The sequence below is a fragment of the Glycine max genome, chromosome 9, assembly GCF_000004515.6.
Source record: "Glycine max cultivar Williams 82 chromosome 9, Glycine_max_v4.0, whole genome shotgun sequence".
In the NCBI taxonomy this organism is placed as follows: Eukaryota; Viridiplantae; Streptophyta; class Magnoliopsida; order Fabales; family Fabaceae; genus Glycine; species Glycine max.
The window spans coordinates 7,796,602-7,940,780 of record NC_038245.2 but is presented as its reverse complement, the minus strand read 5'-3'; the positions used below and the strand labels follow the sequence as shown (position 1 = coordinate 7,940,780).

The 144,179-nt window shown below is 33.0% G+C and overlaps 6 protein-coding genes and 1 pseudogene across 7 annotated transcripts; 5 read left to right on the top strand and 2 right to left on the bottom strand.

Annotated features, from left to right (window-relative positions):
• Positions 1 to 979: 979 nt before the first annotated feature.
• Positions 980 to 3,678, bottom strand: RTRP5 (RING/U-box superfamily protein). 2 transcript variants are annotated; one of them, XM_006587003.4, is made up of 3 exons: positions 2,570 to 3,678; positions 1,859 to 1,932; positions 1,144 to 1,281 (listed from the first exon to the last, which is right to left on the bottom strand). In XM_006587003.4, the coding sequence occupies exons 1-2, from the start codon at positions 3,490 to 3,492 to the stop codon at positions 1,869 to 1,871; spliced, it is 987 nt and encodes a 328-aa protein (XP_006587066.1). In that variant the 5' UTR covers positions 3,493 to 3,678; the 3' UTR covers positions 1,144 to 1,281; positions 1,859 to 1,868. The 2 variants fall into 2 exon arrangements, with proteins under 2 accessions (NP_001276231.2, XP_006587066.1); NM_001289302.2 differs by lacking the exon at positions 1,859 to 1,932 and having other exon boundaries at positions 980 to 1,281; positions 2,570 to 3,629.
• Positions 3,679 to 10,511: 6,833 nt separating this feature from the next.
• LOC100788582 (protein PIN-LIKES 3-like) lies at positions 10,512 to 23,273 on the top strand. The gene is made up of 10 exons (XM_014761578.1): positions 10,512 to 10,583; positions 10,697 to 10,852; positions 10,912 to 10,990; positions 11,098 to 11,179; positions 11,279 to 11,403; positions 17,851 to 17,972; positions 18,138 to 18,315; positions 22,302 to 22,351; positions 22,839 to 22,931; positions 23,127 to 23,273. The coding sequence occupies exons 1-10, from the start codon at positions 10,512 to 10,514 to the stop codon at positions 23,271 to 23,273; spliced, it is 1,104 nt and encodes a 367-aa protein (XP_014617064.1).
• Positions 23,274 to 33,814: 10,541 nt separating this feature from the next.
• Positions 33,815 to 39,256, bottom strand: LOC100526981 (suppressor of mec-8 and unc-52 protein homolog 2). The gene is made up of 11 exons (XM_003533755.5): positions 38,983 to 39,256; positions 38,721 to 38,858; positions 38,531 to 38,580; positions 37,850 to 37,964; positions 37,545 to 37,593; positions 37,324 to 37,413; positions 36,469 to 36,537; positions 36,244 to 36,367; positions 35,366 to 35,721; positions 34,443 to 34,826; positions 33,815 to 34,216 (listed from the first exon to the last, which is right to left on the bottom strand). Exons 1-11 carry the CDS (start codon positions 39,030 to 39,032, stop codon positions 33,938 to 33,940), a joined length of 1,704 nt encoding a protein of 567 aa, XP_003533803.1. The 5' UTR covers positions 39,033 to 39,256; the 3' UTR covers positions 33,815 to 33,937.
• Positions 39,257 to 55,377: 16,121 nt separating this feature from the next.
• LOC100788045 (GDSL esterase/lipase 5) lies at positions 55,378 to 58,107 on the top strand. Its single transcript, XM_003534922.4, has 5 exons — positions 55,378 to 55,759; positions 56,192 to 56,310; positions 56,462 to 56,692; positions 56,795 to 57,053; positions 57,723 to 58,107. Exons 1-5 carry the CDS (start codon positions 55,450 to 55,452, stop codon positions 58,025 to 58,027), a joined length of 1,224 nt encoding a protein of 407 aa, XP_003534970.2. The 5' UTR covers positions 55,378 to 55,449; the 3' UTR covers positions 58,028 to 58,107.
• Positions 58,108 to 60,801: 2,694 nt separating this feature from the next.
• On the top strand, positions 60,802 to 61,704 carry LOC100305808 (photosystem II subunit X-like protein). Its single transcript, NM_001250045.2, has one exon. It carries the CDS (start codon positions 60,874 to 60,876, stop codon positions 61,246 to 61,248), a length of 375 nt encoding a protein of 124 aa, NP_001236974.1. The 5' UTR covers positions 60,802 to 60,873; the 3' UTR covers positions 61,249 to 61,704.
• A 1,254-nt stretch (positions 61,705 to 62,958) lies between these two features.
• Positions 62,959 to 87,723, top strand: LOC100786977 (GDSL esterase/lipase 1-like; annotated as a pseudogene).
• Positions 87,724 to 102,675: 14,952 nt separating this feature from the next.
• Positions 102,676 to 119,429, top strand: LOC100786438 (phosphoinositide phosphatase SAC3). The gene is made up of 16 exons (XM_003534920.5): positions 102,676 to 103,375; positions 103,930 to 104,134; positions 104,216 to 104,381; positions 104,899 to 105,121; positions 105,826 to 105,902; positions 111,131 to 111,318; positions 111,429 to 111,526; positions 111,727 to 111,857; positions 111,957 to 112,085; positions 112,351 to 112,726; positions 114,041 to 114,162; positions 115,760 to 115,861; positions 116,678 to 116,878; positions 117,744 to 117,917; positions 118,222 to 118,333; positions 118,776 to 119,429. The coding sequence occupies exons 1-16, from the start codon at positions 103,286 to 103,288 to the stop codon at positions 118,890 to 118,892; spliced, it is 2,511 nt and encodes an 836-aa protein (XP_003534968.1). The 5' UTR covers positions 102,676 to 103,285; the 3' UTR covers positions 118,893 to 119,429.
• Positions 119,430 to 144,179: the final 24,750 nt, after the last annotated feature.

Sequence of the window (144,179 nt, the reverse complement as noted above, 5' to 3'; positions counted from 1 at the left end):
TGCAGGAAAGTCTAAATTTTTTTACCCAAACATCCCATCAGTACATAAACATTAAAATTCATGTATTAATTGTGTCATAAATTTAATAATTTAATTATGATAGTTTGATGATAAATTGATCTACTAAATAAATTTTAGATTCTTTAATTTTTTAGTGCACATATTTTTTATATTTTCATTAAATTTTATATTTTTGTAAAAAATAATTAATTTTGTTCAACTCAACCGGTTCATTGGCTCAACTAGATTGAGTCGGTTTAATCAAGAAATGGATTAGGTCAAACTGAGTCACACCAAACCAAATAGGATTAACTACATAGTCAATCTAATAGGCAGTCTAATTCGGTCATATCTCCGGTTCACGATTGAACTTGACAAACCAGCCAGGTTTTAAAACTATGCTCCTATCAGGCCAAAATACACTCTGATGTTTTTTGTACAAAGAGAGTGCTTGACAACAACTAAGCAACTATCTTACAGGAAAAACAACCCCCGACACACCTTTAAGTAACAACAGAGAGCAAAACAGCGGTGGATGATCAAACCAGTAAACGCCCCCAAGGCAGGCAATGTGCATGTCTTAGCCAGCGTTGGAGACACAATAAGGAAGTAGCACAAGGATACACAACGTTAGAATGCAGCATATGTATAAAAAGTAATGGAGGCTTTGTTTTTACCAACTTCAAAATTAATTATTTTCACAGTACACATTTTCAATACAAAAAAAAAAAAAAACTGTAATTTAAACTTAATTTGAAGTTCGAACGCATTACAGTTACATCAATGTTTTAAAATGAATTAAAGCGGTCAGTCATGTCATGTGACAAAGATCCAATTACATTGAAACGCATCTCACAAAAAAAAAAAAAATACATTAAAACGCTATCAACCTGTTACTCTGTTTTTAGGCAATTTTTAACCACTACTACTATATGCTTACTAAGGTAAAATAAATAAATAAATAAAAGAAAATAAACCGTATTGCGGCTAAAGATACATAGCCATTATTATGCATTCATAAAGTCATATACTGCAAACAGATTTTGAAATTGTTCTCATACTTGAAAAGGCTAAATAGTTATAAGCTATACTGAATAATGTTAATGCATAAATAAAGTCACTAGGTGTGGGGTGTTTGGGATGAGTTTAGGTAGTTTGCATGAAGTAATTTGTTCAAATCCTCTTTTGGTTCCATAATATCATTAACGAAAACAATAGCTGCAACTATGGGAGCTGGTTAAGTTGGGAGCTCCACAGTTGTAACAGAAGGCGTTTCCACACCTGAAACACAAAATAGAAGAACACTCATTAATGTATTCTGAAACATGTAGGTAACTGAAACATTGACACGAATCCACCGGTTTCCCATCTCTCCTTTAGCAACCACAAAAGATAATTAAACTCAAATGTATGAACCAAATACTTTGGAAGATTATGTGGATGATGACTATTATACGAGCTGGAATGTGCCATGGAAGATTGCAAAGCCAAAAGGCATTGAAGTCTTGAGCTGTTGAGCATGGTTTTAAATTGTGGTCCACAAACACAAGTGTGCCCACGTTGTAAAGGTTTTTTGACGCGTTGCAACTGCGTCTGCATTTGCGGCTGCATCAACCGCATACTCCTACAATTTCCCACAATGTTAAGAATTGCGACAAAACCACTAGTCCGCTAACACGACTGCATCCCCAATTTAAAACCATGGCTATGAGTAAAAGGGTAAAATGAAGAATGCAAAACAGACTCATCAATAGCCCTGGTTCTTAATATCAACCACATGAAAACAAAGCTAAAAGAAGTGAAACCTAAACAGAGCAACCGCAAATGTTAAAAGAAAATTTCGAAATCCTGAAATTACCAGTGGGTATTTAGTAAACACTGGCTACCTTTCGATAGTGGATCAGCAAAAGCAGCTGCTTCTGCGTCTTTCCCCTGTTTTTTTTACAGCGAAATTGAACAGCAATGTGAATCAAACGCTGAAACAGACATGTACTTCGAGGATGTCCTCGGTTACCAATGACAACTATAGACAAACTAAGCTACATTTTGTCATTTTCCATGAAATGTTCAAAATTGACCCAAAGAAAGAAAAAAGACACAAACAGGGTCACTCATGCTAAGCTATACCTGCTAGTGACATCTATAATTTAAAAAATTAACTTCAAACTGAAAAATGATAGGAGAAAACAAACAAAAAAAAATCTTGTTTTGAAGTTTGCATATAAAAGATGCACATTGTTCAAAGAAGATAGATGCACGTTTTTTGGAAAATTAGGGTTCATGAATGAATGAAACCAAAGTATAGCAAGCAAATAACTCAATCTCCATTTCTGTAATATACATGTAAATGTATCAAAGTGTTGTTGGTTCGAGTGATGCTGGACACGTTCCCCTTATGTAAGGTCTCTCTAGTTCAAGACTCCACCAAAGGTAACTACTAACTAGGCAGGTTTTGGAACGGAGATTAGTCATCGAAAGCAGATGAATAGTCCTTATACCAATCAGAAGGAAAGCAAAAAAAGGAAAATGTAAATGTGTTGTTATAAGGTGAATGAAAAAATGAAGTGACCTGCATTTCATGTACATGCATCCATCCGATTTGGCGACGTAGAACCTACACCGGGGGCACCTCTTCCACTGCATTTGATTGGCGAGGTTCATCAGCATGATATCCTCCTTATCCCTCTCGTCCGCGTTCAGCTTCTGAAAGTCCTCGCAGGGCATATTATCGTGCCAGGGCACCCTACACTGCGCACAGAAAAGCCTCCTACAGTTAGGACACTCAGCTTCTCTGATATTGTTTTCCTCGATCCCTCTAATCAACATAACAGAACAATCCGCAAAGGGACAATAGAATTTTTCTTCAGCAGCAATCACAGCCTCGCATAAGGCTTTTCCCCACCGATCGAAGACGCGAGGCGCGAGAATTTCACGGCAATCATCAGCCTCCAGTAGTCCCCTGCATCCCGGCACGGGGCAGGGGATGCTAACGATGTTCTCTTCGAGCTTCGATTCGACGTACTGCGCCACGCAGGAGTTGCAGTACACGTGGTGGCATCCGATGATCGAGAAGGAGTCTCTGGCGGTTTTCGTTTCGGTGCAGATTTCGCAGACGAACGATGCGGAGTTGGAGCACTCTCCTTTGGATGATGATTTCTTGCTGCGTTTTCCGAAGGACGTGTTTATGGGAGTGAAGTTGAGGATTCGGACTTCGTCGTCGTCCTCGGTATCAGAGAGGTTGATGACGTGGACGGGGCTGGAAGCGGAAGCGGAAACGCCGTCGTATTGCTCCACGGAGATCGCGTTTGATTTTGTGGTGCCTTGCAAGGAGATCGGCGTGGTGAAGAAGGAGGAGTCCACGTCGAAAGGTGGAATTCGAGTTCGAGTTCGGAGTCTGTTCTTCTTCCTTAGCGACGTCGTTTCGCGGTTCATCGGCGTCGCCGGCGGAACCATCATCGGCGGCGGCGGCGGCGGCGGTTCGGGGTTCAACATTTGGAACCGTTTTTGGTTTCGGATTCGGTTTCCGACGTTGATGGTTCAGTGACTACTTCTCACTCTCCACTGACCACTTTCTCCAACTTGCTTATGAAACACGTATCTCTGAACCCATATTCTGATTGGATTCCCACAAATTCTCTTTTTTATTTTTTCTTAAGCCTCACCTATTAGGGAAAATGAACCATAAGTAATCTAAAAGTGGACTGAGAACCAAATAAGATTGTAACAAAGTAGGAATGTGTGTGAATTTAGTTTGATTTCAGAAAATCATGACTTAGATTTAGGTTATTTAAATTCAAATTTTAAACTTTGATGGATTACGTTTAACTAGTTTATATGATTTGATTTTTCACCAATTTTGAAAGTTTTAAAATTTATTACAATATTTATTATGTTTTTCCTTAAGGTATGCGGCTTTCTTTTTATTTCAAATAAAATAAAATAAAATAAAATAAATTTTCTTAGTATTTGTTTTTCTTATATATTTTTAAAAATTTATATGAATAAAAAATGTACATACTTACATGAAAATTTTGCTGATATATATATACCCTAGATTTAAGCACGGGATAATCTTAACAAATGAACATCTTAAAATGTTTGTTGTGATTTTAGATGGAAATAATTATGATAAAATAGTATAAATTTATTGTTGCATATAACTAACTTATGAAGGGAAAAGATCTTGATGGAAAAAAAAAAGAGGCAAATTTTGGTCTGCTTTCCAAAGGCCCGACGTCAAAAGTCAGGATCGGGTTGAAATATGAGGCATCAATCGTATACTCTAAGTAAAGGGGAAAAAACAAGTGGGTAAAATAAACAACAAAAACTTAAAAGTGAAAAGATAAACTTAAAGTGAAAAGGATATTAGCTGTTTAGCTAATTAAAAATTTCCTCGTCCTCTCAATTTGAAGGTAGGGAAAAACTTTTCCTTTCTTATACAATTGCATCTACTTGTGAAATATATTATACTATTGCATCTACTTGTGCAAAGATTTGTACCAAAAACATAATAAAAAAAAAGTTTACCAAACATTATAGTGTAAATATTAAGAATAACGTAAAAATAATTTTTATTAATATTTTTAACATGTAAAATAATGATGGACATCAAATATTGGCTAATGTTACTTTTGGTCTTTTATAGTTTTTTATATATTAAATTTTAAAAATTTTATTTTGATAATACATGTTTTTAAAGTATTTTATTTAATTTTTTTTTAGTTTGAAACGTTAAATACGTCAACACACAAGAGTTTAACGTGTTTGTTAATTTTGATTATTGAGATAATAATGTGACATGTTAACTGAAATGAAATCGTTCTAAATTATTTAATTTTGATCTTTTATATTTTAAAAATACTCTATTTTTGTACTGTTAAGTTTTTTAAATGTTTTGATTATGGTCCATCCAGTTTATAAAATGATATATTTTAGTTTTGATAGTTATATATAAAATCACATTTTTCTTTTTAACATATTTAACGTTTCAGCTGAAAACATTAAAATGAAATACTTCAAAAATATAGATGATGAAAATAATATTTTTGAAACTTAATATATCCAAAAAAAATATTAAAATATAAAAGATGAAAAGTAACATTTATTCTTTTTTTTTATCTAACACTTTGTAACAATAGAGTGATAACACAAAGAATAATATCTTTCACAAGAATAATATATATCATATGCAAGAATAAATAGAATTGGAAAAAACATAAAAAAGCCAATAAAATCAAAACTCTTCCGAGTGAATATTTACTCTTTGAATATTTATTCTTTTATTAATATAAAATACAACTCCAAAAAAATGATTGTTTTTTGTTTTCTTAAGCAATCAATAATATTAATATACTATATAAAAGACATGTAACTACGATTATTTGTACACATGTCATTATTTGATGTGACTTTTTCTCTCCATTTTTCTTGCCTTAAATTTTAGTCAATACCATTTATTTATATATTATCTCATCCATTATTTCATTACCATTTATATAAAGTCCACTTTAAATTATGTTCGAAAATAAATATCATATGAAATTATTTATGAATTTTTTTATTTAAAATTTAAAATAGTCGTCCATTTATTATTTTAATAAATAAATGAACAAACAATATTTACATTTTGAAATTTATTATTCTATTACGATGATTATATTTATTTTGAATTTAATTAATTTAATAAATAAAGTCTATTTTAAATTGTGATTTAAATATTAAAGATATAGAAAAATAAAAATGGTATTGGATGAAATGATGAAAAAAAAAATGGAAGGAAAAATTATGTGTGCGCGGATGAGTTTAAAGAGATAAAAAAAATAATAAATATTTTTAAATACAAACAAATTTTAGGTGATTTTCATACTGTAGAAAAAAAAGATTAACTAATTAGTCAATATAAAAAAATGTTTAATTCAGAATATTTTGTAACCTGTAGGTAGCTGTATGAGAAATAAATTCATGGCTAATTTGAAAGTAGTAAAAATATTTGAAGGCTATATGAGAAATAGTTTAAGACTTTATTATCTATGCATACTTATATTGTAAAATAATTTGAATTATTTTAAAATAATTATTTTAAGAAAATAAGATTTATGTATCCACGGCATACAAAATTTTATACAGTTATCCCATCTCAATTTCAACCCACCATGTTTTTCACTTTTGTGTGCATAATTTTTTTTTCTCATATGTAATTTGAAATATTTTTCATCTCAGCACATTTTTCACAAAAAAAAATTTAACCTTCTTAGATATAATTTTATATTATATAATAAAGATCTAATAACATTTTAATAGACCGAAATTTAAAACTGAAGATTAATTTAAATTTACATAAAAGAATAATTTCAACAATTGGAATTTTGTTTTTTCTCAATATTGAGTTCTTATCTATCAACCTCTTTTTCTTCTTCTTTTTCTTTAATTTCTGGGACTTCAGTATCCTCATCGCTAGACTTGCAGGTGGTAGGTATGAGTACCGCTCGATTCATTTTCATATTGATTATGATATATATAATAATTCGAACACCCATTTCAAAGGCATATCTAATTTTTGCACAGTAGAATCTTCAAAAAATAACGAGTCGTATTGTATGTGTCAATTGTCATTTAGCTAATAAGCCTGTGAATATTGAAGTTCCACAGGCGTTACTTTCTGATACTGATATTGTGTATTTGAAGTAGTTTGTTCGAATTCCTTATGATATACAAGTGAAACAAGTTCTTGCTAATGGTAAAAAGGGAGCTTTGAGTGTGGGGGTGTTCTTATTTTACCGGAAGCTCCTCCGATATATGGGCACTGCAAATCTGGTGTATAATTTGAGAACAAATTATGGGTTTAACTAAATCTTAAACGCTACTATTCAAAACTAAACTTCATTTGATCTCATTATTACTCACATCTCAATGTCAAATTCTCATTAGAAAAAAAAAAGACTTTATTTCACACTTAGTTCTAATTATCTCTATATGTATAATGTATAGAGAGAGTATGAGGAATAATAATAATAATTTTTTCCTTCAAAAAAATAATAATCTATCTAAGCGAAGCATCGCATTACCAAAAAAAAAAAAAAGCGAAGCATCTAAGTATGATAACTAGTAAATAACTCGCTCAATAAATGTAATTAATTATGGACAATGAATAAAAAGAGGAAATTATATTGGAGTTATAGCACCCAATTCAGACAAGAAGAATATATAATGTTGATGGCAAGAAAGAAGCCTCACAATGAGTAATCCGCCACAGAATAAAATCTCCTAGCAACCTTTTGATGAATTTTTTTGAGCATGTATCTTCCCATTTTGTTTTTAGAAGGTAGCCTTAGATGGTTGAACACTATAAAATAACACCAAATAGTGTATATATGTAGGAATAGTATGAAGCAACATTTGTTATCTAATTGTAAACGATACATGCATGAGAAGTTAGTTAACTTTTTTAATTATTATCTTAAAATTAATGCAAAATGTTAATTTCTAATTAGTTGATAGTGTAAAATTTACACTTATAATATATAGAAATTAAATTATGTACGTTAAAAATGCATAATAAAGTAAAATGTATAGCTTAAAAATCATTGCAAAACAAAACTATTTAACCAAACAAAAGGTCTACTTCTAAATCAATGTAACTTGACCAATAAAAAAAATGAAGTTTTAAAGTTAAGCTGAGAATAAACTTTATTTTTCTTCGGCCTCATCTTATGGCAATCAAATTCTCTACGTTTTCTCTTATCCTGATATCACTATAATTTTAATTTATATCGAGATGCTTGTTCATCAAGTTCAAAACAATCGTGGCGAACATGGTTGTGTATGCTAGCTCCACGGTTGTAACAAAATCTATGAAAACAGCTGCAGTTTAAGAATGTAATAAAGAATCCAATTAATAATCAACTATATATATAGTAAAGAGAAAAGAATATGTTTTCTTCTAGTTGAGAATATAATGGATTGGAAACGGGAAAGATACTGAAAATCAAATTAATTAACCCCAAATGATATATATGTGCAACCGAATTTTAAATACGCATATAATTTTAATAATGGCACGCACCGTGTTGTTTTAATGATGGCCAATGCATTCTCTATGTGAAAAGTGGCATAACAAATTGTCAATTTGTCATACTGTATCAATTTATAAAAAATCCATTAATTCTAACATAGTGCCAGAAGTTTGTTATACTTTGTATTTATTGTTGTTCTCTAATTTAAATTTGAATTTCACTTTATCTTTAATGCAAATTTTTATTATGCAGATTTCTGAAGTAAAACTTTAATTTTAATTGGAAAATCAAGACTAAAAACTCCTAATTAAGCAACTGCATCCAAAAAATTTCTTAATGAATGCACTTGAAGAGTATCATATGATGTCCTTATACCAGTTAGAAGTTGGACACTGGGGTGCTACCTGTTTGTAGTCATGCAATGGAAAACTGACTTATTTTTCTAAACGTCCTTAAACATGAAATGCACAAATCAGTTTTGGAGTGAACTTCCTTAACTGTGACAATGAAATTGGCTGGGTTGTGTGGTGTTTGACTGTTTGGTATGCATTCCCTTACGGATGAAACTGTTAATTACTATGGTGGGAAGGCTACAAACTCACTGGACAGTGGGTTACTTCAAACGCAAGATTGAAGCCACACAATTTTATTCTTACCTAGCTAACTGATAAAAAAATCTTAAAACTTTTCTAGTGCGAATCATCACCTATATAAAACTAATATTCATAAAGGAGAAATTATTCTTTTTAAGAAATAACAATAAAGGAGATTTACATACACATATTCAAGAATATATGTTTTTTAATTTGTTCCTAATAGGAGTTCTCTTTTAATGGTAATCATGTGTGAGGCATTACTTACCGAACATATAAATATAACATCTTTTAGCAGTAAATTTGAACCTGTTCTCAAATACTAACAAAATTCAACTTTCATTGTTATTTAAGAATACAATTTTAGGTTAACAACAAAACACACATCCAGCATATGTCAAAAAAGAATACGCTAGTTACTTTTTGAGATTAATTATTATATATATTTTCTTCACCCCAAAATGATTAATGTTTAAAGTATTTCCATACATGCTAATAAAGTACGTATTCCAAGAAAATTAGTATTTATTAGATGACAATTTTACTAAAATAGTATTATTCTCTCTTAATTTTAATAAATATATTAAGCCTTTCAAGATATTATTATTTATGATAGGATAAAATTAAAATAAATGTTTAAATATCTCATTAAAAAATAAGAATAATTAATTTGAAAAAAAATTCAAAGACTTAAACATCAATATTTTTTGAGGGAGGACTTATTTTGTTAGAGATTTTAGATTGTGGACCAGTTAGAAAAACAAATTATGTAAGTATAACTTTTAAAGTAGTAAATTTTGTAAAAGTTAACTAACTATATGTCTAATTTGACAATAGTGTAAAGAATTATTTACACTGGTATCTGTTATTTTGATAAATTACTATTTTGATTCCTAAATGTGTAAATTGATAATAATTTTTTATGTGTGAATAGATTAGTGATAATTTAGTCTTAAAAGAACAAAAATTCTAATTTAGTTATTAAATGTGTAAAAAGTGTGGCAACTATATCCTATCATTAAGTTTTGTGTGATCATTTTGTCTGTTCAAATACAAATTTTATTTATTTTCTTTCACTATTCCTTAACTTCCACAAGGTTTGGTCGTGTAAAATCTAACCCATTTCATCATTGAGCGAAAAAAGTACAAAAAAAAATCATATCGATTTTTTGACCAAAAGTACTATGTAAAATCCTCAATTTTTTTCCTCTTTCTCTATCCCTGTCTGGTAGGTAGAAAATTTGAATTAATAGAAAACTCTTTCTTCTGTCTGAATCAATATTATTACATTCCAAAATTCCTTCTAGATACCTCTTAAGGAACTGAATTGGATTCCAAATTGACGGGTTAGTGTAAGCTTATCCTTGTAGTTGTTATGCATCCTTTGAATAGAAATTCATTTTCTACAAGATCCTGACTTTTGTGCGTTGATGGATCTTCAATATCCTTTTGATGACCTATGTTGTGTTGAAAGAATATCTATATGAAAAGATAGTTATGTTTCTATTCTATTAGTATTAAATTTTCTTAGTTAGTGATCTTGGCTCAACTAATCCTTTCTTTCATGATGAAGTGTTGGCACCTGTTTTACATTTTCTCTAGACTAAGGAAAAAGAGAACTGAGTGACAAGAGAATTGTAACATAAAGAAGAAAGGAGGTCAACCTTTTTTGTTTGGAATCAAAACTCTTTTACTGTATTTTTCATCTACTTTTTTTATTTATTTTCTTTTATCATTGGCTAACTCTAATAAGATTTGGTCTCCTAAAATCTAAAGTAATATGTGAAATCCTTGATTTTTTCATTACTAGAAAAAAGGTTTTCCACGTGTTGGATCAACTATGGTTCTACCAAAATCCTCTTAAACAAATAATGCAGTGACATTTTACAATTAACAAGATTTGTTAATGAGAATTTTTGAAAAAATCGTCGTTAAGCTTCGTGAGTTAAGGACGATTTTTGGAAAATCGTCACGGAGAGTAGCTCATTAACGAAGGTTTTTCTAAATCCATCGTGGTTGGTTTCTCAAAAAATCAAAAGTTTTTTCTATCAGTCATATCATTGAATTACGACTCTCATTCTTGCATCTAAGGGTTGCTACCTTGAAACCCCTCAGTCTCTCACCGTCGTGGTTTCACCTTTGTGTAGCCGCGCAGTGCCACCATTGTCGTGTTCTCGTGTCGCCGTCAACGTTGAAGGTGTGAACCCTCACTCTCACTTTCGCCTCTGCCATGCCGCGACGTTGAAGGTAAGACCCTAACCATTGAAAAGTTTCACTAAATGCTTGTTATATGCTGGTAGATCTAGTCTAGTAACCTAGTTGTTTCAAATTATTGTAAAAATTTCGTAAATTTATTGGGAAAAGATGCAAGGATTCAAGTGAATCATGTGACTCCACTAACACTTAATGAAGTTTGTTCCCCTTTTTTCTTATTTTCCATTTGTCTGTTATACTTATATATCTTATTGACAACAGTGTTTCATCTATATGACAACTTGTGCATTATGTGTTCAATCATGCACTGGTGGGTGGCAATTTGGCCGACAGGATTACTTTTGAGAATGTTGTTTTACTGTGAGTATTATTGATTTGGTTTAGAATTTTGGTGATAATTTGAGGATTCGCTTTCTTCCTTTGAATTACGGTTTCTAACCTTTTTTGGTTGTGATTTAGGTGGTTCATGCTGGTCAATATCCTCTTGACATTTATAATAGGCTATGCCTTAGGATGGATCCTTATCAAATTAACAAAGGCTCCCAAACACTTGGAAGGGCTAATAATGGGTGTCTGTTTTGTAGGTAGAATTTTCTCTTCAAAATTAATGAATCCTAAAAGTCTAACATGTAATCTGTGTTATGTTTTCACTGTTTATTTCCCCTGAAATTTATTACTGAATAGTTAATACGAAAGACTATGTTGGGCTGTGACCTAAATCCATATGGAAGGTTATTCTGTTATATTTTTTTTCTGTTTTGTCCTCTGCCTATATAAGGCAAAGGATGCCTTGTATTTTAAAGTGAATAAGCTTCCACTAGTGTATTGCAACCATAATAAAAGCTTTCTGTTTTTCCCTCCTGTGGATGTAGCCTTTCTCAAGGTGAACCACGTAATCCTGTGTGTGTTCTTTCTCATTCTTCTCTCTTTCACCTTTGCTGCACAATTCGGTGTGTATGACATTTCTGGTCTGCTGCATTTTCTACTGCTGTTCTTGCTTGTTTTTCATCACTTCCATAACAAACTGGTATCAAGAGCTATAGTTGCATCAAGGGAATTCAAGATTCTCCTCTGAATACAAAGATCAAGCTGTGGGAGTCTTGTTTCTGGTTCTTTCGCTACTTCTTTGTGATCAAGAACATTCAAGAAATCATGTCAAACATAATCAGGATTGAGAAATTCAATGGAAAGAACAGCTTCAATCTGTGGCGCATCAAGATGCGTGCTTTGTTGAAGGAACAACGTGTTTGGGCTACTGTTGCTTCTGCATCTGTGAAGAAAGAAATGGCTTCTGAATCAAAAGAAAAGACCTCTATTTCAAAGACTGAAGAACTTGTAGAACAAGAAGAAAAGGCTCACTCACTAATCTTGCTTTCCTTGTCTGATGAAGTTTTATATGAAGTTGCAAATGAAGAAACTGCAAGTGGCTTATGGCTCAAGTTGGAAAAGCTGTATATGACTAAGTTAATCTGCAACAAGCTCTTCTTGAAGAGGCGTCTATTTGGTTTACACATGAAAGAAGGTACATCTCTTAAAGATCATCTTGATGAATTGAATTCTATTTTGATGGAATTAAGAGATATAGATGTTAAGATAGAGGATGAAGATGCTGCCATGATTCTGTTAGCCTCTCTATCACCATCATATGAAAGCTTTGTCAATTCTCTTAGTGTTGGTAAGTAATGTGTCACCATGGAGGAGGTGAAATCCAGCTTATACTCAAGGGAACTTTGATCTAAAGCACCTGGAAATTCTGAAGAATCAAATGGATATGGTCTTATTGCCTCTAACTCTAACAAGAACATCAAGAAAAAGGTGTTTAAAGGAAAGAAGAAGACTCATGTCAATCCAAAGGATATATGTAACTACTGCAAGGAGCCAGGTCATTGGAAGAAAGATTGTCCCAAGAAAAAGGGCAAACCATCTGCTGCTGTTGCCAAGGAAGGTTCCACATCTGAAAATGAGCTTGTTCTCTCAGTTGCTGATCATCACCAACATTCTGAAAATCAGTGGATATTAGACTCTGGTTGTTCCTTTCATATGTGTCCTAACAAAACTTGGTTTGACACCTATGAAGAGAAATCAGGTGGAAATGTCTTCATGGGAAATGATGTCTCATGCAAGACAATTGGAATTGGCACAATAAAAATCAAGATGCATGATGGAATTATCCAAACACTCACTGAAGTTAGGCATGTTCCAGAGCTGAAGAAGAATCTAATCTCCATAGGTATTATGGATGGAAAGGGGTTCAAATGCAGCACTGAAAACGGGGTCATGAAAATTCAAAAAGGCTCTACAATGGTGATGAAGGGTATAAAGAGGGGTAATCTCTATATACTTCAAGGTACAACATGTATTGATGATGGTCTAGTAGCTGTTGCATCAAGATCCAATAAGAGCATACCTGATTTAACTCAATTGTGGCACATGAGGCTAAGTCATATGAGTGAAAAAGGTATGATGATACTTTAAAAACAATAGCTGTTGGGAAATCAGAAATTGGATGAACTGAAATTCTGTGAGCACTGTGTTTTCGGCAAGCAACATAGGATTAAATTTCCTGAAGCAATTCACACCACCAAAGGAACTCTTGATTACATTCATGCTGACTGTTGGGGGCTTGCAAGAGTACCTTCTCTAGGTAGTGGAAGGTATTTTCTGTCCATAATTGATGACTACTCAAGGATGACATGGATCTACATCATGAGTAAAAAGAGTCAAGCTTTCAAATGCTTCAAAGAATGGAAGGCACTGATTGAAAAACAAACTGAAAGGAAAGTTAAAAGACTCAGAACTGATAATGGCTTGGAGTTTTGCTCAACAGAATTTAACAAATTCTGTAGAGATGAAGGGATTGCTAGACAACTTACTGTTAGGAACACTCTCAGCAAAATGGAGTTGCTGAAAGAATGAACAGAACACTCCTGGAAAGAACAAGATGTCTATTGTCTAATGTTGGTTTCAACAGAAGTTTTTGGGGAGAAGCTATCAATACAACCTGTTTTCTGATCAATAGAACACCCTCTACTGCTATAGGACTTAAAAATCCTATTGAAATTTGGAATGGCAAAACACCAAACTACTCAAACCTAAGAGTATTTGGCTGCAATGATTATTATCATGTCAATGAAGGAAAGCTGGTACCTAGATCAAGAAAGGGTCTGTTCATGGGTTATGGTGATGAGGTGAAAGGCTATAGGATCTGGTCACCATCCGAAAAGAAAGTTCTACTCAACAGAGATGTAATTTTTGATGAATCACATTTGTTTCATCCCAAGCTTGAGGTTCCAATTGTTGGAACACAGAGCTGCCACTCTCCTCAAGAAAAGGATGTAGAATCTACAGCCAAAGACTCAGAAAAATGGGGTCATTTCGAAACATCTCCTGTGGTTCTTCAAGAAGGTGAGAAAATTAGAAGATTTCAGTGCAAATGAGTCTCATTTGGCAGCTCAACCTGATCCTCCACAGCTCAATTCTGAAATCAATCAGAGACCAAAAAGGGATACTAAACCTCCTGAAAGATATGGTTTTGAAGACATGGCTGCCTATGCATTACAGGCAGCTGAAGAAATAGATTCAAATGAACCAGCCACTTACCAAGAAGCTATCAATCATCCTGAAGCTGAAAATTGGTTGTTAGCTATGAAAGAGGAAATGGAATCTTTATATAAGAATCAGACCTGGAAACTTGTTGAACTACCTAAAGGAAGACATGTGGTAGGCTGCAAGTGGATATACAAGAGGAAACCTGGTCTTTCAGAAAAGGAAGGGATAAGATACAAGGCTAGGTTAGTTGCCAAGGGATTCAGCCAGAAAGAAGGAGTAGATTTCAACGAAATTTTTTCTCCTGTGGTCAGACATACATCCATCAGGATTTTGCTTGCTATAGTGGCAAACCAAGATCTGGAACTTGAACAACTTGATGTCAAGACTGCTTTTCTCCATGGAAGATTGGAAGAAAATATTCTAATGAAACAACCTGAAGGTTTTGAAGTTCAAGAAAAAGAAAGGTATGTTGGTCAACTACAGAGGTCCTTGTATGGGTTGAAACAATCTCCAAGGCAATGGTACATGAGGTTTGATAGCTTTATCACCAGCCAAGGATTCAAGAGAAGTCTCTATGACTGTTGTGTTTATCACAACAAGGTGGAGGATGGATCAATGATTTATCTTCTACTCTATGTAGATGACATGCTTATTGCAGCAAAAAGCATGTGTGATATACAAAATCTGAAGATTCTCCTGAATGGTGAATTTGATATGAAGGATCTAGGGGCTGCAAAGAAAATCTTAGGAATGGAAATCTATAGGGACAGAACTCAAAAAAGGCTATTTTTGTCTCAAAAGGATTACATTCAAAAGATACTTGTGGGGTTTGGAATGGTTGACTCTAAACCTATCAGCACTCCCCTTTCAGAAAAAGAGAAGTTGTTTGTTGTGATAAAGGTTCAAGCTCAAGCTGATCAGGACTACATGTCAAAGGTTCCATACTCAAGTGTTGTTGGCAGTCTCATGTATGCCATGGTCTGCACCAGACCTGACCTTGCTTATGCTGTTAGCATGGTTAGTAGGTTCTTAAACCAACCTCAGAAGGAACATTGGAAGGCTGAGAAGAGAATTTTCAGATATCTAAAAGGGATTGCAGATGTAGGTTTGATCTATGGATCTCACTCAGATTGCTGCCTCACTGGCTATTCTGATGCAGATTTTGCTGCTGATCTTGTCAAGAGAAGGTCATTAACAGGGTATGCTTACACCCTTGGTGGCTGCTTGGTGAGTTGGAAGGCAACACTTCAACCTTTGGTTGCCCTCTCAACTACTGAGGTTGAATATATGACTCTTACTGAAGCTGCAAAGGAAGGAATTTGGCTGAGAGGTCTGATAAATGATCTCGAAATTAATCAAGAATATGCTAACATCTACTGTGACAGCCTTAGTGCTATATGCTTTGCCAAGGATCAAGGTCATCATGATAGAACCAAGCATATAGATGTTAGATATCACTTCATTCAGTCAGAAAGAAGAATCAAAGTTCATAAGATCAGCACTCTGCACAATCCTACTTATATGTTCACAAAGCCAGTTCCAAAGAGCAAGTTTGATCATTGCTTAAGCTTGCTCAATGTTGACTGCTGAGGATAAGGTCATGAGTGTTTGGAGGGAGCAGTTTGTGTCCTATATGGATGTTAGTTCAAGGTGGTGAATTGTTGGGCTGTGACCTAAATCCATATGGAAGGTTATTCTGTTATATTTTTTTTTCTGTTTTGTCCTTTGCCTATATAAGGCAAGGATGCCCTGTATTTTAAAGTGAATAAGCTTCCACTTGTATACTGCAACCATAATAAAAGTTTTCTGTTTTTCCCTCCCGTGGATGTAGCCTTTCTCAAGGTGAACCACGTAATCATGTGTGTGTTCTTTCTCATTCTTCTCTCTTTCACCTTTGCTGCACAATTCGGTGTGTATGACATTTCTGGTCTGCTGCATTTTCTGCTGTTGTTCTTGCTTGTTCTTCATCACTTCCATAACAGACTATATAGACCTTCTTTGCTACATGGGTTACTGGCAATGAAAAGTGTATCTAAGCAATCTTAAGGAAAGAATTCATGGACATTTCCCTTGGTATCTGCATCAAGAAAGAGAGGAGAGATAAGTGATTGGTATGATTGGTGATGTAATTTATATAATTGGTGATGAATATGGTATACAAAAGAGATAAAGAGAAATTGAGAGTGCCATTTAGGTATTTTAGCTGTTTAAGTGTTCATAAATCAACATCGAGAAAAAAGATCAATGGACACCTCTATTGGTGTCTACACCTAGGAAGAGATAAGAGATAGGTGATAGAAGAGAGAGAGAAATTGGGAGTATGAATCATGTGTTTAGACTGTTTAGGTGTTTAAAAATCAGAACTCCTTAAGGGAAAAAAAATTCATGGACACCAAGAGAGAGATAGGAAGAGAGGAGATACAGTGATTGATATAATTAATGATGTAATGTGATAAAAGAGAGATTAAAAGAATTTGCGATTAGCAAAATTAGGTATTTGGATTGTTTAGGTGTTCACAAATAGGCGCTTCAATCTTATATGGTGTGTACATTTACTAATTTTGCAAACAAAGTAACTAGGCAATAATTGGGAGTCCAAATATTCTCCAGTTTCTGAATGAAATGAAAGGCCTTTAATTAATCGTAGACACAAAAGTTGCACAAAAACTTCTTGTTCTTATTGTCCTGTTGCTGCATGCCATTAGGCTTTTTGGGCTTCCTTCCTATATGGAGTAAAAACATAAATGAGAAGGTCCATTTTGTCTCACTTATTTAAGTGGAGAGGGTCAGATTAGGGTAAAACAGAGAGACTCATTTGTGAGGAAAATAGTTAGAAAACATTGAGAGAGAGAGAGAGAGAAGAGGAAAAATCATTGTGATTTTCGCACACCTACCAAAGAGCATTTTTCAGATTGCAACTGCGGAGTCGTTCACTGTTGAATCTGGCTTATTTTTGAACAATAGGTTCTACACACGTGATACTTTAAATTATCCAGTTGGATTGTTAAAACGATATCTGGAGAGGGAGATAAGTGCTTCGCATTTCCTGCTCTGCATTTGGTGTTTTGCATCTTCTTGTTTCTCTATTGTAAGCATTGATGCTTAGTTTTGGTTTGGGTGTTTGTAGTACGTTTTAGTGCGCTTGTTGGAGACTCTCTTGTACCTTTATTGATTATAGTGGAGTTATTGCTTTGGTTTGGACTACCTATGATTTTTACCCTTGCATTGAGGGGTTTTCCACGTTAAACAAATTGTGTCTCTTGTGTGCTCTTGATTTCTATTTTGCGCTCTATATTTTATTAGTGCTCCTCACAGGTTCTTGCAAGTTTGGGAGAATTTATTTCTACTGCCTATTGTTCTGTTATTAAGTTTGTTATTGTGTTGGCCTGTTTTCCCCATCAATTTTCTCTATAGCTCAAGCTGTAGCATTGGTTCTTGTTGGATGCATCTTGTCGTTAAGCTTATTAGACTTACTTGAACAGGAAATTTAGGAAACTTGCCTATAATCATTATCCCGGCTATCTGTAAAGACAAAGGTAGTCCTTTTGGAGACTCCAATGTCTGCTGTCAATATGGAATGGCTTATGCTTCACTTTCTATGGTGGTTTGTAACTTTATCAGCTTCTTTTATATTAATTCTTAACATACAATAATGGGTATAAGTGTAAAGTGTTCCAACCAAATACTGAAAATAATGAAAACATTTATTTGGCTATATATTTTTGTTTCCCTTTTGTTTTCTGAAGTGGTATTCATGGGTAAACTGTAGGTTGGAGCTGTTTATATATGGACTTATGTATATAACATAATGAGAGTTTCTACAAGTGTAGTACCAAAAGATGATTATAGAACTAACTCCTTCAGACTGGAGGCTTCAGAAGAATTCCTAGAATTCTTACCAGAGGAAGAATCCTCAGAACCTGAAAATCCACCAAAGGACAACATGATTTTTTTTTAACTGCAAAAAATAGATATATTAATAGATATAGAGTACCAGGGGTACTACAACTAACACAAGAGAAAGATCTCTTGATAAGATACAAAAGACATGAGCCCCACATGAGAAACACCACAACCCCAACCCTACAAAGCAAAACTTAAGCAAAGACTAAAGACATTGTTGAGGACCATTGGTGAAAAGGAACACTGAAATCCTTTTCCCACCCCTTGAGGCAAGTCCAAGTGAGGAAAACAGAATTGGCCACCAACTTAGAGATTTCAAACGAATGATTGTGAAACACCAAGTCATTCCTGGATTTTCAAATTGACTTTGTAGCAGCCAACCACCATATCTTCCATCTTCTATTGATGTCCTTTCCTCTAGTTGTAGTTGAGTGTTGGAGAAAGTTATCCATCAGGCTATAGTGGAGAACTCTATCTTCCTTAACCCAAGTAAAGAATTCCCACCACAAAGGCAACACTTTGTCGCAAGTGAAGAACAAATGGGAGGCAGTTTCAGGTTGACTTTGACAGAGTGGACATAGGTCATAGTCAAGCTGAATTTGTCTCCTAGATAGATTATCCTTAGTAGGGAGTCTATCCCAAAGCAGTCTCCAAGCAAAAGATAAAGCTTTAGGAGGGACTTTAAGGTCCCAAAGCTGATGGAAACCCGAACCTTGGGCTTCCGAGAACTGCTCAGCTTTAATAAGGTTGTAGGCAAATTTGGTAGAGAAGATCCCATTAGGTTCAGCTCCCCACAGTCAGGTGTCCTTCAGATTGCCACTTATTCTGATAACTGCGATATGATCAATAAAAATTAAAGCTACCCCCATCTCACTGTCGAACAAATTTCATCTCCAAGAGAAAGTCCATTCCCACCCATTTTCAGAAAAATAACCCATGTCTTACACAATGTGTAATCTTTGGGAAGAGATTTGGTATAATTATGGAAATTGCTCTTTAAGAGGTAACCCGCCGTCAACCCAAGGGTCTTCCCAAAAAAGAATTTGGTCTCCCCTACCCACCTTCCAAGAGAACTGCTTGGAGACATCCTCCATGTTTGGGTGCTGATTAACATACCTTAAGTCAGACCACCATTGAGAGAAGTATTTCTTTGATGGCCTCTGGTCCAAACCTCTCCATCCCTTGTACTTAGAAATCAGGATCCTGCTCCAAAGCTGGTCTGATTGGTGAAACATCAACCATTTCCATTTAATTAGGAGAGCATTGTTAAGTGCCTTAATGTCTTTAATTCCCAAGCCTCCCATATCTCTAGAGGCACACACTTGACTCCAAGCTACCCAAGCTATCTTCTTCCCTTCACAGCTGCCACCCCAGAGAAATTTCCTTTGGATTGCAGTTAGCCTATTAATCACTGTTGTAGGGGCCCTGAAAAAAGACAAATAAAACATAGGCAGCGCTGTGAGGACAGCATTAATTAGGGTAATTCTGCCAGCCATAGAAATGCTTCTCTGGTTCCATTTGTTGAGCCTAGTCTCAAATTTCTTGATAATGGGTTCCCATACCACCATTCTTCTCGAATTAACTCCAATTGGTATCCCTAGGTAGCAGAAGGGGAAGTTGAGCAAAGCACAGTTTAAGAAGGCAACAGCAGAGAGGCACCAATCCTCAGATTTCCCTATTGCTCCAAATTGGCTTTTAGCAAAGTTGATTCGCAGTCCAGAAACCATCTCGAAACATCTAAGTATGGCTTTCACAGTTTTCACATTGTCCATAGAAGCTTCTCCACAAAAAATAGTGTCATCAGCATATTGGAGAATATTCACATGCACTTTATTCTTTCCCACCAGAAAGCTTTGGAAGCAGTTTTTGCTTGTTGTTTCCCTCATCAAACCTGTCAGCCCTTCAGCAACCAAATCAAATAAAAGCGGGGCCAAAGGATCCCCTTGTCTCAAGCCTCTTTGAGGCTTAAATTTAGTGGTTAGGCTTCCATTCACAAGGATTGACACAGAAGCTGAGGTGATGCATCCCTTGATCCAGCTAATCTATCTCTCATGAAAACCCATTCTTCTCATCATGTAGAAAAGGAATTGCCATGACAAAGAATCATAGGCCTTTTCAAAGTCTACTTTAAAGACCATGCATGGCCTCTTGGACCTCCTTGCCTCCTCTACTACCTCATTAGCAACCAAAACACCATGCATCAGCTGTCTATCTTTTACAAAGGCTGACTGCCTTTCATCAATGAGGTGAGTCAAGACCTTTCTCAGCCTATTAGCTAGCAGTTTAGCAATGACTTTGTAGACGCATCCTATGAGGGAAATAGGTCTAAAGTCACTAATAGACTGAGGGTCCTTAAGCTTAGGGATGAGAGCAATAAAAGAAGAATTACTGCCCTTAGGGAATGTAGCATTCACATAGAATTCTGCAATAAACCTTAGAAAATCAGGTTTTAGCTCCTTCCAAAAGTGTTTAATAAATCTAAAATTAAACCCATCTGGACCCGGGCTTTTGTCGCTTCCACAGTTCCACACAGCACACCTTATCTCTTTTTCATTAAAAGGCTGAACCATCATCTCCCTCTGGGTAGGAGACAAAGCATTAAAATAGACTCCATCCAGGTTGGGTCTATTCAGATGAGGTTCATTGAATCTACTCTGAAAATGCTGCAGAATTTCAGCCTTAATCAAGTCAGGATTTTCTACCCAAGTATCATCCATCATCATCCACCTCAAAGTGTTTCTCCTCCTGCTGTAGTTGATAATTTTATGGAAATAAGAGTTGTTACTATCCCCCTCCTTAATCCATTTACTTCTAGATTTCTGTCTGACAAAAGATTCATGCAAATTAGCCTTTTCCCATAGTTTAGCTTGAGTTTTCTTCAGTTGTAGGACTTACTGGTCAAAAGGTTGATGTGGCATGGAATTCTCCAGATCATTCAAATTCTGCTGAAGCTGTTTTACCTTAAGACACAGGTCGCCTACATTGTCTTTATTCCAACTTTTCAGCCTTTGTTTGAGAGTCTTTAGCTTGCATTTTAAAGCAAACCCCCCCCCCCCCCACCCCAAAGGCTGATTCTCAGTCCAGCATTCCCTCACCACCTTCTGATAGTCCTTGTTATTTAGCCAACCATCAAAAACCTTAAAAGGCTTAGGGCCCCAATCAATGCTCTTAGATTTCATGATGATAGGGCAATGATCAGAGTAATTCCTTTCAAGGTTATGTTGAGAGCTGTCTGGCCACTTAGAGAGCCAGCCATCAGAGACTACAACTCTATCCAGTTTGCTTTTACAAGAACAATTAGGCCTAACCCAGGTGAACGGCTTACCTGCACAAGGAATATCATCAACCTCCATAATAGCAAGCCAATCATTGAATTTAGATATAATATTGGACTCTGAATTACCATGATTGCTCCCCATTCTTTCTGAGGGATGCCTGATACAGTTAAAATCCCCAACAAGACACCAGCACAGGTCTTGGGATTGCATCTTCCTTTTACTCAAGTCCTGCCACAACTGCCTTTTGCCCACGATATCACAAGGAGCATAGATATTGACCATAACATCCCTTTGCATATCAGCCAACCAAACCCCACCCAGCATAATGAAGCCCTTTTCAGAGACTCTAAAGTCAACCTGAAAATTTTTGTTGTTCCAAACACACAACAACCCCCCAGCAGCATGCACAGCAGGCTGCCACTCCCATGCAAGGTCAAGATCACCCCACAGAGCTTGGCAAGATGCCTTATCGAAAAACTCCCTCTTTGTCTCTTGCAGGCAAAGTAAATCAACTTTAAGCCTACCCACTAGGTTCCTGATAGAGGCCCATTTGATACCTCTACCCATCCCTTTAATATTATATGAGAGGATATTCATCTGCAAGTTTTTCTATTTCCCAGCTCCATAGCTTCCTCCTTATCACGGACTTCCATGTTGGCAAAGTTTTGGATATAGATAGATTGGTCTGTGTCAACCTTAAGACCTAGGGCTTTCCCGAGGTTCCATTGCTGTTGAACTTCATCCAGCACTGTTGTATTACACACTTCTGCTTTCTTCAATTGAATCTGAGGAGAATGTGAAGGTTTCTACCAATAACCCCTTTCAAAAGATATTTTATACTAATCTAAGGGAAATCATGATCTTAGAAATTTGTAGAGTTTCATATAGCATTATATATTAGAAAATCAACTACAAAGGGCCAACTTTTATATAATGCTTATCTCAGAAATCTCATTTTACTATCACAATCTATACTTAAAGAGAGTAAGCAATAAAGACAGACACCCCAGTGTGTGACAGTTGTCATAAAATGAATTCAAATTGAATGTGGTAACACATAAAATAGTAAATTGAAGCCCTATCCCTCAATGAGTTGTCTACAAATTGCAAAATCCTTATAAGCATCACCTAGGATATTTACATTGATTAATCCTAAATTTATCTGTTTTTGTAGAACTCATGATTCTAAAATTCATCTGAGCTTCTATCTTATGTAGGATATCATTACATATCTAATGTTGAATAAATCAAATTACATATGCATCTGATTTTCGGGTGTTTCATTGCAGTTACCGATCTCAGCTAAAATCAAACACCAAATTGGAAAGCTTTTAGTCAACTCCAATTTCAGAGCTATATTTTCACCAGCAACTCTTGGAGCGGTATGATACAATGAACTGAACTTATGTTAGTGAAATACTGCCATGCAGTTATAGTAATATAAAATGCTCATACTATAGCCACGTGATAACTTTTTAAGTATAAGGGCATTTATTGATTAAAATGGTCGTAATAGTTTATTATGTTATTTTAAAAATATTCACCTATCAGATGAACATTTATTTTTGGCTATGCAGATTGTTGGCTTTATTGTTGGAGTAGTTCCCCAGATACGTAAGTTGATGATTGGCGGTGATGCTTCACTTCATGTGATTCAAGACTCTGTTACCATGGTTGGGTATGTATGCATCCCAAAACTTATTTTTAATTTGAAATTACACTAGGTTGTTGGGAGTAGTTATGAGTTTCCATTTTTTAATTTTAATTCTAATTTTAGTACCATATATTTTAATCTTCAAAAAAGAAAAAGTACCATATATTTTGATATTAGTGTAAAATTACATCATATATTCAATATATGTAATATTACAAATTAAAACATCTCAAAGGATCATAAACAATCTAATAAGACATAAGAAATAGTTAACTTCAAGAATCATTTTAGTGTATTCATTTTACTTCTTTCCCTGCTCCAAGATCTGCTGCCTCCCCCATCCCTACCTCGACGATTAGCACCTGTCTACCTCCCTGATGCTTTCTGTCTCCTTTTGGCACGGTGGTTGTTTGTCTCTGCTCCCTCTTTCTACTCGACGCGGTTCACGGTGTCACCCTCCCTCGTACTCTACGTGCACTCTCTGAATCCGTGAGTTCTCTTTCACCCTCTCATTCGCTGATCTGTCTCTCTTTCTTTCGTTCGATCTCTCTTTCTCTATGTGTGGTGTGTGTGATAATGGGGAAGCAAATTTGGGGGGGGGGGGTTTCTTTCACTGTCTTGCTATTTTGTTTTGTTGTCCATTGTTGGGTTGCAAGTTTTGTTGGTGGTGCCCTTGTATCAAATGATACTGATATCCAATGGCTATTTTTTAAGCAATTCATCTTCAAAGTTTTTTTTATCTACCTCTTGCGTATTTATCTACATTTAAAGGAAAATTTTCAGCATATTTATCTACCTCTTGCATATTTCATTATGATAATGATACTGATATCCACTGATGTAGGATTTTCAGCATATTAATGGCAATTTGTTAAGTGTTGGAACATGGTTTTGAATGTACGGTGTTATGTAAACAAGACCAATTTTGAAAGCTGAGGAAAGATAGTTAGATACTTGATAACAATTGAGTATGTGCTCTTTAGGGAGACTCTCAGTGGCTATGTATTGAGGGAGTTCAGTTGATACAAATTTATGGGGGCAAGCACATGCATAAGCAAACTGTGGTGGACAAGGCCTAATCTGCAACTTGTGAAGACTTAGTCATTTGAATTGAGTTTGTGAAGGTGTATTTAAAAGTAATATGTAGCTTGGATACCTCATCAATTGAGATTTTTTTGAATTGAGGTGGCAAGCTGGTTTTTAATATGATTCATGGAGGCTAATTAGCAACAAATGATTCATATGATGAGAAGTTACACTTTTTTATGCTCAACAAAGATAATATATATATATATATATATATATATATATATATATATATATATATATATATATAATCAAGTACCAGAGGTACCAAGAGTACATGAACAAACAACTCCAGTCAGATGGTTCCAGAATCAGACTATAATCTGTCTCGACAGGAACCAAAAGCTGGGAAAATACATTGTTAAAACTCTACCCTTTCCATTGCTTTCTATCCCCTCCTAATATACAAAAACCAGTGACATGTTAGATGACCAGTAGCTATAGGGCCTGTCAAAATCCTTCTCAAATCCCTTCAACCATGTCCATAGAGTAAAAATATCATCCTCCATCACAGGGCCGTGTACAGACATTTTGAGGCTTAAGGCGAAAATATTAAAAGGGTCTTTTTTTTTACAATAATTTTAAAGAGACTTAGTATATTATATAAAATATCAATTTTTATATTAATCTTCTAGCTATTTTAGCTACAAAATCATTTATCAGAGTTTTATAATCAAGCAATTCTAACACTTCACTTTCAATAGATAAAATAGCTAACACATTCAATCTATCTTGTAACATTGTTGATTTTAGATATGATTTAAGCAATTTTAATTTTGAAAAACTTCTTTCAACAGTAGCAATTGTTACAGGGATTGTCAATAAAATTCTATATGCAATGTAAACATTTGGAAAAGAATCTAAAGTTTTAATATAACTCAATACTTCTATTGGTGTGCTAATTTCTTCTCTTAACACTTCTCTTAGTACTTTCAATTCTGAAAATAAATCAAGACCATCAATATCAGAGTATTCATTAAACCTTAAAAAAATTTCAAGATTAATACAATATTTTTTCAATTCATCCTCATCTAAAGCTTTAATTTTTTTGGAATCAAATAAAAAACCAAAAATAGTCTCATATTGTAAAAATTGTTCAAATCGTGTCTCAATAGAATTAATTAATTGATCTAATATGTATAAAAAATACTCGATACGAAAAGATTCTTCAGGTGAATGTGTGATCTCATTACTAATATTTTCATCAAAATGAGATTTTCTATGAATTTTACGTTTTTCACAAAATTTTGGCTCTATATCCATTTCGATAGCCATTTTTTCTGTGGATTCTAAAGTCAATGCAAACCCGTTTTCCCTATAATGTTTTAAATAAGTGATAAGACCTTTTAAATGATCTATAGCAACATCTATATGCATATCTTTTGATTGTAGAATCCTGCTAACAGAATTGACAACAAACAAAATATCATACCAAATATTCATTCCTAATAAAAATTCAAAATCTTCAAGTTCATGAGTTGCTTAAGACATGGCACCACATTGAGATTCAATTAACTTTTCAACTTTTCGTTTTTTCTTCAATTTTTCATAACCAGATTCATACTTTCTATTTGACATTTTCTTTTGTAAATAATCAAAATAAAAAAATTAACTAAATATTAAAGAAATCTAAATAAACTAAACTCTAAGATAAACTCTAAAATAAATATAGAAAATGATGATCGATGAACAAAACGATAGAACCTGGAATTGGAAACAGACAGAGATTTTGTTGTTTAGATGTTGTGTCAAGCGCAAGGGTGCTACGTGATACGTGTTGTATTGCACTATTGTTGTGTACCCAGAGTCATGCCTGTGAAATGAATCGTTCCACCAATCCATCGGGATGGAGATGAAAGGCTCCGTATGCGGGACACCGGGATGTATGTGGTTTATAGGCGTTCAGAATCCAGACGATGTCAAATCTAGAGAGGTTGAGTCGCGGAGACAAAGTTTGATCAGTAGACAATAGGTTTCATTCAATGGAAGGAGAAAAATAGATTTTTTTTTATGAACATAAGATGAGGAGATGAAAAAACGTGAAGAATGGAGTCTAGAGAGTGAGATATGTTAGTTAGGGAATTGAGATGGGTTAAAGGAAAGTTAATAGGGATTTACTTTTTTGTGATAAATAAAATACTTAGGGAAGAGAGAGATATTGGTTAACTTTTAAAAAGATGATATTGATTGACTAATTTTTAGGGAAGAGAGAGATTCTAAATTATTTTATTTTGATCAGTTAAAATTTGTTAATAGCTAGTAATAAAAAAATTTTAAGGGCTTAAAAAAAAAATTTTTTGGGACCTTAGGTTGATGACTAATTTGCCTAACATTATACACGGCCCTGCTCCTTCACCTTGTTGCAGTCAAAAGTTCCATTTGAAAAATTATGTTATTCCTCTACTGTCACATTGCCCATGTAAGGGCCAACCACCAATATCTCCACCTGGTATCCCTAATACCCTTGGCCAAACAATTCACATGTTGCAAGAAATGTTGCCTTGGGTTCAAAGGAAAAACACCCTGAATTCTCACCCACAACATCGATTCCCACCATAGAGGGAGAATTTTGTCACAGAAAAAATAAGTGTGCTTCGTTTTCCTCGGAATTCCTACAAAATGAGCATGATGTATCAATGAGATCCACCTGTCCCCTTATCAAATTCTTTTTGGATGGCAATCTTTCTTTAAGTAATCTCCATGCAAAAACCACAAATTTAGGTGGGATCTTTAGCTTCCATATGTCTTCAAATACCTTTACATTGTCCCCCTCAATCTCCTCTTCGCTCAACACGTGGTAGGCACTTCTAACTGAGAATTGACCACTCGGGTCTGGTTTCCAACTCCAAGAGTCCCTTTTGTGAGGTTGAATAATGGCTCCATGCACATCATTGAGGAAGCAATCAGCCATGTGAAGCTCACTCTCGAATAAGTGTCTTCTCCAATTGAATTTCCACTCCCATCGATTAGCCTCATGAGCTCTCATCTCCTGAATTGTCTGGTTCTGTTGACAAGAAAATAGATACAACCTAGGATATTTGGCAAGAAGTGTTATGTCGCCATCAAGCCACCTATCCTCCCAAAATTTGATTTTTTCCCCATTCCCCACCTTCCACACTATTCCTCCCTGTAGAACTATCTCATATTGTGGATTATGAATAGCCAATTTTAGATCTTTCTACCATAACAAGACATTAATATCACATGAAACTTCATCAAGACCCCTCCATCCACCATACTTTGATTCCAAAACCCTTGCCCATAGCTCTCCACCATGATTGAATAGGTTCCACTTCCATTTGCTAAGTAATGCAAGATTGAATTTGTTGATATCCTTGATGCCCAACCCTCCTTTGTCTTTAGGGAGACATATTGTCTCCCACTTGACCCATGCAATCTTGTGATGATCAACTCCGCCTCCCCAAAGAAACCTTCTTTGAATGCATACCAGCTTGTCTATCACCCTTCTGGGCACCCTGAAAAATGATAAAATATAAATTGGAATAGAAGTTAGGATGGACTGGATAAGGGTGACTCTCCCCCCAAAAGATATATGTCTTTGTTTCTACTTTGCCAATTTTCTCTCACACTTTTGTGATGACTGGATCCCACAACTGACACCTCTTTGGGTTTGCCCCTATGGGTATCCCCAAGTATACAAAAGGAATGGCCAACACACTACAATTCAAATAATTTGCTGCGTTTTGCTTCCACGACTCTGACATACCAATTGCTCCAAAGCTGGTTTTTGCAAAGTTGATTTTAAGGCCAGACAGCATTTCAAATGTCCTTAAAATGACTTTGATTTCTTTGGTATTCTCCATTGACGCCTCTCCAAAAAATATGGTATCATCCGCATACTGCAAAATGGAGACATCCACTTTGTCTCTCCCCACTGCAAAGCCAGTGTATATTTTCTTATCAATAGCTTCCTTCATCAATCCACTTAGACCCTCAACTACAATATTGAAAAGAAAAGGTGCCAATGGATCACCTTGCCTTAGACCTCTTTGGGGTGTAAACTCTGCCGATGGACTCACATTCACCAAAGTTAAAATGGACATAGATGATAAGCATCCCTCAATCCATTTAATCCATCTAGGACAAAAACTCATCCTTCTCATCATGTAGAACAAAAAATTCCATGAGACTGAGTCGTATGCCTTCTCATAGTCTACTTTGAACACAAGACAATGCTTTTGCTTTCTCTTAGCCTTCTCCACCACCTCATTCGCTACTAGCACTCCATGTAATAAGTGTCTACCTTCTATGAACGTTGATTGTCTTCCATCAATAATGGACGACATCGCCTTCTTTAGTCTTTTAGCCAATAGCTTGCTGACAATCTTGTACACACAACCTATGAGAGAAATAGGTTTGTAATCCGACAATCCTTGTGGGTCAGATACCTTAGGGATTAAGGCTATGAACGATGCATTACAACCCTTCAGGAAGATCCCATTCACATAGAATTCATCTAGGAAATGAAGGATGTCAGGCTTGAGGGTTTGCCAGAACTTCTTAATGAACTTGAAATTAAAACCAACTGGACCCGGGCTTTTCTCACTACCACACTCCCAAATCGCCTCTTTTACCTCCTCCTCTGAAAATCTAGCGATCAATGAATCATTCTGCTGATGGCTAATTACTTGGAACCGTATCCCATCAATCTTTGGTCTGAGGGGCTCTGGCTCTTTGAACCTTTGTAGAAAAAATTCTCTAGCTACCTCTTTGACCTTATGAGGTTCATCAACCCAGGATCCTTCAATCATGATGCCCTTCAATAGGCTATTTCTATGAGACTTTTTTATCATGAGGTGAAAGTACCTTGAGTTGCAATCTCCCTCCATAATCCATCTTGTTCTTGCTTTTTGCCTAAGGACTCTTGTGAGTGGGCAGCCAGCCACAGTTTTTCCTGTAGTTTCTTTCTGAAAATTGCCTCCTGGGGTGATAATTGCCTATCCATTGTCATCTCTTCAAGGTTGCTAAGCTCATCCTGTATCTGCTTTACCTTCTTGTATGTGTCCCTGTATTGCTCCTTATTTCATATCTTCAATCTATTCTTGAGGCATTTTTATTTTTCTTTGAGTACATAGCCCCCCCACCCACATTGTTGGGTAGATGACCAGCAATCCTGCACAACTCTGATGAAGGATTTGTCTAGTCCAAGAGTCCAGAACCCTAAAAGGCTTAGGTCCCCAATCAATAACTTTTGACCTGAGGATAATCGAACAATGATCTGAAAAATTTCTGACCAAAGTGCATTGCATAGTTGCTGGCCATTTGTTAATCCAATCAGGCGACACTAGAAATCTATCAAGCTTGCTTTTGGTTGTTCCATTCGGTCTATACCAGGTGAACTTTCTTCCCATCCACGGTGCATCTAGCTCCATATCCTCTATCCACTCATTGAACTCCCTTATACTATTATCCCCCTCTCCTCTGTGGCAGCTGCTTAGCCTTTCTGAATTGTTTCTGACATTATTGAAATCCCCCAGAACGCACCACAATCCTCCATGATATGAACTTCTCAGTTGCTTTATGTTTTCCCATAGGTTTCTTTTGCTCTGAGCATCACAAGGTGAATAAATATTTACAATATAGACTGTTTGGGCTTCCTTGAGCCATTGGCCTACCAGCAAGATGAATCCACTACTAATGACTTTGTTTTGTAGCTTGAAGACTTCTTCACTCCATAAACACAATAACCCGCCTGCTGAGTTTACTGTTGCCTGCCATTCCCACCCTACCTCCTTGTCCCCCTACAAAGCTTGGCACATGCTCACAACAATGTTCTCTTTCTTAGTCTCTTGAATACACAGCATGTCAACTTTTTCTTTCCGAACCATTCTCCTAATCATAGCCCACTTTACCCCCCTCCCTAAACCTCTTACGTTGTAGGAAATAATATTCATGGGTTTTGTATCCTTGCACCCAATCTCTCTACCTCTTTCAAGTCCCTTTCCTTCATTTCCTCAATTTTGTTAATCAGCCCTTCATTGTCTGTCTCATCTGTCATGCCCAACACCTTAGCCATTTTTAAAATAGCTTCTACCTCCACTAAATGAGAATTGAACTTATTATTTGCAGGTTGTATGCCTTTCTTTATTGGTGTTGCTTGTTGTTGTCCCAATTGCCCACTATTGGGAGAAGCACCTTTAACATTCTCTACCATTTGCTGCTGATGTGTGATCTCTGTCAGATTATTTTGCTTCAGACAACCCCTTGCTTTTTGCCTTTGGTTCCTCCTTGTTCGAGAGTAGCATTTAAAATTGTTGCTAGGGGAAGAAAAAAGACTTTGTGGGCTGTTTTTGCTCTTAGCCTTGTTAACTATGGGGGTGTAGTTAGAAAAGCCCAACACATTGCCCCCAATTTCATTTTCCAGCTAGTGCTCACATGCTATTTCTCCCTCAGACGCAAACTTTCCTTTCTCAGCATTTGCATTTTCAATTTCTAGACTTTCCTTTTTGTGTTCCTTTTGTGCCTCCTCAGGATTCTCGATGACTCCTACCTGCTCCCCTTCCCCCTTCTGATTGCTTTCAAATGTGGGTTCCCTTAATCCTTTCGTTGATTGCTGGCGCACCACATGGCATTGACTGGCGACACCGCAGGTATCCGTTACTCCAAGTGTCGGACTGAGCAGTTGTACCCGCTGGACAAACAGAGTTTTCGTTAGTCTAACTCCGGCGGGTTGACTGCTAGTTAAAATGCCATCGTTGGTCGTACCTGCCGGCGTTTTTTAGCCTTCGACGGCCGTTGCCTTGACCACGCTTGGTGTCGTCGGCGGTGTCTGTCCATTCGTGCTTTTCTTCTCTTCCGTCTCGTTGTCACTAGAAGCTCCCTTAGTATACTTTGTTGGCGACCCCAATAACTATCGTCGGAGTCGATTTCCTCCAACGACCATGTTTTCCTCCGTCGCCGACAATTGCACGTGTCAAGGCCTCGGCTAAGTTCCTTCACCACCTTCACCTGGTACACTTCTCCCCCGATGTCGACACTCACGGTGTGGTGGATGGCGAGGCTCCACGGCGTGCGGATGACCACCCTAGCGCGGTCCACCCTTTGAGCCTCCTCTGTATTGTTGTCAACATCCACCAGTTCCCCTATTGCAACCACGATCTTTTGGATATACTCTCTATCCCAGGCTATCAGAGGAATGCCCCAACAGTGAACCCAAGCTAATCTCTGTCCCGTTCTTAGGCTCGGGTGCCATTTCTCCAACGAATAAAACATAGAATCTTCTTCCTCCGATGTCTCCTTCATCATACGTTCGGCTGTATCATCCGTGAGCCCTAGCAGAAGCACCATATCATCCCCCATGTACTTCGGGGTTATTTCTGCTTCGAAATCCCATAATGGGTCTTCTTCAAGTCTATCGTACCACCTCAGGTCTTTCAAACGCCCCACCCATGCTTGTCTGAGCTAGTGCTTGTCGTTCATTGGGATGTCAAGGTGTAACGATGATCGAGATTCTCCTCTCTTTGTGTCTTCCTTGTATATTTCCTTTGGCTATCCAACTTTGTACCTATCTCTGGCCACTACCGCCGCGTACGAGGTCAAGCTCCTTGTTGCTTGATGGTGACCTCGATATGGTGCTTCATTCAGCTGCTTCCCCTCTTGCTTGTTTGGTACTGGTGGTGCCTCTACCTTCATTGCCGTGTCCCTCCCATATTTAGGTATGTTGACATACAGTTTCAAGCCTCCGATGACAAGCTGGTCCAGTTGCCTAGCCAACCCATGCACATCTTTCACTCCCTTGAATCTAGCAAACCCGTATCTCCTGCCATTCCTATTTTTTTCTTTGAGATGAAAATCTCCCTCAAATCACCCCACCTCCTGAAGCGATACCACAGGTCATGTTTTGTGATGTCGTCTGAGAATCTTGTGAAGTAGAAGGTCGAAACATCCTGCTTATCCCTCCAGTTTTCACGTTTGTAGCTTTGTTGTTGACCATCCCTATTGCCGGGATGTGTCCGTCGAGGATCCACGTACAAGCTCACTCTATCTCTCACTATTGTTCTATCTCTAGTCCTAACTCTCTCCCACCCCGTGTTTCTCTCTCTACTGTTTCTCTCACCTCTCATAGTAGATCAGTCTAACTAAATGCGTGTTATTTTGTATTGCAGCATTGCTGTAGATTGGCATAATTGGTAGATTATGGTCTATTTGATGTAATTATTTTTCTTTCGTACTACTTGTACCTGTCTTGGGTTCGGTTCATATTAATATAATCTCTTTGTTTTGGCTTAAAAAAATGTCTCTATAGCATATGGCTTTGTGGCCTATAGAGATACTGCAAAATTATGCAGAAAATTATAACATGTTTATTGTTTTGGGTTTTATTCTTGGCATCTTTACATACACATGCATTCATAGATTGATAAGTAAATAGTTAATAAAAAATATATATTTAACAAAATATTTATAAATTTATTTACTTTTTATTAAAATAGAAAATTTTATTTTTCTATATACTTTATACTGTACCAAACAGATATTTATAAATTTTGTATATCTAAAATATTTAATTACTTTTTATTTACAAACTAACAATTAATTAATATTTATTAATATTTTTAATCATATATATACATATATATATATATATATATATATATATATATATTAATTTGAGACCTGTAGAACACTCACTTTACTAATTTTAACATATTTCAATTTGAAGCAAATTTTTAAAAACTGACAACCACTGAAACTGGAAACTCAAACCTAAAACTAGTTATAACTTAAAAAAAAAAAAACTAAAAATAGGAAGCCACCCCGATAGTTTTCAAAAGTCATGGGAAAATATATATTGTATTGTTTTTATTTATTATAAATTAAATGCGTGTTTAGTTTTACATTGGAGAATTCATTTAGAATCTCAATTTGATTTTAGGCTAATTTTTACATTTTTTATTTCAAGTTTGAGAAAAGTACGTTTAAAATTGATTATCATACAAAATTAATTCTGAATTAAAATAATTTTAAATTAAAGTAACTATGAATACTTTCGCTTTGGATCACAAATTTTACATTGAGTTGAGTTTTATTACTACTGTATAGGGAAGGGGAGCTAAGCTAATCAAACAACATGAGAAGGTTTATTTATTTTGTTTTTGGTACAAAAAGAAGGTTTATTTAATTATGAGATTTTAATTTTTATGCACTAGAAAAGGGGAAAACAAAGGTAACTTTTTTTTTTTTTTTTGTTTCGCTTGAGAAGGAAGAAGGAAAGTAATAAAAGGATAATATTACCTTTTTTAAGTTGGTAAGGAGAGGAGAAAAAATAGATGATTTTTTTTTTACTTTTAAGGGCATATTTCACACTATTTTTGTAATTAACAAAAAAATTGATTTAATTATCTCAATATTTTTTTTATCTTTATAAGTATATTTGATCTTTTTCAATCACTTTTCCCTAATAATTTACCCTCTATTATTTTAATCGCTATATTAAATTTCAATAGTTTTTTTTAAAAAAATTGCCCGATTTATGTTAGATTTAACATCATTTAACACACTGGGTTGATCTTAATGCTATTTATTTTCATAAAAAATATGAAGTTTCTATTTAAGGAAAAAAATAGATCATACTAATAATGGAATTCTCATCTCATTCTATAAACATTACAATGTGGTAACTAGAACTCATATTCTAAGCTTCTTTCCAGGTGTTGGTTCATCATCATAATGGTTACCCCCCTCACCATTCGTGTCCTTTTCCATCTTCTTTCTGGCAAGTATCTTATTGATCTTGTGCAAATCATTATTGAGCTTCTGGTCCTTGTTTTGCTTTCGGGTCTTCCGGCCATCTTGCATCTTCACACCGAACTGGAATGCAGCTTTTGGCATTGCTTCCTTCTGCTCATTGTAAGTTGCCCATTCCTCTTCAGTTTCAAAGTCCCATCTATGAAGACGACCCTTTGCCTGTTGAGAGTGCACATTTCAATATTGTAATTTTTCACCACATTACTCATATTCTCTAAGTGGACAACATTATGACTCAACCAAGACAAGAAGGTTTATCAATATTATTATTCCCAACTAGTTATTTTGGAGACACAAGTTATGACATGTTGTACAGTACAACACTTGAAACTAAATAAAAAGAAATGCAGACAATTTCATTGCAAGTGAACCAGATGTTACTTACCCTTCCACCCATGTCCATTTTGGACAAGTCGTCTTCATCATCACTGTCCACTATCTCACGGTTATATTCTTGATATCCTGGGTAACATTCAGAGTAACTCTCTGAGATGAAGTTGGGATCTTTTTCACGAGCATCTTTCTCCCTCAGCTGTTGAAGTCTCTGGTCATCTCGCTTAAACACTGATCCTAAACCCCGATCCTTTTCTTCTTGAGTCATAAAGCGTGGATCCAGTGGAAGATTTAAATCTGCTTGCTCATCATAAGCCTGCATATTTTGCTGAAGATATTGATCAGGATAAGCCAGTTGTTCAGCATACTGGTATTCCTGCCACTCTCCTTGGTAGCCAGCAGCCAAGGCTTGTGTTTGCATTACATCATATCCATTCTGTGACCAAACAGTGAAATCAAAGACAGAAACTTGATACACCATCAAACATAACTCAAGCAGACCAAAACTAAATGAGGAAAGACCAATAACATACTCCCTCTGGTCTCGAATATAAGAAGAAAAAAACTAATTTACGTTAATTAAGAAATTTAATTAGCATCGTTTAATTTCATTAATCTACATTAAAAATATATATTTACCTAAATTACCCTTCCTTGGAACTTGATATCAAAGAATTAAAAAGGGTCATTGAAAATACAATCTCAATTAAATGGAAGATATTTTAGGGATGATGTCATTAAATAGGGTGAAATTAGTTGAGATTTGCTTATATTTGAGACAAAGATACATCACACAGTTTTTTTTTTCTTATATTTGAGACTGCAGAGACTACAGGAAGTATTTTTTTGTTACTAGCTTTCAAATCTATATAAAATTTTAACTTAAGGATGAAACAGGAGTAAGGAATCTTTTTCTAATCATATTCACCTAGCAAAACCACAATTCAAAACTAAATATACACAGCAACAACTTACTGTTTCTTGCCACCCTTGAGGAACCATTGAAGGTTGGACAGGACCATAAGTAGGTTCTGTGAAATATGAAGGTTTTTCTTTGTTCCTAGGAGACTCTTCCATGTCCTCAGAGACAGGACTTTGGCTCAAGTCTTTACCAGGTATATCATAGTCAACCCCTTCACCAACAAAAATGTCATCATCTTCTGCTCTAGCAACAGCTGGGCCTTGTTTCTCTATTGAATGAAGAGGATTTTTCTTTATGGGAGGTGGAGGAGGCAGAATAATTTCTTTTTCAGTTTGATTTTTTGCCCCACCTTCAACCTTTGATGGCTTATCCTCTTTGTCAAATCCATTACCAACAGCCAAAATCTTCCCTGTATATAAAAGGAGTACCAGTAACCTATTAATTCTTATTTTCAAAAAATCATGCAAGAAAGGGTACAATCAATGTAGTCATTTATAATCTCTCCAGTATGAAACCTGTCCACCATTTTCAGGTGTTGTTTTGATGTTTATTCTTTTCACACAGCAGCCTTTTCATTATTGCTATGCAGTTGATAGGCAGTTTGATTTAGCTGTTGATTTCTCCATGCAAAGTAAAGGTTTTGTGTCTAGTTATTTAGCAATGAGAACAAACAAGGGAGGAATGCCCCACATCAGACCTATGCTACTCAAACTCGTCAAAATTTTATTTACAGTTTAACTTTAACCCAAATCATATATATACACATACATAAAACAATGGTTGTAAGCACAACCATCAAAATATTTTACATAAAAAAATGCACCCTAACTTACAGCAGCATTGTTTTGAAGAAATTGCATGAATTTATATAAATTTGCATCTAGAAGATAATAACCAAGACTCCCATATGATCTGCTAAGTGCAGTATTACCTTTTGCATCCTTTTCCTTTCTCTTCTTCTTTAGGATCTTCCCAGAAGAACCAAGACGAAGATATGACATTATTTTAGCAATTCGATCTAGAACAGATCCATCAACATTAACTGTAACCATTTCCTGTGCGACAAAAAAGCCAAGTTAAACAGGCAATGTTTATATAGACTAGCTGTCCAATGTAAAAGAAAAAATTTCAAATTGGAATCAGCAAGATCGTAAACCTCTGGCACTGGACAGTCAGCTTTACTACGGTGCAAGGTTGTTGGAATATCATGATGGTATCCACCCTCCTACCAGATTAAAAATGAGAATTTATGTCAAAACCGCTTTCAGAAAATAGAAAAATAAAAACTTACAAAAGGATTGGATGAACCAGTACATAGACGTGAGTTTTAACCCAGAACTTGCAAATAATAACCCTATTCTTACTATAGCTAATCTATAAGGTGGACTGAAGAACTCAGTTCCCTTCATTAGTCATTACTACAAGCATTATCATGTTCAGGTATCACATTCTTTATGCATATCCAAATCAAAATAAAGACAGATATAACATGTGGTACTAGCCACAGGTCAACATTGCATGACTTATGATCATGTTGGCTAACCTACATTACTGGCAAAGCATGGGAACCCGATTAATAAATTTGTAAGAATGATAAAAATTAAAACATCAAGTCATATGTCCATGACATGATTTGTTTTAATAAAATCACATGATTTGATGGTTTAATCTCAAGTCCTGAGTGTGCATAAAATCTAACACTCAAGGTTCACTTCTCTCACATCTCACTTAACCTTTAAGTTGTACACACACACATACTGAGGGGAAAAAAGCATTTGAGTCATCTACAGATTAGTTTACTGCCTAATGTTATTTTTTTGGGAAAAAACTAAAATATACTTGGATGCTATTAGACACACCAATTCAATGATAATATAAGAGTATAAACAAATAATAGCACAAATATAATGAGTTTTCAAAACATGCAAACTGCTAAGAATGACTTAAAATGAGGCATGTCCATGAGACTCCTGTATAAGACCAAAACCTCGTTAAAAAATGGAATTCTCACCATGTTATAAATAAATGTCATTCGACCAGGGAGAAACATCTCATTTGTCTTACTAATGGTCTGAGGCTTGACGATCCACTGATAAACTGACTGAAACAAATATTAAAGGTATCAATACCAATGGGCTACAATAACTCCTAAATTAGCAGCTCAAATATCAAAACTTAAATAGCTAAAAAAAAAATATTCTCCAGTTCCTATTCTATACACTTCAAAAGAACCTTTGCAGTTGCTGTGCGAATCGACACTTGTTGGTCTTCCATAGCAGACCTGTCAGAAAAACATTAGCACATATAAAAAAACATAATTGATTAAAGACAAATTTAAGAAATCATAAAATGCTTTAATCCATAGCAGTACAATAATCCTTGTAATTAGGGCCTAAGCCTAACTCAACCTCAAAAGTTAGCTCATGAGGTGAGTATTTGCCAAGCATTTATATGCTTTACTTAGACCACATTTCTAGTCGTTGTGATATCTCAACAAACCCATAATGACTATTTCTGAAATTCTGATTCAAAGTTACCTGGATTTCCCCTCAACGTCATCCCCAGCCTCTGGCTTCTTATCTATCTCACTTCTTACTTTGTTCAGCAATGCATAATCCAAACCTTTGACCAAATGTGTATGTTCCACATCACCTGACAAATATCAACATACTAAGTTATTAGCATAAACATTTCAATTTATGCTTAATCTTTTAGCTAAAGCAAAGATCATTCACATATATATTGACTTCACAATCAGGTCAGCAATAATAGAGAAACTTACTCCTTTATAATAGCATATCAAAGGTTATGGAGGCCTATGGCACAGGGAATTCAATCCCAACCACCTTGAAAACCTATACACATGATATGATTGATATCTACTCTAAGATATATAAAAATTTAAGACCACCTTCACCGGTGTCCAGGATGAAGGCGAAAAATCAGAGCATACCGAATCTTGAATTTCAAATTTCAATGCATCTTATGCTTAGGTTTCAATGTACTGTCAAAACCCAATCCCCAACACCAAACCCTCCCAGAAACAAATCTACTACAACAATTAGCATTCTTTACACATACGCAACAATAAAAGAGACCTCAAACCTTAATAGTTCCCCAATGTGAGGAAGAAAACCAACTTTTACTTAAGTTTATTTGCTTTGGCAAACCGAGACGGCAATTGGTACAAGTATAGCAAACAATAGTACAATACAAACCTCCAAGGTACTTGCTCTTCTCAATAGATAACTTGTGCGCATCAGATGACCTACAAAAACAGCATAACAAAGTTCAGTTTGTTAATTACCGCCACCAACAAAACACTGAGCAAGCCCAAAAGAATAAACACTTTGTTTATCTTCCTTTTGAGTGTGCTATAATTGCGAAAACGGATAACCGAAACCTTACCGAATATCCACAGTACCAGGTGGTGCAACTGCATGAAATCCAAGCTCAGTTTGTTCATAATCAGGATTCTGATCCTCTCTACGCTCTTTAGCTCGATCTCTGTATTTCGGCACTTCCGGTTCTTCCGGTTTTTCTTCCCTGCATAACAACCGCAATCAGAAGCATGCAATTACGACATTATGCGTATATCTATATTTGTATTAAACATACATATATAAAAAATTGAGGTTGCGAAAAGTGATGAAATTGGATTGGGACTTACTTGCGGCGAATTGGTTTCTCTTTGGGGTTTTTCTTATTGGAAGCGGTCATGTTGGGAAAGCAATCGAAAAATTATTGCTCGTGAAGACTAGAATGCGCTATTGAGGAACGTTGAAATGAAAGATGGGATTTTTCAATGAGGAACGTTTTCTGGTTTTAGGGTTTTTTCAGGGAAACGATTAGGAACAGGGGAAGGAAAACTAAAGGAGTGAGTAATCGAATTGTTAAATTTCCTATCCCCAACTTTGACAAAGGAATCAAATCAAGCACCAGTTAGTTTTTTAGTTGAGGAAAATGTTTTCTTTTTATTGTTTTTTTTTTAATGTATAAAAGTAATGAAAATATTTTTTATTATTTTATATAAAGTTTTAAAATAAAAAATAAAGTTTAAATTATGTAATATTTTTGTATTTGAAAATCTTGAAGAAAAAAAACATTTTGTTTGGATTATAAGTGAAATATAGAAATGAAAGATAAACAAAGTAGACAATAAAATTTATACTGTTTGAAACTTTGAATGGATAAAAATAATAAAGAAAGAAATGAAGACATTTCTTTTTAAGTTTATTCAGATGAGTGGAATAGAAAGAGAGAGAAAACATATTCCAAAAATATTCGTTTTTAAGAGTTATATAAAAAAAACTTAAATATATTTTTATTTTTTAAAATTTGAGTCATTTGTTTTATTTTTTCAAATTTAAAGTTTTTATTTTTAGTGCTTGATAAAATTCACAAGTATAAGTCAAACATCAAATAAAATATTCGTGATTTGTAATACATTTTGACCTTTTATTTTATATTTTAAAGTACACTTTTAAAAGTTAAAAAATATTATAATTAAGTCATAGTAAAAAATTTAAAAACTCGTTAACTGTTTTTAAAATTATTTTATTTTTTATCGACTTTATTCAAGCATATTAAAACTGTAAAAAAGTTATACTAATAAAAAAATAAAAATCAAATTCTGATAGTCAAAAATATAAAAAATTGTGAATATTTTATTTCTTATTTGACTCACGTTACAAAAGAATAAAAAGAATATTTTGTGAATTTCAATGACTAAAAGAAGTCACTTCAAATTTGGAGGATTATAAAAAATATAACTCGAGGAACTAAACACATGTTTAAATTTATAAAAAAAATTCTAAAACTAATTAAAAATAAAAGTTAATCTAAAAATTAATTTTTTACTCATTTTTTCTTAACATTAAATTATTTATTAATTTTTTAAAAAGATTTATTGTATAAAAATGTATTTATTTTTTTCAGAAACAAAATAAAAGATTAAAAAAATGTCTTCATTTCCTCCTTTTTCATGTCTATTTCTCTCTTTTCTATTTTATTTAAAGCAAATATTGAGTTAAATTTGCTTTTTAAAAGTTAGCAACACACCGCTTTGTTTGTTGAGCCTTTTGAGTATGTTCAATAGACGGCTTTGTTTTAAGCTACTAGTTGTTTTTTTACTATTCTATTTAAAATTCTATTATACCTTTTTATTCCATTTAAATATCCTCTTAAATTTTTTGTTTGCTTTCTGAAAAAAAAAATTATATCTAATTTTACATTCTTACACACACACAAATGACAATCAACTTGTCAATTTTCATTACTACAACACTCTTTAAGATTAAAAATTATTTAAATCATATTAACTCTTATAATTATTTCATAGTCATACAAGTGAAAAATATACACATCAAAAATTTTATTATGCAAATAAAAATTGAATGTTTAAGAAAAATTATAAAGAAAAAATAATATTTTATCTTTTGTTTTAAAATAATAATATTAATAAAGTATTTAAATGTTACAAAAATGATTTTAAACAATATAATTCTAATAAATATTATTTATTTAATTTTATCATTGTTTTAGTATAAAATTTAAAAAATTATTATCCTACTTTTTATGATGATAGATAAGTTATAAGAAATAAAAATTCAAATATTAAATATATCTTTTTATATTGTTTGACATTTATAAGTTAATTTATCATCTAGTCTTTCCAAATACTTTAAATTAAATTAAATAATTTATAAGTTTTTAATTAACTTTTAATTTTTGAGCTTCTAGTTTGTAACTTATAATCTTTCATCAATAAATTAGTTTATAAACTTTCAACTACCTTATCAATTAATTTTATTAAATATAGTCTTGACTTGAACACACATTTTGTTACCCACTAAAATGTATTGGAAATAAAACAATTTTATTGAACTTATGTCTTATTTAATAAGTTTTACTCTTTATTTTAATTTTTAATTAATTTTAATTGAAAGTAAAGAGTATAAGTAGTAATTCTCCTTTCTTTTATATATAGTTAAGTATTAATTTTCAATATTGTGTCGTTTGTTAAGTATATAGTTATGTTTACTTTTCCTTAAAAATCAACAATAATTAAGACAAGTGAAAAGTGTCCGGTATCTTTTAATTAAGTTGTTCGTTCACGATAAGAAAAAAATATATAATTATGTTTACTTCAAGAAAATAACTATTTATTAATTATTTTTAAAGTATTGATTTAATTCTTAAAATTGATGCCGTTAATTATCATCTTGATCATTATTATGTTATTTTTACATGACTTTACATGTATTTAATTTTTATAACTATTTCGTGGAATGATTCATGTTATTGATATACATAAACACTTACAATACGTGTAATACTTGAGGCATATACAAATCTCTCAACCTCAATGTGAAACAAATTTTTGAATTAGCAATAAAATTTATCATAATTATTTTATTGAATAATAAATGTTGCATAGTAGAGCACAAGCCTAGCATTATACACTTGATGTTCCTAATCATTCTAAATCGAGAAATTTATCAACAAGTATTTGCAATTTTGAACTATGACAAAAAATAGTAAAAATAAGAAAACATCTGACTTTTGCTCTGATTATCAACTGATTCGAATAAAATTGTGTTGAGTAAAAAATTATCCGTAGTTTATCCCAAATTTTTATTCCAACTACTACAATTGAGAAATTCATTTTAACTAAGAAAAAGTTCTCTTATTCTAACTTTTTTTATAACCTCATTCGCACTTATAACTACTTTTATTGGTTTAACTATTTAAGAATTTTCCGAGACAAAAATATTTGAAACATATTCTCTAACACTCTTTTAAATACATTCTCTTATTAGCTTAAAATTTATTAAAAATGATAAAATTTTATTGATCTCACATCATATCTAATTATATTTTCTCTTGATTTTCAATAAATTTTAATCAACTAGAGAGAATGAGTTTGGATGAGTGTGCTAAAGAATATATTTTTAGCACTTTTGGTGAAGAGAAATGCTAGAAACATAGATTATGTTCAACAAAACATTTTAACTAGTTGAAAAATTTGTTTGATTGTTGGGTAAAGTTTTTTTTTAGTAGTTTTTAATGTTTTTTGAAATGTTACTTGAAGTAATATTTTTTAAAATGTTAACTTTTAACTTTTTATATTTTATTTTCTTTTATCCTTAATAAATTTATCAAATTTTCTGATTATATTTTTAAAATAAATTATAGTTTTATTACTTTTATGTCATTTTACACTTTTTAATAAAATAGTTGTTTAGCTTCCAACTTTTAACTATTAACTAATTTTTCAGCTTCTAGTTAGCTTTTTAGTTAGTTTTACCTAACACTTATTTTAATAAACTAGTTGTTTAGCTATCAATTTTCAACTATTAACTAGCTTTTCCAACTTTTAGTTAATTTTATCGAATATAGTTATATTACATAGCACACTGGCTTAAACATAGTCCTATCAACTTTAATTTGTTGTAATGAAATAAAATAAGTAGAGAAGTTCATCATAACTTGGGTCCCAAAAGTCCACATTAAGTGCTTGGTAACAACAACAAAAGTTAAACATTATTTCAAAAATTGATAATACTTCTATTTAAAACAAGATTTTTTTCTTATGGTATATATGTTTGGGATAGTTGCAAAAATTAAATTATTTTAATAATTGATTACATTTATAATTAATTATTGTTACAATCCATTATAATCAGAATTAATTTTTGTTTGGATAAATTTGCTAGAAAAATGGTTTTAAGATAATTAATTTTGTATAGATGCAACAAAATAATCAGCTTTTATATAATAAAAGAGTACAAAAACATCGAAAAAAACAAAAACAAAATTTATTGAAAAATAATCGTAAGCTACAAATAATCAGTTGTGTTTCCAAACATCTAAATTATTTCACAAACAATTTTTTTTATTGTATATGAAAACAATTGAAATGATAAATTATAATGTGTTCTAAAGATGTTCATAGAAGTAATATTAAAATAAAAGAAAAGTTGTTCAAGATTAGTTGTCGATGATGGTACAGGTTGTAGTAAAGTACAATATATTGTTAGGACGCGTGCATATGCATAACTATTTGTAATTATATATCCAGAGTTTGAATAAATTCATTTTATTGAATAAATAAACAAGAAAAGTGTTTTAGTATAATTTAAGCACCTATTGAGGGAGGAGATAATCTACTAATGTAACAAAAGTGAACTTTATCAAATAACCAGATTAATTAAATTTTAAGTTCTTAGACATTTTTAAAATTTGATTTTTAATCTTTGAACAAAAAATTGACTTGTTAAAGTTTTTAATCTTTTATTTTATTTCATGTTTTAGCCTCTCCTTTTTATTTATCCATTAAATGATGATGTGATGGTTATTGACATGGCCATATGTTTTAAGTATTTAACGGATTTCATTTTTTATTAAACAATTTAAAGATGGTAAGTGATTTTTGGTGGTTAAAATCACTGAAAATGCTTTCTATGCATGAAAACAAAACTCAGTTCATGCAATCCCTACACCAAATATTTATTACAAAAAATAGATCATATGAGGCACTACCGGTTGGTGAAATTCATGGAGGTGACAAGGTTTGGTATGGCGATCGTGAGTGAGAGAGAACTCGGGGTTAGGTTGGGCTTGCAATGGTTTGAGAATTTCTTCAAATCTCTTCGCCAGCTCCATCATTCCCAGATTTATCGAGGTCTGTCATTCCGAGGCAAGGGGGAGGGCAAAATTTATGTAGAAATCTTCAACAGCACAAATCCAAAAAAGTTAAACGAGTACGAAAAAAATTCCAAAAACTTCATATATAGAAATTTAAAACAAATGCAAAAAGAAGATCAAAATTTCTCATGCAAGTTGAAATTCCTTCCTAATAGAGAAACACACAAGGAAACAGTTGATTCATTCAACAAAACTAGTAGGTGTCACATTTCCCGAATATGATAACTAAATACTAATTGGTCGCGAGCTAATATGTCACTCATCAACGAAAATGAAAAAAAGAAAGAAACAAATAATTTCATGTCAATACAAAAAAGTACATAAATAAGTTGCAACATTCATGTCATCCAAGTACATAAATAAATTTCAAACATAAATAAACACCCAATGTTTTTAAAATAAATACAAGTTCACAAAAAATAACACAAAAAACTTCATAATTATTTTTAAAGAAAAAACAACACTCAGTTCAACTAAAGATTCTCTCGAATCAACCAAAAATTACTCTAATTTAATCAAAGACCTTTCTTATTCAACTTGAGTCACACTAGTTTTAATGTATTTTTAATTTTTTTAGTGAACCGGAGCGGTGTGTTTTCATCAAATATATCGATGTTGTTCTTAAAACACAAGAGAGAATAAAACTAATAGGTGTTATATTTCTACTTTATTCATGTCAATACAAACTGCAAAAAAAATTATACTTTAAAATAAAAAATAAAAATCAAATTCTGATAGTAAAAAATTATAAATATTTTATTTCTTATTTAACTCACTTTACAAAAGGATTAAAAAGAACATTTTGTGAATTCCAATGAGTAAAAGAAGCCACTTCAAATTTGGAGGATTAAAAAAATATAACTACCATGTGAGGGACTAAACACATGTTTAAACTTATAAAAAATTCTTAAAATAATTAAAAATAAAATTTAATCTAAAAATTAATTTTTTACTCTTTTTTTTCTTAACATTAAATAATTTATTAATTTTTAAAAAAGATTTATTGTATAAAAATGTATTTATTTTTTTCAGACAAAATAAAAGATTAAAAAAATGTCTTCATTTCCTCCTTTTTCATGTCTATTTCTCTCTTTTCTATTTTATTTAAAGCAAATATTGAGTTAAATTTACTTTTTAAAAGTTAGCAACACACCGCTTTGTTTGTTAAGCCTTTTGAGTATGTTCAATACACGGCTTTGTTTTAAGCTACTAGTTGATTTTTTACTATTCTATTTAAAATTCTATTATACCTTTTTATTCAATTTAAATATCCTCTTAAATTTTTTGTTTGCTTTTTGGAAAAAAAATTATATCTAATTTTAAATTTTTACACACACATAAATAATAGTCAACTCGTCAATTTGCATCACTACATCACTCTTTAAGATTTAAAATTATTTAAATCATATTAACTCTAATAATTATTTCATAGTTATACAAGTGAGAAATGTACACATCAAAATTTTTATTATGCAAATAAAAATTGAATGTTTAAGAAAAATTATAAAGAAAAAATAATTTTTTATCTTTTGTTTTAAAATAATAATATCAATAAAGTATTTAAATGTTACAAAAATGATTTTAAATAATATAATTCTAATAAATTTTATTTATTTTATTTTATCATTTTTTTAGTACAAAATTTAGAAAATCATTATCCTACTTTTTAAGATGATAGATAAGTTGTTAGAAATAAAATTAAAATATTAAAAATATTAAATATATCTTTTTATATTGTTTGACATTTATAAGTTAATTTATTATCTAGTCTTTCCAAATACTTTAAATTAAATTAGATAATTTATAAGTTTTTAATTAACTTTTAATTTTTGAGCTTCTAGTTTGTAACTTATAATTTTTCACCAATGAATTAGTTTATAAACTTTCAACTAACTTATCAATTAGTTTTATTAAATATAGTCTTGAACAAACATTTTGTTACTGACTAAAATGTATTGGAAATAAAACAATTCTATTGAACTTATGTCTTATTTAATAAGTTTTACTCTTTATTTTAATTTTTAATTAATTTTAATTGAAAGTAAAGAGTATAAGTAGTAATTCTCCTTTCTTTTATATATAGTTAAGTATTAATTTTCAATATTGCGTCGTTTGTTAAGTATATAGTTATGTTTACTTTTCCTTAAAAATCAACAATAATTAAGACAAGTGAAAAGTGTCCTATATCTTTTAATTAAGTTGTTTGTTCACGATAAGAAAAAATATATAGTTACGTTTATTTCGAGAAAATAACTATTTATTGATTATTTTTAAAGTATTGATTTAATTCCTAAAATTGATGCCGTTAATTATCATCTTGATCATTATTATGTTATTTTTACATGACTTTACATGTATTTAATTTTTATAATTATTTCGTGGAATGATTGATTATCATGTTATTGATATACATAAACACTTACAATACGTGTAATACTTGAGGCATATACAAATCTCTCAACCTCAATGTGAAACAAATTTTTTGAATTAGCAATAAAATTTATCATAATTATTTTATTGAATAATAAATGTTGCATAGTAGAGCACAAGCCTAGCATTATACACTTGATGTTCCTAATCATTCTAAATCGAGAAATTTATCAACAAGTATTTGCAGTTTTGAACTATGTCAAAAATTATTAAAAATAAGAAAACATCTAACTTTTGCTCTGATTATCAAGTGATTCGAATAAAATTGTGTTGAGTAAAAAAGTATCCGTAGTTTATCCCAAATTTTTATTCCAACTACTACAATTGAAAAATTCATTTTAACTACCAAAATTTATCTTATTCTAACTTTTTTTATAACCTCATTCGTATTTATAACTACTTTTATTGGTTTAACTATTTAAGTATTTTTCTAGACAAAAATATTTGAAACTTGTTCTCTAACACACTCTTTCAAATACATTCTGTTATTGGTTTGAAATTTATTAAAAATGTTAAAATTTTATTGATCTCACATCATATCTAATTATATTTTTTCCTGATTTTCAATAAATTTTAATCAACTAGAGAGAATGAGTTTGGATGAGTGTGCTACAGAGTGTATTTTTAGCACTTTTGGTGAAGAGAAATGCTAGAAACATAGATTATGTTCAACAAAATATTTTAACTAGTTTTTAGTTATTTTTACTAGTTGAAAAGTTTGTTTGATTGTTCGGTAAAGTTTTTTTTAGTAGTTTTTAATGTTTTTTGAAATGTTAGTTGAAGTAATATTTTTTTAAATATTAATTTTTAACTATATTTTCTTTTCTTTTATCCTTAATAAATTTATCAAATTTTATGATTATATTTTTAAAATAAATCATAATTTTATTACTTTTATGTTATTTTGCACTCTTTAATAAACTAGTTGTTTAGCTTTCAACTTTCAACTATTAACTAGTTTTTCAGTTTCTAGTTAACTTTTTAATTAGTTTTACCGAACATTTATATTTTAATAAACTATTTGTTTAGCTATCAATTTTCAACTATCAACTAACTTTTCCAACTTGTAGTTAATTTTATCGAACATAATTATAATCCATAATACACTCGCTTAAACATAATTCTATCAACTTTGTTGTAAAGAAGTAAGATAGGTAGAGAAGTTCATCATAACTTGGGTCTCAAAAGTCCACATCAAGTGTTTGGTAACAACAACAAAAGTTAAACATTATTTCAAAAATTGATAATACACCTATTTAAAACATGATTTTTTCTTAGGGTATGTTTGGGATAGTTGCAAAAATTAAATTATTTTAATAATTGATTACATGCATAATTAATTATTTACAATCCATTCCATTATAATCAGAATTAATTTTTTTTTGGATAAATTTTCTAGAAAAATGGTTTTAAGATAATTAATTTTGTATTGATGCAACAAAATAATCAGCTTTTATATAATAAAAGAGTATGAAAACAGCGGAAAAAACTAAAAAAAAAGTTATTGAAAAATAATCGTAAGCTACAAATAATTAGTTGTGTTTCCAAACATCTAAATTATTTCACAAACAATTTTTTTTATCATATGAAAACAATTGAAATGATAAATTATAATGTGTTCCAAAGATGTTCATATAAGTTAACAGAAAACTAAAGGAAATGAGACAAATAAAATTGGTATAAAATTCTTCATTCAATATATCAATGATTACATTATTTATAGTAATGGGAATAGAATGGCCTAAAAGTTAGGAGGATAAAATGGAATCAAATCATATTCTCATAAATGTAATATATATGCTCATAAATATATGGAAGGAAAAATAAGGAAAGGAAAATAATGTTCTGCTGTCAAATAATTTAAGCTAGGATTATATGTTTCCTTATTTAAGCTAGGATTATATGTTTCCTCTATTATGTAATATTTAAGCTAGGATTATATGTTTCCTCTATTAGTCCCCCACAAGATGGAGGTGCAAAAATGTTTTGTAACTGCAGCTTGGAAAGATTGGTGTTGAAGGATTGAGGAGGGAGAGCCTTTGTGAATATATCTGCAAGTTGATTTGAAGAAGGGACTGGGAGCAGTAACATGAGTCCAGCTTGAGACTTTTCACGGACTAGATGACAATCAATGTCTAAGTGTTTGGTGCGTTCATGAAAGACTGGATTGACAGCAATGTGAAAAGCACTATGATTATCACAGTAAAGTACGAGAGTCTTGGAAAGGGGAATTCGTAGATCTCTTAGAAGGTAAGAAAGTCATTGTAATTCACAAGTTGCAGAAGCAAGTGCTCGATATTCAGCCTCAGAAGAGGAACGTGATACTGTAGTTTGCTTCTTGGTTTTCCATGAAACAAGCGAATTGCCTATAAAGAAGCAATAACCAGTAATAGAGCGCCTAGAGTCAATACATGTTGCCCAATCAGCATCACTAAATCCAAGTAGATGAGGAGAGCAAGTCCTTGGAAAAAATAAGCCTTTGCCTGGACACCCTTTGAGATATTGAAGAACGCGAATAGCTGTAGCATGATGGGCTTTTGTTGGTTTGGACATAAATTGACTTAGTTGTTGTGTAGCAAAGGCAATATCAGGGCGTGCGCTTGTCAAATAGACTAGTATTCCAACTAGGCGTCTATAAGATAGGGGATCATCAAGAAAACCAGATGAATCATTATGGAGTCGAAGAGAACTATCCATAGGAGTGGAGGATGGCTTACACCCAAGCATACATGAATCTTTCAGTAAATCCAAACAATACTTACGTTGGCATAATGAAATTCCTTTATCATAATGTGCAACTTCAATCCCCAAAAAATATTTCAGTTTCCCCAAATCCTTAATGTGAAAATTAATGTGAAGAATATGCTTAATGCGTTCAATCTCAGCAAGGGAATTACCGGTTAGCACAATGTCATCAACATATACAATTAAAGCAGTAAATTCAGAATTATGAGGCATGATGAATAGGCTATGATCAGCATGGGCATGTGAATAACCACAAATCAGCAATAGATTAGATAATTTTTCATACCATTGTCTGCTGGATTGCTTTAATCCATAAAGTGATTTCTTCAATTTGCAACTCTGACTTGATGTGTAACCAAGCAAGCTAGGAGGGGTCTCCATGTAAACGTCCTCCCTGAGGTCCCAGTGTAAGAAAGTGTTGCTAACATCTAATTGATGGAGGTGCCATCGATTAATAGATGCTAGAGCAAGAACAACTCTAACAGTGGCCATCTTAACAACAGGGGAGAAGGTTTCAAAGTAATCTATGCCCTCAATTTGAGAGTATCCTTTTGCAACAAGACGAGCCTTGTGACGCTCAATACTGCCATTCAGTAGTCGTTTGATTTTATATACCCACTTGCATCCAATTGGTCGTACATGAGAAAGGGTTTGAACAATGTCCCAGGTTTGATTTAACTATAGAGCCTTGATCTCACATTTCATGGCATCACGCTAACATTGATGTTTCACAGCTTCATGAAAATTGGTGGGGTTCGTGGCATGGTTGATGAGGATTTAGCATACTTGAGGGAAGGAATTTGAAACTGATAATCAGAAAGGTAAGAAGGAGGATGAGTGTCGCGGTTGGAGGGACGTGGTAAAGCATGGTTAGATGATGTTCTTGGATGTGTGATCAATGATGTTGGGATTTGGTGTGTCGATTGTAGGAGGAGTTGAAGGATTTGGGAAAGGTGATGGTGAGCCATTGGGTTGAGGAATTGTTGGTTCAGGTTTGTTGTGATAGGTGTGGATGGGGTAAATTGGGTGGTGTGGTAGTGTATATGAAATTGGGTCTATATGTAGTGCATGTGAAATTGGGTCTATATGTGAATGTGGTTGGGCTTCGCTAGTAGAGAGGTTTTGGTTTGTGTGGAAGGGAAAGAAGATTCATGGAAAACAATATTTCTGGAAATGAATATTTCTCTTGTGTTAATGTCTAAAACAACATATCCCTTGGTACCATTTTGAAAACCTAAGAATGCCCTTTTCTTGAACGAGTTGAAACTTGTGAGTTTGATTATGAGTTGATGCATAGCATAAGAAACCAAAAACTTTGATCATAGAAAAATATGGGTGAGTTTTGTATAAAAGCTCAAATGGTGTTTTATAAGAAATAACAGGAGAGGGAACGCGATTTATGAGGAAAACGCATGTTTTATAGCATAGGACCAAAAATTTGTTGGAATTTAGATTGAAACATAAGGGCCTAGCTATATTAGGATATGTTAATGTTTGCGTTCCACTCTTCCATTTTGTTGAGGGGTATACACACAACTAGTTTGGTGAATTATACCCTTTGAAGAAAAAAAACTTTAAGAAAAAATTCAGGACCATTATCGGATCGAATGCATTTAATTTTTGTTTCAAATTGATTTTCAACCAAATTAATAAAATTTTGAACATGTGTTTTCACTTCACTTTTTGATTTTAATAAAACCACCCAAGTATATTACTAAAATCATCAAGTATAGTTAAAAATATCTATGTCCATGAATTGATGATTTAAAAATGGTCCCCAAATATCCATATGAATCAACTCAAAAATTTTAGAGCTTCTACTCAAATAAGAGAATAGGGAATCGTTTTTGTTTAGCTAAATGACAAATGTCACAAATTTCATTAGAATCTTTTGAAATAAAAGGGAATTGTTGATTTAAGACATTAAAACGATTACCAAATAAATGACCTAATCAAAATGCCAAAGCTTGGAGGTATTGGTGTTGGTGGCGTGATATTATTGGTAGATGGGCTTTTATCCTTTCCAACTATCAAGTGAAAAAGGCCTTCCTTCAAGTCAGCCAAACCAATTGTCTTCAACGTGCTCATGTCTGTATTTCACAAGAAATTTTAGAAAGATCACTAGAAAAAATAATAGGACATGGAAAAGTATATAATAACTTGGATAGACAAAAGATTGAAGCTAAAATCAGGACAAAAAACATTATGGATGATAAAATCTGGAGTGAATTTATGCTACCGAATGTGGCTGGACAGTGGATCCATTAGGTAATGAATCTTTACTGGTGCAATGGTAGAATATGTATAAAAACAATCTAAGGAACAAGTTATATGGTCTGTGGCTCCAGAATCAATTATCCATGGTGTCGTGTGTGAACTAAGAGTGTTAGGTGTGTGTGTGTAGTGGGAATAGAAAAAACAAAATGACTACCAAAATCAGAATTGTGAATTTGATTTGGGTTAGAATGAATGAGGTTGGCTTGTGTAAGAGTAGTCTCTGAGCTTGCACCACCAGGTCCAGAGGATTTGCTGAGAAGATTCATCAATTGTTGGTATTGGACCATTGTGATGTGAGACAAGGAAGGTGGTGGTGGTGGTGGAGTAAGATTGTCCTCACTAGATGAGCCGGAAGTAGCCATAGGAAGATGGCGATTGGAAACTTAAAAGGCTCTTGATACCATAACACAAAACTAAAGGAAATGAGACAAATAAAATTGGTATAAAATTCTTCATTCAATATATCAATGATTACATTATTTATAGTAATGAGAGTAGAATGACCTAAAACCTAGGAGGATAAAATAGAATCAAATCATATTCTCATAAATGTAATATATATGCTCATAAATATATGGAAGGAAAAATAAGGAAAGGAAAATAATGTTCTGTTGTCAAATAATTTAAGCTAGGATTATATGTTTCCTTATTTAAGTTAGGATTATATGTTTCCTCTATTATGTAGTATTTAAGCTAGGATTATATGTTTCCTCTATTATAAGTAATATTAAAATAAAATAAAAGTTGTTCAAGATTAGTTGTCGATGATAGTACAGGTTGTAGTAAAGTGCAATACATTGTTAGGACGCGTGTATATGCATAACTATTTGTAATTATATATCCAGAGTTTGAATAAATTCATTTTATTGAATAAATAAACAAGAAAAGTGTTTTAGTATAATTTAAGCATCTATTGAGAGAGGAGATAATCTGATAATGTAACAAAAGTGAACTTTATCAAATAACCAGATTAATTAAATTTTAAGTTCTTAGATATTTTTAAAATTTGATTTTTATTCTTTGAACAAAAAATTGACTTGTTAAAGTTTTTAATCTTTTATTTTATTCCATATTTTAGTCTCTCCTTTTTATTTATCCCTTAAATGATGATGTGATGATTATTGACATGGCCACATGTTTTAAGTATTTAACGGATTTCATTTTTCATTAAACGATTTAAAGTTGGTAAGTGATTTTTGGTGGTTAAAATCACTGAAAATGCTTCCTATGCATGAAAACAAAACTCAGTTCATGCAATCCCTACACCAAATATTTATTACAAAAAATAGATCATACGAGGCAGTGCGGGTTGGTGAAATTCATGGAGGTGACAAGGTTTGGTATGGCGATCGTGAGTGAGAGAGAACTCGGGGTTAGGGTTGGGCTTGCAATGGTTTGAGAATTTCTTCAAATCTCTTCGCCAGCTCCATCATTCCCAAATCTATCGAGGTCTGTCATTCCCAGGCAGAGGGGAGGGCAAAATTTATATAGAAGTCTTCAACAACACAAATCGAAAAAAGTTAAATGAGTACGAAAAAATTCCAAAAACTTCATATATAGAAATTTAAAACAAATACAAAAAGAAGATCAAAATTTCTCATGCAAGTTGAAATTCCTTCCTAATAGAGGAACGCACAAGAAAACAGTTGATTCATTCAACAAAACTAGTAGGTGTCATATTTCCCGAATGTCGTAACTGAATACTAATTGGTCGCGAGCTAATATGTCATTCATCAATGAAAATGACAAAAAGAAAGAAACAAATAATTTCTTGTCAATACAAAAAAGTGCATAAATAAGTTGTAACATTCATGTCAATCCAAGTACATAAATAAATTTCAAACACAAATAAACACCCAATGTTTTTAAAATAAATATAAGTTCACAAAAAATAACATAAAAAACTTCATAATTATTTTTAAAGAAAAAAACAACACTCAGTTTAACTAAAGATTCTCTCGATTCAACCAAAAATCACTTTGATTCAATCGAAGACCTTTTCGATTCAGCTTGAGTCACACCAATTTTAATGTATTTTCAATTCTTTCAATGAACAGAGCAGTGTGTTTCGATCAAATATACTGATCCTGTTCTTAAAACACGAGAGAATAAAACTACTAGGTATCATATTTCTCAAATGTCGTGACTGAATACTAATTGGTCGCGAGCTAATATGTCATTCATCAACGAAAATGACAAAAAAAAAAAGAAACATAATTTCTTGTCAATACAAAAAAGGACATAAATAAGTTGCAACATTCATGTCAATTCAAGTACATAAATAAATTTCAAACACAAATAAACATCCAATATTTTTAAAATAAATATAAGTTCACAAAAAATAACATAAAAAATTTAATAATTATTTTTAAAGAAAAAAACAACACTCAGTTTAATTAAAGATTCTCTCGATTCAACCAAAAATACTCTGATTCAATCAAAGACTTTTCCGATTTAACTTGAATCACACCAATTTTAATGTATTTTTAATTCTTTCTTTAAACGAAGTGGTGTGTTTCGATCAAATATACCGATCCTCTTCTTAAAACACAAGAGAGAATAAAACAATTTGAAGGTCTTGGCAAAGGTATGTTGTGTGTTGCGTTTGAGTACAGTGGAGTGAAATATTAGTTGAAGGAAGGAGAGAAACAAAATAGCTCTTAAAAACATTAGGCAAGTCATTTCCTACAGTTAAAAACAGTTGGAAAATGAACAGTAAAAATTCATAATAAAATAATATAATAATAAAATTAATGTCACATTATCATTTAATGATTTTAATTTTTATCATTAAATGATAACATGGCATTAATTTTATTATTATATTATTTTATTATGAATTTTTACGGTTTATTATGATTTAATTAACATATAATAATTCTTTGCTCTAACATATTTCAAGTCTAAGTCTCTTGGGAATGCAGTAACAATAAATTAAAACTAGTTTAAAAAACTTTGTTATTTGTAATTGTCCTATTATTTTTTTATCTATGAAAATTAAAAATTTATAATAATTCACATATTTTATTCAATCAATTGAAATAGATTTCTTTATTTTACTGGTACTAATTAACTGAAGTTGAAATAATTGGATGCCAAAGTGTGATATTTAGATAGCGCGGCCTAGAAAAAACAGATGAAAACATCTTCTGAAAGTGAAAAGGAAAAATGCAAAAGAATAAGCCTTTTAGGTAGTTCAATTTATCCAGTACTGCATCAATAGTATATACATGAATTTGTATTGTAATGATCACCCGGATTCCTTTGGGTGGCAATTACAATGATCTGTCCAAATTAAAATGTCTTGTGTATGTTAGGCTTAAATAAGAAATTATTGAATTGCTCTGTTCAAGGTAAATTGCACTGTCTCTCCCCACTAAAGGAAAGATACTGGCATAATTATATGCATTTGTACTGGTTAGATTTTATTTATTTATTTTATATAATGCATTGTCTCCATGCTAAAAGTTATTTTTTATTATTTTATATACTCAAGCTAAAATTAGTTACCCATCTTATTTTTTTTATATTGCTTTTTAAGTTTAAAAAAGTTTCATGTTCATCCTTTAAAGTGTTTATATTAGATTAAATCGATTGTTTTGATAATTTTTTAAACCAACTATATGTTAATTTTAGCTGACATGATAAATATTGATTTTAATAAGGCATCTGTCACGGTTAAGTACGTCCCATCAAATTGACCAATTTAATGTGATAAAGTAACAAAAATATCAATTTAATTTTTTAAACTTATAAAGTTAAACTAAAATTAAAAAAAAAACAAAACAAAACAAGGGATACAAATACAGTACTGTAGCCTAAAATTAAACACGTATCGTCATAATAAGCTGAATTAATGCCAATCAAGTTTTTGCAAGACCACTGCATCGATTGTATCACCTGTGAAAGCAAAGTATGCTATATATATAACCTTAGCACAATTGAAAAGATGGATTAATTGAAGAGTCTTCACAAGATGACAAAGCAAAATTTTCCTTTGGGTTGCTCTGTTGTTTGCATAAGCATAATCTTAATCCAGTTCATTGCTTCAATGAATTTCAGCACATCCCAGAGCTTCAAAAACGAAACTAGTAGTATCAGTACAACTACCACCACTACTAAGGCCTTTTTCATATTTGGCGACTCTACTGTAGACTCTGGCAACAACAACTACCTAAATACTATCCCTGAGAACAAGGCAGATTACAAACCATATGGACAAAACGGCTTTTTTCAAGAACCCACGGGAAGATTCTCAGATGGTCGTGTCATTGTAGATTTTATAGGTATGCGTTAACATATATGTCCTATTTTCTTTTTCGGATGTTAAATTTATTTTAAAATGCACAATTCTATCATTTACGGAGGATGTTGATTAACTGGTGTGAGCTGTTCTGGCTTCACCAGTGATATTTAGTTTAAGTATACAGTTGTATTAAATACTCGAAAAGAGAAAATTTTATCATACATAGTAATTCTACCGATAAGAATAAAATTATTCCCAGTAAATGATACTGGGGTCTACACACACCACTATCATTTTCAATGTTAATAATTCAATGCCATCATAAGACACGTTTTGGTGATTTCATTGAATTTTCTTGTTTTTGAAGCCAAATATTACAGTTTGTCATTGGTGAGTGCTAAATTAACTTTGATTACACATGCTGATACATCTGAATATTTTTTTTGTGTATTTTCTTCTTTTTTTGATACAGCTGAATATGCTAAGCTGCCACTACTTCCTCCATTTTTACAACCAAATGCTGATTACAGTAACGGTGCCAACTTTGCTTCTGGTGGGGCCGGTGTTCTTGCTGAAACCCATCAGGGACTGGTAAAATCACTTAATACATTGAATAAGCATGTGATATTTGAAAGATTGCTACTAGTATCTTAGAAGTTAACATCATTCATTGTTACATTGACATGTAACTTATGAGACAGACTTATGTAGAACTCTATAATAAGTTGCTATTTATATATAGGTGATTGACCTTCAAACACAATTAAGTCACTTTGAAGAAGTGACGAAATTATTATCAGAAAATCTAGGAGAGAAGAAGGCAAAGGAATTGATCTCAGAAGCAATTTATTTCATTAGCATAGGAAGCAACGATTACATGGGTGGATATCTTGGTAACCCAAAAATGCAAGAAAGCTACAATCCTGAACAATATGTTGGAATGGTCATTGGAAACTTGACACATGCAGTCCAAGTAAGCCTAATTAGCTGCAATATTTAATCAACTAAGTAAAACCCAAATTAGCTTTCTTAATAATAATAAGTAACAATTTTTTATCTCATTATGAGTGTACAGAGCCTATATGAGAAAGGGGCTAGAAGGTTTGGGTTCTTAAGTTTGTCTCCTTTGGGTTGCTTGCCAGCTCTTAGAGCTCTAAACCAAGAAGCCAACAAAGGTGGTTGTTTTGAAGCAGCTTCTGCTCTTGCTCTAGCACATAATAATGCTTTGAGTAATGTTCTCCCAAGCCTCGAGCATGTCCTTGAAGGATTCAAGTACTCTAACTCTAATTTCTATGATTGGCTTCGAGATAGAATAGACAACCCTGCAAATTATGGTATGTATTGCAATATGCGACCAATTAATTAAGAGAAGTGTCATGAATACACTTTTAGTACACATCTTTAAACATATTATTTTTATTTGGTTAAAATTTATTAAAAATTACAAAATCAAACTAAAAAATTATTAAATATGAGGTGAGACATTCACAATTTTATCAATTTCAATAAATTTTAACTAATACTACATCTTTTTCATATCTTTTAATGTTTAACTTTTTATTTTTTTATCAAAACATTTGATGTTTTAGAATTTCAAAGTCTAATTAATATATTTTTCTTAAATATACTCTTATTTAATTCATATTACTAATGGTACAAGTATAAAAAATCAAGATATTAAATAAGGTCATTTTACTTCAAATATAATAATTTTTAATTCCATTAAATATTTTTTAATCTATATGTAGTCATCTTAAAGATCAAAATATATAAAAAGAAGATAGTAAAAGAGTCATCTTAAAGATCAAAATATATAAAAAGAAGATAGTAAAAGAGTCATCTTAAAGATCAAAATATATAAAAAGAAGATAGTAAAAGAGTGTGTTCAAAAGAGTCTATATGGAAAAAAAAAACTGTGTTCCACATTTCTCATTATTAATCATTCTAAGTGTCACTAATAGCAATCACAATTCTTAACTACTCAAATTTTGTTTTTATGGAAGGCTTTAAGGATGGAGTTAATGCTTGCTGTGGAAGTGGACCTTATGGGGGTGTCTTCAGTTGTGGAGGAACAAAGAAAGTCATAGAGTACTTCAGCTTATGCGACAATGTTGGTGAGTATGTATGGTGGGATTCTTTTCACCCAACAGAGAAGATCCATGAACAATTGTCTAAGGCATTATGGAATGGACCACCTTCCTCGGTAGGGCCATACAATTTAGAAAACTTCTTCAACAAAGAGATCAAGCTCACTATTGCTGATGTAGTTGATGCTCCACAAATTCAGAATGGAGAATTTCACTACTGAGTTTATTTATAAAAAAAATTAAATTAACATTTGAAATTTTGGATATTTGTATGATATATACAAGTTCAAAATATGGAGATAGTGTGTGACATAGTAGTGTTCTATGGTAAAAATGAGGATTTCAAATGGATCTTAGAATCAATGAATTTTATACTCTTTTGTTGCTAATCTTTTCACTATATATTTATTCATAATTGTTGGGGATAAATGTTTGTGTCCAAAATCTAATTCATTATATTATCAATTTTAGTAAATAATTATTTTTTATTTTATTATCATATTTATTGTTAATTTGACAAATCCTTAATTAAAATTAGAGACTTGTTATTATAATAGAGATTATGATAATGAGAAATAAATCTTTTATAATTTTAATCTAAATTATTTTTTATAGATCAATATATATGTAATGATCTTTATTAGATAAAGATTCTCATTTATTAAATTACATATATAAATGATACATATGTGAATGTCATCATTGGCTCAATTGAAAATTCCTAAGAGTTAATATTACATTGATATGTCAATAGAAAATTCTCAAAAAGAAATATAATAATTTTATTTGATATGAGATTATCATAGTAATTAACAAGTTATTTCTTATATTTTAATTTCATATATCAAATGATTTGTATCATTAAAATCGGTTTGTGAAAAATCGATTTTTCACCATACACAGTAATTTGTATCATTTATGCAAATAATTTTTGAATTGTATTATTTAGATAAGTTTTTAATTTTGGTATTATTGGAGTGAAAAATCCCACTATATAATTTATACTAAATTATAAATAATAGTAATAATATTATACGTTTATACTATAATAATATATATTATACTATAATTTTATTAAGATTTGAAGTATGAATTCATCAATGTTAATTAATTATTTTTTAATTTTTTAAAAATATATATCGAGTTAAATTGAACAAATTATTAATTTAGTAATTCGATTATTGATCCCTTAATCTGTTATTTTGACTGAATTGATGATCTTATGGGTTTTCAGAACATTGGGTGAAAAAAGGATAAGACGATGAAAAAGAAAAGTTTCTTTAATCCTTTGACAATTACAATGATCTGTCAATATTAACGTGTCTGATGTATATTTAAATAAGAGATTATATATTGAAGAATTGTCGTATTCAAAAGCAAATTGCATTGTGTCATACTCATATCCATCTACCATTTCATTTTATTAATATTTTTATTTTCATTCATATATTTTTATTTTTTTAAATTAAACTGATGTGGTTACAATATAGAAGTGTTTCTTTTTCTTTCTAAAATTTTTAAAAAATATTCAATAACCTTATTTGGCGTGTGTTTAGACAAACATTTAAAAAAAGATTACAAATAAAGGTTAAATTAATTTTAAAGTGAAACGATTTATGAATTTTCAGAACATTAGTTGAAAAAAGGATAGGATGATGAAAAAGAAAAGTACAAAAAGAATAAATATTTGCATTGTAATAATGAGCCCAAAGTTCTTTAATCCTTTGACAGTTACAATGATCTCTCAATATTAACTGGTGTGTACTTAAATAAGAGATTATATATTGAAGAATTGTCATATTCAAAAGCAAATTGCATTATGTCATACTCATATCCTCTACCATTTCATTTTATTAATATTTTATTTTCATTCATATATTTTTATTTTTTAAATTAAACTGATGTGGTTACAATATAGAAGTGTTTCTTTTTCTTTTAAAAAATTATCGAATAACCTTATTTAGCCTGTGTTTAGACAAACATTTAAAAAAAAGATTACAAATAAAGGTTAAATTAATTTTAAAGTGACACAATTTATGTTTGAATGTTTTTATTTTTTTAGATAAATGAATCCTTTTATTCCAAAAATACATTAATAAATTTAATATAATTTTTTTGTCTGAAATTTAATAAGTTTTTTTGTAAATACTAAAAACTTACTTTTTTATGGTTGAAATTTATTACAAAACACATGGTTTAGTGAAATCTACATCTTATTTAATGAAAATCTTTTCTAAATGTATAGTTTTAAATAAATTTTAAAGAATTGAAGAGCTTATGTTAAAAGGAGTGTTTATAACTCTCTAAAATTTTAAACTCAAATCTATTTTGAATTAGTTTAAATATAATTTTGATTTTTTTATATTTTTTTAAAATCTATAATTGGGTTTTTTTTTATTTTAGAAAATTTATAAGTTTGATCTAATTCTCAATTTTGCAAACATTTATTTTTTATATTTTAATTAATTTTAATCATACCTTGAATGAATATGTTAAGTTTAATATTCAATTAAATCAAAATAAAAAAATAAAACAGGCAAAAATAAAAATTAAAACAAGATTGTGAATTCGCTAAAATATTTAAAGACTTATGAAAGGATTAAAATTATAAATTAAGTAAAACAAAAAAATTAAAATTGTAATTAAGTTATTTGAAAATTTAGAATCAATTTTTCAATGTGCCGTCAATCATACAAACATTTATCCATGTTATTTTGAATGAAATTGGATTCCATCGTCGATAAAACTGATAAATTACTCACGTTTTGCGGGCAAAAAGGTGGAAAAAAGAAAAGAAGGAAACTTGCAGGAAAGAAAGGATCCATTTCAAAACCTCACTGAATTTTCAACACAACGGGTGATGAATGGACTGATAATTAAGATAGCCTTATCCATGAATTTCCAATAGGAAGCTGCCACGTCAGATACAGGCAAATATGCTGAAAATTTCCACCACCATTTCTCTCAAAACACACGTTAACATATCCAACATTCCAACCCATTTCATCACTCTTCACAGAAACATCGAGCAGCAGAAGAAAGAAACTACAGAAAAAAGAAAAAAGACATGGCTTCCACTTCTGCAGTTTCATTGGCTATGCCAGTAACTTATGCCAGCCAGAAGAGGGTACTGGTGCCTAGCTCTGATGCATTATTCCTCAAGCCACTGCCTCTACGTTCTTATTCTTCCAAGGCAATGGCAGCATCAAAAGTACCCAATGGAAGGTTTCAGGTGAGGGCTTCCATGAAGGAGAAAGTTGTGACAGGCCTCACAGCAGCTGCATTCACAGCCTCAATGATGGCTCCTGATGTGGCCGAGGCCGCCGTTTCGCCTTCTCTCAAGAACTTCTTGCTCAGCATCGCCGCCGGTGGTGTTGTTGTTGCTGCCATTATCGGTGCGGTGGTCGGGGTTTCCAATTTCGATCCCGTCAAGCGAAGCTGATCGATATATCAAGTTCTCAGGCACTACTGTGTTTTTTCTTTTTTTTTTTTTGTTACCTCTTGTCATAATATTTGTAATGTTCTTCAGAAATGAAGTGAACCCTCTCTCTTGTGTGTACTAATATGCTACTCTTATGCTACACTTGGAGCAGAAGCTTTTCAGTTCTTAAATATGTAATTTTCGTTTCGACACATCATAGAAATAGTTAAATTACGTGTTTATGCTGCTGCATGGGAACACAATTATGTAGCAGACCAATGATAGATTACATTTTGAAATAATCCAATTCTAGGGAACGTTCTACAATATTAAATATAAATATAGCTGACAGAAGACTAGAATTGGGGGTTGGGTCTAGCGAAAAATAGTCTCCCACAGCCTCATGAACCAAGGTTCGTTCGAATTCCGGCCGGGAGATGTGTCAATATTTAAGAATTTTAAATATTTTAATTGAAATTCTTTTATTTTTAAAATTTTATATTTGGATAAAAAAAGTTAAAATTATGAGGGTGAAAAAAAAATGAATGAAAAAAAAAGAAAAGATATGATTGGTGTGTTAGTTATACGTGTTCCTCTATGCTCAGACCCGATCGATGTTCCACAATCTCATACGGTATTTCTTGAAAAAAACTGTAAGAAGAGAACTTCAATTTCTCACATTTTAGAAAGAAATTGAAATTCTAGATTTTTAGTTGTTTAAAATTCTGTTTTAAAATTCAAAAAATTTTAAATTATTCAAAAAAAAAACATCCAAACAATGAATTCTAGATTACAGAAATTTAAATTCTTTGATAAATTACTTTCCTCAGTTAAAATTCTCTATCCAAACATACTGTTAGTGTAATTGTCTTGCCTTCAAAGAAGGAAACATGTGGGAAACAAAAAAAAAAGGAAAAAAAATCTAGCATTCACCATCTCTTGCAATGTAAGTTCAACACTCCTGCCAGAACTGTCCTTCAAACTCAAAATTCTTCTATGGGTTTCCATTCCATTCTTCTAGAGAGGAGAATGTAATTTATTTGTAATAAGTACTGAATCAAAAACCATTTCTTTCACAGTAGCCTTAGCAACAACTTTGTTACATGGATCACTACTCCATACAATCATTTGGTATTTTATCTTTTCTTGTATGTTCACACATTAAAGTCTAACATTTATTACTATAAGAGTAATTTAACACTCTACTTAAGCGATACAACAAATTACTTCTAAGTAACAACCTAGTTTTAGTAGAAAATTGTTGTGAGTGATTCATGTGTAATATATTAATTTTTACAAATTTTACTTGTCTATCAATGATCTAGCACAATTCTCCTCCTTTATTCTTACTTTGGATTGGTTATGAAACCACTAGCAAAGTTACCTAACCACATTTACTAAGTCTATCAAATTAGTATAGTATACTAACAAATAGGCCAACTTAATTATACAAAGACACAAAGGCCTAAAATATTTTTTTATATATACATAGAAAACCAGACTGAACTTTTTTCACAAACACAAGGACACAAATATATTTTAGCCTAAAATTAAATGTCTATCATCATAACAAGCAAAATTAAATATTAATCACATTTTTGCTAGCTAGACCATTGCATTGATTGCATTCTGACGAAAACATAGTATGATATTTAAATAACACTAGAAGAAACATGAAAGGGTGAATTGATTAATTGAAAAGTTTTCAAGATCGAAAAGCAAAATTTTCCTATGGGTTGCTCTGTTGTTTGCATAACCTTAATCCAGTTCATTGCTTCAATGAATTTCTTCACATCACAAAGCCTCATAAACAAAACTAGTAGTATCAGTACAAGTACCACTACTACTAAGGCCTTTTTCATATTTGGCAACTCCATTGTAGATTCTGGAAACAACAACTACATAAATGTTGTTCATGTCACAAATAGACCGAACACTTACTCTTCTGTTGAAGGGTCACTAACTATGTCGAATGGTTCTTCTGTCGACAACTTATACGTTTCTTCAATGTATATAAGGCCAAAAAGGGGGGGATACTTGCAAAAACCACTCCAACACTTAAAGTAAGGTTTCAGTTTAAAGTTATTAATGATATCAAGTGAATACCCCAAATGTTAAAATCAATCCCTTTACCTTAGGGGCTTTTTCCTTTATATACTGACCTAACTGGGCCTTGGGTATGTTCTAATTATCAGTTAGGTAATATGCCTCTTAATCCTGGTTAGGTGCTTCTGACCAAGTAATTATCTTTTAAGTGGATTTATTGATTATAATCATGGCCGAATGGTACTCGTCACTTGTATATGTTGAAGATCGAGACGTGTTGTACGAAACATGTGAACCTATGGTCGAAAGGGTACTCGACTTCATAGGGTATGTTGTAGTAGGTGTCCGCATAGGCATCTTCTCGTCCTGTCCAAATACTTATCCAGTATACTGGCGCCCTAAGCCCTTTTTTGGCCTCAGGCCAAAAGAAGGGTTTTATGTTAAGTTAGTGTCAGAGCGATTACCATTTTTTTCTCTGACGGTTACATTTTTTTTTATGTCACTATGTAACGCTTACATCGCATGTCTCTTCAACTTCCCAAGTTGGGTACCAAAACATCTTGTGCTCCCATCCGTAGATTTACTCTAATCAAATGGTGGGGAAAAGTTTTTGGCTGGGCTTCTTCATAGGCCCAACTCCTATAAATAGAGGGGAACCCTATTCACTTTTCATTTCTTATATTTACTCTTTGATCTCACTCGAGTGGTGTGCTGTAAATTACTTCCTTTTCAGGTACGTGTTGTATATTGATAATAATGGTTTCGATCCAAGGTTCATCGGGGGAGTCGGTCGATAATGGGTCCGAGGTTCTCGAGGTGTCGTCTGATTCTTATTCATCGGGGTTGGATTCTTCCACTTCAGTTGACCATTCGGCCATCAAAGGGGAGCCTAGTGACTTTTTGATATTTTTAAGCTAGTTGCCAGAAAAATTGGGTGACAATATTATGGCTCTGGCTGCGGCGGTTGCCACCCAAACAGGAACTTCTACGAGAGTTATACTGACCTGCGTTGAAGGATAAATGTTTGCTTCCCCCTATCATGCTTCCCGATACACATGGGTTGATGATGAGGTAGGTACCTACTTCTCCAAATCTTCCTCTCAACCAAACACCAGGGCCACACGATGCACCAACTGATGTGGTGCCTCATCCCAGCCAGGATCCCTAAGGAAAGCACGAGCACAAGAAGAGGAATCACCGTGACATCGAAGTGGCTCGAGGAACCTTCTGGGCACTAAGATGGTAACTCCCGAAATAAAGACTCAAGTAACAAATGCTTGAATTTTAGCCTATCGTGACCTTGGCCTACCTGTCGGTGCTGACCAACTAGGGTTTCTATGCCAAGGATTTTCAGCCAAACCATCTCATCAATTCGGAGATGATTTGCGAGAATAGGTGGCAAGTGCTGAACAAGAGCGATAATGCTGCCAACTGGGTAAACTTTTGGGCATTTCTTACTAGGGCTTCGGTACTGGCCCAATGTCTCCAGGGATCTTTGAATTTCGATACCCTGAAGGATTAGTTGTTGAAGGTCGAGGTCTCTTTGAACTAGACACTTCAAGCTAACACCAAGTTATGGGGGATAACAAGAAGTTGGAGGACCGAGTGCTTGCCTTGACAACTGAGGCAAAGGGGTTAGAGACACATCTTGTGAATGCTGAAGACACAGTTAGTTCTCGAGATGGTGAGATTGCTAGGCTTTAGGCGGTCTAGGCTATTGATGAGAAGGAGTAGGAGAAGGCCACAGTTGATAAAGAGAAGATTCAACAAAAGGCTTTTGATGATGTGTACAACATGCATAAGGCGTACTTCAACCATTTCCTTCAGCATGTGCCTTTGATATCAACAAAGACGTACATCATGGGGAGTTGATGCAAATTGATGACATTCCGGAGGACGGAGTCCCTACATTGGAGAGGCTAATGACCCCGACGGAGGACTTTCATGCTGAAGGTGCCAGGGTTGAGGATGAAGATAATGTAGGGCCCAAGGATTGAGTTTTTAGGTTTATATGTACAACTTTTGTAATCTCTGTTGCTAGTCGAGTCACTTATTTGTCTTTGCATGTGACCAAAATGGCTTTCAGCAGTAAAATGATAAAATTAAATTGCGTGTGTAAATTCACCCTTTAACCAAGACATAGGAAGTTTTAACATAAACCGTATAATTTTAACCTTAGCCGAGCAAGGTCCTCAGGAGGGAACTAGTAATAATTTGTTCGAGTTCAACCTTAGTCGAGGAGGGTACTCAGGAGGGAACTGGTAATAATTTGTTCAAGTTCAACCTTAGTCGAGGAGGGTACTCGGGAGGAAATTGTTAATATATGTGGATACGCTAACTTGCAATCAAAGATAAAGATAAAAGGATTTTGATTAATAGCCGGTTGCTGAAGCGTGCCTCATTAAAACCTCCTCGGTAAAAACCCTTTCACATTTTTATAGGGATGAAAAATCAAGGTAGGAAAAAGAGTATGACACTCGTTACAAAAAAGCACCTAACTGTAGTAGAATTTCAAATGTGTAGAGTTTTAACTCCTCGAAATGATCTTCCCGGATAGTTCTTCTAACTTGTAAGCTTTGTTCTTTAAAATATGTCAAACTTTGAAAGGTCTTTCCTAGTTGGCCGCCAATTTTTCGTTTGCTGAGACCTTTCAAGCTTCTCCACATGCTCTCTATACTAGGTCCCTTTCCTCAAATTTCCAAGGAGTTGGTTTGGAGTTGAAGCATCGGGCCATACACTACTTGCAAGCTTTAGTCACGATGATTGCGTCTTCTCATACTAGTTGGATAAGGTCTAAATCTATCAGTAGTGCTTCATTGTTTTTTACCACAGCGAAGTAATGCCTTCGGGGAGAGACTTCTCCTACTTCAATTGGAACCATGACATCCATCCCATAGGTTAGCCGGAAAGGTATTTCCTGAGTGGTAGATTGTGGGGTGCATCTATATGCCTATAGGACCTACGTAAGCTCTTCAACCCATCTTCCTTTGGCTCCATCCAGTCGTTTCTTTAGCTCACTTAGAATTATCTTGTTGGCTGCTTTAGATTGATAATTGGTTTGGGGGTGTTCTACAAACGTCACCCAATGTTTGATTTCGAGGCTGCCTAAGAACTCATTGAGCTTTCATTCTGTGAATTGTAAACCATTTTTTTTACCAATGTGTTTGAAATTCTAAAGCGTGTAATGATATTCTTCCAAAAGAATTTTTGGATGGCCTAGGTTGTTATGTTTGCTAATGGTTCGACCTCGACCCATTTTGTGAAATAATCAACTGCCACTAGCAGGAATTTCCTTTGCCTTGGAGCCATGGGTAAATTTCCGAGAATATCCATTCCCTAAACAACGAATGGCCAAGGGGAGTCCATAAGATGTTGTTCTTCAACCGACCAATGTTTCAAATTCCATGGATTTTGGTATTAGAGGATTTTTTTCACTAAGCTTGAGCAATTCGTCCTCAAAGTTGGCCAATAGTAGCTCACCTTCAACACTCTTATGGACATTGTTCTCTCCCCGAAATGCATATCGTAGACGTCTTCATGTAGTTCTTAGAGCACATAGTTAGCCTAGTATTGGCCAAGAAATTTGAGTAGAGGGGAGGAGAACCCTCTACTATATAGTTTGTCGGCCACTAAGATGTACCTAACAACTTGTGTTCTTAGCTTTTTTGGTTTTCTCTCTGTTTGTTGGGAGTGTTTCATGCTTCAAGTATTTGACTATTTCTCTCTTCCACCTTAAAGAGTTTCCTTCTTTGATCTAGAAACATTTGTTACCTGAGATACTAGGTACAAGAACCGAGTGAATAATGAAGGTTTTCAGTTGCCCAGGTTTAGGTGAAGTTGTCAGTTGAGCCAACTCATCAGCTTGGTCATTGATCTGTCGGCTTATTAGACCACTTGAACTTCTTCAAACTCTTCCTTGAGCTTTTCAAATGAATAATAGTACTTTAAAAATTGAGGGTCTTAGATTTGGAAAACTTTATTTATCTACTCAGCTTCATCCTTGGAATTACTTCGACGCCTGACTCTTTGGGTGCCGACTTCTCTGGCATGCCTTAGTCTTGCCAAGAAGGCCTCATACTCGGCCTAATTGCATGTGGCTTTGAAGCTGAAACGTAAAGATTGTGTCAGGGCTACATTGTTGGGTTCTTCTAAGATAACTTTAGCTTTACTTCCATGTCGATTGGAGGAGCCATCCACACGCACCGTCCACCATTCCTGCTCCAAACGTGGTTGTGGAGGAAGAAATTAGCCAACACCTGGGCTCGGATATCCCTTTTTGGCTTGTTAACAATCTCATACTCTATGAGTTCAATAGACCATGCCATCACCCGCCCTGTCAGCTCAAGCTTGCGCAATATTTTGGCTATGGGACAATCAGCCTGAATAGTGATCCTATGGCTTTGAAAATATTGACGGAGATGAGCAGCATTGACAAGTGTGAGGGCTACCTTTTCCATCATTTGGTACCCCATTTTTGGATCCTACAATACTCGGCTCACGAAATACTCTGGCCTCAACTCACTCCCTTCTTCCTGTACTAGTACCACGCTTATGACCTGAACCAAGACTGACAGGTAGACAATCAACCTTTTGTTAATGTTAGGTTTTGACAAGGCAGACGATGTTTCCAATGTTTCTTTTAAGTGTTGAAAAGCTTCTTCACACTCGTCGTCCCAAACAAAGTTTTTGGTTTTTCTTGAGGAGATTCATGATTGGTCTGGCCCTCTTGGCGATTCTGGGAAAAAATCTTAACAAGGAAGCTATCCTGTCAACTAGACTTTAAGCTTTTTTTACATTCTGGGGACTTCTCATTTCCACTATAAGGCTTGGCATTTGTCTGAGTTAGCATGTATTCGCCGGTGGGTTAGCATGAAACTCAAAAACTTTCCTGTTTCTACCCCAAAGACACATTTTTTCAGGTTTAGTCTCATGTTATACTTTCCAAGTTGGCAGAAAAATTCTTCCAAACCCGTGATATAGGTTGCCAAATCATCAAACTTTACCACCATATCACCTACACAGACTTCCAAGTTGCATCCAAGACCCTTGAACAATTTATACATCAGACACTGGTAAGTAACCTCGGCATTCTTAAGTCTAAATGGCATGACTTTGTAGCAGTAGTTTTGTGAATTCAGCGATGAATGTCATTTTTTTCTCGTCCATTGGGTCCATCTTTATCTGGTTGTAGCCGGAATATGCATTAAGGAAACTTAATAGTTTGTGCCCGACTACTCCATCAACCAGTCAGTTCAGACCAATGTAGTATATGCACATCCTCCACTTCCCGGTTTCTTCACCATTACAACATTGGAAAGCCAAGTGGTGTAGTCAATATCTCTGGTGAACTGGGCAACCATCAGCTTGACAACCTCCTGTTGTACTACTTGAAACCTCTCCTCCCCATTTTTCTCTTCCTATATGCGATGGGCTTTGCATCTCTGCATATGGAAAACTTATGGCAATGGAAGTTTGGATCAATCTCGGGTATATTTGTCACGAACCATGCAAATAAGTCAGTGTGTTCCTAGATAGTTCTTTGGATGCGGCTTCGGTTGTCACTAAAAAGTTGGTTTCTTAGTTGAGCGACTTGTCCTTCCTTAAGATTAAGTTGGAAGGTGGATGTCTCTTCTACCGGCTTCATCCAGTTGTCATCATTAGTTCTTAAATTGAGTTCTAGCTCCTCCACCTCTTCTATTTTTGTCTTGGCCTCTATGTAATGGAAAAATTTTGGGGCTTCCTCCTTTGCATGAGAATGTAACCTAAGGCTGGTCATATAACATTCTCTAGCCATCCTCTGGTTGACATGCACAGTTATGATGGTTCCACTATCCGACCAAAATTTCATATCAAGGTAGGGGATTGAAAAAATTGTGTCCAAGGCATTTAGTGAGGGACGACCGAGGAACATATTATATGATGTATGAGAGAGCATTATCACATATGTTATCTTTAGCCTTTTTTGTAATGGCCCTTTATGTTCGAACTTAATGTACAACCAAATGCACCTGTTTGTCCCTACTTGTTCTCCAGCAAAACCGAACAGTGGGTCATCATGTGATAGGATTTTGGATTCAGGTATTTCCATTTGTTTGAAAGTATGCTGAAACAAAATGTCAGCTAAGCTCCCTTGGTCGACAAAGGTCTTCTTGATTATGCAGTTGACTATCTCTATGCTAATAGCCATGCGATCATCTTGCACTGGTTCAATCCCCTTGAAGTCATCCAACGTAAAGGTTATAGGAGGCATGTTAAGTGCACTATGTGGGGAGACCATGTTAATGAATCAGACCTGCTGTGGGTGCCTTTTTCACACAGAGGTGATGGCCCATCCTCTAGTAATGGTGTTTATGACCAACCTTGGTTGGTCAAGGGGCTTCTTCTCTCTCTCCCTTAAGCGACTTCGGCTTCTCCACCTCTCTGAATGACCTTCCCTTAGCTTGACTCTTGTTTGTATGTTTATTGTGGTTTGTTAATGAACTACTTTAGATGGCTAAGCTTGATGAGGTCTTTTATTTTGTCTTTTAAGGCACTACATTCCTCTGTCGAGTGACCGCGATTATGGTGATACCGACAATGTTTTGGCATAGTCAAAATGTCCATGGCCAAGGTCTGATCCATGATCTGAGATCTATTGGCGGTAAAGGGGGTGTAGTGGGCATAATGCGGTTCTCAGGGTGGTCGATCCCTCCTCCCTCCATCACGGGCTTTATTGAAGTTTGGCTTATCATTATCTTTTTTGGTCGAAATGACATCGGCCTGAACTTGATTCCTGTACTTGACCAACTCCTCCATTTGCATGTACTTAGTCGCTCTCCTTCAAAGTTCATCCAAGTAAGATGTTGGTTTTTTGCATAGGTTGTTCACAAAAGCTCCCAGTCTTAGATGTGTTATCAAATAATGCATAGCCACTACGAGGTCAAGGTTTCAGATATTCAACACAACTCTTCCAAAATGCTCCATGAAGGTTCACAACTTTCTTTCTTTTCTTGCCGGATGCTAATGAGGGATGCAGATGTTAAGTGGTGAGGTCAACTAGTGGCGAATTGCGTGCCAAAACGGGATGCCAAGGTGTCGAATGAATCCATGGAGTTGGGGGTAGGCATGTGAACCAATAAAGGGTGTGTCTCTTAAGTGACGTCAAGAATACTCGGCAGAGGATTACATCATTCATGGTGTATAGGCTTACCTGGGTGATTTATACCTCCAGGTGTTCATCTGGGTCTATAGTACCATCATATTTTTCAATGGTAAAGTTTTTTTAGTTGGAAGGAAGGGTTGCTTCCATGATGTTGGGCACGAAGGGGTTCTTGAATTGTAGAAACTGTCTTCCCAAAGTGTTAAGGGACGGAGGGATAGTGTCTGGACGTACACTCAAATTAGTAGCTCTGGGTAAGCCGACAATAGTTGACTCAGCTTCTCCTCCTTCAAGTGGATTTACCTTAGCTTATCACGATCTGTGACATTCTCGCGTATGCACATTTTTGCCCCGAAGAATTCATCTCCCTTGGGCATATTGCTGATGTATTTTTGAGACTTGAGCTTGTAGTTTCCGCACAATCGAAGACAAGTAGATCTAGTCCTCTACATGTATCTCTTTGTTTTGCTGATTTGCTTGTTACTCCATTGCTGCTATATTTGTTCCGGTTCTAGTTATTGCCATAATCTCTTAGGGCTGGATATAACTTACTCGACGCCACGGTGGGCGCCAAAATGTTTCTGTCACAAATAGATCAGACACTTACTCTTCTGTCGATGGATAACTAGCTATGCCAAATGGTTCTTCTGTCGACAACTTGTACGTTTCTTTGGTGTATATCAGACCAAAAAGAAGGTGGTACTTGCAAAAGGCACTCCAACGCTCAAGTAAAGGTTCGATTTAGAACTATTAATTATAAAGTGAATACCCCAAAAGTGAAAATTAGTCTTTTTACCTAGGGACTCTTCCCTTTATATACTGACCTAACACTACTAGAAAGCACGTTTTTAACATCGGTCGAATTGGGTATTCAACATCGGTGCCTGACCGTTTTTGAATGTAACGTAGTTGAAAATAAAAACTTTCAACAACGGTCCAAAACTGACCGTCGTTGAACGACAGTAATTTCTACAACGCTGTCTTCTAAGGCACGACATAGTAACCTGTGGTTTCCACATCGGTGGCTACGCCAGCACTGATGTAGTAAACATGACTTTCTACATCGTTTTAGTGAAACCACCGATGTAGTAAGCTACGGTTTCAACATCGTTTCTTGTGGCAGCACCGATGTAGTAAGCTGCGGTTTCAACATCGTTTCCCTTGGCAGCACCGATGTGAGAAAACCAAAAACTTGCATATTAAATAATCAATCTGCTTGATCTAATAATTGTTTATATATATAAAAACTAAGAATCAGTGATTCAAATTATTTATATTATGCACAGTGAATACATATAATCAAGTAATAATTAGTTAATTAATTAAAACCTAACAATGAGTACTCAAAATTATCTATATTAGTAATAATGAATAAATATAATTATTAGGCACCTAAAGCAATCAACTATAGATAATCTACTAGAATCATCACAGGATGAACATTGCACATTTGACAAGGTTTTTCATTTATAGAACATTCAGAGATACCATATTCACAAGGAATAAAAAATTATTTTCTTATTAATTAATTATTTAGACATCAAAATTCAAAACAAATAATTTAGAGCTTCTAGTGCAGTAAACCACCTTAAGCACCACGAAGTGCCTTAAAAAACCACCTTAACAAATAATTTAGACCCATACACAGATATATCAATACCTTGAGCCTTCTCCTTCTCGATATGCTCCTTAATCTAGAAGTATGTGATTCTCAACCCATCCTACAACATCACAATTGAGATACTGTTAAGTATTCATAGAAAAACTGGGAAAGAACAAGGTATAAACTACGAATATTTTCATCTAGAAAAGCTAAAACTTAATATACAAGTACCATAAGGGGGAATTCATTGAATAGTTTGACACAGAAGGGAGAATTGATTTATACAAGTACCATAAACTGAGCATGGTGCAATTGACCTATAAGCTATGACTGTTCCATAGAACTTAATATGAACATGGAATAAATTATATAGAGTGGAAATAAGATAATTTTCGCCCAATTCATGATAGTAATATTATTACCTTCAACCTCATAGTTGGAGCCCAACCAAGTTTTTCTTTTATTAGTGTATTGTCTGAATTACGACCTCGAACACCCTCAGGGCCAGGAATGTGGTGAATAGGAATATTCTTGTTCTCAAAGCCAAGAATAATCTCAGCCATCTCATTCATGCTAACCATCTCATCGCTTCCAATATTTACTGGCTCTCGGAAGTTGGATTTAGTCAATCTAAACAAAACAACAGACCATAATATCAACTTTTATCAAAGATTACAAACTAACTCAAGAAAAGGATAAAACATCTCCATTATTGCCTGATAAACACCATATCGTGTTCCCCTATCCAACCAAATAAAGAAAATCCTAAATTGTGTAAATGCAGAAATTCATATTGCAGCCATTAATCCAAAATAGCGTTGAATGAGCTAATGATTTTCCTTTCAGAAAGCCCCAATTTTAAATAAATGGGTTTTGCAGAGAAATCTACTAACAAATTGGAAACTCCTTAAAATAACTTAACATAATGAAAAGTGCAAGTTCAAAATCTTAATATTAAACTACAACGTATAAACAATAGAAAGAACACAATAATTCAGTTATGAGCCACAAAATCAGCCAAGACATACCTAAGCACACCTACGAGATTCTATATAGTTATCTCCATATAGAATGTTTCATTATTGATTCATAAAGTATTTCGAAATTCTATATAGGCAAAGCAAGCTACTATTATATTGCTTTGATAATTTTGAACATAATTTAGAATTTGATGACAGATATTTTCATTATGCAGTGTTTGTACAACAATTTTACTAGGGTGTCAGCTATCAAAATGGCTACCCCTGCCAAGGAAAAAATTTGATACCAAAACCGAAATTAGGGTAATAGCAACCTCAATTGAATTCGAAATAAAAAATTTAGATTGAAGAAGTAAGGCTCACATTTCCCAAAGCAAGCAAAACACAGTCAAAGAAAACAATTATGCCAAGAAATGCGAAATAATCATAATATTCATAGAAAAAACAAAAAGAAAACCAAGGTATGCTAATGGACTATCAGAAGATTTCATTTTAGTATTATACAACTTTCAAGATGAAGAGTGAGAATGCTTACCACTAGATCTGGGGCATCGTCTTCCTTGCACATCACCCAAGAGACCCCAGTTCCCATTTCCACAGCCATTTTTGCAGTCCAATTCACATAGTTTTGACTAGCAGCTCCTTGCAACTTACTCTGTTCCCCATATTCATTCTCAATCTAAAACAACAAACACATGGTGAATCATGAATGCATCATTAAATAATGAATATTATGTCGCATGTACAAGCTATATAAATAATCATGAATTAACTTATTTCATAAACTTATGACCCAACTTAACATAGTTGGGCAGCTTTCTCATTTCAGGACCTGGAACTGGAAGCAGAGTAAAGTTACATAGCCACTTTGTCAATAAGTTCTAAATCATTCGTTTAAACTTTTATTATTACAATATTAACCATGCAAATCAAAATCCAGTTCATGTTCCATTTCATGGAGAGAGAAAAAAAAAAGGAATTAAACATCACAGAAAGGTTCAAAATGACAATGAACTTCCAGATCTCAAAGATTTATGCATTTATAGCTTCTAACTATTCCAGATCACTGCTCTAGGGTGTCTGAACAAATAGCTGAAGAAAGAAAATTGAACACTTTGATCAGAATACATGAACATAATGTTAGGGTTAATTATTCAGGGGAATGAGGGGGGGGGGGGATTGACTAATATGAAAATAATGAAAAAAGAAAAGAGGCGTACTAGGTTTTTCAGGCTTAGCGTCGACCCATTTGGAGAGAGCAAGCTATAAACAAAATAAAATCAATAGATAGCTAACTTACAGGGATATATGCAGAATTGAAAATGTCACAAGCTTTCTCATAAAAGGTAGCCACATTTTCCTGAAATCATGCCACTTATTATCAATTCGAGCAGCAATAATACTGTTTATACAAATCTACTTTAAATAAAATAGAAAATACAATTCAAGTAAATCATTAATTCAACCTTTTGGCTTATCTTTGCTACCAGTAAACTGGTTTCCCATGAAACAAATATCTTAACTTGCAAGGGGAACAAATCTGGAAAATAGTCCTCTTCATATGGGATGGTTCTAAAATCTTTCACTGCATTATTAAAATCATTATGCCTACAAGAAGAGTGAGATGAATGATGAATCAATTTTCTACTTCTGCAAACAATATGTTCTTAGAATATTTGGCGGAAGATCTTTCATCAGTAGAAAGAAGACTTAAGATATCATTCATTGCTATTAAATCATTGTGAATAATTATTTAACCTAAAAAAAAGCAGAGGATAGGAAAACTCCATACATGGGCAAAGGCAAAGGTCGCGGTCAGGGATAGGGTTGTCATCACGAATCCAACACGTCTCTCTCCAACGACAAGGAAAAACCCTAACAACGACGATTGGAACTTCAGTGCAAAAGAAGGAAGAGAAATGGAACCTCTGATAGGACGCATATGACCCACAACATAGTTTCGCCACGACGGCGGAGATGAAGACCTTTTTCTGAGATGAAGAGGGTTACGCGGCTAGGGATGAATGGGGTTACGCAGCTAGGGTTCTGAGATGAAGGTTTTTGGAGATAAAACACAATTTAAAAAATACAATCAAAGATGTGTTGTGTTAACAAACGATGTTATAATGAATGCTTGTATGGGTATACTACAACGTGGTTTATGGCAACATAGTCATTTAATGAGCCACTCAAATACTACTACGGTCTTTTCCAAGAACGATGTCGTTCGCTTTGTGGTATTTACAAAAATGCCACCGCGTGTATTTTACAACGGTCCCCGAATAACCAATGTCGTCTTCTAGTCGTAGAATATTGTTTTTCTAGTAGTGTAACTAGGCCTTTACCTGCATGTTTGATTCAATAAGGTAATATGTCTCTTAATCTTGTTTAGATTTGACCAAATAATTATCTTTAAAGTGAATCTATTGACTATAACCGTGACCGAATGATGCTCGTCACTGGTATATGTTGAAGACTAAGACGTGTTGTACGAAATATGTGAGCATATGGTCAAAAGGGTACTCGGCTTCATATGATATGTTACACTAGGTGTCCTCATATGCATCTTCTTGTCCTATTCGAATACTTATCTTGTATAAATACTATTCTTGGGAACAAAGCAGATTACAAACCATATGGAGGATCAATGACGGTGTCAGAGTTTCCGGATTGAGTAGTTTCCTCTAGTTTTTTCTTTCTCTTCACATTCATCAACTTCTTTTCTAAATATTCATAACCCCCACGAGACATCACGTGAGGGGCAGTGTTTTGTTTTTGGATGGCTTGTGCTTTTTTTTTTTCGCACATCCTGCAAAAATGAAACATTAATGAAACTCATGATTACAATGTATTATAATAAGTTAATTTAAAGTTTAAAAAAATGAAAATCACAAATTAGTTACCTCTCATGAAGGGTCTTTGCGGCTCTGACAAAATTGGGTCCATTTCTCCTTGATAATGTCGTACATTTTGCATACAGTGTCATCGACACTATCCTTGTCAGCTGCAAGTGCCCATTTCGATGTCAAATCAAACTTAAACTGTCTCCACCGCTCCCCCACAGTCTGAAGTATTTTCTTTTTTGTCCTTACATCAGATTCTTCAGGGATATCAAATTCAGCCTAACAAAGAGTAAATTAGGTTTTATTATTGCTAATTTCAAATATATGGCTAACAAACAATATGCAACATGAAATAATACATGATACCTGAATATCCTCCCATATCAAATCCTTCTGAGTAATAGGACATGCTTCCAATTGTCGTATGTGACATCCACCTTATCACGAGCAACGATCCCCAAATATGTTCTTAATTTCTTGTTGTGGGGACCGTCAGTTTCTTCTCCGACGACATTAGGTGACAGTTGTGTGGACAAATGACTAACATAAGTATCAATGTATGAATCATCATCTTCAACATTGACACCTATTGTTTTCCCATGTAGAACCACTAACCACCTTTGATCACAAGGGTCTTCGACATAAAATACTTGTTTCACTTCATCTGCCATAATGAAAGGATCATTCTGGTAAGCAAGTTTGTTAAGATCCACCAACATAAATCCAACATCATCGGTCCGCACATTGGTATTACTGTCAACCCACTTACATTTGAAAACACAGATAGTGAATTTGACATAGTTAAGCTCCCAAGTTTCTTCAATGAAACCAAAGTAAGGGATGAAAGCTACACAAGGATTGTCATCATGTACACTAGCGAAGTGTTGAGATTCAGCCCTTAGGGTAACCCCACTGTTTTGCATTTTACTTTTTTGGTCTTGTGCTTTTGTATAGAAGGAATACTTGTTTATATCATATCCTTGCCAAGTTATAACATTTCTTTTAGGCCCATCTGCTAGCTTTCTCAACATTTCAGAAGCATTATCATCAGCCAAGATTGTGTGTTTAAACCAATCTAGGAAAGTCTTGTTATGTTTTTTCAACACTGAGTTCTTCGACATTTTTGGATTACTTTGGTTGACTAAACTTTCATGATGAACTATGTATGGCAAAACTTCATTACTATTATTCAACACATACAAGTGAGCTTGTTGCAAATCTTCTACACTTGGAGTGATGACATGCAGTCCTCTTGAACCCTTACCTCTCACTCTTTCGTCATGCTGAGACTCGGGAAGCCCAACAAGTTTAGCTTTTTCAATGTACTCTGAAAAAAATTCAATGGCTTCTTCTGCAATGTACCTTTCAACAATAGATGCTTCCGGATGGTGCAGATTCTTGGTATACCCTTTTAAGATCTTCATGTATCGCTCAACCGGGTACATCCATTGCAAATAAACAGGACCACAACATTTGATTTCTCTGACTAGATGAATAATTAAGTGAACCATGATGTCAAAGAATGCAGGCGGAAAATACATCTCCAACTCACACAATATAATAGCAGTCTCATTTTCCAGTTCGTCTAACTTCACAGGATCAAGAACTTTGCTACATATGGAATTGAAGAAAAAGCACAACCGATTTATGGCAAGCCTGACTTTGTTAGGCAAAATGTCTCGTATGACCACTAATAACAATTGTTGCATCAAGACGTGACAATCATGAGACTTTAAGCCTAACAACTTAAGATCCTTCAAATGCACAAGGCTCTTAATATTTGAAGAGTATCCTTGTGGAACTTTGACCCGCCGTAGACACTGACAAAAACTGATCTTCTCCTTTCTGGACAAAGTATGACAAGCTAGAGGCAAGTATATTTTTCTACCATCAGACCTTAGATGTAACGATGCTCGGATACCCATCTCAGCTAGATCTTGACGAGTATTCAAACCATCTTCCTTCTTGCCGTGAATGTTAAGGAGGGTCCCAATGTCACTATCACATACATTTTTCTCCACATGCATAACATCAATACAATGTCTAACATCTAGATCAACCCAGTACGGAAGATCAAACAAAATCGACCTTTTCTTCCATATGCAAGTCTTACTTTTGTCCTTCTTTTGGATCTTTCCAAATATTGTGTTCAGGTGTTGAACCCGCTGGAAAACCTGGTCACCAATCAACGGTACCGGTGCATTTTCATGCTCTTGACTTCCATTAAATGCTTTTTTCAATCGTTGATAAGGATGATGAGGTTTAAGAAAACGCCGATGCCTAGTGTACACTATTTTTCTTCCATGTTTCAGTTGTATGTAGCTTGTGTCTTCTTCACAGATGGGGCATGCACGATGGCCCTTAACACTGTAACCGCTCAAATTCCCATATGGTGGAAAATCATTAATGATACAAAAAAGCATTGCACGCAAATTAAATGTCTCATTTCAAAACCCATCAAACACTAAAACTCCTTCATTCCATAACTTTGTAAGGTCTTCAATCAAGAGATTGAGATAAACATCGATGTCATTTCCTGGCTGTCTTGGGCCCGTTATCATCATAGACAACATCATGTATTTTCATTTCATGCACAACCAAAGAGGCAAATTGTAAATCACTAGAAAAACTGGCCACGAACTGTGTTGCGTGCTTAAACTGCCATATGGATTCATTCCATCAGTGGCTAGTCCAAGCCTAAGATTTCTTGCCTCTTTGCCGAAATCCGGATATAAACGATCTATCTTCTTCCACTGCAAGGAATCAGCCGGATGACGAAGTATTCCATCACAGTTTCTCCCATTTGCATGCCATGTAAGGTCTTTTGCGTCGTCTCCATTAGCAAACAAACGATTAAACCTTGGAATGATCGGAAGATACCACAACACCTTCGCTAGGGGGCCCTTGTTTGAGTTTTCATCACTACTACCCTCCTCATCATCCTTGAGTTTGTACCGTGATACCCCACACTTAGGGCATTTCGACATATCTTGAAATTGATGTCTGTACAATATGCAATCATTTGGGCAAGCATGAATCTTCTGATACTCCATACCCATGGGACACAATATTTTCTTTGCTTGATAGTAACTTTTAGGCAATGTGTTTTCCTCTGGAAGCATGTCGTGCACTACTTGAAGTAGTGAACTAAAGCTTTTGTCACTCCACCCATATCTGGCTTTGATATTAACCAGACTTAAAACCGCCGATAACCCATTGTACTCCTCCTATCCACCTTGTCCCCACACTAGTCCAAGTCTGAATAGGCTACAAGCTGTAGACAAACCTTCTCTTTTTGATATGGGAATAGAATTCCAAAACTGGAAGTGCCTTGTAGATACCTCAATATCCTTTTGGCTGCAACCAAGTGAGATTTTCTAGGATCACTCATGAACCTACTCACCACTCCCACACTATATGAAATGTCAGGTCTTGTGTGGCACACAAAACTTAAGCACCCCACAATCTGCCAGTTTGAATCCTTTTTCAACCAATTGACCAATGCTCACCAGATTACTCTTCATACCTGAAACAAACAAGACATCTGAGAGGAGAGCATTGCTTGAGCAGCAATTATTCTATTGTCAGCTAATCAAATGACACTTCTTTTTTAATCATCAAAATTTACCAGCCAATTCCTATGCCCTGTCATGTGATTCGAGCAACCAGAATCCAAATACCATGTTCTTGAACTGCCAGAATCTGAATTGGTGGTCATCATCATCATCATAGGAGGATCTTCATCAAGATCACCATCATCTTTGAGCAAATTGGCTTCATCACCACCATGTCCATCATGATGATTTCCTTGGGCAGGGGCATTACACTCAGAGGAGAAATGACCAATCTTGTTACAATTGTAACACCTCAGCTTCTTGCGATCAATCACTTTCTTCTTGCCCCGATACCTTTGATTTCCCCCATTTCTACGCCCTAATGATTCAGCTGGCTCTTGATCAGATTTTGAGGGTTCATGATTCCCAGAACCCTTTCCTGATGAACTCTTGTATTCTTTGCCTTTCACTTTGCCCCTATTGTTGCCTTTGCGGTGAAAATCGTTCTTTCGTGAAGACTGGGCTTGCAGGGCCTGATCCGAAGCTCGACCTGTGGTATGCTCTAGTAGGCGTTGTTCGTGAGCTTCGAGAAAACCTTGAAGCGTAGCAATTGTCATGGACTCCTCCTTCCCGGATTCTTCCATGGCAACAACCACATGGTCGAATCTTGGAGCTAAACACCGCAAGATCCTTTCAACAATCGTCAAGGTCTTCAATTCCTCGCCGTATGCCTTCATCGCATTCGTGAGGACAAGCACGCGATTGAAGAACGCTGCAATAGTCTCGGAGTCCTCCATCGCCATCAACTTGTATTGCCGTCGCATTGTCTGCAATTTCACCTTCTTAACCTTCGCCGCTCCCTCATTCGCCATTTCCAGGATTTCCCAAGCCGCATGAGAACTGGATGCCTCAACGATCTTCTCAAAATGGGCTTCATCTACGCACTGATGAAGGATGTACATCGCCTTGCAGTCCCGCTTCTTGTTCTCCTTGAAGGCGGTGCGTTCTGCAGTGGTGGGAGCTTCGTCGAGCGCCGGGAATCCCTCCTCCACAATCTCCAGAATCTCCTGATACCCAAGAATCACGTGTATCTGGATGCATCACCGACTCCAGTTCTTGTCGTCGAGGATGGGGAGGGTTGTGGGGAGAGAGATGGTTGAGCTTTTCTGGGCCATGGTCACAAATCACAGATGGATCTTGATTTGGCTCTTCATACCACTTTGTTAGGGAAACTAAAAAAAAGCTGAGAGGGAAAGATGGAATGCTAACACAGATGATGAAAAAAATGAATTATTCTCATTAATTATTTAACAGAATGCTATTACACACTACTTATAGTAGTTGTCCACTTACTAATCAAACTAATCACAGTAAGCTTTTATACTACACACTACTTAACAATATTTGCATTTTAATATTCACCACGAATTCCTTTGGTTGTCGCTTGTCAATTACAATCCTCTTTCCATATTAACATTTTTTATGTATCATGTGATGAACGTGCATATATAATATGAACTACGTACATAAACTGGACCACTGCATCAATATTGCATTGCAAGCGAAAGCATAGTATGCATATAAAGAACAGTAGAACAAACATGAAAAGGTGGATTAATTGAAAAATCTTTTGTCTTCAAGATGGTGCCAAAGCAAAATTTTCCTTTGGGTTGCTCCGTTATGTGCATAACCTTAATTCAATTCATTGCTTCAATGAGTTTCAGCATCGCATCCCAGGGCCTCATAAACAAGGCAAGTATCACCACCACTAAGGCATTTTCATCTTTGGAGACTCTACAGTAGACTGTTGCAACAACAACTGCATAGATACTGTTCCTGAGAACAAAGCAGATTGCAACAATATATGGTTTTTTGAAGAACTCACTGGACGATCTCAAATGGCCGAGTCATGGTAGATTTTATAGGTATGCCTTAACATCCTCTCTTTCTTTTTTTCTTTCTTTTTTTTCTCAATGTTTAAAGGCTTCATATGTTTTTTTGTCCTTATATTTAATTTCATACTTTTTTAATTTTGGTCCCTAAAAAAATCTGTTTATTTTTAGTGCTTCAATTAAGTTTGTGTTTTTTCAATTTTGATTCCTTTAAAATATTTTATTTATTTTTAATTCAATATCATTAAGATATTGTACTCATTATCAGTTCATTCATGTAAGTTTTGTATTTTTTTTTAATTTTGATCAATGTGAACATGAAAATGAAAAAATAATTAGAATCTTACTGAGAATAAAATTGAAAAAAATATAAAATTACAAGAACTGAAAATAAAAAAAAAAACTTACCTGAACAAAAATTACAAAAATATCAATTTCTACTAAAATTTTAAAAAAAAAACATGAACCAAAAAAAATATTAATTTATAGAGACCAAAAATATATTTAATTCATGTTTAAATTTCAAATGAAGAACTCTATTATTTTCACTAATAGTTCAATGATCTTTGATTTTAAAGGATATCATTAAACACGTTTTTAACGAACACGTTTGATTAAGATATTAGTTACTTAATTCAAAAGTTCTATGTTCTTGTTGAACCTTTCTTGTTTATGAAGCCAATGTTATACTTAGTCCTTGGCGGGTGCTAAACCTTTTTTTACATGCTGATGCAACTGAATATGCTAAGCTGCCACAAATTCCTCCGTTTTTACAACCAAATGTTGATTATAGTAACGGTATCAACTTTGCTTCTGGTGGAGCTGGTGTTCTTGCTGAAACCAATCAGGGGCTGGTAAATTAATATTAGTTAATATATATAACGTGATATTGAAACGATTGTTATTATAGATGTTAACATTATTTATTGTTACAAAGTTTTTTCCACCTTGTATATCTATGTGACTTGTAATTAACTTGTGAGCAAGATTTATCTAGAACTCTATAATAAGTTGTTATTTGTATATAGGTGATTGATCTTCCTACACAATTAAGGTACTTTGAAGAAGTGAGAAAATCACTAGCAGAAAAGCTTGGAAAGAAGAAGGCAAAGGAATTGATCTCGGAAGCAATTTATTTCATCAGCGTAGGAATCAACGATTACATGGGTGGGTTAATCTTTTTAACCCAAAAATGTACGAAAGCTACAATACTTAACATTTTATTGGGATAGTCATTGGAAACTTGACACACGCAATCCAAGTAAGCCTTATTAACTGCAAAATGAAGAGTGACCAATTTAATCCTTGAATTTTTATATTATTGTCATTTTAGTTCTTGAAATAAATAAAAACTCAAATAAGTTCTTGAATTTTTTAGGATGTCATTAAAGTTCTTGAAATTAATCTTTTTTCTCATTTTGTTCCCTATTCCAAGGACTTAAGTGATAATTATAACATGTTTAGGGATCAAAATGGAAAAAGAAATTAATTTCAGGGACTTAAGTAAAAGGATAAATATTTATTTTAGTCTCCAAAAGTGTGATGCAGTGATAAATTGGTCCATAAAAGATAAAAAAAAATTCAAATTTAGTCATTGAATGTACAAAAAGTGTGACAAATTAGTTCTACCGTTAAATTTGAGACCATTTTGTCATTAAGTTATAATGATTAACAAACAATTAACAATAAGTTATGTTTTTATGACCAATTTGACATTAGATTGCAAACAACTAAGAGACCAATTTGTTATTGTCATACCATAATTTCGTCTGGGACTATCGTTCGTTGATCTTTTGATCCTTGCCAATTGACTTACGGTGTTGAACGCGAGTTACAGTGCGAAACAGATAATCATTTAGTGTTTTGATCAAGAATGCGAAAAATACCAAAAAAAATGGGGCAAAAGGGTCTTTTCCTTGGTTTTCCTGGACCCTAGCTTGCCCAGGCTAGCCTCTAGCTTGCCTAGGCCACCAAATAGTTTCATGGTGAAGAAACCAACTTGCTAGGGTGAGCTCCAGCTCGCCTAGGCGAGCTCATTGCTTCAAGGTTAAGTTTCAGCTCGCCTGGGCGAGCTGCAACTGCCCCAAAGTGACCTTTTTCCCTATAAATAGGCATCCTAGGGATGTTTTAAAGGGTTTCTAGGTTCAGAAGTGGAGGAAATTGAGAGAATTAAGAAATAAGGAGAAGAAAGAAGAGGAAATGAAGTCGAGGCATTACCGAATCGTGACCGCGATCATTCCCTACATCATTCCTTGTTTGGTGTTCTTCGTGCGATCGTCGGTTAGTTTTGTTTTTAAGATTTGAATGTGATTTATGTACCCTTAGGGGTCCCTCTTGTTATTATGTGTACATCCATCTTCTCCATCCATCATCGGCGATCTCGTTTTTCTTTGTAAAGTTCAATCTTAACCGATCACTAGTGTTGTAAAGTTGTCTTTAAAAAGATTGAAAGTTAATAAACAAAATCAAGATAAAACCAACTCATAACTAACTTCTTTTTATCAAATATCACTTGTGATCGTTTCAAGGTCCAACGCCTTAACGATTCTCTTCGCTTTTCAAATTTAAAAGATCGCTTCAAGGTCCAACGTCTTAATGATTCTCTCCACTTTTCAAAATTTAAAACATCGTTTCAAGGTCCAATGCCCTAAACGACTTTTTGTTCGCAATTAAAATGAATCTTTCAAAAACATAAAAATCAATTTAACACAGATACATTCAAACTTAAAGAACTATGTAGGTCTGAATTCCTCATCGCACCTAAGGATACGTAGGAGCAAGGGCGACACCCTTATCGACCCAAAAAAAAATATAAAAAGAAAAAATAAATAATATTGAAGTCACGTTTTTGCACACTCGATTAAAGGTTGTCGTCCCTTGTGACGAGCGCGTGGAGTGCTAATACCTTCCCTATGCATAAACAACTCTCGAACCCTTCTTTTCAAAATTCGCAGACCTCTTTTTGGTTTTTCTAATGTTTTCCTCAAATAAACATTGGTGGCGACTCCGCTCGTTTTCTCCCTTGGAGACAGATGCTTTGGCTTATCGATTTTGCTTTCGCCGTCCCGTCGTGAGGTAGGTTGCGATAGTTATTAATATGTCTGTCGAACCAATCTGTCGCAATTTTATGCACATTTAAAAATTAAATTTGAATTTTCCATCTCTTAGGGATCTATCTATCTTCGCTTCACACTTTCAGGGACCAAAATGGGTATTTCCCAAAATAAAATCCAACAAAACTTAATGAATTTATTTTAATTTTTCATAGTTTTAGGGACTAAAGTTACATCAAGATACAAATTCAGGGACGATTGAATTCACTATTTACTCACAAAATTAGCTTTCTCAATAATCAAGAATCTACTAACAAGTTATTCTCATTTTGTGTGTACAAAAAACTCTACACGAGAAAGGGGCTAGAAAGTTTGGGTTCTTAGGTTTGTATCCTTTGGGTTGTTTGTCAGCTCTTATAGCTCTATACTTGAAAGCCAACAAAAGTGATTCTTTTGAAGCAGCTTTTGCTCTTGATCTAGCACACAATAATGCTTTGAATAATGTTCTCACAAGCCTCAAGCATTTCCTTGAAGGATTCATGCACTCCAACTCTAATTTCTATGATTGGCTTCTTGATAGAATAGATAACCCCACAAATTATGGTATGTATTGCAATTTGCAGCCCATTAAGTAATATTCCTAACTATCACCAATATTATCTCAATCACAATTAATAACCAATGGAATTTTGAACTTTATGGAAGGTTTTAAAGATAAAATTAATGCTTGTTGTGGAAGTGGACCATTTGGAGGCATCTTCACTTGTGGTGGAACAATGAAAGTTACAAAGTACAACTTATGTGACAATGTTGAAGAGTATGTATGGTGGGATTCTATCCACGGAACTGAGAAGATCAATGAGCAATTCTCTAAGGCGTTATGGAATGGACCACCTTCCTTTGTAGGGCCTTACAATTTAAAAAACTTCTTCAACAATGAGATGATCAAACTCACTATTGTTGATGTAGGTTATGTTCGGCAAGACATTTCAGTTAGCTTCTAACTTTTTTTATTAGCTAAAAAACTTAATTGGTTGTTCGGTAAGTAAGTTTTTCTTAGTAGTTTCTTAGTAACTTCTAGCGTTTTTTTGAAATGCTACTTGAAATAACATTTTTTAAAATACTAGCTTCCGACTTTTATATTTTCCTCCACTTTTATCAATATATTTATTTATTTTTCTTATTACCTTTTTTAAATAAATCATGGTATTATTGTTTTTCTATCATTTTACACTTTTTCAACTACTTCAACAACTAATTTTATCGAACACTTATAATTTAATAAGCTAGTTTTTCAACTTTCAGGTAACTTTTCAACTAGTTTTGTCGAACACAACCGTAGTTAATGCCCCAGAAACTTAGCATGGACAATTTCCCTACTAAGTTTATTTACAAAAGACAATAAAAATTAAAACAACAACGTTTTGAGTATTTGCATAATGTATGGTATATGCAAATTCAAAATGAGTTAAGTTTGTGACTGGTTAGGCTATAGATGCACACTTGCATCTGGAGAAGAACTCGGTTCGAACAGTATTTTTTAATTACTTGCTTAATTATATAATTGGTCATTTAATTATAATTTAAGGTTCAATTTGGTTCCTTAGTTGTTTAAAATAAAACAATTATACCATTTTTGTTAGATATGTTAATTTGAATGACTAATATCAATAATTTTACATCGCTTGTAAAGAGTTGTATTTTTAAATTGGTTATTGTCGCGGTGATTTTTGGATATCAAGCTATTGATTAGCGTTGACTCGCAATTTTAAGATCACCACCGATCTTTTATTTTTCCGAGGAAAAGGGAGAAAGTTCGAAAAACCCTAGTTTTTAAGAGATCAAAGGTCCGGGGGTTGGTTACGCAAAGGGAAGGTATTAGCACCCTAAACGTCTATAGTACTCTATAGGAACCTCTTGCTTATTTTTATCTTTATGCTAAATTGATTATTTGTTTGGAAATAAATGCTTAAGTGTGAAAAGATTAAAGAGATGAGTTCAAAAGGAAGGAGAAAAATGTTTTTGTTATTTTTATTGATTTGGAAAGACAAAGTCTTTTGCCTACATACCCGAATGGGATCAAAATCGTGTAGTTCGGGGTAAAAGCCGAGTGGTTGGTTTTGATTGATTTTAAAGTTTGAAAAAAAAAGTTTAAGAAAGATAAGAGGCCGAAAAGGCATAGAAGAAATAAAAGAAGTGAGTTTAATTGATTTTAAATTGAAGAAAAAGTTTTGATTGATTAAAGATTGATTAAAGATTTGATTAAGAAAGAAAGGATAAAGATTGATTTTCTTTGAAATTTTGATTATAAAATGTTTTTGGATTTTTTTTTTGAAAATTTTGATTAAGTCCTAAGGTCCAGAGACTAAGTTATGCAGAGATAAGTCTAAACGCACCGGATCCCTCAAAATGACGTTGGATCAAGTGGGGGTCCTTTTCCTCGGATACGGTCCAAATTACATTATCATCCTCGGCATAAAGCATAAAAATAAATGTGAGGGTCGGTGCAGATTCTCATTTTTATTTACATTGGACCTAGATACATTCTAATTGGCAATAAAATAAATGACAAAAATAATAAAATAAAAGTTGCAATTGCATTAAAGTAAATACGCTAAAAAGGAAATAAAAATGCATGAAATGCAAAACAATAAATAAATATGGCGCATAAAATAAATAAAGAAAAATAAAAATGCAAAACATAAAATAAATATGATGCTGAAAATAAAATAAAATGAAAGTAAAAATGCAATACAGAAAATAAACATGATGCTAAAAATAAAAATATGCAAGACATAAAATAAATATGAAAAATAAAATAAAAAATGCAAGGCAAAAAAAATATGGTACATAAAATAAAAAGAAAATAAAAATGCAAGACAAAAATAAATATGGAGCTGGAAGATGAAATGCAAGACAGAAAATTAAATATGGTGCTGGAAAATAAATAAAGAAAATAAAAAATGCAAGGCATAAAATTAAATATGATGCATAAAATAAAAATGCAAGACGTAAAATAAATATGGTGCGTAAAAAAAAAGTGCAAGAAAAAGAAACAAAAATAAAAAGAATAGAGAAGAAAAAGGGGGGTGCAGCAAGGAAGAGGGGGGGTGAGAGCAGAAATCAGAAAAGAAGAAAAAGAAGAGAAAGAAGAAAATGGGCCAGAGATGGGAGAACTGGACCGGTTTGGTTCAAGGAAAAACAAAAAAACCAAACCAGTCCAGCCTCTATATAAGGGCTAGGGGGCCGGTTTAGTTCATTTTTTAAAATTTCTTTCTCTCTCTTTTTCATTTTTCTCTCTTCTCTTTCTTCCTTTCTGAAGTCCTCCGCGGCCAAGAACATCCCTCCGGCGCGGCGGCCGCCGGCGACGCCACCATGCCGGAGTAGCTCAAGTCCCCTTTTTTTTAAAAAAAAAAAACCTCTCGAATCCTCTTCACTCACTCGTTATGAATCCGAGGTTGGTTTTCAAAAATCTCAACGCAGCAACCCTAGATCTAAACTCAAAAACGGACAGAATCCTACCCTTTTCTTTCGTGTTTGGCTGGGCTGAAATGGTTTTAGTCTGGTAATGATTCTGTTGGCAACTGGTGAGTTAGGACCGTGTAGTGTATGGTTCTGGATTTGTATTATTTTGGTTTATACCGATTCGGTTTCCGTGATTTGTGTGATGATTGGGTACAAATTGTGTGATTTGTGGTTATGGAATACGAATTTGTGGTGTTGAATGTGTTTTGGATTTTGTTTCTGTTGGTTTTTTGTGGTTGATTTGTATGGATTTGTGAAATGGTGGTAGGTGGTGGTTTGAAGGAGGCTGTGTTGGTGGTTTGTGGTGGCTTGGCTATTCCGGCACTCTGACTGATTGGTACTGTACTAACTCTCTGACACGCACAGTAATTAATGCTGTATTTAAAGGACAGAATTAGGGTAAAAAAAAACAAAAACGCCCCTCTGGGCCTGGACCAAAAAGACTGAAAAAATAACAAAATATAAAACAGCAAAATAAAATAAAATAAAATAAAATAAAATGATACTAATAATGATATTAATAAAAACGAAAATAATAAAAACACTTAATAAAAGGAAGGAAATAATAAATAAGAATAAAAAAAAAAAAAAAAAAAACGGTCGTCTTCGGAACAAAAATGAGGTATTTTAAAATACCTCCCTGCCGAAATTTCGTCTGAAACGACGGAAACTTCTGGCTTAAAAGACGAGAAAAAAGAATAAAAAAAATGGGTCAAAAATGGGGTATGACAGATATTATAGAAATCGATGTAAAAAAACTTCTTTATTTGCATTAGCAAACAATTCTGGCGAAGAACACACTAGAACCAATGCTTTTGCAAATTCATTCAAATTTGTAAATGAACAATAGGGCATTTAGGATGGGTTTTGGTCGAAATTAAAGATCTACAATAGCCCTCAACTAATTTAGTGAAAGGCATTCTTAATAGACCAAAATCGAGAGTTGGGTCTTTGGTGGTTGGTGGCACAACAGTGTTTGTGCGCTATTATATATGGGTTCATGGAAGAGGTTAGTGGCGCAACAATGTTTGTGTTCTTGGTGGAGGTTAGCTGCACGGTTGGATTCGGGCGGCAATGGCGGTTTGTGGCACAACGATATGCATTATATGATGGTGGCTTGTGGTCGTGGTGCTTGTTTGGACTGAGTTCATGGAGGTTGGCTCAGTGAAAGGAAAGGAAGAAGGAGATGGGTCAACATTTGTCAACGTCACAAATTAACACAAATGACATGATTGTTGCATTTTTAAAAATTGAAAGACTAAATTGAACATTTTAATAATTAAGGGACAAAATTAAATCTTAAAATATAAATAAGAGACCAATTATATAGTTAAGCTTTATTACTCTTCTGACATTGATTTAATTAAGAAGCTCTTCAACCAATTTATATTTCTTAAAATTTAAAATTTGATATCTTTTTCTAAAGTACATACAACTTATTTATCATTGTATCAATCCTTCTTTTATAAAATAGTTTATTGCATCCAATATAATGACTACATAATAATTACATAGTTGGATTCTTTGTCTTGGCATATGCCTTTTGTGCTTACTTAAAATTAGGGTTCTTGATCACTAAAGGTGTGACAAGAACATAAGGGGAGACCTGCAAAACATCGTCCCTCTAGTGACCATGTAATACCTACAAATAGGTCTCATGATGAGTTCTAACGTGTCATACCAATGTGGGTTTGACACTGTGCTAAAGTAATTAGAGCTATTGAATTTTTGTAGGTTGTTAAGATCAAAACAAGGAGACTAATTTCAAAGTTTATGTCACCAGATATTTATATATTAAAAAAATAGATCTTTGGGCCTGCTTTTCAGATACGATTTCTAGGCTTAGACGTGTGTTAGAAGCATGTCTAATTTCCTCTAGTCTTTACAAAGCGTTTTTTCCCTCTCGAAGACTCCTCCTCGCCTCACAAGCCATTTTCACCCAAAAAATACCATTCTTCCCCACCCCCCCCCCCCCCCCCTTTCCCTCTTTGAAACCTTAAAAACCCGGAGACCCCTTTTCTCCAAAAAAAAAAGGCTTAAAAAAATTCCCTTTCCGGGGAATTTGAATTAATATAGGGAAAATGTTTCTTTTGAAAAAAGGGGTAAATAACATTAATATATTAATTTATTGGTGTATACTAATTTCAAATTTGATGGTTTATTTTTTGTATGAGGTGATTTGCTAGAGCTTTTATTAAATTAAATTTTTGTAACTTACTTTTATGAATAATTATTAAGGCTGTAGGTGCATTGGATATTGTATTTATCCTGTAGTGTTGGATATAATGATAGTTAGTGAATTTGATTTATCAAATAATGAAATTTTTTAACTTTAAAAATAAAGTATTTTGAAAATTTTAATTTTGTAGTTGTCATAAACCTCAAATTAGTTGAATGGACTTTATGTTTCATTTAGGTTGGTATGATATTATCCTTAATGGACTTACTGGAGTGACATAATGTGCTTTTGGGGCGATGTTAAAATATAAGTGCAAAATGGTAGATCAAAATAAATAAATTTTTATACATATTTGAAGAGAATGAAAAAAAACTTAGAAACTAAATTGCAAACATTTAAAATGAAAGTCTACATTAATGGTGTCCATAAGCATCCTCGTTCATGCCAAATCTTTTAGTGTTGGTACTAGCAATCTTGAAGAAGTTGACCCTGTCCTTGGCAATGATTGCAAAAGTTAACATGAAATCTAGCCAAGCCAGCCCTAGTTGGCACTAGACATTAATATTCAGGTTCCATATTAGGGGCTAAATTTTTGTACTTTCATTTGGCACTATTACAAATATTTCTTTTAGCATTTGACTGGATATATAATGAACAACCTATTCTGGAACTTGTATTCATGGTTCATTATAGGTGTTAAAATATTCATAACACCAAAATGAAAAAGGAAACCTAGTAAAGTGAATGAGTTTGACTTTGTGCCATACCATTGCTATGTCTCATTTATCCATTGATTGAGTTATGGTAGTTTGCCAAAGTAGTTCCTCATCATCCACCTCTTCAGAATCATTAGTGTCTTCAAATTTAGTGAAAATGGTAATGTTGAAGGACCAATTTCAGAGGTATGCAAACTGTATCAACATAGTTTCCTCAATGTTGTGAAACATTGTAATGTCTTCCACCCCATCAGTTATGCGTCCTCATTGACCCCAAGGTTCCATATTACATGTGAATGCATCGCTTTGTTCCTTCCTTAGGAATATTTGTTCCCTAATCTCGTATCCCCATTGTTGATAAAATCAATGAGGAATTGTCATGTAATTCTGGACGTGATATTTTTTTAACAAAACATATAATATACAATCATTGTTAGTAATAAAAATCAAATGAGCTATATGAAATATGTTGTTAAAATTTCATATCGTTATGACCAATGGAATGTATGTAAATATTAGGTTTGGAATAGTACTTTAGCAATGTGGAATACTGTAGTGAACCTCATGTATGGCTCAATCATGCTTGTTATGAAAACTAAGGGGAGGTAGTGGAAGTTGATATTAAGCCAATGAGCTTTATGAACATGTCGCACATTTTGGGCACCAACGAGCAGTGCAAGAACGATACTGTGTGTAGAATAATAAGTCCTTATATAAAATGGAAGTCAAATAATTTGGTTGGTAGTGTAAAAGTAATTTTTTTAATCACATATCATGTAACCCTTGAAGAGCACATGTTTGAGCATACAATAATTTAATCCAATGTTACCCGTGAAGAGCATTTTATGTTTATTAAAATTTGTTGAACCACATTGTGATACATATTTTTCGTTTGTGTAATTTGTTTATTTGGTTTTTCAAGGGATGTGAAATAAAATTAATAATAGAACCACAAAAAATAATAAAATAAAACAAATATCACATCATTTACACCAGACTAACTAAAAAATAAACCAAGATGAAGCGTGCTTATTAGAGGCAATAGTACTTAAATAAAAAAAGCAACAAATTTCCAAACATGTTGTATGATAAGTTAACAAACATAATAATGCACATATAAGGAAGACATTGCAAAATAAAATTTAAGTCAATAAGTAGTTGGATGGATGAACATTATTAGTTGTAAGCACAATAATACATTAGAAAGGCTTTATTTGTCGTGCTACATGTAGTCGTTGTGACAAAGACCTCAATCTTTAGCGGAAAAGACTTGTGTATCATGTAAAAAAGGTAGTATTTGACAAAATATACGCCTTAATGGGACAATTATTTTAGGAATTATGTATACCTTAAAAACATTGTGAAATGTAATGTTTAAATAACAATTAGAAGGAGAAGAGAAGGGACAAAAGACATAAACTTGCATTTACAAGTATGCATGGTAGATGAGTGAGATAACATATTATTTGAGTGTTTATAAAGTATAGCATATAGAATACTTGCCAACAAAATGATAATAGATACCTTACGCAAAGCTAACACGGAACCAACACTAATGTCTTTCCCATGATCAACATACTCAATCACTTTATGATGCATGATGCGCATAATCTTGTCTGTAAGATCTTGCAACAACATATAAAATATGAGCAAATATAATTTACATACCTATTAAAATAAATTAATTTCATAAATTTTCAATTATTATGACCTTCAAAGTGACAAATAAGTCTCAATGACCATTAGGTTTGACTGTTATGATGTATCCAATCAATATTGGTATCCTATCCATGGTTGGATGAATGGATCTTATTGTAGTCCCATATGGTTCGTTCTCCTTAACTAAGCTTGTTTGCATAAACATTAAGTAATCATTTAATGTATTATACCAAAATAATTAACTTTAAAATTTGTTAATACAATACCGGTTGATTTAAAAAATTGAACAACTCTAATCCAAGGTTTGACAAGAAAATCCCATTCATACTCATGTTTGACACGATTTATGAATTCTTGAGTTGATAGTGATTCTTCTACTACACAATTGTTCATTATTTCTGGAATCACACCCGCAAGTATTGAAATGATGGATGGTGCATTGGAGATACTCCCTTTCACAAACAATGGGAGGTTAGGGTTATCAATATCCAGACCTTCCCATGGTTTTGTGTCCATGACTACACAAATATGGTATTAAGAGGTTTATGGAATTGTAGATGGAGATTGCAAGTAAACATTGTAGTGGAACATTGGTATTTACAATAGTGTCCTTACCATAAAGGGAGGCAGAAAAAAAACAAGACAAAAGCTCAAAGTAATTTGAAAATTTTCAATTCATTGTATGTGACACTATACATTTACAAAATTGATCAATTAAATAGCGACGTGAATGACAAATGATAAGTTAATCTGACAGAACATTGATTTTTTTTATATTAAAAGTAGTAATTTTAGTCATTTAATTTTCAACCTGAATACAAACATATTAAATTTTTGTATATAGCTATTTTAAGCCCACCCAAATTTTCGTAGGTAGGTAATTTTTTAATACACAGAGGCCTAATTACTAAGTGATCGTGTATCTCTTCTATGGAACACATGGGTTGGTGATTTTTTTTATGTGATTCAGCATGAATCAAGGGAACTATACTGGAGTTGTCCTATGATTGATTGAAGTGCGTAGAGTGTACATCTCCAGTGTGGAGTCATTGAGTCAATCATGAATGAGAGTGACTTTTATTTGGATCAATTGGTTCAAATCCAATGAGATTAATTTGTCTTTAAGATAAGGTTTGTATCTAGGGTGCCTTGTATCCAAATGGTGCAAAATTAGTGACAGCAAATGGGTGTATTTTGGTTGTCTTATGGGTCATATAATTTGATTGTAGTTAAATTTTTAATTCCATTGTACATAATAATAGTTTGTTTTTATAGGATATTAACTTTTAAATTTCAAAGCAATAAAAGTTCATTAAATAAAAGGTTGATTTGTCACATACAATGTGTACTTCTTTTAACTTTATGGAAAAGGAGCTTAAAAGATGGAGGAAATCACAATAAACACAAACCAACATTATTGACACATGCACAAGCCAACTTTATGGACAAGTACATTGTCCCTTAAGAATGACCTTGGTCATAATCAACGGTTGATTGAGAGTTTTTTTTTTCCGGGTTCTTTATTACTTTTTAGAAAATCCCAATCAAGCAAAATTGGGATCAATTAATGCCATTGTTTTTTGGAAATATTCAAAATTAGCTTTGTGATGTAATCAGTCTTAAAACCCTTCTAGTCATATTTGCTACATCATAACTTAATTAATTATGTAATGCAATCTCATTTGTCTACAATTAATTTATCTTACACTTGCATTTATTATTTGTTGTGATGGGTAAAAAATTAACTTGTTGCCCAATAACCCTTGCATGCAAAGGCTAATTTACATTAGACAATTTTGTGAGTCAGACATCATGTTTAATTACTCCTAGTCCAAAAACGTCACAATTTAGGGCATATAATTTTATTGTTGTATTAGTGCTTACAAATGTGGTGGCTTATGATGGCCGATATTACTGCTAACTAGTGTTATTTAAGAGATCACCTTTTGGTTCATTGAGATAACACGTTAAACTAAGTCTTATTATCCCACTACAAGAAGACTCAGTTGAGGTCTAATTTTTTTAGGGTGAAGCAACCATAGAGCATAACAAAAATGAATAAAGAAAGACAATTGTCATTCTAGTCTCCCTTATTTCTACTTTCTTCATAACAAATATATTCAAATGGAAATAATGCCTTGTTAAAGGTACATTAGTACATAACAACACATGTTGAATAAATGCTCCCTACTAATTGGAATACTTGCAACACGAAAAATTTTATCAATTGGAACACAAAAACTTTTATCAATTGGAACACTAATATTCATCATGTGATACTATCATCTAAAGACTTTAGAAGCTATTAAAGTTCAAAATGATTGTGCATTCATTAATAATGTACACTTTGGACAATTAAAATCCTTCAAACAATACATTAATCAAGATTGACTTAAAGGACAATAATTTACCTTACTAATAACAGGCATAAAAATTTTAAAATTCAAAACAACATGAAGTGTTGTGCATCTTCTCTTTACCATATAAGCACTATAAAAACACCGAAAAAAAATAAAAGATGATCATAAAACCAATAATCATGGAAACTATAAAAAGTATATCTCTATAGGGTGCTTCAATAAACGAAAAACAATAGTTGATCATAAAAATAAAAAAAATATCACACTTACCAAATTCTCCTATTGAACTAAAGTGCAATAACTAAAACCAGGTATATTTCCTCAAGGTGCTTCAACACACAAATGCATGTTGTGTCCTATTTGACCACAATTACCGTATGCTTGATTCCTCTTACATCTGCAGATTTATTCTTCAACTTCAACCGACTAAGCTCCCAAGTGAATAATTGTAACAGAATAATGTACTCGTCATTGTCACAATAAGCATAGTGACAACTTGTCCAGAAACTTCAACTAGTCTTGCATATTTAGTGAGCAAATGAAAGTCCCAATAAGTTGAACTTTCCAAATATTTTCCACGAATTACCTCCTTAACATTCTTTGTCCACCTATCAAGAATTAAACAACTTGGTAACTCATTGAAATCTAACAAGATAAGTACCACTAAGATGTGGGAACATGCTAGACCAATTGATTCTATCCGTTGACAATAATATCTAAATTTAACACATGAAGGAGAATACAATACATGTCCTATAGCAGAAGAATGATACCTCACAACTGTGTAAACATAACACATACCTGTTTCTCGACATTCTTCAATCCTTAACATTGATGTTTTTTAAGACTAAATTGAAATTCCATGAACATCTCCTTAGTCATGACCTTAGCAGTAGATAGCTCAATGCCAACAAAGTCAGTTTCTAATTGAGAATTGCCAACTTTAGACCCATAGTCAGCTTCAATCTCACAAAAACGAAAATAACTTAAACACCTTTGAAATTGTTGCACAAAATCAGTCAAACTAATCCTAGAATCCACATATTTCCTAAGGTGAGAATGGAATGCTTCACAACGTCATGTAGTCCTATTACCCACAAAGAAATTTTCATGAATGTCATGAGTGGCAGATCACATATTTCTTTTGTCATAAAATTCTCTCACCAAATTATTTTTCTCTAACCCAAATTTTGTAACCATTTAATTCCATTTCTACTCAAAATCGCTAACTTCAAGGTCACCAAACACAAATCTTTTCAAATATGACAAAATATCATTGTTCTTCAAATTAGTCGATGCATTACGCAATAAATGTCATGCACACAATTAGTGATGCACATTTGATAACACACGTTTGATTGTGTTCTTCATTGCAAGATCACCATATGTGATAACTGAAACCGGATCTCGCCCATTTATTGCATCCAACAATTGCTCCAACAACTACATATATGTTTCTTTAGATTCATGTTACTAAAGTTGTTGTAAACACTATTATCTGATTATGATGATTAACTCCGGATAACACCACAAGTGGACAGGGATAGTTGTTCTTCTTATATGTACATCAAATGCTAGGATATCATCAAATACCTGATAATTCATTTGGCTCTCGAAGTCACACCAAAATAGATGTTGGAGCTTGTTTTCATCATCAATCGTGTAAGACACATCCAATTTTCTATGTTCAGGTAGCAATGCACATAACTTTTGCTCTAACATCACATGATTATAATCAAAATCAAATATTGTCTATAATGTACCAACAACCTGCAACAATATGAACATGCACACGAAACATTGTCGTGCACCCACACCTTGTATGATTTTTAGACTTACACTTTCTCGTCACCAAAGTGAAACCCCTTTTTACTCGATACCTAGCAAAAAAACAAACAAATGTTTGTTGTACTACCTCCCCATTCTTATTCCTGACTTTATTGAATTTTTGTACATAAAACCTATACAATATTCCTTACCAACAATAGAAGTCATATGTGGTTTGGAGGTCAGCAAAATCAAACTACACCTATATTCAAATGTCAGATCATCAAATTTAATTGAGTAAATGCCATCTAGTCCATTGACAATTATGCAATCCTTAGTTCAACACCATTCCTCTTTGTCTTCCTCTTCACCTTGCACTACATCTTCGCCTTCCTCTTCATCTTTTTATCCTCCATTGCATACCATCATAACAAGCATTGACCTCATTGTCCACTTCAAAAGATATTTTCACCAAATCTTGTCAACAACCATAACCAAAAACTAAGTAAAATATTTTGTGCTTACACAAAAATAAAATGTTATCTCAAGGAGGTCTAAAATTATGCATTAAAAATCACAACCATTATCTCCATTATTTATAAGAACAAAAACCATTTCTATCAAAATCTCTTCACTACATTAAACTTTTTTCTATATTTCTTCAAAGTCCATGTTGCTATATTAAAAAAATTAATAAAATCACAAAAACAATGAAATTAACGACTACTCACCATACTAATTGCAGGTGCCAAATAAGCACAACTATTTATCTTATGCATTCTGCAACACAACTCACATCATCTAAACACTCAATGACCACGACTTACACCAACTAAATGTCCAATGACCACGACTCACAACATCTAAAACGCACTAATTACAAAAACCACTTGTTAAACAATGACAATCAAGGTTACGATGACGGTGGACACAAACCTTTCCACGAGAGAGTTTCGTTTGGAGATTGGAGAAGGAGAAAAATAATGGTGTTTTTTGGGTGAAAATGGCTTGTGAGTCAAGGGGGAAAACACTATTCAAGGACCAAAGGGAATGAGACACGCTTCTGACATATGTCTAAGCCTAGAAAGCATATTTGAAAAGCAAACCCAAAGATCTATTTTTTTTCAAATATAAATAACTAATTACACAAACTTTAGAATTAGTCTCCCTATTTTGATCTCGTCGACCTACAAAAATTCAATGGCTTTAATTACTTTGGCATGAAGCCAAACTCATGTTGGTATGGCACGGTGCCAAACCCATGTTGGTATGGCACGCTAGAACTCCCCTAGGTCTCACTATTTAATCTCTAAACATTATCGGTTAATATATTTTTTTTTTCTTGTGAAATTATTAAAGTTTAGATTTAGTCTCTGTAAAAAGTTTCTTCTATTTTTTCATCCTTGAAAATTATAATGTGCTATTTTTTTTTTGCCCAGAGTAAGGCTTGGTGATGATGATAGAGTTGACTTGGACAACGTACAAATCAGTGAAAACCCTAAACAGACAATTGGAAAATCAACCTTGGAGATGGTCTTAGTGTAGATCTTGGTGTTGTAGCCCCGACTACTTCCTCCAACAATCCATTAGCTCGCCACCATGGAAGATGGAGAAGTTTTCTCAATGTTGGTGGTTTTATATAATTCCACCAAAAAGAAATTTAATTTTGTTTAATAAATTTTAATTTGATATTTCGGTCAAAAACATGTTATAGTTGGTAATTTACATGCCTTTAATATTGCAACCATCATTTCTAAGATTTGTTGAGTGTTGTTTGGACGTGATGCTTTCTCGGCCATTGCTTGAAACATAAAATAGATGTGTTAGTTTTGTTGCTTTGAATATAACCTCATGTCAAATGAGTGTAATTAGTCTGTGAATCAATCTAATAGATAGAATCACAAAGAGAGGTAGGTCACCCTGAACCACTTAAGTACCAAGTTTTTTCTTAGCTAAAACCTACCTAAACAACATGCACTAAATCACTACACTAAGATAGGTGACTAACACTAGATCTACTCTAAGAAGAGTCTTTTATTGATTGCGCAAACCATTCTTCATTGTTGTTGTGAGTTGTCTTAAAGTTGTTGCGAAAGTTGCCTAGGGCATCCATATGTATCTTATATTTCTGCTTCTCAATGGAGGATATAAGAACAAACAACTTCTATTCTTGTTCATTAACGATGAACACAAGGACACACAAAATAGAAAAGATCAAACCTATGCTTTAACAATAAAGAAATGCTTTGATACCATTAAATGTAACATCCCATTACATTAGACACAATCCATAATGATATATATTCTTCTTTGTTACTTCAAAAACAAAGGTAATTAAGTTTTTTTTGCATTTTGTTTCTTAACTTATAAAATATAGAATTTGAAAGTGGAGTAAAAAAACCCAGAGATTTTCATATGCATTGTCATAAAGCAAAACAGTACCGTAGATAGTTACATAAAGAAGCATGATTTACTTGAATACATATATAATAATTTTTTATTACAGAATAGATACAATATTTAAAAAGATATGGAAAAATACGTGTTAACTACCCCAATCACTAAATTTGATGATCTAGACAGAGCATTAGATAAATTCTGCCCTATCTAAGACACAAATATAAATAACATTAGTCTTCGATTTTTATAGGAGCAGAGGAACTTGGCCATCGGGCATAATAGTCATTTTTGTGTATCCATCTAAAAAGTACATAAAAAATAGTTAGGATATAAAATGCCTCAAATTTTGAAAATTAGGTGGTAAAATATATAAAAATAAACTTAAGTGATAAAATGTGTGAAATTTAAAAATTAAGTGATAAAATTCATCAATTCATAATTAGGTGACAAAATTTGAAAAAACTTTAAAATAAATGACAGAGTGCAATTAAACCTAAATGCTTATTTTAAAACACAGGTTTGAAAACCAATATTATCACCCTCTGTCCAAATCTATAAAGATGCTATTCCTATTTCCTAAATACATTTTGCATCACGGGCTAACTAGTCTTTTGATTTAACTTACTATGATATTACTGGCTGTGGTGAAGTTTGGTTTGATTTTTAGATACAAAATTGTTCAAATCAAACATAGAATATAGATGTAGTTTGATTTAGTTTAATTTTAATTTTTTTAATCTTTTGTCATAATTCAAAATAAATTAACTAAATTTACATAATTATCATGTAAAAATATTTTATTTAACATATTTTAGTTAAAAATTATTAATTTCACTTATATTTAGTATTATTATAAAATGATATTACCAACTTCTGTAACATAATAATAATTTATGTATCACTTAATATTTAACTCTATTTAAAACTATATTAATACATATTTATTAACATATGAAAGTAAAATATATAACTTAATTATAAAACAAAAGAAATATAAAAATTATTTAATACTTATTATTAATTATCACAACCCAAATCATATATTATAATCATTATGAATTTAAAATAATACTAACAGCACAATAATGCTAACATCTATTAAATAAAATTAATATAATTGATATATGCGATTTGGTTAAGTTTAAGTTTGATTCAGTTTTTAAAAAACATCTGAAAATTAAACCAAAACCATAAAAAGTATACATTTTTTTAAATTTTTTATTTAAGCGATTTTTAATTCATTTTGGATCAGCTTAAAAATTTATAAATTATTTGGTTACGTTTTTAACGTGTATAATATTGGTATGGAATATTAAGCTCGAAAACACATCGATAAAATATTCACTTAATTCCATTATATAAGAAGTTTTGGATGGTTGACTTGTTAACAACTCATAAAGTTTAATGAAAAATTGATGAGATCTAATAATTTTTTATATTTAATAGGTAAAAATCCTGAAATTTAATAAAAGAAGGTGTCAGGAAAATAGTTTCTAAAGAAGTTAATATGTCAATTCAACATAATAAAAGAAATTCAATACAGCTTACATCAAATAATAATATGTTGACACGACATGCAAAAAAAATAACGAGTCCTTGTTTCGGTGGAAAAAAAAAGGCAATAATTCTCCAGCTAAAATGAAAATTTTATTGGGCTATCAAATATAATAGTAATAGTTTTTTTTCGTAAAAAAATATTTCTTAAAAAACCAGCGTACTATTATATTAAATTTTAAAAATTTTATTATTTAATTAATTACACAAATATTTAAAATGCTATTTTATTTTGCTATTCGTAATAAAATTTAGAATTAAAATAATAACACAAAAGACAAACTTAATAATTTTTCATATATTAATTTAGTGATAAAATATTTTTTTTTCAAGGAACTTTAAGAATGATTTTTTTCAGAGAACAATATAACAACAATTTAATCTTTTAAAAATGAAATAAAAGATTTATTTGATAAAAAAAACAAAAACAAATTTCAGTGTTGGTAAAACTCATTTAGTTTAAAACTTTGTTCTTAAAGAAGACGTTAAGGGACAGTTAGAGCTTCTTATTAAATTTCATATTTTATGGAAGAAAAAAGACTCTTTTTGTTTTAGGAAAAAAAAGATAAGTCTTCAAAGTTAGCAAAAAATGGAGTAAATTAGCTAATTAAAGCTATAGACCGTACAATTGCAGGTATATATTCTTTAAAACAGAATAGTTTGATAAATTAATCATTATTGGAAAGTATTTAAATTTAAATAATAGTACAATAGAGTACAGGGAAATTCATAATGACACCATCACAATATTGTCCTAGGGATATATATGTAGTATAGATTTTCAGCTTCTTCAGAAATAATTTAATTAAATTAGTAACCATGTCAGAAAATAAATAAATAATATGTATAGGCAAACGTTTAAAATAACAAGAAAAAGATATAAATTTAAATAAATATAAATATAAATAATCCATCTTTTGAAATAAAAAATGAAAATAAAATGATTCGATAACTAATTATCTTTATATTTAAATATTCTTTCTTAAAAAATTAAATTAATTTTATATATAATATTTAATAAAATTATATACTAGAACTCAAACTTTAAATTATTGATTAAGCCTTCACCAATTCATCTTTACACTTGATGGTAATGTTTTATCATTATCATTAAATTGATACTTAAAGTTTTCAATCCATGTTAATTATAATTAGATGTTTGTAAATTATCATCAACTATTCTTTTATTTTATTTTTATTTTCAAATAGTCTTTCATTAATGGCATATTTTTAGTTTTTTTAAAGACATATTTTTAGTTTAATTGAGGCTTAGATTCTTGATATTTGAAAATCATATCGAGTTGAGTCTCAGGTCAATTCACTCTCTTTCAAAATCTATTTTATTTTTTTCATTGATAATATTTAAATCCAAAATTTTGTTTATTTAAAGCCAATTAAGTTCCTTATCCTTGAATGCAAGGACATTGCTATTTATTACACTATTTTTTAAATTAAAATTTCAAACACCTTTATATTTTTTTTATCAATAGAAAATTTTATTTATAGTTTTGTATTTAACTTTTTTTTACTTCAAGTTTCTTTATGCACATTTATGTAATGCACAAGATTCATTCATGCGAGTTAACTAGTTCTTCCTTTGGAGTGGGCAAGAAAATTTAAATGACACGTTAGTTCACAATCACATTTACTTCGCGGTCGTTGAAGCTAACAACAAATTCAGATTTTCAGATATCAAACTTAGGAAAAAATCGCATATAATAGTTACAATAATTGCAGAACAATCTCTCTCCAATCTAATCCAGTTCAATATATTGTTATTATTACAATGAAATGAAAATAACTTCACATAGTAATAATTTATTTCAGATTTTTAATTGTTTTGTTGACATTTTTTAATGTGTGGACGCAACGGTCACCGAAGTTGTGGCTTTGGATCTGCAAGGACTGAGCTGTCAATAAATAATCACAATTTCTGAAAAACTTAAATAAATTAAATATAAAAATACCACCAAATAAGTGAATTAATTTGCATGTGAATATTTTTGCTTAACAAGTGTCTCGAATTCTTAATATATAAAAATGCCATCCAATGTTTAGAAGAACTTTGGAATTCATCATAATTTATCCGACTCAAATATTATTATTATTATTATTATTATTATTATTTCCTGTAGACAAACAATATTAAATATAGATATAAATATATGAAATAAACAAAAATTGAATCAATTATTAGCTGTTGTTGGTCGTTCTTCTTCCCGTTCGTTCCCGCAAACTTTTCCTTCTCGAAACCTCCCAAATCTCTTCTTCATTTTCTTCTTCTACTTCCTCTTTCTCTTCTTCGATCTCGAACTCTTATCTCAAAACGCAGGGTTTCGCGTTTTCCTTTCTTAAATACGCACGTGCTGTTTTTCTATGCGAGTTCTGCTATAAAACACACGCAATTTCGTAATTTGCGGGTTTTCGATCTGTGCGGTGGCGAGTGATTTTGAGTTGTGATCGAGGGGGAGCAGCTCCGGCGGGGGATGACGGAGGAGACGGCGGTTGGCGGTGGCCGAGGAGGGGGAGGAGGAGGAGGAAGAGGAGGCAGAATTGAGAGTTCCGGTCGATGAATTCTCGGCGAGGAGAATGCTGTATTTGAAGCAACCTAGGGTTTTTGAGAGCATGATGGATTTGTTGTTGTGCGTTTTTGTGCATTGGTGTTGGTGATCGTGGTTGTGTGAGTGAATGCTGGGTGATTTTAGTGGCTGCTATTTGCATGCGATTTTGATGGTTTCCCTCTGAGCCTGAGGCTCGAGGGATCTGAATAGTTTGGCGAAGGAGAAGCCATGGCGTCGTCGGAGAATAAACCTTCTTCTCACTCTTCTCCTCCTGCACATGCGTGTTTGCATAAGTTCAGGCTCTATGAGACTCTTTCGGTGTGTATTTGTATGCTATGCTATTATGCTTATGAACTTTTATTCTTTTTCCGATTTTCGTTGTTTTTTTCTTTTTGGTTGTTGTAGTAAGTTATGTACTCTGTTTCTGCTGAGATCTCTTTGTTTTTTTTTGTTGTCGCTATTGATCGCTTCCTGCGGAAAGTGCTAGTTTTATTACAATGTGTTTCTTTCTTGGTTTTATATTGTGTATTGTAGAAGAAAAACTATTAGAAACTGCTTTTTGATTTTACTAAGAAGTCAATTTCTCATTTAAAATCTATGAATTTTTTAAAACAGTTTTCAAAACAAGTGTTTTTAAAACTAATAAAACAGAGACAGCTAGGAGGTGTTTTCTTCTTCTGTTTCTGTTTTGTGGTCCTAGCTCAAGAGTGTGGGTCATTTAGAGAAATGCTGAATACGGTGTGGCACGAGCTTGGTCTGAATGTTTGTTTTCTTTGTTTTTTTTTTTTTTTAAGAAAAAGAAACAGTTTTTGAAAATAGAAATCATACACACTTTTTAACCCTGTGCGTTTGCTTTTATGTTTATGCCTCAGAACTTCTACATGATAGGAAGGGACAAGAGCAGGACTTATTGGAGAGTGTTAAAGATTGACCGTCTAGATCCCTCTGAGCTGAATGTGCTTGAAGATTCCACCACCTATACAGAAAGTGAATGTTCTGACCTGTTGAAGCGTATACATGAGGGGAACAGGTCCACTGGTGGACTGAAATTTGTTACAACTTGTTATGGAATTGTTGGTATGTAGATCCAATGTGTATTTTTCAGTTGACTATTAACAGATTATCAGTTTATATCTTGATATGTTATTCTGCATTCAGGGTTCATAAAATTTTTGGGCCCTTACTACATGCTGCTTATCACAAAAAGAAGGCAAATTGGTGCAATCAGTGGTAATACAGTATATGCTGTCTCAAAGTGTGAGATGATTCCACTGCAAAGTTCTTCTGTTCATTCTAACATCACCGATTCTATAAATGAAAACAGGTCTTTACAATCTTGGATGTTATATTGATTTTAGCTTTGTACTTCAAAAGAAAAACTGAATGTTAGTCCAAGGGATGCTCATCATATATTTGCATTTATATTAACTATTTCTGAATGCTGACATCTGTCTGCTGTTTCCTTTAATAATTTGAAACAGAATGTTGCTTCAGATTTTTTTTATTTGCGTCATCTTTCAGTTGCTCTGTGTCTCTCCACCTAATGTTTAAATTATTTTAACTGCCTACTATTCATAAGATCTTTAATGTTGATATAAAAGTTTGTGGAAATCTCAGTCAAAATTGCATCCTTCTCTTTGGCTTAAATAAAAAAATATCAAAACGTAAGCAGATTTTTTTTTATTTGTTAAAAAAACATCTGCAGATTGTTGAGAACTCAATTTTGATTAGATTTTGCTCCTGATGTAAATGTGGCATAAAATAGAGTTGCTAGGTGATTATTCTTAATGTTTTCTACTTGCTAGTTTTTGTATTAATTTTTTTTCTCATTTACTTTTTAGATACAAGAAGCTCCTATGCATGGTCGACCTTACAAAGGATTTCTTTTTTAGCTACTCATATCATATTATGCGTAGTCTTCAAAAGAATTTGTGTGATAGTGAGACAGGCCATGTTCTTTATGAGACCATGTTTGTCTGGAATGAGTTTTTGACTCGAGGAATTAGGAATCACCTCCAGAATACTGTTTGGACAGTAGCACTAGTCTACGGTTTTTTTAAACAGGTGATTATAAATGGCTCTTAATTCCATTGCAAGAATATCTGATAAACTTTTCTCATTAAATTTCACTCTTTCTGTTTACTTCCCCCCTTCATCTGGGCATAAGATTCCATTTCCTTGCGTGCACAGCACACAAATAAACATTTAGAGAGATATTGGAGTGTGTTTTCACTATGAAGAGAATGGTATTCTGATATAACTTATTCAAGTGACAATTAACATATGCCCCATTTGTTTGTTATTAGTATTAGTACAAGTGTACAACACAACTAGATGACATCGCTTTTGACATTTTTTCATTTCTGGGCTAGATAGGGAATCTTAATAAGTATCTGGCTTAAGTATCTGACAATTAACATATGCCCTATTTGTTTGTTAAGAAACTGATATTATTGCAATCTGAAAAGTTAGTTAAGAGTTAGTTACAACAGAGGTATATGTAGACCTCTAACCCTCTAAACTAACACTAACAGAACCTGACTTCCTAATATTAGTGAGGTGCTGTTAGCAAAAGCTAACAGCCCTTACAAACATGATACTTGTTGTCTAACACTAGAGGGGTGCTGTTAGCAAAAGCTAACAGCCCTTACAATCATTTTACAAAACTGTTTTCACAGTTATACAAGTACATACTCTAATAATCTCAAGTAGTTGTTTTGTGTCATCTCATGATTGAATTTCTAATGTCTATCTGGTGGCTTCATCAGGAAACACTTACAATATCTGGGCGGGAGTTCATACTTACTCTCATTGCAAGACGATCTCGCCATTATGCTGGCACTAGGTATGTACATTTTGTTGTATTTGCTCCTAGACACATCAAATGCATTTTTTTAGGCATTATGATGTATGTTATTTGCCAATGTGATTATGTGGTGCATATGAATTGGTTGGTTATATTATATGCATATTGTCTGAATATATAATTTGACTTTCTCTCAACAAACTTGACAGTCTATTAAATAGCTTCGGTGATGATTGTATCCATTTTGTATTGAGTTTGTGTTCCTTATGCTCTGGTCATTTTTGTATTTTCTAGTTGTTTAGACTTGTTGCTATGCCTCTGAAGTTTTAGTATAATATTAATATATAATTATATAGAAATGATCCATGGAATCCTTGGCTTGAATTTTTTGTGGCATTTCTATTGGAAGAGAAATTTACCTGATTAATTTTTGACAAGCAGATTTTTTATTTTCCTGATGGATGAATAAATCTCATCTTTATCCTCCATTTGGGTGTGTTGATGGGAGAGAATTGAGATTGGTAAACTAAAAGTTCTAGTATATAAACTAAAAATATGAGCTATATTGATTTCTGACTTATTATCACAATTGAGCTTTATAGGTCCATCCCATCTTCAAGTCTTCTAAGATGCTTTTCAACCAAAGCAATTCATAAATGCCTTTTGCCATAGCTTGGAACTTAGCTCGAAACTTTTCAACTAAAGCAATTCATAAAGCTTACAACAAGGTTTCTGAAACCCATCATGGTTGCACCTATAGCGTGTGAATGCCACAACTTTGGACGCTATTGCAACAGGGATGCTGCTACCAAAATCGTTCTACTCTTTAAATCTTGGGTGTGCTATGCTCTGCAATAGTGCTACAACGTCACTATACTACAATGTCGACTACTGTGTCTACATACAGTAGCAATATAGTCACTCCCCCTGAGATTGAGTTTTTGATGAATGAGTGTGATCTCCTTGGATTTGTTTGTATCCTAAGGCTGTCGTGGCCTTAGTAAATCTCCTAAACCATGCTCAAGGGGATTGTTTCAACCCATATAAAGCCTTTTTCAACCTGTAAACAGAATTGGCTGCAATATCCTGGTAGAACCTCCGTATAGATTTCCTCCTCAAGATCCCCACGTAAGAAGACATTCTTCACATCAAATTGTTGTAAATCCCAACCATAATTTTCAGCAAGAGATAATATTATCATCAGGTTGTGGTTTGTGAGTTTCATTTGGGGAAGCTGAAAGATTATTCTGTAAAAGTGGAAATTTAGAGTTTGTTACCTAATCTAAAGGAGTTGGATTGGCCTCTCGGGTGTTTATTGATTTAGGAGTGACATTTGATCTGGTGTAAACCAAATTCTTTCCAAACCTTGTATGGTTTTCAGGTATGGTTGGAGCATTTGTGTTAGATTCACTTTGAGTCATGCTTCTTGTTCAAGTTCTTGTGTATGATCATGAAAATTTAACTCAAGAGGTGGGGAAGGCAGGTGTTTCAGGATGAGTGTCCTTATCTTCCCTAATACTATCCTCCTAAAGATAAGGTTGAGTGATATAAATTTGTTCCTCATGGAAAGTGACATCCCCGGACATAGAATTTCTTGGATGGAGGATGCATTATACCCCTTTTGAGCACGGAAGACTTTATAGTTCTAGGATCAAGTTTACCTTTGTCTTCAGTCTTGACCATGGACAAATGAGACACATCACATGCACAAAGATCTTTGGTGGAAGTTTGCTAGAAGTAGACAAATTAGGATAGAAAGAGGGAAGTACATCCATACAACTCTTAAATCCTCTTAGAATGTGGGTTTAGGCCTAACTCAACCCCAAAAGCTATAGCTCATAGGGTGAGGATTGTCTCCCACTTATATATTCTATCTTGGCCTTATTTCTAGTTGATGTGGGACTTGGGTTTTTCCCAATACACGCCCTCACGTCCAACACTTTTAGGCTTGGTGCATGGATAATATGGTGGGTGGCCCTTTAATGGATCTAGGATAGGCTCTGATACTATCTTAGAATGTGGGTTTGGGTCTGACTCAACCCCAAAAGCTTGCTCATAGGGTGAGAGTTGCCCCCCACTCATATACTCTATCTTGGTCTTATCTCTAGCCAATGCGGGACTTGGGTCCCAAGATTCTAGAGAAAAGTTGATTAATAAGATATGTTGCTGCAATAACAGTCCCCCTAGAAACCTTCAGAACTCTGTTATAAAACAAAATTGCTTGGTTTAGTCTAATAAGAGGTTTCTGTTCTTTCTTTCTGCAATTCCATTTTGTGGTATTTGGACACAAGAAGACTCATGAATTTTTCCCTCATTTTGGCAAAAAGGATTCCCTATGTCTAACCTAAGTTTCTCTATGGACACACCAAATTGAATTTTAATCATTGAGAATTTTTTTGAAAGACATTGCTTACTTCAGATTTCTGCTTAAGTAGAAAAACCCAAGTAACTCAGGTATAATCATCATTAAAAGTCACAAACCAACAAGCCCGACACATTTGGAGTAGGAGATAGCCCCTAAACATCAATATGAACAAGGTAGAAAGGAAATGTACTTTTCTTGTTACTTGGTGAGAAGGGGCACACGTCTTTTGCTATTTCACATACATCAAATTGAAGAGAATAAATTTTATTCCAAAAAAAGGTGAAAACATAACTTTGATGATTTTAGAAGAGGGATGTCCTAACTGATAATGAAAGAGTAAAAATCTTTTCCTTTTTGGAAGTAGAGACTCTGACATGAATGAGACTAGTTTTTTTCTATAACCGACATACATTGCTTCTCAAGAAGATAAAGGCCATTCCCTTCTCTAGAACGTCCAATCATTCCCCCACTATTCCTTATCCTGGAAAACACAGTTCTTATAACAAATGAGATGCAAGATATGCCATTTGTAAGTTTTTGCACAAAAACAAGATTTGTTGATTTGGGATATGAAGAACATTTTTTAAAATTAGCTTTATTTCGATCATTCATGGCTTCCGCTTTCGCTTTCGCTCCTCCTTCTCCCCCTCCTCCACCAAGGAACGGTGGCTCTCCTATAGGTTCTTCGGTAGTTATCACTGCGAAGGAGTTTTTGCACTCCATCTCACTGAAGCTTAACAATTCCAACTACCTCCTTTGGTGTCAACAGGTTGAACCTGTTCTCAAAGGACAATGCCTTTTTCATCTTCTCACTGAATCACAGATTCCGCCTCTATCGTGGCTTCAATCTACTATTTCCGACAAGGTGCTTCCACGGCTCTTTGGTTGCAAAACTGCATGGCATCTTTGGGACAAACTCCACACGCACTTTTACTCCATTGTTCGAGTGAAAAAGCAACAATTCCACGATGATTTACGTAACATTTTTCTAAACAATAGTTCAATTTCTGACTATTTGTTTTGCATTCAAACCATTATTGATTCTCTCTCGTCGATTGTAGAGCATGTGTCTGAATCTGATCATGTTGACATTGTTCTTAATGGTTTACCAGATGAGTTTGAGTTGCTCATAACCTTTGTGAGTGGAAAGTTTGAGTCGCTGTCTATTGATGAAGTTGCGACTCTCCTTCTGGCTCATGAGACTCAAATCGCTCGCAAGAAAACACTTGCCTCATCCATTGCTTTGATTAATCTCGCCGAAGGAGCAAAACCTAATTTTAGCCCCAATTCGGGGCAACAAGATTCTCATCCTCAAGTTTATGTTGCTCAAGGTTCTGGTTCGTTGTTGCATTCTGGCACAAACTATAATAATTACAATGGTGGATGACCTTTTAAATGGATCTTGGATAGGCTTTGATACTATCTTAGAATGTGGGTTTGGACCTATTGGGAAAAACAAGTCCCACATTGGATAGAGATAGTGTCAAGATATAGTACATAAGTCGAGGGCAACCATCATTCTATGAGCTAGCTTTTGGGGTTGAGTTAGGCTCAAACCTACATTCTAAGAGAAAGAATTTATTTGGATGTTTCATGTACTAGCTACAGGAGTGCCATCTGTAGTTGCTATTTTTTTATTGCTAGGACATGGAGAATAGGTGAAGTATTTACATGGCAGGGCCATATGCTCTGTGGCTCTGGAGTCAATAAGCCAATGGGATGGAGGTGTTTTTGAGACATTAACTCTGAATGAAAGAGGAAGCATACATGAATACACTGAACTACAAGTACCTGATGATTTTTCCAGCTAATCATGTTCCACTCAGCAAAGTAATCTATTTATAATAAAAGTTGTTTACAGATGATAAATCCTAAGCTTATTTTCAAGAGAACTATTTCCTAAGATACATTGAACTTAGCTAAACACAATAACTAAGCTACTTGGAAAAGTAACAATCATTAAATGCTCCAATTTCCTACAAACGGTGAAAGAGAAAATAAAATTAAAGATGGCCAATGGCAAGCAACGTAAGACTGAAGTTTGGTGCTGAGTAATTGGCTATTTGACTAGCTCCGGAGCTAAGACCCATTTTTTTTCAATTGCCTGATGTGCTTGTTGTTGCTGTGCTCCAGTGAAGTAAATGATCAGATTTTCTTTGGCATGAATTGTTAAGTGTTCCTCACTATCAAATATTCTAGGCTCTTGAATTAGGGTTTTATATAAAACAATAATGATGAATAACAACAGGATTATCCATGATCCATTGTTACCAACTGTCAAATATATGAGGAAAGAGTCATTAAATTACAATAGGAACTGATGAAGTAACACCATGATGGGGGTTGACTGCTTCATGGTTTTTCCCCCCTGCTGCCACCGTGTAGCTGTATTTGCCAATCTTGTTTGTTCCTTTCAAATGCTCATAAGAAACCATAAAATACTCCACTCTCCCCTTTTAAATATATATATATATAGTGGTTATTCATTAATGGATGATTTTATTTTAAGAAAAAATTTTAAAAAAATAACAGAAGCCTTCAAGGTTGTGAACACATTATCAGATTCAGTGCCTGAAATACTTAGGGCCTGTTTGATAACACAACTTCCGTGGTAAACTGAAAAGGTACTGCACTGATAATAAATTCAAGTGCAAAAATGTTGCATATATTCAACACGTGGATAGTTATTGTATTGAGTAGCAGCAAACTTTTCCTTATGTTAATCAGTAAATGATACTAATTTCCTTTATTGTAGCCTTTATCATGTTAAACGTGAATATTTTCCATTACTTTAATGTTGAGTTTTCATTTCACCAAACACTACTCAGGATTATAATATTATATATTTACGGGAATGATGTGTGCAATTCACAACTTCATTTATATGGTTATTTTTATTTAGGTATTTGAGGCGAGGTGTAAATGACAAGGGTAGAGTAGCTAATGATGTGGAGACAGAACAAATTGTATTTGAGGATGTTCCTGAAGGTCTTCCAGTCCAAATATGCTCTGTTGTCCAGAATCGGGGTTCAATCCCTCTCTTCTGGTCACAGGAAACTTCACGTCTAAATCTTAAGCCGGATATTATATGTATGTGTTCTCATTTCCTAAATACTGTAACACTTATGCTTCTCTTATCTTCTCCACTTAATGCATGAGCCACTATATGTTTGCTTATGTAATCACTTGTTCTTCCCCAGTGTCAAAGAAAGATCAGAATTATGAAGCCACTAGACTTCACTTTGAAAATCTTGTCAAAAGATACGGGCATCCTGTAATAATTTTGAATTTGATTAAGGTAGTTTCTATTTTTCTTCTTTTTGAAGGAAATGATTTTATTTTTTTTCCCCATTTATCAAATGTATCTAATTTCCTCAATAAGCAATTTTCTTGTATTTTTGCCAACATATTACAGAAGGGTGGTGATTTGTTTGTCTTTTTTTTTTTTATTTTGGTAAGATTCTTAAGTGATTGATATTGGTTCTTTTTAACCAACAGTCACACGAGAGGAAACCTCGAGAGTCCATACTTCGTTCTGAGTTTGGTAAGGCTATTGATTTCATTAACAAAGATTTATCACAGGAGAACAGGTTGAGGTTTCTTCATTGGGATCTTAAACATTTTCAGAGGTTAGTGTCTTTTATTATATAATATTTTCTTCCTTAATAATAAGTATGCTCCTAATAATCTCACTTAAATTATGTTCATTTTACATTTTCTACTTCCAGCAAAGCGACAAATGTTTTGCTACTTCTGGGAAAAGTGGCTGCATATGCTTTGACAGTAACAGGTTTTTTATATTGTCAAGTGCCACCAACTCCTAGACCTGAAGACTGTATAAAATGTCCATCTATTAGGTAAGTTTTTCGTTTTCCTCTGATGCCTTTCACCATTTTTTTATACCTTGTGTATACTTGTCAATCGTGATGTCTTTGGAAAAGTATTTTGACAATCTTGAGAAAAGTATTGAGACAATGTACAATGATATAGAATTTTCTATGAATAGCATGAACACATGTTAATCAGATATTAATGCATGTGCCCCAAAAAAGGCATTAATGCTTGATGGAAAGGTGGAATACCTAAGATCCACTGACATCTCTTGTTTATACTGATGTTAAGTTTTGCATACGGAAATATCGATAAGGGAAGCTTTCAATCCACAAGACAAGCTGATGTCGACAACAAAGATGGTAATACTTTAGAGAGGAAACCTAGTGGAGAAAGCAACCTTGCTAACGGAAACCATTTTGTCAAGCCACCTATGTTCCAGAGGGGGGTTCTCAGAACCAATTGCATAGACTGCTTAGATCGCACAAATGTTGCACAATATGCATATGGGTTGGCTGCTCTTGGCCACCAGCTTCATGCTCTGGGAATTATTGACCACCCAAAAATTGACCTTGATGATCCTCTAAGTGATGATTTGATGGGATTTTATGAGCGGATGGGTGACACACTTGCACACCAGTATGGTGGTTCTGCTGCACACAAAAAGGTGATTAGTTTTGATGTTCTTTGCAATTGCTTCAGTTAGCAGTTATAATTTAGTTAGGGAACTGGCACTGTTGCTTTATCATTTCCTCTCTTGATTACCTTTAAAGTCTTTCAAATAAAGCTTTTATAGACACTGTAATTGGGTTTAAACTTTATAATGGAAAAAATCGTTGTTAATATTATTCTTTTAAGATAAAGAAATTTTAGCAGGAAAAAAAGTTCATATAAGAAAGGAGACATCTCTATCTATCAATCAGCCAGTGAAAATTATTTTTGTGGTTTACTGCATTTCATTGGGTTGGATGGTATACAATAGTATTCTTGTTAACTTCTTCATTTATATTGTGACTTGAGAATGAACTTATCTCTTGTATTACATACATGTATCAGTTTCTGAATACATAAACTTGGAAGTGTCACTCCCTCTAATGACCACTATATTATATGAAAAGTTGGAAATCCCATTACCACTACTAGAGTTGTTGAAAGAGAGAAAATAGATTCAAGAGATGTTGAAACCTGTGTCTTGACTACACAACGGAGTCCATTTTATATAGACTTAATGCAATAAATACAAATAAATGCAGGAGAATAATACTCCTATTTACATGATACGGCAGACTTATAATTACAAATATCCTAATTAAATAAGGAAACAAATCATAAAATAGAAAATAAAAATAAAGCTTAACAGATCATCTAGGACACCCTAAAATAGTCTAATAAGATATGAAAAAGATATCATATGATATTTCTTTGATTTTCTAACAAGAGTTAAATTTGCTTTCATCAGAATGGGGTAACTCCACTATAAACTGATCAATCTTAAAAAATTTGGGTCTGGTTCTTCCAGAGTGCAAGGTGGACCTTACCTTGGAGGGTATAGTGCAGAGTTATAGTTTTTTTGTTTGTTAATTTTTATTTTTTTTTTTGAGGGGGAAACTGAAATTTATTCCAGAGAAGAATCAATAACATTTATATCAACAATAAGGAGAGGTTCCACTTGATATGGAACTTCTTCAAACAATATTTCTCATGAAAATTAAATTTGCTGCTCATTTATTTTATAACAACCTTAACTATTGATTTTTCAGTCAACTATTACTCTCCACCAACTCTCTAAAGTGTATCCAGCACTTCAAAGGAGCCTAATCACAATTTTCTATCTTTCTTCAGTTTCTTGGATGCTATATTTTTTTAAATGGGTAATGTAACTGTGGTCACGAGGTTTTCATGATGAAAAATGTTAATTGATTTGTACATTGGTATAATAACATATGGTCCTCTCTAACTTCTGTTGCTACTTGCCATGTAGATATTCTCTGAGAGGAGGGGGCAATGGAAAGCTGCAACACAGTCCCAAGAGTTTTTTAGGACTCTTCAACGCTATTATAGCAATGCTTACATGGATGCTGAAAAGCAAAATGCAATTAACATGTATGTGCTACAGTTATGTATTTCTTAATAGTTTATTTCCTGTGATTGGATTTATAGCATGTATCTCAAGCTAAATAATATTTCTGAAACTTTGGCTTTTAACTGTGCCGAATGATGTCGGTTGATCCATGTAGCCGACCTCACCTAGTGGGATAAGGCTTTACTGTTGTTGTTGATTGGATTTGTAGCATGTTTGTCTCTTTAAAGTGCCTTTTATTGAGACATTGAAAGAAATTTTATTTGAAGAAAACATGGATTGTACTGTAGAGGTTAAGAAATCCTCCTCTGATTGGCACTGCAAATAATAATAATAATAATAATAATAATAAAGAAACAGCGATTTTAATACAGAAAACTTTCTAATCTCTCTGTTTAACTCTGTAAAATCTGTGTGCTAAACTCCAAAGTAAAACCATGACATGAAAACAGTCTCAAAACACTTCATCCAAACTCCAAAGACAGCATAGGGAAGCATAACTTGTGTACATCCATGTAACTTCCCTTTGCCCCTACAAAAACCTTTAAAACTGATCAAAGAAATGTTGAACCTTGATAACTTTAAAATCTCATAATTGGGAAATGTAGAGAAGAAATATGACAGAGTTGAGGTCCTTGTGGAAAAGTCTCTGTATGGGTTATACATTAATGTATCCCTATTCCCCAATAAATGAAATTCCTTTGACTGAAGTAAGTTGCAAAGGTAGTTGCACTGGCATTGCATTTATTCTACTTTTTATAATCTGGTGCCATATGAACTCTACATTGGGAAATGTTTTTGGGATTATGATTAGGCATAGTAGCATTATTTTTAATATTGATTTCTAAAAAAAATTCATTAGAAAAGAAGGGGGGAAAGAACATCTACAAGGAAGGCATCCTCCAAACAGATAAAGCAAATCACAACCTAAAAAAGAAGGGGAAAAAAAATGCAATGATGCTGCCCAATCTTTGTAAAATTAAAATTGGGTCTCCCTTGAAGCAGTCATTATTTGAACACCCCCCATAATCCTATTTCGTAGCAGGTTTGCTGTTTGCAGGTAGAGAAACACCCTAAAAAATGTGAGGATTCTGTGGTCCTAAAATTTGTATGATTAAGAAGTTAAAAATTAATCATCAAATAATAATTCACATTTTTTTTGGGTCACCATGACATATGTGTGGAGTATCCACCAGGTTTACTGATGACTAATTTTCGTCAGGAAACCTAGTTGACCACCTTTAGTGGAGTTTCCCCTCTCAATCACGTTTTTTCCATCCACAAGGCTCGAACCTGAGACCTTGTTTAAGGGGACCGAACTCAGTACCACTTGGACAAACGACTTGTTTTAAGGAATTGAGTTTTATCTAATATAAAACTTTACTAAATTTATTTTATCTTATTTAAATCTTAACTTGTTTTTGAATCTGCCAAAGTCCTCCATTTTTCACTTGATTATGACCTTATCATATTTCCAATTTAAAGTATTACTAGTTAAATTTTTTCTATTGTACTATTATTATATATTTCCTGTTTGCAATGACTGTCGCTTTGGTGGTATTAACTAATTATTCTATTCTTTTCTAATCTTAAACTAGTCTTCCTATTTTCTTGGCACAGATTCCTGGGGCATTTTCAGCCACAACTGGGTAAGCCTGCTCTTTGGGATTTGGGCTCAGATCAACATTATGATATAGGGAGATATGGGGATGATGATGCAAGGTATTTGAACTTAATTTTGGGGAATGAAACACCTTTTCTTTAATCCTGTCTAAATTGGTCCTTGATTGAAGACCTGGGATTTTTGTTAGAGTTTGTCCGTTGGTCCTTGATTGCCACTATGTTTTAAGAAAAGAGTACACAAATTAAGTATATTAACACCTCGTTTAATTTGATAGGAGAAATGGGAATTGTTATTATATTATTAGAACTTAGTGTATGACTAATTTTTTCTTTGTAGTGCACATTTATCCCAAAACTAAATGTGAGTTTCCTTTTCATTGCGTATTAAAGAGATTGGGCATGAGATTTGTGAATCCTTTGTAAACAAGCCGTTTCATGGTTGAAGTTGAATATGGCAATAAGCGTGAATTTTGAAGATTTATCACAAACAATGACTTAGTATGCATTATTTATTACGTGTGCAAACCTGTATGCTAATGAAGTCGGATACTTGTTAACTGTGGTAAACACTAAACAGTCATCAAGGAGCTACTAGAATTTATTATGAGGATTCAAAACGTAGCTGTGGTGATTTTTGGGAATAGATTTTAAATCATATGTGTCTTAAGAATGGAGGGTTGCTGAATCATTTTGATTTGAAGAGTTTACGTGTTCAAAACTTGGATGGAATGTTGCTGAGTATTAGCAGTGTGGCATGGTCTTCTATTTTCTGTTAAATGAGATAATAGCATACAATTTGTAATTATTGATACTACAAAATCATTATGGGCTTTTGTGAACATCATTATAATGTTGAAACTTGGGATGTTCCTGTTGATGCAGCTTATGTGGTAACTCTGAATTATGGCTTTTTAGGTCATTTGTCAAAAGGTGTTTCTCAGATGGAAGCATCATTGATGGCAATTCTACACCTATGTCAACCCCAAATCCAAAGCTTGAAAAATTCTCAAAGCTAGGTTTGCAGGACCAATCAGAAGAAGGAAGCAAGGCTTTTTGTGAGTCATCGCCTGAAATATCAACTTCTTCTGAGACTGAGAGTGACATGTCATTTTCAAGGTTTGTATCTGTATTAATTAATGTGGATGTAAATATGTAATCTAGTTATGGTATGTAGGAAGAGACAACTTCTACACACAGTATAAATACACCAAATGTTGCTCCCATAAGGTGAAGTCCAAGATTCGAATATCAACTCATTGTTGACCCAACTGGATAGTCTAGCTTTGATTATGTATGCTTTAAAAATATAGATTTGTTTTACTAATCCGTTTTACTAAGAAGAGATAGTCTTGATAGTTGGTTTAATAATTTGGCTTGTTAGCAGTTATTAGCCAGCATATAAAGATTCTTGAATATTTTTTTGTCTTCTCATAGTCATAGTGGGTCTTTTTGCATGAGAACTGAAGTAAAGTAACTAAAATAATAAGTATCATCAACTTATATTTTCTGTGATGTGTTAGATTTGTTCTTCACCTCTATTTGAGACAGTCTCCACTTTTCCTTTTTCTTCCTCTTTTGTGTTCATGTTGAAAGAACCAGATTACAGTGCATGATGTAAGCTAAATTGTGTCAACAACCTCATACTGTACTGGTACAAGTCGCCAACTTGGGGTGATTTTGGTTTGTTTTTACTGTCATAAAAAATCACAAGCATTTCTACTTGTTTTTGTTATTGTGATTTCAAAATTTGTGTAGGAAATGGTGTAAACAATATGGTGTTTTCTGCATTTCCTTTACAAAGCTTTGGATAGAATAAAGGTGTCACTTGTGATTATAATGAAAACATATGAAAGGAAGTTAGAAAATAAACCAAACACCTTATGATTCTTGCCTGCATGATGACATATTCAGTTATTTTCTGCTTCATCATGTCTATCTAGTCATCGTATGGAATGGTTTGCAATTTTTTTTGTTTGTATAGGTACACTCCCTTAATGCCTCATAGACATCTTTTTGGAGATATACAAAGAGAGCGCTTCTTTCATAGTGACCATATTTCCTATTCTGGGCATGGAGATTCATTCAGCTCTTCCAACTTTGTTGACCTGGATTGGCTGTCTTCAGGAAATTCATGTGAAGAAGAGCCATTTGAGAGGTAATGCTGCATTGCATTCCAGGGAAGCAATTATACAGATACCTAGAGAGATTAGTTGGTTGCAAGAATATTTTATAGGGAGAGTTATGGAAGCAACAGGACAGGGTAGGGAAGGGTAAATGAGGAATATATTTAAGAATTACAAATTTGGGTTGTGAATATCAGTGTCTGGGGTCTGTGATGTACACAACAACATCTCTTACTGTCTCCAAAGCGGCTTTGCTTCAGTTCCATCATCATGGTTATACATTGTAGTGTATCTAACTAAAATAATTTTTGTAAGGCCTCTCTATACTGAATGCAGGTTATCAATTACCAACTCTTCGATTGCTAGGCTTTCTTCAGAAAATGTTATCAATGGAGTTATTATGGGAGGAGATACTCCCTCCACTAGTGATTTGGACTCAAACAATAAGGTACAAGCCCTTCTAAGTTGGTATTTATAGAGCACGGGCATACCACTTTGGTGCTGTGTTTGTGTGTTTTACAGACACTTATATGATGCATAAATGACCTGTCCACTTTGTTTTTTTCTTTCTCAGTTTGCCACTTTGTTTTTTTCTTTCTCAGTTTGGAGATGGCTCAGACACAGCCACTTAAAATTTGAAGTAAATGAAATTATTTTTTTTGTACATGTACAAGTTTAGTTTTATTATGATAAGTTTAGGATTGCAAGTGGTGTTTTTCATGCTGTGATCTGATAGTAGAAATGTATTTGGTTCATAATATTACTGATCTAGGATAAGTACGAGTTCCATGTCCCTAATTAGTCCTGCAATAGTTGAAAGTGTGTTTGATTTCTAAATGCCTTGGTCTTTATTTTAGATATCAGATGCTAATTCCATGTAATATTCTCAGGGAAGAGAGCGAACTGGGTCAGAGTTATCCAACCGTGATGGCCGGTCCAAAGTTCTAGAGGAATTTCCTGATACTTTTGTAAACTGGGTGACTAATGGACAGACACTTTGCAATTGAATTTTCACATAGAATGGTCCTTTGCATTTATATATATGATGTAAATTTATTTAATTGACTTGGCTTGCCCGAAAGATGCTGAATAGAAGAAGAGACTAGAATGAGCTAAGCATATGATACAGACGGGGCAGGAAAAATAAATAAACAGGCTTTCAATTCAAGTAGGCTTCTCTGTAAGGTGCCGATCGATCGCAGAAGAAATCCTACCGGCTTTCTTGGTATTGACTTGAATCATTAATTCTGTCGTGAAAATCTCAATCAAATCTTGAGGTATAATAGGACAGAGTAAATAGCAAGCTGTTGTAAAATTGTTTTTTTCTTTTCAGCTTTGGAGCTTATTGTCTTACTTTTTCTTTCATCAGTTCATGACCATATTAGGTGCATTTGTAAATATGTATGTTACCCTGTATGTCTGAGCTCCACTTCTAGAATTGCAAATAATTAATTCTTTTAAATAATTTTGCTTCTTGTAATGTGTAATTCTCTCCCGCTGTCAAACTAGCGGTGATTTATGTTTTCATGTTATGGGGCACTGAAGATCCCTGAATCCCTGGAGCTGCAAATTTTCCTTTCTTCATTTTATATTTCATTTTTCTTTTCTTTTACGAGAGCATTCTGGGAACCCTGTTATCCTGTAAAATTTGCTGATTATTGAATTTTTCGGGGAGATTTCACCAATCAATCTGAACAAGTGTTGTTTTTAATTTTAACCCATTAAAGTCAGCCTAGTGGGGAAAGGGCGGTTGGATAACTTACACAATTTTCATTGTTGTCGTTGTGCACTAAAAAAAATAAAATCTGAACAGGTTTTCACACCAATTTCGTGTTTGTATTTAAAATTTATAACAAACCTTTCAGTTTAATCAATTAAAACGGAATAGAGGCGCCTTTTTGGGCTAAGCCAATAAAATTTTGAATCTTTTGTGCTATATCTAGAGATAAAAAAAAATAGGAGAGAAGTAATAGATGTAATAACTAGTAAGTGATGAAAAAATAGAAGATAGAAAAATAATAGATGTAATAACTAGCTATTTGATATACCGTGATAATAAAAGTATAGTTATATACATGGACTTTGTAAACACTTCATTGATATTTTTTTTTCTTTCTATTTCTCTGTTTATTATGTTATTATTTATCATGGTTATAAAAACACCTTATTGATGATATTCATTTTGTCAAAAACAACCCTGCTTCATTTCCTTTGAAGAATCTCTCCCATAGAGGAGCCAATAGCCCAGGACCTTTTTTCAAAAACATAAATGCAACCTTTGGGGTCTGTTTGAATGGGAGTTTATGAACCATGGGAACTATGGAGGCTCTCTCCATAACAACTCTTCATCACTCATATCAATTATATTTATACTAGCATGTGAGTGTCCGAATACTTTTTGACAAGAAAAAATACAGGGAGTTAAATATGCGTTTGTAATATTGGACTGTTTATTATATATCAATGTTTACAATTTTCGTTTTACAAACGCAGTGATAATATTACAAACTACAAAGCTCTATGCCTTTATGCCGTTTTACAGTCTTATTGAAATTTCACCTAAATAAATAAACCTTCCGTGTCCCGCCACAAAAACCATAACCGTTGTTGAACGTTGAACCCCGCCACCGCAAAAACAAGATTTCCCTCCAAGAAGAAAAATGCTGAAATCCGTGGTGGCGCCACTCTTCAGCCGCAGCCACAAGCAGCAGTCCCGTCCTCCCCGGCTCCATCTCCGGCGACTCCACCACCATTCTCTCCACCCACGTCGAGATGCTCCACCAGCACTTTCAAACCTATTATCACGCCCTAGACGCCGCAGCCTCCTCTGACGCCTCCCAGGACTGTTTAGCAGGCCGCGCTGTTTCTTGAAGGGTTGGCCCAGTTTCTTATTGGGTTCAGGGACCATGAGTTGGTCAACGACGTTGACCACTGCAAGGCCTTGCCTCTGGGGAATAAACAGTGTCGTCCTCGCTGCCACTGATGATGATGATGATGCAACGGTGTATGAATCTATTTCGTTCCTCTCATTGTGATCGTATTGATTGAAGTTGAACTTTACGTGGAAAAATACTGTGGAATAATGGATGGTTACTGTGTTTTAGGTTTAGCATTGATATTCTCTACAATTTGTTGTTGTATTTGATGAGATTTTTAGGTTTAAAAGATGACACTTGCAATGGATTAATTACGTTTTGTGTTTGGGGAGGGAAGTGTTAGTGAAGACTTAACAGTTTTATTCAATTGAGGGAAAGTTCTGTTGACAATGTTGATGGATTTGAAGTATTTGTGTTTGTTGTCCATAATAGACTAGTAACTGTCTCTAATAGCTCATTTCTCCCTTTTTGATATTAATCCATTTATCTTATAAGAAAATTATTGATTTGTTGGAAACAAAAAAGGTTTAAATTTAGAATGAATTTTGCATCCCCTTTCACCACAAAGGGGAGAACTGTGCATTTTTTTTGCATGCAGTCTATATGGAACGGGCACACATAACAATTTATCTCTATTCAACATACATACATATATATATATATATATATATATATATATATATAGACAGACATGTTAGTGTTCATAGTAGAAATTTAAGAGTTTTGAAATGGTTCTTTTTTGTATTAATAGATGAATTAGTTTCAATTTAGTGTGCCTGATAAATTTAGTCAATTATTAGTCCATATTATAACTGTTATAAAATTCCCAAGATTTGGTGGGTCTTTAAAATACAAACTTCCTTTTCTTGGCAGCCCTTGTTTCGGTTTTGCCTTATACTTGCATTTAGAACATATAGTAATATGTATGTGAATTTCGTTTTAAACTAAATATATGTTTCTAACTTAAAAGTTATTTGATCATTAAAAAAAAAACTTAAGTTATTTGATAAAAAACAAAAGGAGAAGAATCTTGCATGCGTAATGGAAAACATGTGTCTAAATTAAAGGATTTCATGCCTTTAGAGACATCCTGAATGAATAAATAAATCGACAAGGTACTTGTATATGATACTGATCCGATCAACAAGTTAATGGTACTCGTGAATGGCTTCCTTAATCATGGAACAAATTAGAGGTTCAATAGATTTTTTTGAAGTGATTGACTCGATGACACTTAATTTTTCCCGAGAATTTTAAAGTAGAAAGATTTTGGCATCAATTCTTCTGATTAGAATCCAAAATCATCTGATGTTCAGCTAGCAATAAGTGTCACCAAATACAACTCAAGCAAAGAACGCTGTTAACAGTCCTAAATTGTCTATACCACGATTAATCATTTTGTTGCTGGTTTGTTGATCCATTTTATATCAAAAAGAAAATGTATGAAACACTCTTAAACCCTCTTCTTTTCAGTTTATCATCTTGGTACGTGAAATTTAAAATTGCAGTAACTACTCACACAGTTATACATGGTCCTATGTTTTTGTGATTGGAATATAGACCAGATTGTGAGAATGCATCAGACCTCTGTAACGGAAATTACTTGTTATGGTTTATATTAGGTAACTCGTGCATTTAAAACTTAAATATGTGTTGCATGTAATACCTTTCATTAAAATAACAATTCATATTGGAAAAAAAATCTCAAAATTATACTAGTCTAAAAATGGTTCATGTATAATAAATAAGTCATAATTAAAAATATTATCTTCAAAATATGGACACATAAACTAAATGAACATTAATTCGACATTTTATTCTAAAGTACTAATCAAGCTAAAATAAATATAATTAACCAAGAAAATTATGTCTTTAAGTCTTCTCAAACTCAGCAACTTCTTCCTCGTACTCTAAAAACAAAATTTATAATGAGATGATAATCTCAGTAAATAAAACAACTAATAAGAATTCCCAATGAATTTAAAATAATATTATATATGTACATATTTACACACCAATAAAAATCATATTAAAACAATCATAATTCATAAAATATTTAAATAAACGACAATACTTCAACACATTCAAATAAATATAGCAAACACAACTTAGTGATTCCCAGAATTACAAGACTAAATTCTTTGCTTCCCAAAACTAATGTAGATCTCATATTCTTTAGAGAGTCTATGAACTCATATTTCATACAATGATGTCCCACTATCTTCGTCATCATAGATGGAGATATCTATAATCTCTTTCTCATCCTATATGGGGATATCTATAAATAAATATCATTCTCATCGCAGATAAAAGTATCTAACATTATTTATAATCTCATAGTAAAATGTACATCATCATCCATTTCCAGAAGGTGATGATCAACTCACAAAATTACAAGAATATCATTCTAAAAATACTATTAGCAAACTCCCTAATTTTGTGCATTCAACAATAATTTTCAAAATTACACCACAACAATAATAGAATAAACTAATAATATGAAACCACATATATAACAACAATTATATACGTAATATAATAACTAAGTCATATAATATTTACAATGATTATAACATAGTACACATAAGTATAAATTGGTTCTGATCCTAAAGGTTAAATTATATATTCATTAATTCAATAATAAAGTCCTTCATGATAATATCAAGATGTGTGTTGGTGTGTGTATGTGTGTGTGTATATATATATATAAAGAAAACACATTCTCAATAATTCATATCATGGAAGCTTGGAAAAAGTTATTTTACTCACCTCTTGAAGCAAGAAATTCATATTATTTATTATTCTTTTTCTCCTCTACCAATTGCATCAAAAGAATTTTTTCGGTTTTTTTTCTCAATCCTTGAGCAACATATTAATACCAAGAGAGACCATTTATATGTGTGATTTTAAGAGAAAGAATTGTCTACTCTTATATAAGAATTATCCGTAATTTGAAATTTATTTATTGATCTATCTTTATATATTATTTTTATTACCTTTAATTATAATCATCTTTAACCAATTTAATATATTATTATACTAACATTTTTTTCAAAATAAAAATTACAATCTAGTATATTAAAATAATTAAATCTATCTTTTTCTTTACTAAAATATATATTTAAATATTTTTATCTAAATAATTATTAAATTATCTTTGGAATGTTACTCGCATCTAAGCATTATAATCAGTATGAACTAACTTAAAGTATTAAACAGAGCAAAATAAAAAATGGAACCTATAATCAGGAAGATATATATCAAATGACAATCCGATTAGTAACACATGTTTACAGAAACCAAAATGTAATAATTTTTTATGTAAGAACTAGAAAAAAAAAATATCAAGAATGAGAACTAATTTTCTTAATTTAGCCTCATTACTTTATTACTTTCAATATGAAAAAATAACAATAAAAGTCTGAAATAAATAATAATTAAGCAACGAGAAGTTGATATGCCAAAAATAGTTGTTATTGGATGATAAGAAGAAATTATTTTTATTTTTACATCCTTAAATTAGTAATTAATAATCATATCTTTTCTAAAGAAAAAAGGAAGAATAATATGAAGAATTTCCTTAATCGAGTATATTATTATATATTGAATTATTTTTATGCTTAATATAAATGATCTCTTTTAGTAAATATATTCTTCTCTTAAAAAACATTATTTATATTATTTTATTTGAGGCTCTCGTTCTAGTTATCATTAATATATTTTGGCATTTCATATTTAAAATATTCATAACTTCAAACAAAAAAGAAAATCTATTTTGATATAATCTTATGATTGAATCGAATAAAACTATAATTTATAGAAATTATAAATTTAAAATAATATTAATTATTTGATGTATGAAATATATTCCAAAACGAAAAAGGACGAAAGGGAGATGTTAATAGATACCAGCCATCACTGTATCCTTTGCTCTTTTTTGAAGGGAATCTGAGTCCCAAAACTCATGAGAGCCCATCATTGCCCCAATATGACATTCAACTTTTTCAGTTATCCTTTTCACTTTTCAAATTGCATATGATTTTGTTTTTGGCATAGCGAAAGGAAATAAACTTCAGCAAAGTCAAATAAATATTCCTTATCGACAAGTGCCAACGATTCACGTCTTATCATAACTACGTAGTTCTTAGGCAAGTTAGCCCAACCAATTTGCTTGGACTCGTTTTCAATTCACTACAACATTTATTAAGGCTTTTAGTCATGGAACAAATTAATTGATACCAAATGGTCATATTCTCTAAGAAATAATGGCTCCTCCTCTCGAATCATTATTTTTCTTGCAAAGATGTAACATACAAAATAATACACTTTATGAGCCTCCGTGACATTAAGATTTATCCGAACAACAAAAGGAAAGGTTTAGGGGTAGCTTTGATTTCCATGTACAACAACAACGTGGAACTTACCGAAATTGAAGAATGACAACCTCTTAAAGTGCAACGTACCCATCATGATCATGAATTCTTCCATTTTAGAACATCTCCAGAATTTGATGCTGTGCTGGGCCAAGCCTAAGCGGACTCAACCATCTTATTCAACACCTTCTAAGTTAGGTATCCTTGCAAGTATAGGCTCCTTAAAAATGTGGTCTTTGATTTGATACTTTATGCTCCCAATAGATGACTATTAATGTTTTGCTTATTTTCTTCTATTTTTTTTATTGGGGTTTTACAATTTTGTAGGCCTTAGAATGATTAGAAACCAACCAATTCACTCATGAATATAAAATAGTTTATGAATCTTTATAAGGATTTTTTTAAAGATTATTAATTAAGTTCATGTTTTTACAAAAATAAGAGAAGTAGAATCTAATCAAGTTCTAGAGTTGAGTGATGTGATGTATATTTTGTATTGTATTGATTTAGCTGTAGCATCTATTGCAAGGAGAGCTTAAGCTAATAATTATAAAGAAACTTATTCTTAAGTAGAGAATCAGATACATAGTTGAAGATAACTAGTTTATGTATGATAAAAACTTATTAAGGCAGATATATGTTATACAATTCTATCCATTAGGCTCCCATAAAATGGGGCTACCATCAAAGACACCCAGCTTGTCTTTGATTTGTGCAAGACTAGAACAAAACAAAAGGTTTGATGAGAATTTTACGAGCTGCTCCTTTGTGGATATATGAGAAACAAGAAACTTGCCATATTCGAAGTCATAGTCAAGGGCCATGTGTTTTATCCATGAATGAAAAAATGGATTACAACATAGAATGGATTAGAACATAGGTGAAGTGGTCTATCAGGGTATAAAAAAACCTGTTTGGTTACCATTAATGAGATCTTTTTTCGTAGTCATATTTTTATTTATTTATAATATTTGAATTTGAGATCACGTTTAAAAAATTCAAGGATTTTGAACATAAAATACATGTTTAGCTTATTTTGTCATGATGAAAGACTCATTCTGATAAGCGAGCTTCTTCAAATCTATTAAAGTAAATTTGAAATCATCAGTTCGCACACCGATATTGCTATCAACTCAGTTACACTTGAAAACACAAACAGTGAATTTTACATAAATAAGCTCTTGGATTTTTCAATGACCCCAAAGTAAGGCATGAAAGTTAGACATGGATTGTCATCATGTACAGTAGCAAAGTGTTGAGATTCAGCCCTTAGACTAACTCCACTGTTTTGCATTGTACTCTTGTCATCTTGTGATTTCGTGTAAAATGAATACTTGTTGATATCATATCTTTGCCAAGTTATAACATTTCTTTTAGGTCCATCTGCTAACTTCCTTAACGTTTCAAAAGCATTATTGTCACCAAAGATTATATCTTTAAACCAATTTAGGAAAGTCTTGTTATGCTCTTTCAACACCCTATTCTTGGTCATTATTGGGTTACTTTCCTTGACTAAAGCTCAGTGACAAACTATGTATGGCAGAACTTCATTTCTGTTATTCAGTATATACAAATGAGTTTGTTGCAATTCTTCTAGACTTAGAGTGATAACATGCAATTCTCTTGAATCCTTACCTCTCACTCTTTCGTCATGCCGAGACTCAAGAAACCCAACAGGTTTTGCCTTTTCAATGTACTTTGAACAAAACTCAATAGCTTCTTCTGTAATCCTTTCAACAATAGATATGTCAGGACGGTGTAGATTCTTTGAATACCCTTTTAAGATCTTCATGTATTGCTCAACTGGGTACATCCATCGCAACTAAACGGGACCATAGCATTTAATTTCCTTCACCAGATGAATAATTAAGTGAACCATGATGTCGAAAAACGAAGGAGGAAATACATCTCCAACTGACACAAGATAATAACTGTCTCATTTTTCAGCTCATCTAACTTGATTGGATTAATGAATTTGCTACATATGACATTGAAGAAAAAACGCGGGCGAGTTATGGCATGCCTCACTTTGTTAGGCAAAATGTCTCGTATCGTCACAGCTAACAGTTGTTGTATCAAGACGTGGCAATCATGAGGCTTTAAGCCAACTAACTTTAGATCCTTAAACTGAACAAGGCTCTTAATATTTGAAGAGTATCATATTGGCACTTTGACACGGCGCAGACATTAACAAAAACTTATCTTCTCCTTTCTGGACAAAGTATGACAAGCTAAAGGCAAATATATTTTCTTACCATCAGACCTTGGATGTAACTGGTCTTGTATACCCATCTCAGCTAGATCTTGATGAATATTCAAACCATCCTTTATCTTGCCTTAAATGTTAAAAAGTGTGTCAATGACAATATCACACACATTTTTCTCCACATGCATAACATCTATACAATGTCTAACATCTAGATCAGACCAGTATGGAAGATCAAACAATATCGACATTTTCTTCCATATGCAAGTTTTACTTTTTTCCTTCTTTTGGGTTTCTTTGAATATAGTATTGATGTCCTCAACCTACTCAAGAATTTGCTGATCAGTTAACAGTATTTGCGTTATTTCATGCTCTTGACTTCCATTAAAAGGTTTTCTCAATCGATGATAAGGGTGATAAGGTGTTAGAAACAGTCGATGCCGAGTGTATATTGTTTTTCTTCCATGTTTCAGTTGTATGTAACTTGTGTCTTCTTCACATATAGGAAATGCACGATGGTCCTTAACACTATATCCACTCAAATTCTCATATGTTGGAAAGTCATTAATGGTACAAAATAGCATTTCATGTAACTTGAATGTCTCATTTTGATACCCATCATACACAACAACCCCCTCGTCCCACAAATTTGTCAAGTCTTCAATCAATAGATTGAGATAAACATGATGTCATTTCCTGGCTGTCATGGGTTGGATATCATCATAGACAACATCATTTATTTTCACTTCATACACAACCAAGGAGGCAGGTTGTAAATTACTAGCAAAACAGGTCACAAAATGTGTTGATTGCTTAAACTGCCAAAGGGATTCATTTCGTCAGTGGCAAGTCCAAGCCTATGATTTCTTGCCTCTTTCCCAAAATTCGGATACATACAATTAATCTTCTTCCACTAGGAGAAATCAGTCGAATGGTGGAGCATTCCATTGCAATTTCTCCCATCTGCATGTCATGTAAGGTCTTTTGCATCATCTGTATTAGCAAACAGACGCTTGAACCTTAGAATGATCGGAAGATACCATAACACCTTTGCTAGGGGGGGCGTTTCTTTGTTCTTTCATCACTGCTACACTCGTCATCATCCTTCACTTTGTACCATGATGCCCCACACCTGGGGCATTTATGCATTTCTTCATACTTATGTTTGTATAGTATGCAATCATTAGGGCATGCATGTATTTTTTGATACCCCATACCCATCGGACACAGTATCTTCTTCTCATGTTAGTAACTTTTTGGTATCGTGTTTTCCTTTCGAAGCATATCTTGTACCACCTGAAGTAGTGAAGTGAAACTTTTGTCACTCCACTCATATATGGCCTTCACATTAACCAAACTTAACACCACTAGCAACAACGTCAATGACTTCTTGCACCCCGAATACAAAGAATTCTTGGAATCACTTTCCAATGTATTAGGCATAGGGGCATGTGCTTGCTAAAAAGACTTTTGTCCAAGATCATGAATCATTTCCTCTAGGCGATCTCCCATTTCTACATCAATCGGTTCAGATTGAGACCCCCTCTGTATGTCGTTAATTCACCATGTCATATCCATGTCGTATAATGCTTCTTGATCTCATCACACAAAAGATGTTCTCGTATGCCGCCGAGTACTTGTCGTCTCCCATTCAACTAGTTTATACAAGGACATAAACATTTTCCGTCTTCGTTCGGTCGACTTCTTTCGGAAGCAAATTGCAAGAACTGTTCAACGCCTTCCTCATACGCGGGGCTGATGCGACTTTCATTCATCTAACTTTGGTCCATCTAATTAATAAATTTGTGATATACTCACAAAGCTAGTGATTCCATGCATGAAAACTGTAAAAGCAAGGCTTCAAGAAGATGTTTTGATGATGCCAAAGGAACGCACTTCTCAAGTTTTATTCAATCCAAGAAATCCAAGATATATGATCAAGAAACCTCTAGAGTCTTCAAAGTTGAAAATGAAAGTTGGAAGTTGGAAGTGGAAGTTACTGGAAGTTGGAAGTTATTGGAAGTTGAAAGTTGAAAATGGAAGTTAGAAGTTAGAAGTGGAAGTTACTGGAAGTTGGAAGTTGGAAGTTATTGGAAGTTGAAAGTTGAAAATGGAAGTTGGAAGTAGAAGTTGTGTAATCGATTATAGTGTGTTGGTAATCGATTACCAGTATTTAAAAATTCAAATTTCAAATGTGAAGAGACATAACTCTTTAGAAGTAACTATGTAATCGATTACATCATTATGGTAATCAATTACTAGTAAGGATTTTCGAAAATAATTTCCAACAATCACATCTTTTCATTTAAATTTTTAATGGCCATCAAAGATCTATATATATGTGACTTGGGCACGAAATTCTCTCAGAGTTTTTCCTAGTTCTCAAAAGGCATAACCCTCTCAAACGGAAATCTCTTATCATCCAACATTCCTTGGCCAAACACTTGTGTTATTCAATAAGGAATTGAGTGTTTCATTGTAAACATCTATCTCTTTCAAGAGAGATCATCTTCTTCTTCTTCTCTTTCTAATCAAAGGGCTAAGAGATGGAGAGTCTCTTGTTGTAAAGCATCTGAACACAAAGGAAGGGTTGTCCTTGTGTGTTTCAGAAAGTGTAAAGGATTTGTGAGATAGTGGAACTCCCAAGCGGGTTTCTTGGGAACTAGACGTAGGCAACGGACTTTGCTGAATCAGTATAAAAACTGTATTTGCACTTTTTCTTCCCTTAAACTCTTTTACTTATTGTTGCTTAACATTTACATTCAGATTGTTTAATTTGAATTATCATTTAGAAACTCATCTTTAAGGGAACTTGGAACTTGCATTAAAATTAAAGTAGAATTTTTAATTGGGGAAATAGTTTGTAATATCTTAATTCAACCCCCCGCCGCCCTTTTTAAGATATCTGAGGCCACTTGTCTAACATAAACCTCACTTTTTTCATTAAAAGTGTGGCCCTGTCCCATTCAGGAAGACATTTATTTATAATATACTCATACGTAAAGGTTAACTTTATTTTCTTATATTTGACGAAATTTCGGCAGTATTTCACATTGATCTCTAAGTACACGACATGAAAGTGGTGACATGAATTCCACCACAATCAAGTATGCACCCGAAGAACAAAATGAAATGGATTAACCAGAACTTCATCAAATTTAAGGAAAAAAAAGTTAACCTTTACGTATGAATCTACTATAAATAAATTATTATTCCCAAACTGTCCAAATGGACAATTCAAGATTCAAAACAACGATTAATACAAATTATTCACAAGAATCATTGTATTGAATCTCAAATAGGAATTAAGGTTCACTCCTGATGAACATAACTTGTATATAAAGCAATAGTCATTAATCACAATCAACAAGTTATAAAAGCACTGGTAACAAAAAAGAGCATCAAAAGTTTATGAAAAAATATTCGTACTTGTGATGATCGTCACTATAATGTCCAATAAGGAATGTCGTGATCACGATGCAAACAAGAAAATGAAAAGTGCCTACAAATTAAAGATTTGAATGTTAAGTGAGAGATATGAGAAACTTGGATATATAAAATAAATCTTTACATGAAATGAACAATGACACTTGAGAACGAATGAACTATATCTATCATGAATAATGAATTTCATATAATATATTAATTAAGATTCATCTAACTATATTATCAGTCAAGAGAATGTTTTATAAATAAGATACAAGAATAACCTTGTATTAGCTCTCGACCATCAATTAACCAATCAAAAAAGGAGAAAAAAAATAGTTGTTCAACTTAATTAGCTCTCAACCATAACGAAGCTCTATGGTACTTATTTTTCGAAAATGGGTTTGGATCTAATCCAACATTGCGAAACCGAAATGTAAGATTTGAAATCAAAAATGGGTTTGAAATCAAAATAAAAGGATTTATAGAGTAATTTAAGCTAAATTTTATATAAATCCTTTATTTAAGCTATTAAATTAATCAAACATTTTTTTTCATAAGATCATTCATAGAAAAATTACATTTATTTTACTTTAAGATAACGAGTGAGAATTTGAATTTATGACTTGAAAGATAAAAGTTAAATTTTAATTTAAAATAAATAAATTTATACTTTACACTTCAAACTCGTGAAACACGTTGAAAATCCAATAATTATTTATATGTTTAATAGGCCTTTAGTTTATTCTTTTGGATGGATAAAGGAAACCAAAATGGTTGATTAGAAATTATAAGGCTTAAAACCAATTTTTTTTTTAAAATATATTAAATGAAATCGAATTTGAAAATCAGTAATAATAAATGTAAATGTTACAAATTTTTTATTAATTTTAATTTTATAATAAATAGCCTATGCACTAATAGAATAAAATATTTTTTTCGTAATTATTTTGAAATTCATACTTAGATATAGTTTCTTAATGATTAATAGTATAATTTTTTTACAGTAATAATTTATAAATTTAAATTCTTAATTTCAATTGTTTAATTGAATAAGAATTATTGTATATCATGAAATTTTGTACTTGGTGTCTACTTAGATATATGGCCAACTATATACATTTTTAATTCATAAGTGATTAAGAGTAAATTAATATAATTGTATATAATTATCCATGTGTTAATGTTAATAACTTTAAGACTCAATTACCTATTATTAATTAGGTAGTAGTAATCTTTTTTTAGGGGAGTTACGTAGTAATCTAAGTAACTAAATCTAACTTTCTTCCTCACCTAAACTAAGTGATAAACTTAAACCTCCTTTAACCAGCATAAAGTTAGAAGGTGAATTTGACAAAAAATAAATAAAATTATCCTAGTTTTCCTTGTCTATATAAGCCTAAGTATTGCAATCAAAGTCACCTCTCACATTAACATCTCAAGCAACTAGCCTTCTCAAATTGCATTCCTACTTCCTAATATCAAATTGCCTTCTCAAATTTCATACAAGTGGAGACATGTATTGTTGCTAATTCCAAAATCAATTTTAAACATTGGTTTTAAAACCAGAAAATTGGAAATGATATGCCCTGTATTGAATTTTTACAAACCAAATTACTATAGCAAAAAAAAAAAAATCAACTATTCAAATCAGGGCAAGCTTTCACAACATATAGACCTGCCAATTTAATATATTCAACCTTTTAAACATAATTTCAATCACCAAGTTCCATGTCACAAAGTGCTATAACAAGATATAAAAGGGGCTAGTGTCAATGATAATATTATTCATACATACAACATCAACACCAAAGTTAAAGAACCAAAATCGACCAAAATGTTTCTCTCTTTCTCTTTCACGCATATTCACAAACACATGATGCTCACCATCTAGCTCAACCAAAATCCAAGTAAACTCAAAGTAAATAATTTCGTAAACATATAAATATGTTCATGCAAAACATATAGGTTGTTAATAAAATCAAAATCAAAAGAATAATAAAAAAAAAGTGTGCAACGAGCGACAAAGAGAAAAAGAGAACTTACCAACAAGAGAAAGAGAAAGGGAGTAAGGGACGCGAGAGAGGCAACACGGTGGGCAACGTGGCGAGCACGCAGCAACACAATGGGCAACGCAGTAGTAGCACGGTGCGTACGCATCGGCGCGGTGGGCAAGGGAGTAAGGGACAATGTTAACAACAGTGAGAGGGCGAGAGGGAGAATGATAGAGGGAGAATGAGAGTTGCAGTGCCCCAAGGAGGAGAGTGAAAGAACGAGAACGAGATCGGGATGAGTGAGAGAGACAAAAAGGGTTTGGTGTCAGAATCCTTCTTTTATTAAAAAAAAAACCCAACATCGGTTTTTAAATGAAATTGATGTTAATGAGTTCATGTTAACATTGATTTTTTAAAAAATAAAAATGAATGTCGACATGAAGGTCGTTAACATCAATTTTTGAAGTTAATATAGAGATTGTTAACATCAATTTTTTAAAAATCGATGTTAACATCGACACTTCAAAAACCGATGTTAAAATAGTCACATTAACATCGGTTACCGATGTTAAGAAGCTCATATTTATTATGAATATGTCACCATATTTTTGTTAATATCAATTTTATAAAAAAATCAATGTTAACGTAACGATGTTAAAATTATTTTTTCTAATAGTGAAATAACAAGGAAATCTAAAAAAATTCTTTTTATACAAACCACAATTAGTTTTATTGAAAGCAATAATGTTCGAATTTGATAAGACTATTATAAGAGATAAAAAAAATTCTAAATATATAATAAAACGACATACTCAAACTTGAGACCTAATTAAACTCAAATAACTCTTACGTCAGATTGATTTCCGTGCTAGAGATAAATTAAAAAGTTCTAATTACTGGTTACAAAATATCTAGATCCAAAGCGGAAATGAAAAACTGTGTGGATCTCGTTATATGTATGAATTCATTAATGACCAACCAATTAATTAAAAGAAGAAACAACTATCATTCTGTAGTCGGAACAGAATTTCTCTTAAACGCAATCTGACTTGGCGAATTAGATTCCAGGTTTGAACTTTCCTTACCAAATAGAAAGGGCAGAAAAAGCAAGTATTGGTTAGAAACTATCACTGCACCCTCCCCTATAATGCTATAACCCCACTAACGCTAAAAACCCATGAATCATGCTAAAATAAATTACTTAATTGTATCATTCACAAGTAAATTATTAGGAGCAGAAAATTGTTTTCTATAGCAGGTTGAGTTGAGCCATCCAATATGAAGGAAACTAAAATATTTTCATGCCAATCGGTAATTTAGGAGATGCTTTGAATGTAAGAAAAGTCATTATTCTAGATCTCTGTCCCCACAAAATCATCTTCATTACTCACTGATTTTCTTTAGGAAAATTATCATATACTTGGTGATAACAACGACCCCACGTGTTCTATCTATAGTAAAATTGCACAGTATTTTTTCTTGAGAAATTAAGTGCAGGGTGTTTTTAACATAACTGATATTTCCCAATCCCTCTTGCTTAAAATGCACGCGGAGACATGTGCTCTTCTCCCTACTTTTTTTCTCGATCAATCTCATTTTGTTTTGCAATCATGTACTTTATTTATTCTTTGAAGGTGAAAGTTTCATTAATAACCTGTTAATATTGAAATATTTTTATAATGATATTAATAAATGTAAAAGCCAAGCTATTTTTAAGTGGGCCAATATTACATGCATTACAAAGGCAAGAGATTTAAGCTAAATTTATATTTGACTTCTGATATATAAATAATTTATCTGAAATGAAATCTAGGAAATGTTAATTTTAAAAAATATTGTTGAGAGTAATAATAACTATAATATTGTGAATATTATATATTCTAGATGTAATTTATGTGTTTAGAAAAATAAATAAATTCTTATAATTTAATTTAATATCACTAATAAGCTATTATTTTCTTTTGTTAGCATTCAATATCTTCAATTTTAAAAGTAAATATTAATATTAAGTCAAACTTAACAGAAGATTCAAAATCTTTAATTAACATCTCAAATTTGACTTTTATGAGTGAAAAAATATAATTAAAATAAAAAAATTCTACTAAAGAATATTAGTCCAGTTTTCATGTGAATATCACGGAAGATAAATTATAATTTTAATTCTCCAATAACTTCCTTTTAGAAAATCAACTTTTCTTTTTCCAATGAGTTTTGCATATTTTTTTCTTTTAATTTGTTCCAATTGAACTCTAAACCTAATATATTCACTTATTTATAACCACCGTAATTAGGGAGGGTTTTTAACTTCTTATATAGTAAGATCCTAAGATATTTTTAGAAGTTTTGACCCTTTGAGTCTGTTATGATATTAATCATCGGTGTGAGGCTTAGTCATATTTAAAATTTATCATTTCTCTCTAAGAATATATTTTGTGGGGATCAAACTCATGTATTTCTTTACAAACTTAGTGTGTGTTTCTACACCCATTAATTGGGTATATTCACTTAAGATACCATACAAATAATTTAATTAATTAAAATATACAAAATTAAAGATTGAATCAAAGTTGCAAAATTTTTAAAATAAGGGCTAAAGTGTGTAAAGGAAGGGAGGAGGGGTAAAACATCTTAAAGCTTTAAATTTGGCGTTGTTGGGTAAATGGTGTTGGAGATTAAAACATGAACAACATGCTATGTGGTATAGGGTTATAAAAGAAAAGTATGGTAAAGATTAAAGAAGGCGGAGGAAAAGGAGGCTAAGTTGGCAGATATACAAGATATAATTTTGCATATGTCAAAGGATAAAAGAAACATAAAAATTTATATTCAAATCAAGTTCTAAGTAAATAAATAACATCCAGAGACATATTTAGAGGTGAATGTATATATTCGGTCTTTAAATCAACATACTGACAGAATAATTTAAGTCACTAAATCAGTATCGAATTAGTAACATTCTAATACTGTTATATTAGTAGAAAAAGCTCTGACACGATAAAAAAAAATGCATTATTTCACTCCATTTGTTGGATTGATAAAATGAGAAATAGATCAAATATAAATGAAAATCATCTAAATTTATTTCAAATTATGCCATTGTTATCTTTATTTATTTAATCTACTCAATTAATTAAAGAGGAATGATAGAATAACAAAATTATAGAACAATTATATCATGATTTTAAAAAATAATTATTTTTTATCAACAATAATTTCATTATAAAGCACACAAGAAGTGCTGGAAAATCAAATACACCACCAGGTTTTGTCTCTACACCTCACAACCCGAGAGGGCATCTGACCAAAAGAAAATCGATCACCAGCAAAGATAACTAGAGCTGGACCAATGAATTAGGAAAAGAATCTTACTCTATACAAACTATAAAAAAGAATTATTAAATTATTATTCTGTCATTATCCTAATTATTGATAAATTGTTCAAACCATGCATCTCTTCTTCGTATTCTTAATTTCTTCCTACTACGTTTGTGGCACTTGTCACCTTGCTTGCACCCACTTATACCTGTTTATTTTAAACTTTCAGTCGCACACGAATCTAATTAATCATATATATGATTCGCGTGATGTATCCTTTCTATATTTTGTTAAGAATAGTTCCACATCGGGTAATTCATGAACATGATAAGTGCTTATATAACTGGGTAGACCACTCCCTTATGAACCGGTTTTTAAGGGGACCTTTCGGATGCCTTGGCTGCACTATAAAATTTAATATGGTATCAGAGCCATATTCTGTTTCTGTCCGGTGGGTGCCGCCAGCCCTCGCTTTGTGGTGACGAACCCTGGCTCGAGGGGGTGTGTTAAGAATAGTCTCACATCGGGTAATTCATGAACATGATAAGTGCTTATATAGTTGGGTAGACCACCCCCTTATGAACCGGTTTTTAAGGGGACCTTTCGGATGTCTTGGCTGCACTATAAAATTTAATATATTTCACTTGACAGCATTTTTTTTTTCATGATATTATTAAAGATTTCAAGGTTCAATTGGTTGTAATACTATAAAATAGATTTTTAACATCAGTTATTAAAAACTTGTAACATCGGTTATTAAAAACTTCTAACATCGGTTATTAATCGATATTGAAATTACTAACATTAACATTGGTTATTTAAAAATTGATGTTATTGTAGCAAAAAAATATCGATTTAAAAAAAATCGATGTTGTCATAAACAACAATATCAATTTTCCTAAAAATCGATGTTAGTAAGAAGAAAACAACATCAGTTATTCAGAAAAATCGATGTTGTTTTATGATTTATTTTTAAATATCGTATTTATTTTTTAATTAACAACTTGTAGTAATTAATTCATACCACAACTTATCGTTCAAAGTTGTATAAAAACGCATAAAATCAGTTATGCACCAAAAGTTATAAACAAAGTATATCAATATATCATGCACCAAGGGTAGTAATAAACATTTCTAAACAAAATAACATATTATAAACAAAAATTTACAAATTGATAATATATTAGAGTAGTAATGTACTTTAATTACAAACAAAACCAAAATAAAACAAAGTTAGAAGTTGCATCGGGGAATTCAAATATAATTTGAGTTCCAGGAAGCAAATTTTGTGTTTGTGCAAAAGTCCTTCATTCATTTTCAATTTTTGCGGTCTTTCTATGATGATTATAAACTAGTATACACTTCATCCCTTCCAAGTTCAGATGAATGAATCTTGCGGCTTTCATAAATGAGTACATGGTACTCGGCACATCCTAAAATGCAAAAAAAATTCATATTAGATAACTATATGATATCAAAATTTGACACACAAAGATGAGTTTTTAATTACTCACCAAACTGTTATAAGTCACTTTGTACTCAATGAGAAGGATTTTAAAAGTGATTGAGTTAGGAACTTGGTGGTACAAAAAGTGTCGTTCAGGGAAAGCTTTTGGTTCAGAGCTGCTTTTCAAGATGGTAAGGAGGAAAATAATATGTCCATAGTGTGTCAAGGTGACCTGGTGATTTCTAGTGAGTCCATGGAACTCTTTAAGTTTCGTTCATCCAACAAGTAGAACTGGGCTCACCAAATCTTGGTTATATGTGACAGAATGCATGTTGCCACTAGAGTATAACAGATGTCACGTAGGCTCTAGTTCATCCTTCCATCTTATAGCAAATGACCTACCCACTTCACCATAAAGCTGCATTTAACAAACAAATTAATATAAGTAAAAGTACTATTATATATGAAGCCATGTTTATTTTATAATAGTCTTGAAATAATTTCTAACCTGATCAATAACATGAACAGTGTTGAACATTTCATTTGATTCTTTGTTAATCTTTATCATTATGTTAGTCATTTCCTTCCAGGTTTGTTGATGTTCATCCATGATTTCTAAACTCCATTTAGAATATAAACATGACATTAATATGCATGATACATTTGACATACCAATATGATACCAATATGATATTCCTATTTTGGGAGCCTTAGTCTGTGGCAGAATTCTCACACCAGCACAAAGTCCCATTAACAAACACATACACATAGAACCATGCAAACCAGAAACAAAATTGTGCAACCAAAACCTATTTTCTAGCTGCGTGTACATGAAGCTACTACCATATACATGACTCAAAAGGCCATAACTATATACAATAGGATGCACTACCATAGCTTAAAAACACATGTATAATTTAACTTCCATGATAATAACCGCAAACCAAGCAAAAATAAAAAACAAACAACAACACTACCATAGCTTACGAACACAAGCTTCATTAGAGAAACGCAATAACAACAACACTAGCATTTACACCATTATCAATTTTAGAGAGCACATTTTCAGACATAAAGCAAAGGCGTTGCAATGTCGTCACCACCTCACCTGTGTTTCGTCTTCTCGAAACCAAATAGGACTTATTTGTCACGAGGTATGGAGAAGACGAAACACGACTAAGATGGTGACGGCAGAATGTTAGAACGCGAGGAAGAGGAGGCACGAGGAGTTACTTGCTCACAGACTTACCTGTTGACGGAGCAAACGTGGCGGAGAGGCGGAGAGGCGAAGAGGCACTAGGAGGTGAACAGACAACGATATATATATATATATACACACACACACCGTTGTTGCAAAATAAAAATCTAATGAATTTTTTTATCCGTAAAAAACTCCTAAATTAATTAATGAAGCACATAATTAAAGGTTTAAAATGTTTCAAATTTTTTTAAAAAACATCACAATTTTTAATTATTTCCTATAAAAAGAATTAGTCGCTTTTTATTAGTTTCTACATTTACTAAAAGTGATGATGTGATGTTAGCCTCGATCGGAAATGAAAACAAAAACATGTGTTTGAATTTGTTAATATATAAGGAATGAAAATGTATAAAAACTAAAATTCATAATAATTCTATGTACTAACAATTTATTTACTTTTAAGAGAAAAAAATTTAAATATTAATAATGTAAAATTATTTTATACCATCAATACATAAACATTAAATTCTAATTTTAAACTTAATTGTTTTTTAATTTGAAAAGAAGATGAATATTGATTCATGACACTTTCATTTTTTTTCTTAAAAATAATGCACAACAAACCCCGAAATTCGGGTGGATAAAGAAAGTGAGATAGAAGAAAGACTGAATTACCCTTGACATTTCATGAGATTTCTTAATTTTTAGCTGTGTTGTGGGTAAGGGAAATGGTCATCATCTTCTAGTGAAGATATAACCTCATTATCATCTCACAATTTTTATTTTTATTTTACTTTTTAACATTTACAATAATCTTCTTTATACGGGACATGATGTATTTTTAAACAATTAAGGAAATAGGATAATTTAGGAGGTGTTAATGTATTTTTTCAAAAAATTAAGAATATTAATGTAGGAGAAGAAAAAAAAATGAAAAAGTTTATGAAATCTTACGAAAATCTCAATGGGTGCATTGATGAGAGAGGAAAAAAATGTAAAAAAGACTAAATACTATCTTTTTGAAGCTTTACTTTTATTTAAAAACTTTCATAATTATTATCATTTTTTAAAAATGTATTTTAATTGTAAATAATTTAAAATAAATACTCAAACACACGAGCAATTAAACTTCTAATATTACAGGTAAAATTTATTCAGGATCATAATTTATTTCCCTTTTAACTATTAATTGTTGAAAAAATTCAATATATTTTTAGCCTTCAAATTTGAAATAAGTTTGTTTTTTTTCCTTTAAATTTAAAATTAATTTTTTTAGTACTTATAATTTGAAAAAGAAAAAAAAATCTATTTTAGTTCTCTACCCAAATGTTCTCGATCTGTCTAAACGTTGCCGGGATTAATATTTTGAAAGAAAAACACACATGTAACAAGGTGTTTGATAATAAGAATAAAATTTAAAGTGTGTTGTAGTGTAAATGACTTATACCTCTGGTGGTGTCAAATATAAAAAAATACATGTTTATTGGTTTTAAATATAAACAAAACTCAACTAATGTCTCTTATTTAATGACAATATTCCTTAAATATTCTTTATTTAATTGAGGTTATGTTTTTAATAAATCTTTTATTTTTAATATCAAGTTTCAATAAAGGATAATTTTAAAAAATAATATTTTTTAAATGAGAATTATGTTATTAAATTATATTTAACTAATTTTTTTAATAAGTGTAAAATAATTATTTTTTGGATGTTCTTAATCAATGTCCTATTGATTAAGAAACTAAAAAAATATTTAATGTAAAAATAATGGAAAGCATACAAAATTATGAACAATAGAATTTTAAGCATCTCAATAAATAAAATTATTTTTAGTTTCTTAACAATTGTCTTAAGAACACTCCTTAACATTTTTACTTTATTTGTTTGGCTTATATTTGTGGCTGAGGAGTAATTTGTTAGCTAAATATGGGAAATTTCTAATAACGTCTGAGCAAAAGGACTAAAATATTTTTTTTTCAAATTTGGGAGACAAAAAATAAACTTAATCCAAATTTGAGAAACTTAACATTTTAAAGCCTTTTTGAAAATTAGTTCTTGAAATTTTGCAAGAAAAAATACTTGTAAAGAAAATAACAAGAAAGAGAGTTCCTCTTCATGCTTCAACCGGAAATTACATGCTTCTGTACTAGTGCAGAGAGATTTTTCGTCCATCTCCTTATCCATTAAGATAAGGAAGCTAACCAATGTTAAAACATAAGACATATTTTTCAATAATTTATCGGAACTGATCATTGTCGTACATATAATTTAATCAAATTAAGGTTCTTCTTTTGTTTTTACTTTTTATTGAAGAAATAAGGGTTCTTCTTCGAAAAGAGTGTTTATAACAAATTATAATTTATAATTGTTTAGAAAACAAATTATAATAGTTTTTTTCATTGGTTTGTATATACACTGAACTTCATGTAGAAAAAGAAAATGAACTGATGTTTTTGACATTAATTAAGTAATTAGTGATTATAATCACTGCAACTAACATAATGTAAAAAAGAAATTGAACTAGTAGCTTCTTTTTATCATGAGCACAATTTCCTTTTTCTATATATATGGCTTGTAAAACCCGCCGCCGAATAATCTGGCATTAGTGAAATGGATTTTAGACTATTATTTTATATATTATATATGAATTGTAGTCAATCCAGAAATTAGCATTGTGACTTTTTTTTCAGAAGTTGTTCTTCATTTTTTTGTCTTCGTCGAACATTGTGTTCGTATTGTTCTCTTGCTTCTAGAATACTGGGTTCGTTGTTCGTTAATCGTTAATCACCTATTTAGTCTAGGTGCTAGTTTAGTATAATCCGTTATATAAATTTAAGAACATTTTTCTAATAGGTGTGAATTTGTCAAGAATCCAGCTTTTGAATTTTTCTTCGACAAGGGTCAATTTCTTAAGGATTTAACTTTTCTTACATATAAGCTTTTACAGATGTTGTATTTTGATCAAATAGATCTTCCTATGATTAAATAGGGAGTTCACATGGTATAAGCTAAACGGATGTGTTAGTAGTCATGACCGAATAATGAATGTCTATGTGGCAAGGGCCTACATAATATGTGTTGGTTAGAACCCTCTCGAGTTATTGTCCTTCATTATTGAAGGATACTTTAGTTGATCGGGGTCCAAAGCCGTTCAAGGTGTTAGATTGTTGGTTGCGGGATCAGAAGTCAAAGAATATGTCAAGAAAGAATGGGGGATATGAAGTGCAAGGATGAGATGCTTATGTACTAAAAATGAAGTTGAAGGGTTTGAAAGAGAAATTGAAGATTTGAAATAGAGATCATTTTTTGTGACTTACAAAAAAGATACAAAAAGACATTGTGGAGAACATGAGTAATCTTGATAAAAGGGACATGGAGGTGGGTAGAGTGTTCCGGATTTTGCTTTGAAAAAAAGAGTTATGAGAGTCTTTATGGATAATTGTAGTGCATATTGAGTCTTTGAATAGACAAAAATCAAGAGTAGGGTGGATTATGGATGGTGATTGTAACACTAAATACTTTCATTTAATGGTAAAGTGGAGAGGGAGAAAAAAATCTATTAAAGGGCTACCTTTGGAAGGATGATGGGTGAAAGATCCTTGGAGGATTAAAGATGAAGTCAAGAAATTTTTTTCAAAAGAGATTTCAAGAAGAGGGGAGAGAAGTATTTCTTTAGATGGCATGCCTTTTGAAAGAATCACAAATGAGGAAAGCCGGAGATGGAAATGATGTTTGAAGAGAAGGAAGTTAAAGAAGTAGTTTAGGAGTGTGGAAGTGATAAGAGCTCGATCCTGGATTACTTTAATTTTAAATTTATTAAAGATTTTTGGCAAGTGTTTAAAGCAGATATTATGAGGTTTATGAGAGAGTTCAATTTTAATGGAGTTATATCAAGGGGTTACAATCCGTCTTTTATCACTTTAATAGCAAAGGTAGAAAATCCTCAAAGCCTTGGAGAGTTTAGACCTATATCTCTAGTGGGTTGAATGTACAAAATTGTGACCAAGGTGTTAGCAAATAGACTCAAACAAGTGCTACCAAGGATCATTGACAAAAGACAAAGCGCATTTTGGGAGATAGGAATCTTTTTCATAGTGATGTGGTGGCAAATGAGGTGGTGATTGAAGCTAGAAGTAAAAATCCAACCTAGCAAACAAAGAAACCAACAAAAGAAGAAGAAATCGAAGGCAATTTAGGAGCGAATACGAGTGCACAAAAGATGCTCTGATAGCGGAGCATATGCAACAATGGTGCTAGGATTTCGAAGCGAATGTGACAGTGACACTTTTCTTTAAGAGTGAACACACGTAGCATGCGACGACAACACTCTAATTTAGGAACAAACCTGAGCACACAATGTAAATGTTCAAATATGTGACGACAAAACTTCTTTCCATCTTTGTTTATGAAGTGACGAGGTTAAGATAGAGAACCTTGTCGAAAGTGGAAAGGACATAAGGAGGTTAGGCACAAGGAAAAATCCAGGGCGCAAGCGGGGGGCCTTGGCCCCCTCTCTTAGGATCCTTTGTGTAAATATGAAGAAAAAATAAAAAATAAAATTAAAAACTATTAATAAAAGAAAATATATAAATAGGTTTTTGAGTTGGTATTTGCCTAAAATTTTGTTGGTAGTAGTTGATCATCTCTAATTTTATCCATAAAATTAATAATGAATATTTTTAAAACTTATTATTTAGAAATAAAATACTAAAATAATTATGTAAAAAAAATTAGACCCTCCTTTAATATACTTCTGGATCCGCCCTTTTTAGGAGGTACTAAGAGAAGATGAGTATTAGGGTTTGAAAGAGAAATTGGAAAAAGACGGGCAAAAAAAATCCAAATTTCTAACTTCTCATTTAAAAACTAAAATATCTAATGGTGGAAAATAGATTTTCTACATTAGGAGACATGAAATCATGCCCCACCTTATCTAGATCCATGTTCAAATTAGGCATGGCAATGAGGCCCGAACCCTTAGGGCCCACCTAGACCCACCCCAATCTTGCTAGGAAAATCCAAGTTGACCAGGGTCGGGGTCGGATTCGAGTTTTTCCCGACATCCAAAGTCAAGTTCAAGGTCAGGGATGTGATTATTAATACCCAACCCGAACCTGCCCCCAAACCCGCCCTACTAATAATTAATTTTCAAAAATATCATTACATATATATAATACACTAAAACATGAAACTATTGAATTATATTTTATGCTACTGTTGGATTGGATTTCATGTTGTCATGTATAATCTAAAAGTATGTTATGGTTGTTATTTAAAATTCTATTCTACATTCTATGAAAATTATAATTTTTATAAACATGTTGGGGGCGGGACGAGGATGGGGGTAAATCTACACCCCCGTTCAGTTTCGAAGGCGGGGGCGAGGTAAGTAAAACTCAGTTCCGACCCGCCCCGTTGCCATGCCTAATTCAAATATTCAAAATATTTAACCCAA

Excerpts from the sequence above, each read along its gene's own strand:
- LOC100786438 (XM_003534920.5), top strand. The coding sequence starts at position 103,286 with ATGGCGTCGTCGGAGAATAAACCTTCTTCTCACTCTTCTCCTCCTGCA. Across the intron at positions 103,376-103,929 it reads GGCTCTATGAGACTCTTTCG|AACTTCTACATGATAGGAAG; the intron begins GTGTGTATTTGT and ends TTTATGCCTCAG. Across the intron at positions 104,135-104,215 it reads AACTTGTTATGGAATTGTTG|GGTTCATAAAATTTTTGGGC; the intron begins GTATGTAGATCC and ends TTCTGCATTCAG.
- RTRP5 (NM_001289302.2), bottom strand. The coding sequence starts at position 3,492 with ATGTTGAACCCCGAACCGCCGCCGCCGCCGCCGCCGATGATGGTTCCG. Across the intron at positions 1,282-2,569 it reads TGCATGTACATGAAATGCAG|GTGTGGAAACGCCTTCTGTT; the intron begins GTCACTTCATTT and ends TTTGTGTTTCAG.
- LOC100788045 (XM_003534922.4), top strand. The coding sequence starts at position 55,450 with ATGACAAAGCAAAATTTTCCTTTGGGTTGCTCTGTTGTTTGCATAAGC. Across the intron at positions 56,693-56,794 it reads ACTTGACACATGCAGTCCAA|AGCCTATATGAGAAAGGGGC; the intron begins GTAAGCCTAATT and ends ATGAGTGTACAG. Across the intron at positions 57,054-57,722 it reads AGACAACCCTGCAAATTATG|GCTTTAAGGATGGAGTTAAT; the intron begins GTATGTATTGCA and ends TTTTTATGGAAG.
- LOC100526981 (XM_003533755.5), bottom strand. The coding sequence starts at position 39,032 with ATGACCGCTTCCAATAAGAAAAACCCCAAAGAGAAACCAATTCGCCGC. Across the intron at positions 38,581-38,720 it reads CCTGGTACTGTGGATATTCG|GTCATCTGATGCGCACAAGT; the intron begins GTAAGGTTTCGG and ends CTGTTTTTGTAG. Across the intron at positions 37,414-37,544 it reads TTCGCACAGCAACTGCAAAG|TCAGTTTATCAGTGGATCGT; the intron begins GTTCTTTTGAAG and ends TATTTGTTTCAG.
- LOC100305808 (NM_001250045.2), top strand. The coding sequence starts at position 60,874 with ATGGCTTCCACTTCTGCAGTTTCATTGGCTATGCCAGTAACTTATGCC.
- LOC100788582 (XM_014761578.1), top strand. The coding sequence starts at position 10,512 with ATGAGAATTTTTGAAAAAATCGTCGTTAAGCTTCGTGAGTTAAGGACG. Across the intron at positions 10,584-10,696 it reads TTGGAAAATCGTCACGGAGA|GGTTGCTACCTTGAAACCCC; the intron begins GTAGCTCATTAA and ends CTTGCATCTAAG. Across the intron at positions 10,991-11,097 it reads TGCAAGGATTCAAGTGAATC|AACTTGTGCATTATGTGTTC; the intron begins ATGTGACTCCAC and ends CATCTATATGAC.